Here is a 144,179-nt window from a genome sequence, read left to right on the forward strand (position 1 = left end):
TCCCTTGCTGCTTTTAATATGTTTTCTTTGTGTTTAATTTTTGACAGTTTGATTAATATGTGTCTTGGCGTATTTCTCCTTGGATTTATTCTGTATGGGACTCTCTGTGCCTCCTGGACTTGATTAACTATTTCCTTTCCCATATTAGGGAAGTTTTCAACTATAATCTCTTCAAATATTTTCTCAGTCCCTTTCTTTTTCTCTTCTTCTTCTGGAACCCCTATAATTCGAATGTTGGTGTGTTTAATGTTGTCCCAGAGGTCTCCGAGACTGTCCTCAGTTCTTTTCATTCTTTTTTCTTTATTCTGCTCTACAGCAGTTATTTCCACTATTTTATCTTCCAGGTCACTTATCCGTTCTTCTGCCTCAGTTATTCTGCTATTGATCCCATCTAGAGTATTTTTCATTTCATTTATTGTGTTTTTAATCATTGCTTGATTCATCTTTAGTTCTTCTAGGTCCTTGTTAACTGTTTCTTGCATTTTGTCTATTCTATTTCCAAGATTTTGGATCATCTTTACTATCATTATTCTGAATTCTTTTTCAGGTAGACTGCCTATTTCCTCTTCATTTGTTAGGTCTGGTGGGTTTTTATCTTGCTCCTTCTCCTGCTGTGTTTTTTTCTGTCTTCTCATTTTGCTTATCTTACTGTGTTTGGGGTCTCCTTTTTGCAGGCTGCAGATTCGTAGTTCCCGTTGTTTTTGGTGTCTGTCCCCAGTGGCTAAGGTTGTTTCAGTGGGTTGTGTAGGCTTTCTGGTGGAGGGGACTAGTGCCTGTGTTCTGGTGGATGAGGCTCGATCTTGTCTTTCTGGTGGGCAGGTCCACGTCTGGTGGTGTGTTTTGAGGTGCCTGTGGCCTTATTATGTTTTTAGGCAGCCTCTCTGCTAATGGGTGGGGTTGTGTTTCTGTCTTGCTAGTTGCTTGGCATAGGGTGACCAGCACTGTAGCTTGCTGGTCGTTTACTGAAGCTGGGTGCTGGTGTTGAGATGGAGATCTCTGGGAGATTTTCACTGCTTGATATTATGTGGAGCTGGGAGGTCTCTTGTGGACCCGTGTCCTGAAGTTGGCTCTCCCACTTCAGAGGCACAGCACTGACTCCTGGCTGCAGCACCAAGAGCCTTTCATCTACCTTTTGGGGGGTCTGAGGTCTTCTGTCAGCATTCAGTAGGTGTTCTGTAGGAGTTGTTCCACGTGTAGATGAATTTCTGATGTATCTGTGGGGAGGAAGGTGATCTCCGCGTCTTACTCTTCCGCCATCTTCCCCTGGGAACTGAAATACTCTTAAATGTTCCATTCAGGGAGATGATATTTAATACCACCAATATATATTTAAATTAACAGTATTTATGCTGTTTCTGCTCACCTGGTTACTATTTCTTGGTTCCCAGACACTGAATAATCCCCAACCCCTGACTCCAGCTGGGAACCTGGTTAATGCAGTCTTTAGGGGTCAACCCACTTGTGATGCAGGGCAGGGGAAAGGCAAGGAATGGCTCCCTACAGCTGGGCAGGGTAGTTCACTCAGTATTTATTTAATCTGGACAACACTCTCGGTAAGGTATTATTACCCACTTTTACAGTCGAGGAATCTTAACTCATCAAGTGACTTGCCCAAAGTCCTAAGGCCCATCAGGGGCAAGTCTGGAGGTTTTACCAAAGTCTCTCCTGATCTAAAGCCCCCGCTGCTCTCTCAGCAGAGGGTTGAACATCATAGCTGGACCTTCCAGGCTGTAAATCTTGAACAATTCCAAGGAGGACTGATATCCTCCTGGAAAACAAAATAGGGAAATGATTTAAGTCACAGAGAAACACTCCTGTAATACAAGACTACAGGACCCAAAAGAGCAGCTGTAGACCATGAAACTTCTTATTGAAAAAAAACAAAGATCCTGGCCTAACTTCTTACATAAATCATTATTGTTCTGCTTAATGGGGTTGCCGTAAACCTAATAACCTGAAGGATTTGCAAGCATTTTAATGAAAAATACATTGGCTTTTAGAGGAAACTAATTCAGCCCAGGAGGACAGAGTTTAGATACAGGGAGATTTATCCTTGGTAGTCAACAGTAGGTTCTGTTACCTGGGTGATGTTAACACATTAACACAGATGAGTTTATGCAATAAGCTGCTGCCAGCAAAGAGCAGAACCTGAAGACAAGTGGAAGGGCACAGGAGAAGGGGTTTTTATGGAGGATAACAAGAGGTAAGGGAGAGAGGAGGGAAGATGATCTGTCTTACAGGGAGATAAAGGGGGAGGGTGGGAGGGAGGGAGACACAAGAGGGAAGAGATATGGGGATATATGTATATGTATAACTGATTCACTTTGTTATAAAGCAGAAACTAACAAAACAAAAAAGAATAATGGAATTGCTAGGGAAGTTTATTGGGTTTGTTGTTTGTTTAGCAGATTTCCTATGTACTGATCAATGTGTATTGCATGATCCTCTGGTTGTCAGTCTATATTAGACAGTTACCTTGTATGGGTTTATAAGGTTAAGTAACGTGGGCAACTCTTCTTCTTGGATGCTTGTAGAACAGGTGTTCATGTATCCTGATCTCCATAACCCGATGGGTTAATAGGTCTCAGTCCATAGTTTCAACTCTCTTTCCTGGAGCCAAATGAAAGTTCTTTAAATTCCTGATTTACAGTTTTTTTGTACTCTTTGTGTTAACTTTGGATTTTTTATTGCTTGCTTGTTTGGGTTGTGAAGACAAAGCTGGGTTCAGAATTCTCCCGTGGGCTTTGTTTGACCTCCTGTAATCTAGCATCAGGCCTAATTCCCACTCCACAGCTGAGCCATTGGAGAAACTTGCTCTTTTAGCCACAATGATTGCAAAGAGATGGGCACACGAACCAAGTCAAGCTCATCTGAGGCCATTGCTGGGATTCTTCCAATGTAAGCTAATCACGAAGCTGTTAGGATGTAAAACCGTTGCCAATCACATTACAGCAAATGGAGAAATCCAATGAGCAGGAGGAGAATGAAGCTAATACACTAAGGAGGAGAGAGGACCAAGAGGGTGTGTATGTAAATGGTGTTTAAGTTCTAGTTCAAACTCCAAGGCCCAGACAGACCCTGATTCCTGTAGCTCAGACCCTTCCAACAAGTGCTTCTGTTGCTTACAACAAAGTCCTTGCTTGATATGGTTTGTAATGCAGGTGTAATTCTGGTGGTTCCCATATAAGTGAAATTTCCTAAACCCCCCTTCCAAACCCATCACCTGTGGAAACCACAGCTGCACATGACCCTTCCAAAGACATCAGCTAATTCCTGGGAAGTTTACATTATCCCCACCACGCCAGTGATTGGGACCTAGCATCCTTGCATATTACCTGTACCACACCATGAACAAAGCACACAACATGACAGCCTTCACAAATATCATATTGTGTGAGTTTAGGAAACTGTACTAAAGGTTTGGTGGAGACTGTGTCCTGAGGCACAGCCATGTCACATACCTCAGGGCCTCATTCTCTATTTGCCTCTTCTCAGCAATACAAAAAAAAATTTTAGTCCATTTTTCTCATATGTAGAAATTTACTAACCATTACCTGTTACCTACACATCTTGATATTTCAATTCAACCCCAAATGTCTTAAGATAATTTCCTCATAAAGTCCTCTTTTAAAGTCTGATTCCACCTCGAATTTTACCATGTTACATAACATTTTTTCTCATCTTTGTAAAAAGTAGATACAGTTTTAGATATTTGAGATAGTAAATTGTCAGTATATCTAATTTTATATTCTGCCTTCTTCACCTCACTTTAGACCAGATGTATTTTCCTATGTGAATAAAAACTCTTCAAAACCATATTTAATGTCTTCATAGTATTTTATTGTATAAATATATGATAATTTACTTATAATTCCCCTAAATTTTGAGTATTTAGATAATTTTAATTTTCACTACTGTAAATGACAATTCATCTTTATGCATGAATGTTTATATTTTTTATTCATCTTCTGGAATTGTTCCCAAGAAATGAAATTACAGAGTTAGAGATTATGAAAAATATTAAAGCTCTTAACCAAATCACTCAGTTGCTTTCTCAGGAAGATTGTGTAAGTTTAAAATCTCTCTGGCAGTGTATGAAAAGTGCTTGTTTCACTTCATCCCTGTTACCTTGTGTTTGTTTCACTTCATCTTGTATAAAAAATGTGTTCCTTTCGCTTCACCCTTGTTACCTGTGTAAACTTGGTTACCAAGTGTTTAAAGATTTTCTAATTGATAAGTGAAAAATAATTCATCATTATATTTCTTTGATTAGGGAAGCTGAGAAATTTTTATAGAAGTTTTAGCTTTTTCTTCTTTTGTAAATGGTCTGTTCATGTCCTTTGCCACTTACATAATAAAAAGCAAAGTCTCCCATCCCACCTCTCCATCCATCAGAAAAAAACTCTTTTTTAAAAAATATTTATTTATTATTTATTTATTTATTTTTGGCTGCGTTGGGTCTTCGTTGCTGCGTGTGGGCTTTCTCTAGTTGCAGCAACCAGGGGCTACTCTTCGTTGCGGTGTTCAGGCTTCTCATTGCGGTGGCTTCTCTTGTTGCAGAGCACAGGCTCTAGGTGCGCGGGCTTCAGTAGTTGTGGCACACGGGCTCAGTAGTTGTGGCTCACGGCCTCTAGAGCGCAGGCTTCAGTAGTTGTGGCACATGGGCTCAGTAGTTGTGGCACATGGGCTTAGTTGCTCCGCGGCATGTGGGATCTTCCTGGACCAGGGCTCAAACCCGTGTCTCCTGCATTGGCAGGGGGATTCCTAACCACTGCGCCACCAGGGAAGCTCAAGAAAAACTCTTTTAATGTTACTGTTTGAATTTGTTCTGGTGGTTTTCACCATAACTGTATAATATGCTCAAACTGCCATTTCTTGTAGACAATATATATCAGCTCCTGAGTATGAAAAAAAGGATTTGAATCACATTTTAGAGTTTAGTTTTGTTCCCACTAAAAACAGACCCTGAGACAAGAATTTATGTACAAGTAGTTTATTTGGGAAGGCAATTCTGGGAAGCACAGTGAAGGAGTGAGAAGTGTAACCCAGAAGGGAGAAAAACCAATGAAAGGTGGATTAATGAGTTACCTGGGCAACTGGGCTCAGTATCTCAGGGGACCCTCTAAAATGGACCACTCGAAGGTGTCTCATTGAAAACAGATTCTCATCCTCATTGGTTGAGGGTTATTCCTGTGCCATCTTCCCTGCACTTCTGGCCTGTCCAGCTTGCAGGCCAATCCCATCCCAGCAGAGAGAGAGACACACAGGAGGCCACCAGGTCAGTGTGTGCAGGACCTGGCTGTGGTGGTCTCCAGGGTAGGCTACAGGGGTTTGGGTAGGGCACCACAGCATCTGTTACATTATTCCTCCTAAAGTATGATATTCATGCTTCAATTATTTTTTAATTGTTCTGTTGGTTTCCTTGATAATTTAAAGCAGACACTCCAGATACTTTTGACATTATCTCTTATGGACTCCCTGCTTTGTGAGATAAGGAGATTAGCTAGCACCCATGCCCCGCTCAGCCATTTCTCAACATTTTCCTCTCTCTCTATGCCACCCTCTTTCAGCTACACCTTAACAAGGTTGTTAATATTTATGTGTATCTGGCAACCACAGTCAAGCCTTCTTTGTCTTTAGATTGACTCTAAAAATTGAGACCCAATAAACAACATTTCTATACAAACATTGTCATTAAAAACTCAAGTAATGTGTTTGGATTGTGTTTCTTGCATCATGAGTACAATAGGTTGACCTAAGCCACTTGAAGAGAAAATTAAAGTTAACATGCTTAACTTCCTACCATGTATCACTTACCATCACATATGAGCCCTGACTTTCTTCTCCAAATTTTTATTTTGCTCAGGAATTCTATTCGTAATTTTTTCTCTTGCATTATTTGTATTTAGCATACTGTGACTCTGAGCCTTTTCTAAGTTCAAACTGATTTTATTTTAGGAAGCTGTTTCTCTCAGTGCCCTGTGTCTTTTTTTCCCTAAATGGACTATTTGCTCTTACTCTGCGGGACACTGACCTCATGAGACCCTTCTTATTGCTTTAATTGTTGGGCCCACTGTTTTCAGTATTTCATATGCTTCCCTCTCTTGGTTTATTCTCTCATCTTGTGGGACTACATTTGTACTAAGGAAATATTCAACTTTCTGAGAACTTACATGCAAGAAGGTATATGTATATTCAGCCCTCACACTGAATTGATAATTTGTTGGATACACATTTCTAGATTGAAAATAACCTTATGACAGAATTTTTGATGTTTTGCCATTATTTTCTATTCTCTAGTATAGTCAGGGGCGGGGAGGAAGTATCTCTATGACTTGTAATTCCTTGTAAGTGATTTGGGATTTTGTCATTGATGTTTTTAGGATCATCATTTAATCTTGGTATTCTGAAAGTTCATGATATGCTCTAGGTGTGGGTCTTTCTTCACTTATTTTCCTGGATACAGGTGGGTCCTTTGGCCTGAAGACTCTTCTTCGGTTCTGGAAAAATGTTTCCTATGGTTGTTCCATGGATTCTCACCACAACTTTTGCCACTGCAAGTTGTCCATTTTTCTTTAAAACAGATAGGCAGATTGCTGCTGTGGATGTTCTATATTGGGTGTCTTTGTTCCCTTTTCTGACCAGGTCTTCACTCCTGCGTAAAAGTTTTGACTGGAACTCTAGTGAGGAAATTCAGGGTATGTCAGTTAGTATGATACACCTCATTGTGAGCCATCAGAAAACCAGTTGTTAGGCTACAAATCTGCCCAATTTCTAGAATGAGAAATATTTTTCTTGCAAGCTCCAAAATCTTCACCAGAAGTCTTAGTTGTCTCTAGATAATCAGTTTTTTTTTCTTCTTTCTTAAAAAAAGGCAACAAATGGTTTGCCTTGGAAAATACCATCTGCTTCTGCTCCATGAGCAGGATCGAGAATAGGCACACCTACAGGTACGGTTGACCCATATAGGGACATGTAATTAATCCCTCAGATTTGTCTCGTTCACTGTCCCACCTGCCCAATCTGCCCAATCTGATCCCACAGCCTCAGCGGGGTCCTCTTTTGGTAAACTGGCTCCTATATCTTCAGCAGGATTCTCATGGTGTATTAGAATTATCATCTTCTCTAGTTGTTTCATCATCAACCCACTTCCAATTTGTTTTCCAGAAATTGTTTCAAAATGTGCTTAATCCACTATCTTCCTGTTTATTTGAGGGTGATCTTTAGGTTTTTATTATCCATGTGTATGAGCATTCTATATATGAGTTTTTATCATAATTATAGGAAATATTTTTACCAGTTTTACATTTTTATTTTTTTGTTTATATATTGCCTCATTCAAACAGGATTTAAGGTAGAGATTGCTTTATATATATGTATGTGTGTGTGTGTATGTGTGTGTGTAGATAACAAAAATAAATAATAAAATAAAAATATTGATGTAAAAATCTATATACTCTAGATAGGAGACTGTAGACAGCTGTAGTCAGTAGATTAGCACCCCTCCCACCTCCAAAGATGTCCACATCTTAATCTCCAGAACCTGTGAATATGTTACAGTACAAGGGAAAGACATTATGGCTGCAGATGGAAATAAGTTTATTTAATCAGCTGACTTTAAGATAGAGACATTATCCTGGATTATCTGGGTGGACCCAATGTAATCCAAAGGGTGCCAGAAAGTGGAAGAGGGAGGCAGAAGAAGACTCAGTGTCAGAGTAAGGCAGCATGAGAAAATCTGCACCACCATTGCTGGCTCTAAAGATGAGAAAGGGTCTGAGTCAAGGAAAGCAGGCAGACTCAACAGGCTGGAAATGTCAAGGAAACAAATCTTCCTCTACATCTTGGTTTTAGCCCAGTGAGACCCATTTGGGACTTCTGACCTCCAGAGCTGTTAATGTAAGTTTGTATTGTTTTAAGCCACCAAGTTTGTGATAATTAATTAGTAATTAGTATCCTAATACAACAATAAATATACCAAGTTAAAGAATCTTTTTAGGATTCCTATTGTAATTAAGATTCTGGAGTTCAGAATGGGTAAAACCAGCTTGGCAGTGCTAGTCAGAGAATGCTATCATTTAGCATATTACTTCCTTCTGGGTGAAAAAAGAATAATAGTGTCAATACATAATAGTTTTTTTTTAATGTGATTTTCGATACAATTCTTAGAGGAAATTAGGGAATACAATTGCCAAAAGCTTCTCTTCAAACAACTTAAAGTGCTTATGGCAATGTTGAATTCTCCTGTTTATTAAAAGCAACATTTCCTCCTCATCCCATTATATTTGGTGTTTGATGATCGCGAACTGACTTTGGTTTCTAATTTCACATCAGTTTGAAAAGTTGGCATACTTGCCTTCATACTGCTGTCAGACCTGGGATCAATATTTGTTATCACCAAAGTGAGAACGTTTGCTGAGGGACAGATGGCCTTTACCACTCCTTTCTTTAATTTTCTATAATGATTCAATTCTTATGAATCATCATTCCAGAGTCTTACTAGGAATGCAGTGGAAACCACTAGTTAAATCCCTACCAGAGGAGTTCTTGCATCTCAAAAATCTGTCACTGCAACTGGCTCCAGAGCAGACACTTGGCAAATAGGTCAACAGGCTTTCCTGCTTTGTTAGAATGACTCATGGACACCGGGTGGATCAGGGAGCTTAGCTGGCTGCTATCTTTGTAAAACAAAGTCTTTGGGTAAGTAAACAAGTACTTTTAGCCCAGGATTCAACACAGGTTGAAGTGATACCTTGAGAACTAAAACACATCAAGTGACATTAAAAAAACCCCCAAAAAACAGGAGCCCAAACTTGGAGAAAAGAAAGTCAAAAAACTATGAAAAAAAGCATTGCCTGAAGGAAGGTTGTTCAAATGGATAGCATTTTTTCTTCTCATTGTACCAAACTGTAATAATCCTTTTAGGCCTAATTTGGAATTATCATACAGCTGGGTTCAGTCACTCATCCATCATCACTGGAGAAGCCATTAAAAAGCATGCATTTGGAAGGAGTTCAAAAGCACTGCTATGGAAACCACAGTAGAAACTCTCTAGACCCACCCCACCAACCATGGGGTGAAATCACGAGTTTCTAAATGTTCCCATTGATTTGAATATTTTTAATTACTTTCCCAAAGCCTCTGTCTCTGAAGATATTGAATACTGACAACAGCAAGAAAAAAAGCAAAAGAAAAACAATGATTGAGAAATACAATTGTGTCCCAACTCCATCTGCTTAAAATCTGAGAAACTTAAGACATATATGACTTAAGACATCACTACCATCACAGTCACCATGAAGTATGTGGACAAGTCACTACCTGTGTGTGCAAAGCAGATTTAACAAGTGGCTGCTAAAAGCTCACTAGAGTTTATACTTCCTTGTTTCAGATCCAGTCTCTGCCACTTACTGGCTGTAGAACTAATGTGTAACTAAGGCAGGCTACTTAACTTCTGTGTCCCAGTTTCCTCTTCTGTGAAATAATAATAGGGTTGTTGTGAGAAAAGAGTTAATATGTAAAGTGCTAGAACAGTGGCTGGTACATAGTAGGTGCTATTTATGTACTAGTTGTAATTGTTATTGCCTTTAAGAAATAGGATTTTGAAATGCCTGTGGCTCCTATGAACATTAAGGCAAAGATGTCAACCTGTTATTTAGATAAATGTGTAAGTTTAAGAGAGTATTATTAATCTATCTTCTATTTCAAGATTCCACAGTTTTGATTTCTTTCTCTTTTTTTTTGCGGTATTCAGGCCTCTCACTGTTGTGGCCTCTCCCATTGCGGAGCATAGGCTCCGGACGGACAGGCTCAGTGGCCACGGCTCATGGGCCCAGCCGCTCCACGGCATGTGGGATCTTCCCGGACCGGGGCACAAACCCGTGTCCCCTGCATTGGCAGGCAGATTCTCAACCACTGCGCCACCAGGGAAGCCCTGATTTTTGTTTTTGAAGGGAGAATTCTGTCTTAACTTGCAAAAAAATTCAAAGAAATTTAAAAGGTTGGACTTAAAAAAGTTTTTAAGTATTTTATTGAAGTAAAGTTGATTGATAGTGTTGTGTTAATTTCTATTGTACAGCAAAGTGATTGTTGTACACATATATACATTCTTTTTCATATTCTTTTCCATTATGGTTTATCACAGGATATTGAATACAGTTCCCTGTACTATAGAGTAGGACCTTGTTGTTTATCCATTCTCTATATAATAGTTTGCATCTGCTAATCCCACACTCCCAATCTGTCCCTCCCCTGCCCCCCCACCTCCTTGGCAACCACAAGTCTGTTCTCTATGTCTGTGAGTCTGTTTCTGTTTTTTAGATATGTTCATTTGTGTTGTATTTTAGAGTCCACATATAAGTGATATCATATGGTATTTGTCTCTTTCTGACTTATTTCACTTAGTATGATAATCTCTAGGCCCATCCATGTTGCTCTGCAGATGGCATTATTTCATTCTTTTTTATGGCTGAGTAGTATTCCATTGTATATATATATATATATATATATATATATATATATATGTAACACATCTTCTTTATCCATTCATCTGTCATTGGACATTTAAATTGTTTCCATGTCTTGGCTATTGTGAATAGTGCCTCAGTGAACACTAGGGTGCATGTATCTTTTCAAATTAGAGTTTTCTCTGGATATATGCCCAGGAGTGAGATTGCAGGATCATGTGGCAACTCTATTTTAAGTTTTCTGAGGAACCTCCATACTGTTTTCCATAGTGGCTGCACCAATTTACATTCCCACCAACAGTGTAGGAGGGTTCCAAAAGGTTGGACTTTTAACATGTTCCACATTAAAGATGGTGTATTCCTTCTACTGGATTATTCCTAATCCTGAATGTGTGATAAAAGGAAAATGTGTACTATTCTTCCTCCTTTTTCTTGTCCTCTAATACGGTCTCTCTGTCCTCTCTTCTTGGCTGCCACTGTCATTACTCCAGAGCAGTTTCTCATGAGCTCTTGCAGTTATAATGGCCCTCATGCTGGTCTCAGGCCTCCAGTTTCTCCATTGTCTACATACTTTTACAGATGACGTATGTAGACATACTTTTAAGCACTACTTGAATCTCACTACTCTCCAGCCCCAAACTTCCTATAGTTCCCTCTACAATTCCCTGAAGACTGTAGAAGTGCACGGTGGTAACAGAGGTTCTGCTGAACACTGACGCCTCAGCAAGCCCTCCTACTCTCATAGCAGGTGCTCCCCCAGGCCTATCAGGCAGGGTGCTTAGCAAAGCAACCTTTGTTTTCTTTCTGGGAGCTCCTCCAGTAGTCAATTACAGGGAAAAAATCTCATTAAACATCAAATATCAAGCTGTCAAAATCATTTCTTATCTCTTATATATTCTTTAAGATATTGAGGAAACTAGCACACATTGAAAACTAGGCACTCTACATAACATATAACCCTCAGCACAACTCTCTGGGGAATGTATTATTGTCTCCATTTTGCATAGTAGGTATTGGGGAAAATCTGACTCTCTAAATCATGTTCATTTTACTAAACAAAACTCCTTGAAGATCTGTGTTTACATTATCATCATCCTCAGCACCTAGCAAAATTACCCGAAAACATATAATTGCAACACAAGAAATATCTGAACAATGAACTAATGTACCTGAAGCTTGCTCACACTTGGGAAATGGCTCTCTCTTTGGAGAATATTTAACTATCTCCCACATATAATAGCTATGATACTGAACACAGCCAGGTTCTAGCCATTACCACTAACAGATGGATATAGATATAGATATCTTCATAATTATGCACAACAAAAAATCATCTGAAAGCAGTTTCCTCCCACACATAGTGTAAAATAAAGCTGACTAGGTAATTATGAGATCAGGCCCTTTTGTCACCAACCTCTTCTTTCAAACAGTTTTCCAGGTACTCTGCTCAGATGTCAAGCACCTCTCATTATCTAAGACCTTCACCCTCTGCTATAGGAGTGTTAGATTTTTACAGTGGTTTTGACATAGGATGTTTTGATAAAAAAGAAGTGTCTTGGTTAACAGAGGTATAAACTCGTAAGTCTTTATGTATTAAGGAGATCAACTTAATACACCAGCAGTCAAATGCATTCCCTTAATTTTTTTGTGTTAGTGCTGATAGATTTTTCTGTCAGATATTGGGTCTATCCTGGCAGGTGTACAGCAGATAAGTACGTGAGTGAAGAAGGGAGGAAACTTTGCTGAGGCTGTGGCTGCCATTGGGGGGTGAAGGTTGGGGAGAGACAGAGACAGAAATGAGAAGGAAGAGGAGAAGCAGAAGGAAGGAGGAAGGTAGGTAGAGAAAGAGGGGGAGGAAGAAGAGAGAAAGAAAACCAGAAGTTCTAGGTCATGAGAAACTCCAGTGCATGGATGTTTTCACTAATGCTTTTCCCTTATCCAAAGGGCCTTCGTAGGTCTCATACCCTTACATATAATTTGTGATATTTCTTCTAGGCCCCCTGCAATGACTTTCAACTAGACTCTGGACATGTAAGAAATTATTGTTTTCATTATTGGTCTAAGTCATTCATTACCAAAAATATATAAATGATAAACTCAAAGTAAATGGAAATATTATTTTTAAACTATAACATGTTCAGAAAAACTTTACATATCAAAGTTTCCTCTAAGGACAAAACCACTTAGATGGCCCATGTATTTTTGCAGTCTTGAAGTCAGGAGATAGGTTTTGTTTCTAGGATAAAGGGTTAAATACTTGTAATTTTGGAGACTCTGATCCTAAACCAGAAATGTAGTATTCTTTGTTGTTTTTCACAGACTCTATACATTATCAAGAACAAAAATGCTAATAGGTTTAAATCATTTCTTATAGATCCACTAGTTTTAGATAAAATATAAATATCAGTAGAAGATAACAAAAACACTAAAGTAAAGAAGGTGCTTTCATCCAAATAACTCCTCATAATATTACAGGAAAAGTATTCCAGCTGAGAACTTCTGGCTAGAGGGGATCACCACTGTATCTAACCAGTTTCCCCCAATAAAATTACATGAACAATTTGATTTTAACAATTCCCCTACCAAAAATCTTTTCAAATTTCTTTTAAAATAAGATACTTCAAGAAGTTGAAGGCAAAAATACTAATACTGTTTTAAAAATCCATACATATTTAGCATGGAAGATGACTACAGACTTTCTTTTAGTTCATTTCTCTCATGTTGTTGTTTCTATAATAGCTTTTTATTGAGATGTACTACACAACCCATTTATTTAAAGTATGTAAGTCAGTGGTTTTTAGTGTACTCACAGAGTTGTGCATTCACCCCAATCAATTTTAGAACAGTTTCATCATCCCCCGCCCCTGCCCAAAATGTATACCCACTAGTAGCTACTCCCTATTTCCCCCCAGCCCTTGGCAACCACTAATCTCCTTTATCTCTCTAGATCTGCCTATTCGTAGAAATGGAATTATACAATGTATAGCCCATTGCGACTGTTTTTTTTCACTTAGCATAAGGTTCATACATGTTGTAGCATGTATCAGTATTTCATTCTTTTTATGGCTGAATAATATTCTGTTGTGTGGATATATTGTGTATTATTTATCCATCCATCCATCTGGGTTGTTTATGCTTTTTAGCTATTATGAATGTTGCTACCATGAACATAAGTGTACAAGTTTTTATTTCTTTTGGGTATATACCTAGGCATGGGATTGCTGGGTCATATGGTAACTCTATGTTTAACCTTTTGAGGAACTGTCAGACTGTTTTCCAAAGCAGCTTGCATTGTTGTTCATAGCTCTTGATTTCTCAATTATTTTTTCTCGCACCTGATTCTAACTGGGTTCCTGAAGCACCAGTAATTAACCTCCAGCAGAACATACTGTTACCAACATTGTAGAATAATATGCTTCATACTTTTATTACCCTGTTCCTCCACTAAGATAGCCTCACCCTTCTCATTTTTCCTCTTGTAAGGTATATATTTGCAGGCAGAGAAAAACACTGAATACATATTTTCTATTTAGTAAAGGACCTGAGAATATAGTTTCCTTGAAAGTTCTTCATTTTGTGATTCCAGTGACTGAATTAATGTTGCATGCTGAACTACATTTTTTCCTGGAAAAAAATAAAGATGGCAGATGAGGGAGCAATATGGGTAAGTGGAAAGTCTGGGTCATATGGTAGATGTAAGTTTAACATTTTAGAAAATGCTATTTGCTATTTTCCAAAGTGGTTCTACCATTTTACACTCCCACTAGCAGTGTATGAGATTTCAGATGCCCCACATCCTTGCCAAAGCTTGGTATGGTCAGTCTTAAATTTGAGGCATTTCAGTAAAAGTGTAGTGATATCTCGTGCTTTCATTTTGCAACGTCCTAATAACTAATAATGATGAGCATATTTTCATGGGCTTACTTACAGTTCATATATCTTCTTTAATGTGATGTCGGGTTTAATACCTTGGCCCATTTTTAAAAGTTTATTCATTTGATTATTTTCTTATTATGAGTTTTGAGGGTTCTTTATTCTGGATACTAGCCCTTTATTAGATGTATGCATGCAGAAGTTTCTCCCAGCCTGTGGCTTGTTTCTCATTTCCTTTAGACTGTCTTTCCAAGAACATAATTTCTTAATTTTGACAAAATTCAATTTATCAGTTTTCTCTTTAACGGATCTCACATTTGTTGTTACATGCAAGAAGTCTTTGCAAGGAAATCTTTGCAAAGATTTCCTTTTATGTTATCTTCTAGAAGTGTCAGAGTTTCAGGCTTTACATTTAGATCTATGACCCATTTTGAGTTACTTTAGGTATAAGGCTATTAGTTTCATATGGCTACTCTAACAAATTACCATGAAATCTGTGACTTAAAACAACAGAAATATATTATCTCATAGTTCTGAAGACAAAAATCTAAAATCAAGGTGTCAGTGGGGCCATCCTCTCTCTCCATGTTCTGGGAGAGATCCATTCCTTGCTTCTTCTCACTTCCGGTGGCTGTCAGCATATTGAGTTGTGGACCTATCACTCCAGTCTCTGCCTCCATCTTCACATGGCTTCTTCTGTGTGTTTATAATCTCTTGCTCACTTATAAAGATACTGTAATTGGATTTAGGGTCTACCTAGATAATCCAGAATAATCTCTCAATGTAGCTAAAGATCCTTAGCGTAATCACTTCTGCAAAGACCCTTTTTCTTTATAAGTTAACATTTACAGGTTATAGGGATTAGAACTTAATATCTTTGGGTAACCATTATTCAGTCTACCCCAAAGGCAAAAATGGATATCCTTTCTCCACGGAATTGTCTTCACATTTTTGTCTAAAATTAATTTACCGTGTATGTCCATATACGCATCTGTATCTTGACACTCTATTCTGTTCTGTCGATCATCAATTTGTCTATCTTGGTGCCAATACCACATTGTCCATTGACTTGATTACTGTAGTTTTATAATAAGCCTTAAAGTCAGGTGGTGTAAGATCTGTTTGTTGTTTTTGGTCCCTGCTAGGATTGACTGATCACATTGAATCTATAGATAAACATAGGAACTTGGGGAGACATCTTTCCAATACCGACTTTCTGATTTATGAACATTGTGCTATTATAAATGCTATTTTTTATAATATCAGTTTCTGAATGTTGCCAGTATATAGAAATACAACTGAATTTTGTATATTGATTTTATTTCCTGCAACTTTGGTAAACTCACTTATAGATCTAGTAGTTTTTATTTTAAATAAATTCCAAATGATTTTCTTCATAAATGGTCATGTTGCCTATGGATAAAGACAGTTTTACTTCTTTTCGAATCTGGATTCTTTTCGTTTATTTTTTCTGGCCAGACAGCACTGGTTACAATCTCTAGTACAATGTTGAATAGAAGTGGTGAGAACAGACATTCTGGCCTTGTCCTCAACCTTACTGCAGGGGTGGGCGAGGATGACATTTGGTCTTTCCTCATTAAGTATGATGCTACTAGTTTTCTGTAGATGCCTTTTATCAGGTTGAGGAAGTTCTCTTTCATTTCTAGTTTGCTGTGATTTGTAAATAAGGATGTTGGACTTTATCCAATGCTTTTTTTTACATTTACTGAAAGATCTTATGTTTATTTCTTTCTTCTTGTCTGTTGAAATGGTAAATTTCATTGAGATGTATTTCAAATATTAAACCAAACTTGCACTGCTCAGATCTCCACCTGGTCATGATGTATCGTCCCTTTTATTTCCTTTATATTATTCTTTAATTTTGCTAAAATTCTATTCAGAATCATTGCATTTCATGTTCATGCAGGATATTGGTCTATAGTTTTCTTTTATTGTAATGTCTTTTCCTGGTTTTGGTATCAGGGTAATGTTGGCCTCATAGAATAAATTGGGCATATTCCTTCTTCTTCAGTTTTCTGGAAGAATTTGTGTTAAATTGATATTATTTCTTCAAATGTTTGGCAGAATTTACCTTTCATGACATTGTATCTGTGAGTCTTTGTGGAAAGGTTCTTAACTATAAATTCCATTTAAAAAATAGATATAAAGCCTTTCAAGTTATCTATTTCTTCTTGAATGAGCTCTGGACACTTGTGTCTTTTTTAAAGAATTTGACCATATTTTCTAAGTTGTCCAAATTATTGGGATAAAGTTGCTCATAATCCCCTATTGTTTTTTAAATATCTGTAGAATTTGTAGTGATTTCACTCACCTCTCTTATTGCTGATATTGATAATTTTTATCTTCCTCTTTTATTCCTGATCAGTTTGGCTAAACATTTATTAATTTTATCAGTCTTTTCAATGAACCAGCTTTTGGTTTTGGTGATTTTCTCAAATTTTTTGTTTCTTATTTCATTGACTTCTACTCTGATCTTTATTAATTTCTTTTTTTTTTTTTTTGCCACTTACTTACTTACTTACTTACTTTGGGTTGAATTTGCTCTTCCTTTTCTAGTTTCTTAAAGTGAAAGCTAAGGTCATTGATTTGAAATCTCTCTTCTAATAAAAGCATTTAGTGCTATAAATTTCCCCTTAAATACTGCTTTAGCAGCATCACACATTTTGATATGTGTTCTTATTTTCATTCATTTTGAATACTTTCTGTTACTGTTTGATTTCTTCTTTGACTTAACTATTTAGAAGTGTGTCATGTAGTTTCTAAATATTTGGGGATTTTCCAAAGTTCTTTCTGTTACTGATTTCCAATTTAATTCCGTTTTGCTCAGAGGACATACTTTGTGTGACATTTTGATTTATTGAGATTTGTTTTATGGCCCAGAATATGATCTATCTTGATAAATGTAACGTTTGCACTTAAGAATGTTTATTCTTAAGATTAAGAATATTAAGAATGTTATTCTGTTGTTATTGGGTAATGTTTTCTGTAAATGTCAATCAGGTCAACTTTGTTGATAGTGTTATTTGAATTTTTTATATCCTTGCTGACTTTCTGTCTACTTATTTTATCAATAATTGAAAGAAGGGTATTCAAATCTCCAACTATAATTGTTGATTTACCTGTTTATTGCTGCAGTTTTATCAGTCTTTTTGTATTTGAAACTTTGTTATTTTAGGTGTATAAACATTTAGAATTATGTCCTCTTAAATGACTAATCCCTGTATTATCATGAAATAATCTTCTTTATCCCTGGTATTATTCTTTGGTCTGAAATTGACTTTGCGTGATATTAAGATGGCCACTCCAACTAATTTTATACTGGTGGTTTCATAAATATGAATATACATACAATGTACATATTATTACAGATGAATACTTTTAAATCAAAAAATATATTAAATATATTAAAACTGATCCAACTGTACATGTTAAATGGGCAGTTTATTGTGTGCAAATTATACCTCAATAAAATTTATTTTAAAAGCTGATACAGTGATAATATGTACATTTGAAATATTAATAATTATAGATTTTAGATCTAAATGGCCCAGTATATTTTTCTAAATTAAATTTTTTCAATAATTTTGATTTTTTTTTAGAATTGAGTACAGCACTTAACTATAATTGGCAGTCTTTCAATGTATGCACACACCTCTTTATAGACTTTACATCATTGTGCTGCAAATAGGTTACCAGCTGCCTAGATATTTAGGCCCTTGGATAGCCAAGGTCACTTCTGGACAAGAGCAACCTCATTTTTTTGCCCCACTCTGCTGTATAATTTTCTGTGTGCCATGAAGTCGGGGTGGGGGAAGGTTAGAAATCTATGATATTGCTGGGAAATAGTATGGATACGTGTGGTAGATTTCAAAGATGGTTCCAATTTTTCACCTCATCCATTTTCATGTCTTTACCACATAACCTTGCAGCGTACTCCACTCTGACTCTGGGATAAACTCTGTGATTTGCTTTGGCCAATATGATATCAAAAAATGTGACACAAGCAGAAGCTTGAAAAATGCTTGCCTTCTCGCATTCTGATACATAGCTATGTTTGGGCTAGTCTGCTGGAGAAAAAGACAGGTGGAACAGAATCTCAGGATGGATGCGGCTAGCAATGGATCCGACATAAGTTGCTTCTCTTGAAAAATGACTTGCCTGCTTTTAAACCCAAAATACTTGCTGAAAGCAAAGTGAAAGGGTGGCTCCTTTGATTTCCTTCCCACGACAGAAACTTTGGAACCCAGGTGATATTCAATCTCAATTTTCTTATTTCCTTTGAGACACTAAGGGGTGTTTCCCTCTTATTTTCCAATAGATGCATTAAAGAGCAGAAAAACATGTTTTTATGAACCAAGACTTTTCACAGGAGTATCTATTTTCTTAGAAAACAGCACACAGATCTTGTTGTAAATTGCCAAGATGTTACAATTTAACTCCATCTTTCTTCAGTGAGAAAAGGAAAAAAATATTACTTACATATGAGTATCAGGAAGTTTTCAGGCCCATTAAGAGGGATTTAACCTATTCTCCTAAAAAACACTAATACATAGAATTCTAATATAAAAACATACTGCCAAGTGTCCTTCACATATACCTGTTTATACCTGCCCCCCCCCCAACAGGGTAGGAGTGTTCCCATATTCCTATATCCTGGCCAATATTTACTATTATAAAACTTAAAATTTTTTACCTATTTCTCTGATTACCTGGAAGACTAGGCATTTTTAAAAAACTGTATTGGCCATCTTTCTTTCTTTTCCTATTGACTTTTCTTTCTTTTGCATGCTTTTCTATTGTGTGACTTGTTTCCCTTTTTATTATTAATAGTTCTCTTTGATAGTAGTTCCCTCATATACTATGCACTGGCAAAGATCTTCTCACAGTCTGTTGCTTATCTTTTACCACTGTTAGTAGAACAGGTCATAAAGAAATTTTACATTTTGTAATGATCAAATTCATTAATCTTTTCCTTAATTTATTTTTGCTTTCTGGGTCTTAAAGAAGCCTTCTTAACCTTGAGATTATAAACATTTCCTTCTAGTAAGTAAATAGAAATTAAATGTGTATTTGTTTACTGATTCAATGATACCACCTCATTTAATTACTGCTTCATAATATATCTTGGTATCTAGTTGGCTTGGCCGTTTTTGCCTATTTTTCTTTCATACTAATTTTAGAAGGGCTTACTTCTCACTCGTTTATTACTCCAACATCCCAACATTAGGCCTAGTTTTTACTAGCTCAACTACTATCACTTGTTCAGTAAGACACACTTAGTACTAAGCAATTAAAATATTCTTCATTATCATCAATGACTAGTACAATACCAATTTTATTATTTGCCACACATAAACTTACCATTGTTCTTATCTCTATAATCACAAATGTTAGAAATACCTGTGCAATGATTTAACCTGTAATTTCCATTCTATGTAGAAATGTGATAGTTGTATATTATTTCAAAGCATTATTTAATATTGTTAACCATTCTTAATTTCTTTTTAAAAATCAGTTATTTAACACATATATTAAATACTTATTACACATTAAGACCTGTATCAGGCCCTGGATATAAAATGGTGAAAAGGGCTCCCTTAATCAACACTTGAAATTTTAGGGGTTATCAGGAATAACAAGGCAGAACTAGACAGCAGCCTGTGAAGAAAGGCGGGAATATGACCATGAGGAGGTGGGCAGGCAGGAACTAGACCCAAATGCTGTCAGTCCACAGGTAGCTCCCTAAGCACTTTAACTTCCTTTACTTCACACCACCAAGTGCAGTTCTTACGTGTGCTATAGTACATTGCTGACCTGTTTTCCTAGTGGGCTGGGGCAAGGAAGAAATGGGATCTCTGAATCCCATGTGGAAAAGACCCCTTGGAGAGCCCTGCCCCAGCAGCCATTATCCCTGCCTGCCCTAGGATCATCCCTCAGGCCTTTTTTTTTTTTTTTTTTTTTCTTAACGTGGCAACTGAATTGTGACTCAATTAAATATTCTGCAGATTGTTTTCATAATTATTTTTCACGCTCATTTTTTAAAATTGACATACACTAGATTAGTTTCAGGTGTACAACATAATGATTTGATATTTATATATATTGCAAAATGATCACCATAGTAAGGATAGTTAACATGTTACTATACATAGTTACAATTTTTTTTTCTTATAATGAGAGCTTTTAAGTTCTAAGCAGATTTCAAATAAGCAATGTGGTATTGACTATAGTTGCCATGCTGTACATTACATCCCCATGACTTACGTGTTTTGTAAATGGAAGTTTGTACATTTTGACCCCCTTCAGCCATTCAAATCTCCCACCCCACCCCCACCCCCACCCCCACTGCTGGTAACTACCATTCCGTTCTCTTTATCTATGAGTTCAGTTTTGGTTTGTGTGTGTGTGTGTGTTTAAGATTCCACATATAAATGAGATCATTTGTCTTTGTCTGACTTATATTGCTTAGCACAATGCCCTCAAAATCCATACATGTTTTCACAAATGGCAAGATTTCCTTTTTTTATTGCTGAATTATATATATATGCCATTATTCACCCATCAATGAGCACTTAGGTTGTTTTTATATCTCGGCTATTGTGAACATGGGGGCACATATACCTTTTTGAGTTAGTGTTTTTGTTTCCTTCAGATAAATACCCACAAGTAGAACTGATGGATCATATGGTAGTTCTACTTTTAATTGAGGAGCCTCCATACTGTTTTTCATAGTGGCTGCACCAATTTACATTTCCACCAACAAGGCACAGGGTTTCCTTTTCTCTGCCTCCTCACCAACACTTGTTATTTCCTGTCTTTTTGATAATAGCCATTCTGATAGGTGTGAGGTGATATCTCATTGTGGTCTTGATTTGCATTTCCCTGTTGATTAGTGATGTTGCACTACTTTTCATGTATCTGTTGACCATCTCTATGTCTACTTTTGAAAAATATTCAGATCTTCTGCTCATTTTTTAATTGGATTTTTTTTTAACTTTTGAGTTGTGTAAGTTATTTGGGATATTAACCCTTTATCAGATATGATTTGCAAATATTTTCTCCCATTCAGTAGGTTGCCTTTTCATTGTGTTGATGGTATCTTTTGCTGTGCAGAAGCTTTTTAGTTTTACGCAATCCCACTTAATTTTGCTTTTGTTGCCTTTGCTTTTGGTGTCAGATCCAAAAAAAAAAAAATCATTGTTAAGACTAATGTCAAGGAGCTTACTTGCCTATATTTTCTTCTAGGAGTTTTATGGTGTCAGGTCTTACATTCAAGACTAATCCATTTTGAGTTACTGTGTATAGTGTAAGACAGTGGTCCATTTTCATTCTTTTGTGTGTGGATGTCCAATTTTGCCAAAACCATTTATTGAAGAAATTTTCCTTTCCCCTTGGTATATTATTGACTCTTGTCATAAATTAATTGACCATATTTATGGGTGGGTTTATTTCTGGGCTATTTTGTTTCAGTGATCTTTGTGTCTGTTTTTATGCCAATACCATACTGTTTTGATTACCATAGCTCTGTAAAACAGTTTGAAATCAGGGAGCATGATGCCTCCACCATTGTTCTTCTTAAGAGACTGCTTTGGCTTTTTGTAGTCTTTTGTGGTTCCATATAAATTTCAGGTTTGTTCTATTTTTGTGAAAAATCCCATTAGAATTTTAACAGGGATTGCATTAAAGCTGTAGATAGCTTTGAGTAGCAATTGCTTCCAATCCATGAGCATGGGATGCCTTTGTATTTATTTGTCTTCAGTTTCTTTCACCTCCTTGACTAAATTTATTTGTAAGTATTTTGTTCTTTTTTAATGCAATTGTAAATGGGATTGTTTTATTTCTCTGATGGTTTGTTATTAGTGTATAGGAACTCAACAGATTTTTGTATATTGATTTTTTTATCTGCAACTTTACCTAATTCATTGGATCTGTTTTTTTGGTGGAGTCTTTAATATATATACTCATGTCGTCTGTGAATAGTGAGTTTTACTTCTTCCTTTCCAACTTGGACACCTTTTGTTTCATCTAATTGCTATGGCTGGGACTTCCAATATTATGTTGAATAAAAGTGCCGAGAGTGGGCATCCTTGTCTTGTTCCTGACCTTAGAGGGAAAGATTTCACTTTTCCTCATTATGTTAGCTGTAGGCTTGTCATATACGGCCTTTATTATGTTGCGGTATGTTCCCTCTATACTCACTTTGTTGAGACTTTTTATCATATATGGATGTTGAGATCTGTCAAATGCTTTTTCTGTATCTAAATTAATGTGATATATCACGTTGATTGATTAGCAAATATTGAATCACCCTTACGTCCCTATAATAAATCCCACTTGATCATGGTGTGTAATCCTTTTGATATATTGTGAATTTGGTTTGCTAATATTTTATTGAGAATTTTTATATCATGTTCATCAGGGATATTGGCCTGTAAGTTTCTTTACTTGTGGCATTCATGGTATAGTTTTGGTATCAGGGTAATGCTGGCCACCTCAAATGAGTTTGGATTGGTTCCCTCTTCTGTTTTTTTGGAAGAGTTTGAGAAGAACTGGTATTCTTTAAATGTTTGGTAGAATTCACCAGTGAAGCTGTCTGGTCCTGGTCTTTTGTTTGTTGGGAGGTTTTTTATTACTCCTTACTCGTAATCGGTCTGTTAAGATTTTCTATTTCTGCATGATTCAGTCTTGATAGGTTATACATTTCTAGGAATTTATCCATTTTCTGCGTTACAAAGTTATTAGCATATAATTGTTCATAGTAGTCCCTTATGATGCTTTTCTTTGGTTAATTTCTTGAACTTTATTATCCTCTTCCTGACCCTTGCCACTGGCAACCCTTTTGTCTGTTCTCATATGGGTTCCATCCCTGGTTAAATGTCTTTCTAATAGAGCAACTCCACCTACCCCCCACCTACTTCTTTACTTAAAGAGAAAATTCACCTGGAAATCACTAGAATATTTGTCTTTAACTTAACACCGTATTATCCTTAGCCCTGAAAATATGTTATGGTACATAGCTGATGCTTACTAAAGATGTTGATATAATGAATATCTTTAAATGACTCCATATGAAAAACACAAAATACTACTTTATTACTATCATAAATATTTTATAAATTCCCATTTATAATTTATGGTAAAAAAAAATCAACAAAACACAAGGTACTATGTTCATAGCATTTGTTGTACATATCTCTTTAGAACATTATTCAAACTGAGTTAAATATTTGTGGAATCCTTGAAACATTTCAAGAAAACATGACTTGGAATCACTGCTCTAGACCTGTTACTCTCTTAACATAGATCAATATGCAAAAATATTTACGACTAGTTATCCTGGTAGGTTTCAATTCAACATTAATCATGTTAAAAATCACATATACAAAGGAAAGAAAATTGATTACCATATGGAAATTTGCATATATATATTGTCATATGGCTAATTAAGCACCACATTAATCTGTATTTTTCTTAAATTCCCTAAGAGGGTATTTACGATCTCTGAGGTAAATTTTAAAGAAAATTTAAATCTACTGTCACATAACAAAGGCTTTTAATAGTTCACTGTCGAAATAGTCTTTTGTTTCATTAAATTTTACAGTGACACTAAAAAGTTCTGCAAATATCACTGTTTTGTTTTTTGGTTCAGACATACTTTTTTTTTTTTCTGTGTTCATGATCTCTTGATGCTTGATAGCTATCTAGTCCTCTTTCCTAGTACTAACAGAGTACTATAAGGACTCCACTGTCACTACCAGTTCTCAGGACTTTTCCCAACTTTTTATCTAGCATCCCAATACTTCTCTCCAGGAAACTGCTTTCTGACATAGTGTTTAGAACATGCATGTAATCGCCATCTTTTTCCTCCTTTTCTGTCTCTCAAACTTATTTTTCCTTCTTTCACTAAAATTTAATTCAGCCAAACACTTGTCTAGATAGGCAAGAGATATGTTAGGAACAAATGTTTCCTATCGTGTACTCTTTTCTTCATTTTCTGCCTCTTATATTAAAGTCTCAATTCCCCTATTATAATATAAAATTTAACTTGAAGTTTATATAAGCATACAAAAATGGTATAAAAGTAAACAATTTTCCAGGTAAATGCACACCAAAAGAAATCCAAGGAAATAATATAAGAAACTAAAATTCATGGCAAAACATATTTAATGTATAAACAGGATTACTTTTTTCTTAACTGTAGAAATGTAAGAACTACCAGGACGAATTATAATTTGTATGGTAGACTGTTACATAAATGGCTCCCAGTGAATCATACCACCTGCTATCTGTATCCTTGTGTACTCCACTCTCACCCTGACTCTAGACTTGCTTTGTTCAATGGAAGATGAGCAAATATGATGCAAGTGCAGGCTTGATAAACTCTTGTACATTAGGGCTTGCCCTCTTATAATGTTTTTTTCTGTCATGGGAAGAAACACGGTCTAGCTTACTGGAGGAGGAAAGGCCATGCAGAACAGAGACAGTCAAGTCAATGAATCATGAAAAATTATAAAACATCCTGTTTTAAACCACTGAGTTTTGGAGTAGTTTGTTATATGGCAATGGATAAGAGCTACACTTTGTAGTACCTTATCATCTCTTTATTTATGTCTGTGGATGACCAAATGGATAAAAGTTAAATAAAATAAAGCTATATTTAATATGAAAAAACACTTAAGGTCTCTCAGCAAACTTTAACAGTACTAGACCTGCTGTACCTGTTATATTTCTCCCTCTACCCCAGCTATTCAGTCCATTTAAAAAGTATTTACAAGAATCAACACTTTAACTATTATACATTCTATAGGTAAAGAAGTAGAAACTGTATCAGTGAACAAAGAATACACGATAAATATTTTTATTTTTAAACATGAATTGTACATCTTTCATATAAAAGATGAGATTCTAGCCTGTTTTTAAAAAATTAATTATACTTGCTAATACTATCTTTACATTTTTTACAGAAGCTAATTTTCTCTAAATTTGCAGCTTCATTCCATAGCTTTTATAGACTCATAATCTCGAATATATTTCCAATATCCTTTAAAAAATAAATTCATACAAGATAATTTTAACAAAATAAAACTTAACAGATTATATAGCACAACTGCCCAGCCTTCCAGCTACCACTGAATACTTTTCCAGTACAGAGAAGCCAACATGTTGGAGTAATTAATTCTCTGTATTTACCTTTATTAAAAAGAGGTTTTTGGTAGTGAGAACAAATAATCTCTCATTTGTTGCTTGAAAGCCTAAAATAGGATCACTGGTTTCTAGGCTTGCTACTTGCTGCTTAGCAACCTGCCCTACTTGCCTGCCTTCCTTCCTATTGTAAAGTACAGTGGACATGGGAGTGGGCTGACGATAGATGAAAACTCGTCGAAGGCACTCGCAAAGGGCTGCATAAGAGTAATTTGGAGCACAGGCAAAAAATTTTTTGTCTCTCTTTGATGCTTGGACGTAGCCTGCCAAGAAATATGAGACAAAAAAAAAGAACTATATATTAGACAGAAGGGGAAAAACAGTGATTTAACATTTAATAGTTCATAAATCTTATTACAAATCGAAAGGATTAAATAAAAATATATATCATAGATACTCAACAATGGTTAAATTCTGAACCATTAATGACTAGCCACAATCAATCTCTCCCAAATGGTGCAAAAATAAAGCATTAACTCCTAAGGAACAAAATAGTGTTTCATCCCTTCAAAAAAAAGCACAATATAGTTCCTATAATTTCCATGAATAATTAAAACATTAAAAATCTAACACACTAAAAACATGCCAAAATATCTTTAAATAATAGTTGAGTACATCAATCAGAGATGTGGCATTACAGCATCTTTTCTTTTTTCTTATCAAATAAATGGGAAAATGTTTATAGGATGTATTATAAAGTTATTTTAGGAGTGTGTGCATAATGCAGACCCCATCCCCAAAGGTACTAATATGCACAATGCATTCCCATTATTTCTATAATGTTAGTGGTATTTTTATACACCAATACCAACACTGTAACAGGATTTGTACTTCACCTCTCAGAAGTAGAGCCTTGAGACCACTACAAACTCAAAGAAAATTCAAGTATCTATTTAAAAAATTCCATTGGGATATCCCTTGGAAACTAATTAAACTTTGAAAAAATAATCTTTTAAAAAATTATCTTTATAGTCTAAAAGAGCATTTATGTTCTGAAATAAAAATTAGTATTTTCAGATTGGGACATGATTACTGAACATTGTAACATGTGAGAGAGGAAATATAATACTAATGTAAATTGAGACCTCATCAAACAATGAATGAGCAAAGGAACCACTGAGCACAGGCAGATCAATGCTGGTTTTTTAATATTAAGCAGGGCTTGAGGAGGAAAAAGTAGAGAGGACACAGACACCTATTTGAGAGCCTAGATTTAGCTCTCCAGGCTAATCCAGACGAAATAATGTATATAACATCTCAGGACTACACATCTAATGTAATGTTGATTTAACTTAAACTCAAGCATAATAGAATTCCATTATACTAGGGGATTTAGGGATACAAAAGGAATATCTGAAAATTAAGATAAAGCTTTCCTCTTACTGAAAAAAACAGGAGAATAAAAAATCAGGAATTTTAGTAGAAAGGCTAGAAATTATGTGGCTAAACTATTCAATCAAACTTTATTTCAGGTCAGAAAAATTCATTTGGAGTCTGAATTAACCAGTTTAACAGCCTATATTATTAACTATAAGGGATAATTGAAAAAATCTCCTCTACAATTAGGGTTGTACATATACAGCAACCACAATGCATAATTTTACTTCCTGCTGGCAGTTTAAAATAACCTTTCAATAAAGCAATAGCTGTGGTCAATTCATCTAAAAAATTTCTCCCACACAATACTAATGTATTTTATCATTAAATCAATTATTGCATAAGCCTACAATTATGTAGCTCAAAATGTTTCAAGCTCTAGTTTTAAAAGCAGTGTTTTCCCTTTTATCCTACAGAATAAATTTCATTTCTGCTTATCATCATCTTCCCTAAGTGTTTTCATTATAATGGCTGTTTTTCACTTAAGTTCCATGAAAGATGTCTCATAATGTGCTTTACCTTAGAGCAATTCCATGATTACCAAAGACTACTCTGAAGAAACCTGAATACAAGTTCCATGTAGGGTACTGTCAAGCCCCTTGTTCATATTCTGATATTGTATAGCTTAGCTGGAATAAGCAAATAACTGATTAGAATGATTCATGCAGTTAGATAACCACTTTGATTTCTATTCTGTGCTGATCTTCTGCACAAGAATAAAAACAAATTAGTCCTACTGTTCCAAAAGTACTAACATTCATCAACTATGTGCAAGCAACCAAATTATAGCACAAATCAATCCAAGCATAATCACAGCTCAAATTTAAACAAACCCAAAAACTTAAAAAAAAAAAGAATGACTGTAATTTTCAATATAAAGGAAAAAGTTGTCAAAGAGCTTGCTTATACCTAAAGCATTGAAAGTTGCAATATGCTCCCACATATCGTCTTGGTTGCCAAAGTGTGGTTGCCAGAGAAGGGCATCAACATCGTGGCGCAAACAGAAGCAGGGCATTTCTTTAGGATCCACTATGACAGAGAAAAGGTACTGGTTGCTTCCAAGATTCACCTAAAATAAAAAGTGACAAAAAATCATTTACTCAACAAATTAATAATAATACGGATGACAGCTGACACACAGAACTACATGTCAACAACTGTTCTAAACTTTTTACATACCTAAAACTGATTAATAAATCTTCATAATGCTCCTGGGAAAAATGTGCTATTGTTATTAGGTCTATCTTAAAGCTGAGGAAAGTGATGCACAAAGGATTTAACTAACTTGCCCATGGTCAGCCTGGTAATAAGTTGTGCAGCTGAGATTTGAATCTGGAGTCTGTGTTCTTAACCACTACACTATAGTATTTGTCAACTGTTAGTAACTCGTTTACAACATGCTATAAAGCACCAATTTTATAGGCAGAATATTTTTTAAACCACAGAATACAAATATGAAGTTTACAAATGCTAAATTGTAATAATAACTACCAAGAACAACGATACCTACTATGATTTATGAGCATAATCTATGTGCCAGACATGTTATAAATATTAACGTCAATAACCCACAAGGCTGTTATTACTTCATAGATGAAAGAATATACTTGAGAGCTTGAGTAACTTATTCTAGGCTACATAGAAAAATCACAATGCTAGGATTCAAACAGATCTGTTTACAAATTATTGACTTTGTACTGTCTACTTACAATAAAATGTCAAGAATGTTCATTATGTTAATAATTTTATTACAATATTGATGGCTAAAGGAACTCATTTTACTACAGACTCATTAGGTTGAGGCTCATTAACTAGATTCCATCTATAGGAATACTTTTTTAATGGAAAGAGGTTGCAGTGATATTCTTCATTACAAATGCTGTTTGTCAGAGTTAAAAATGCCTAAATACCAACAAAAATCATATCAAATATAGAAAACATAAAATATGCATAGCACTTAATAAACAATGAATTGCTTCCATGAGTTTTAGAGCAGACTGGAGAATAAAATGTTGGGTTGAAATTTAAGGTGGAGACCTGACCTATGTTCAGTAGGGAAAGCTGTGAAGTGGCTCTCCAGCACAGGCTACTGGTCACAGGAGAATCCAGAGACAGAGCAACCTAATTTGTGTTGCTGCAACAATGCCAAGGGATAGGGCTTTTGGGTGGGGCCAGTGCTTGTTCTCTGCAGAAGGGGAACAGGCTGGCACACAGTGTTCACAGACTATTTCTTCTCTTCCTTTGCTCCTGATAATCACTGGCTAAGTGAGGTTTATTTTCAAAATCACTGCCAACTGACTGGCCTTTTATATTACATTTTACAGTAAGTTTTATTGTCAAATTCAGTTCTCTCTGTAGTTTCAACTGTATTCTCATTACTTTCAGTTTTATACTTTCCATTAATGCATGTTTCAGCAAATAGTTTGTGGATCTGCCCCCTAGAAAGTGAACAAATTATTCCTCAAGTAAGATTTGGATGCTTTAAATATACTCAAAACTAATTATCTGGAAGTTTTAAAAACAAATTATAATAAACTAGTCTGATGGAACTAACTGCAAATATAATTTACTGTGAGATAAAACACTCCCTTTAAATGAGATAATTTTTCCTTTATGTAGTTAAGAGACTGTGTGATAGTCATTTAATAAATTCCAGCCTTCCTATTCTTCCTTTTAAAGTCAAGTATTCCATACAGATAAATAAAAAAGATTACACCACTTAAGATGTATGATACTTATTAGGCTGGTCAGAGGCCATGTTAGGAAAATAAACTTATAATTCCATTCAAAGGTTGCAAGCTAAGAGTAGACAAAGGAACTGCAGATAAACACTGCTTTTAAGATAACACCTAAAAATGGTTTCATCTTTCTCATGGTAGTTACTGAAACCTCTTGATAATTCTTTATACCTTTTACTACTTTTTCTTGCCTCACTGCACTAGCTAGGAGTGCCAGCATGATGCTGACTAGGAGTAATGAGGGCAAACACCCTTCCTTGCCTGTTACCAATCTTAGGGGAGAGCATTCTAGTTTTTTTACCATGAAATACGATGTTAACACTAGGTTTTTCGAGGAGGCAGTTACCTTCAACTCCTAGTTTGCTAAGCATTTTTATCATAAACAGATACTAAGTTTTGTCAATTCTTTTTCTGCATCTACTAGAATGGTCAAATATTTTTCTTCTTTAGTCTGATGATACACTGAATTATGTTGATTGATACTTGAATGTTGATGAATCAGCCTTGAATTCCCTGGGTAAACACTACTTGGTCATGATGTATTATCCTTTTTACTTACTGCTGGATTTCATTTACTAATATTTTACTGAGGACTTTTGTATCTATATTCATGAGGGATACTGGTGTGGTTTTTAATTTTTTTCCTGTTTTCTTTTCTGTCATGTCTTTGCTATCAGGGTAATGCTGGCCTCATAAAACAAGTTGGGAGGTGTTCCTTCCTCTTCTATTTTCTGGAAGTTTGTATAGAACTGGTATTGTTTGTTCATTTGGTAGAACACACCAGTGAAGCAACCTAGGTCTGGAGATCTGTCCAGACCTAGGAGAAGGTTCCTAACAATAAATTCAGTCTCTTTAACAGATATAAGACTATTAAGGTTATCTATTTCTTTTTCAGTGAACTGTGGTAATAATGCTTGTCTTTCAAGTAATTAGTTAGCTTCACTTAAATTGTCAAATATATGAAAATAGAGTTGTTTATAACATCCCATTATTACACTTTACTGTCTTTTGGACTTGTACTGACATGTTCATTTTTATTTCTGATATGGTAATTTGTGTTGTCTTTTTCCTTGGTTACTCTGGCTAGAGACTTATCAATTTTGATCTTTTCATTGGTTTTATTATTTTCAGTTTTCAGTTTCACTGATTTCTGCTCTTTGTAAGTTTCCTTCCTCCTACTTGCTTTATACTTGGTTTGCTCTTCTTTTCCTGGTTTAAGATGGAAGCTTAAATTATAAAATTGAGACATTTTTTCTATTGTAATATAACATGTAATGCCATAAATTTCCTTCTAAGCACTGCTTTAGCTGCATCCCATATGTGCTGTGTTTCATTTTCGTTCAATTCAAAATATTTCCTACTTCCTTTGTGAGTTCCACTATGACTCATAGGTTATTCAGAAATGTATTTAATTTCCAAATACTTGTGGATTTTCCAGATTTTTCTATTATCAATTTCTAATTTAATTCTGTTATGGCCAGAGAACATTCTGTTCATGATTCTTATTCTTTTAAATTTACTGACATTTATTTTATGGCCCAGAATATGGTCTATTTTGGCAAATGTTCCATGTCCCTTCTGGGATTCCAACTAGATGTATGGTAGACCATCTGATATTGCCCCACAGCTCTTGGATGCTCTGGTTTTTTGTTTGTTTGTTTTTAATCCCACCCCACTTCCACCCTCTTAGGTTAGTAAAAATTAGCAGAACTGAAATCAGTCTTCAAGGTTACTGATTTTTTTTTTCCCTCAGATGTATTGAGTATACTGATGAGTTTGTTGAAGGCATTCTTCTCTTGTTGCTGTGGTTTTTTAAAAAAACTTCTAGCATTTTTAATCGACTCTTTTACAGTTTCTCTCTGCTAAAATTCTGTATTAATTTATTCATCTTGTCTACTAGAGGCTTTAACATATTAACCACAGTTATTTTAAAACCTTTGTCTGGTAGTTCCAAAATAGGGGCCATCTCTGAGTCTGGTTTGTTTCCCCTTGTTTCTTGACAGAAGGATGTTTCTTACTTCTTTTTGTGTGTCTTGTAACCTTTGACTGCATACTGGATGTAAAAAACAGTAGAGACTGAGGTAAGCCATATTTATGCCTGGTAATGGACTCATTTCTTCTGCTAGGCCATTCATGTGGGTGGTCATGACAGAGGGAGGTTGAGAAAGGGCTAAGAAAGGGCTCATCTGAGCTTGAATTCTGTTGTTGCTATGGTTACCTTCAGTGCATCACCAGCTTCAAATTCCTTCAGTGTTACTTTGCACTCTGGTGGGCACTGAGATGCTGGAGGATTTTCCCCAACTGTAGTGTTCCCCCCCTAACTTTAGGCCTTCACCATACATCCGCATTTCAGAGAGTCTCTCTATGCTCTTACTCCTTCCCTAGTGGTAGATTATTATTGCCTGTTACTTGGTGCTTCTCAGCCTGATGATGGTGGGTGGAAGGATATAGGCAGAGGGTTCTCTTGGTTCAGCCTCAGTATTGGGCCTTGTGTCCTTGGGTTTCTGGGTTTGGGCCTTGTTAGTGATACTGCCTCATCTCCAATGGTAGAAGTCTAATAATCTACCCTTGATTTCCTGCCCCTGCCCCAGGCGTAGCAGTGGTGTTTTAAAATTATTTTTATTTCCCCCCAGCTGCAGTGGGTCTTCTTCTGAGCCCTTAGGATAAGATCTGATGCTCTTCCCTCAGCAGCTTAAGGCTTTTGCTACTTAAGGAAAATAGACCAGGCAGGACTTCATGCTTCTCTCACAGCAGAAGATACTTCCCTCCTCCAACGCTGCATCACCACGGTGGCTTTCCTCCTGTCTCCTCCCCTGCTCCCCATCTTCTGCATCAGGCCTTGGTCAAGGTCCATAAAGAGGATCTGTAAATCCCATGGGTTCTATACTTTCTTGTTAGCCCCCACTAGGCCTTTAGCAGTTTGTTGAATTTTTCTTACCCACTTATATGGCAATCCTTTCTTCTTCCCATGTTCAGATGAACCAGCTCTCCTATCCAATCTCTCCTTGGTGGTACCTGTTTTTCCCTTGGATTTCAAGCTAGTTGATTGCCCTGTAACCTCAGATCTCTGAAAAAAAATTTTTAAGTATCCAGGCTTCTCTTGTTGTTACACTGGGAGTGACACTCTTTCCAGCTTTCCAGACCCTAGACTGAACTAGAAGTCCCCTGCTCACTGTTTACAAACTTGCCTAAAAAGCAAGCCACTTATAATGAGCAGACTGGTGATAGTTCAATATCCACAAGAGCTTCCATATACCCAAGTAGGCAAACTGTAGGATCCCACACCCTGGCTTCTACTAACAGAATCAAGGGTAGCTAACTAACTTAAAGGCAAACATCTTTTATCCATTGATTTATGAAATGGTTAGACTGAAGTGTTTTCTTGACAGGTGCTTCCCATAGGGGATGGTGGCTGGCCAAAAAACAGTAAATCCTCTTCTTTCGAAGTCTAAATGCCAAAAATGAACAATAAACACAAACATACAGCCAATAAGAAAGAGAGGTAAAAGACATACCCAGAGAGACTGTAGTAAGCAGAAATCATGAGGTAGGAAGTGAATCACAAAGGTATGAGCAGCAGAAGCAAATAAAGAAGATGGTGATGTGATGATAATGGCACAGCACTATAGTAGACAGCAAGGGACACTTGATTCTCAAGAGACAAGTAGATTACCTTGTCATCAGTGCTTGTGCTATTTTCTAAACAATGTTTTCCTTCTCTTTTAGGTCGAACTTGCAAATGCATTTGTTTACAGAATGACCTTCTATTTCTCTATGAGATCTAAAGAGATTGTTTCCACTATTCGTTACAGTCTCCACATATGTTCACACTAAATATCTATAACTTGAGGTAACGAGAGGTCTTCTCTGCTCTTTGCAACCTCTGAAAGTCCAGACTAAAGGATTTTGTCCAAAAGAGAAGAAAATCAGAATTAAGATTACAAACTGAAACAAACTAGTTTTGCTAATAAGTTAATTAAGTGAATGAAAATAAAGTGCAAAAATTAAAAAGTACAATTCAAATTAAGTGTACTTTTTGTATGCTATAGAAACAAAAAAAATCAATATAAGAAAAAAAATGTTTGAAGAACAACAGAGACATATCATCATTAATTTGAAGCAGACAAAACAGAGAAATAAGATGTTATTCATTATCTGGCATGGGCAATTACCGGTAAGAATCAAGAATAAGATGTTCAATTCAAAGTCTTAAAATAGAAAAATCTGCAACCTAGAATACTCTACCCAGCAAAATTATCATTTAGAATAGGAGAGACAAAGAATTTCTCAGTCAAGCAAAAACCAAAAGACTAAAGCAATACTAAACCTATCCTAAAAGAAATAGTGAAAGGTCTTCTCTAAATAGAAAGAAAGCAAGAAGATAATAGGAAAGAGAAGCTATTGCAAAGTAAATCACTTAAATAAGCCAGTATACAGATCAAAAAGGAAAAAAAAAGCTATTTGTGAAAGTGATGATAAACACAAGGGACAGCAAAAGGATAAACATAAAGATGTAAAAGAGGACATCAAAATCATAAAATGTGGGGGAGGAGAGTAAGAAAATATAGATTGTTTTTTTTTTTAGAATGTGTTTGAGCCTGTATGACTATCAGTCTAAAGCAAGCAGCTATTGGAAGGGATTAACATACTTGAAAAACAGGGTAATCACAAATCAAAAACACAATAGATTCACAAAAACAAAGAAAAGGACACAAGCATAAAATAAAAGGAAATCATCAAACCACAAAAAGAACAACAAAAACAAAAAGAAACAAGAAACATAGAATCAATTGGAAAACAAAGTTTAAAATGGCAATATATACACAGTTATCAAAAATTATCTCAAATGTCAATGGACTGAATGCGCCAATCAAAAGACACAGTATGGCAGACTGGATAAAAAAACAAGAGCCTACATTATGCTGCATACAAAAGATCCACTTTAGGACAAAGGACACACATAGATTGAAAGTGAGGGGATGGAAAAAGATATTTCACGCAAACAGAAATGACAGGAAAGCAGGGGTTGCAATACTCATATCAGACAAAACAGACTAAAACAAAGGCCATAAAGACAAAGAAGGACACTATATATTGATAAAAGGATCAATACAAGAGGAGGACACAGACCTACTAGAGCATGGACTTGAGGATATGGGGAGGGGGAGGAATAGGCTGTGACGAAGTGAGAGAGTGGCATGGACATATATACACTACCAAACGTAAAGTGGATAGCTAGTAGGAAGCAGCCATGTAGCACAGGAAGATCAGCTAGGTGGTTTGTGACCGCCTAGAGGGGTGGGATAGGGAGGCTGGGAGATGCAGGAGGGAAGAGAAATGGGAACATGTGTATATGTATAACTGATTCACTTCGTTATAAAGCAGAAACTAACACACCATTGTAAAGCAATTATACTCCAATAAAGATGTTAAAAAAAAAAAGGATTTTACACTCTTTACACTCATCAACATATATGCACCTAATATAGGAGCACCCAAGTACATAAAAACTAACAGACATAAAGGGAGAAACTGATGGGAATACAATGATAGTAGGAGACTTTAACACCCCACTCACATCAATGGACAGATCTTCTAGACAGAAAATCAATAAGGCAACAGAGATCCTAAATGATACAACAGAACAGTTAGAGTTAATTGATATTTTCAGGATTACATCCAAAAAACACAGAATACACATTCTTTTCAAGTGGACATGGAACATTCTCTAAGATTGACCAAATAGGGCACAAAACAAAATCTGGTATAAAAATTATTTCAAGCATCTTTGACAATGGCATGAAACTAGAAATCAACCACAGAAAAAGAAATGAGAAAAAAAAGATTACATGGAGACCAAACAACATACTAAAGAAACAATGGGTCAATGAGGAAATCAAAAAGGAAATTAAAAAATATCTTGAGACATATGACAATGAAAACACAAAATCTATGGGATGCAGCAAAAGCAGTTCTTAGAGTTCATAGCAATACAGGCCTTTCTCAAAATACAAGGAAAATCTCAAACAACTGAACCTACCACAAAACCTACCTTTTTTTGTTGCTGAAAAAGAATGAACAAAACCTAAAGTCAGCAGAAGGAAAGAAATAATAAAGATCAGAGAGGAAATATAAGAGATTAAAAAACAATAGAAAAAAATCAATAAAACCAAGAGCTGGTTCTTTGAAAGGGTAAACAAAATAAGAAAGGAAAAAGGAGAAACCTCAACTGATGCCGCAGAAATACAAAAAACCCATAAAAGAGTACTATGAACAATTATATGCCAACAAATTCGACAACCTAGAAGAAATGGACAACTTTCTATAAACATACAGCCCACCAAAACTGAATCAAGAAGAAACAGACAATTTGAACAGACCAATCATTAGAAGTGAAATAGAATCTGTAATTTAAAAAAATTCCCTACAAACAAAAGTCTTGGACCAGATGGCTTCACAGGCAAGTTCTACCAAACATACAAAGAAGAACTTTTACCCATCCTTCTCAAACTCTTCCAAAAGACTGAAGAGGAGGGAACACTCCCAAAGCCACCATCACTCTGATACCAAAAGCAAAGACACCACCAAAAAAGAAAATTACAGGCCAATTTCTTTGATTAATATAGATGCAAAAATTCTCAACAAAATACTAGCAAACAAAATCCAACAACACATAAAAAAGATCATACACCATAACCAAGTGGGATTCATCCCAAGTTCACAAGGATGTTCAGCATATGTAAATCAATCAACGTGACATACCACATGGACAAAAGAAAAGATAAAAACCACATGATCATCTCAATAGATGTAGGAAAAGCATGTGACAAAATTCAACATCCATTCATGATAAAGACTCTTACCAAAGTGGGTATAGAGGGAATATATCTCAACATAATAAAAATTATTTATGACAAACCCACAGTCAAAATAATACTCAACAGTGAAAGCTGAAAGCATTCCACGAAAATATGGAAGACAAAGATGCCCACTCTCACCGTTTCTATTCTACATAGTATTGAAAGTTCTAGCCACAGCAGTCAGACAAGAAAAATAACAGGTATCCAAATTGGAAGAGGTAAAATTGTCACTGTATGCAGATGACATGATACTATATATAGAAAACCCTAAAGACTCCACACAAAAAATTACTAGAACTGATAAATGAATTCAGCAAGGTAGCAGGATACAAGATGAACATACAGAAATCAGTTGCATTTCTTTACACCAATAATGAAATATCAGAGAGGGAAAATAAAAGAAAAAAATACCTTTTAAAATAGTAACCCCAAAATAAAATACTTAGGAATAAACCTCACCAAGGAGGTGAAAGACTTATACGCTGAGAACTATAAAACATTAACAAAGGAAACTGAAGATTATTCAAAGAAATGGAAAGATACCCCATGCTCTTGGATTGGAATAATTAATATTGTTAAAATGGCCATACTACCCAAAGCAATCTACACATGTAATGCAATCTCTATCAAATTACCTATGACATTTTTCACACAACTAGAACAAATAATCCTAAAATTTATATGGAACCATAAAATACCCAGAATTGCCAAAGCAATCCTGAGGCAAAAAAACAAAGCAGAGGGCTTCCCTGGTGGCGCAGTGGTTGAGAGTCCACCTGCCGATGCAGGGGACACCGGTTTGTGCACCGGTCTGGGAAGATCCCACGTGCTGTGGAGTGGCTAGGCCCGTGAGCCATGGCCGCTGGGCCTGTGTGTCCAGAGCCTGTGCTCCGCAACGGGAGAGGCCACAGCAGTGAGAGGCCCGCGTACTGCAAAAAAAAAAAAAAAAAAAAAAAAAAAAAAAAACCCTCCCAGACTTCAGACAATACTACAAAGCTACAGTAATCAAAACAGTGTGGTACTGGCACAAAAAACAGACCTATGGATCAATGGAACAGAATAGAGAGCCCAGAAATAAACCCACATACCTATGGCCAATTAATCTTCAACAAAGGAAGCAAGAATATAAAATGGGAAGAAGTCTCTTCATCAAGTGGTGCTGGGAAAGTTCGACAGTTGTATGTAAATCAATGAAGTTATAACACACCCTTACACCATGCACAAAAGTAAACTCAAAATGGCTTAAAGACTTAAATATAAGACAAGGCACCATAAAACTCCTAGAAGAGATCACGGGCAAAACATTCTCTGACATAAATCGTACCAATGTTTTCTTAGGTCAGACTCCCAAGGCAATAGAAATAAGAACAAAAACAAACAAATGGGACCTAATCAAACTTATAAGCTTTTGCACAACAAAGGAAACCATAAACAAAACGAAAAGACAACCTACAGAATGGGAGAAAATATTTGCAAACGATGCAACCGACAAGCACTTAATTTCCAAAATATACAAGCAGTTCATACAACTCGACAACAAGAAAACAATCCAATTGAAAAATGGGCAGAAGACCTAAAGAGACATTTCTCCAAAGAAGAAATACAGATGGCCAATAGACACATGAAATGATGCACAACATCACTAATTATTAGAGAAATGCAAATCAAAACCACAATGAGGTACCACCACATGTGGCTCAGAATGGCCATCATTAAAAAGTCTACAAATAAATGCTGGAGAGGGTGTGGAGAAAAGGGAACCCTCCTACACTGTTGGTGGGAATGTAAGTTGGTGCAGCCACTGTGGAAAACAGTATGGAGGTTCCTCAGAAAACTGAAGTACAATTACCATATGATCCAGCAATCCCACTCCTGGGCATATATCCAGACAAAACTGTAATTCAAAAAGATACATGCACCCCTATGTTCACAGAAGCAATATTCACAATAGCGAAGACCTGGAAACAATCTAAATGTCCATCAACAGATGAATGGATAAAGAAGGTGTGGTATATATATACAATGGAATACTACTCAGCTGTAAAAAAGAATGAAATAATGCCATTTGCAGCAACATGGATGCATCTAGAGATTATCATGCTAAGTGAAGTCAGAAAGACAAATACCATATCACTTATATGTGGAATCAAAAAATGGCACAAATGATCCTATTTACGAAAGAGAAACAGACTCACAGACATAGAGAACAGACTTGTGGCTGCCAAGAGGGAAGGCAGGTGGGGGAGGGATGGACTGGGAGTTTGGGCTTAGTAGATGCAAACTATTACATATAGAATGGGTAAACAACAAGGGCCTACTGTATAGCACAGGGAACAATATTCAACATCCTGGGATAAACCACAATAGAAAAGAATATAAAAAAGAATATATGTGTATAACTGATTCACTTTGTTGTACAGCAGAAATTAACACAACCCTGGAAATCAACTATGCCTCAATAAAAAATTTAAAAAAAGAACAGGTGCCAAAAATCCCACTGAGTTCACAACTCGGTAGCCAAAAGCAAAATGCGACAGCAAATAAGAAAGAAGGAAAAGAAAAGGATGACTGTTTGGGGCACACACTGTCAAAGGTAAGAATAGTACCCAATAGCTTATTAGCAGTGGAAAGAACAAAAACCAACCATGCAGAACCAGAGAAGAAATTTTTAAATGGAGTACACTGAGACTACTTAGTGTGGGAGTAAAGAACCCAACTTAACTTCAAATGCTTCTAATGGCTTTACTATAGACATATACAGCATGGTAATTAATATTCACTCTGATGACATTCGACAATCTATAAAATGTTACTTTCTCTTCAGAATGCTCTACATTAGATTTGGGACAAATAATAAATTTTAGTAAGATTCCATAAAAAAAAAAGCTCTAAATATAGTTTTAGCACTTAAATGAGAAGTAATTTGTACTAGAGAATTTATTTGGAAAACTCATTCTTTGTTAATGCCAAATAAATAACCTATTGCCTTTAAAAAACCTCTTAAATTCATAAACCCTTTGATAAATAAAATGTAACCCCACATTTCTTCTATTCTCATGTTTGTTTATCTTTGAAGTACCAGTGAAGATTACAATTAGAGTAAAATATTCTCTAGAGAAAAATTTGGAACATGAATTTCAAGTAATCGATTGTCTTCTTCTCTTTGTAGAACACTTAGCAATTAAAGACTTCTGAAGATTATATGTCAAAGTGAAGACATTTAAACAACCTTTAATCACTGCTATTACCAAACTGAACTGAAAAGTAGTATTAAGAAAAAGGTTTTATCTATTCATAAATAATGCATCTGTTGGAGGTCAGATTGAAAATTTAATGACATGAAACTTTAACTCCAAATTCATATTCTGTACATAGAATAAATTACTAAAATTTACTCTATTCTTACTATGCATGAAGTATTGAGTTGATCTGCATCTACTGCTGTATAAGGAAAAACACTCCCTGGTGTTTCTCCTGTTACTCACAATACCACCACACTCAAAACATTTCTGACACCAGATGTGTAGGTTTTCCACACATCCAGCAATTCTGACACCAGGTGGGTGTCCTACAATTAATTCAGTTCTGACACTATCTACTAGGAGATAGCATCAGATTACACAGGTTAAGGGCTCAGTCCCACAAGACTGAGTACCACTGCCCTGCTCTCCCTGCCACCCCACTTCAGATGCCAATCACAAATCCCAAGTTGTCACCTGCACTTCCAACTGACTGCTATAAATCAAGAATTCCAACGACTCTCCTTGGGTTCAATAATTTGCTAAAATGGCTCACAGAATTCAGGGAAACACTTATATTTACCAGTTTACCATAAAAGTCTATGATAAAGGAAACTATGAACATTCAGATGGAAGAGATGCATAGGGCAAGCTTCTGAGGAAGGGGAACAGAGCTTCCATTCCCTTGCAAGGCACACCACCCTCCTAGTACCTCCATGTGTTCAGCAACCCAGAAGTTCTACAAACTCTGTCCTTTTGGGATTTTTATGGACATTTCATCACATAGGCATGATCATTAACTCAGTCTCCAGTCCCTCTCCCCTTCCTGGAGGTTAGAGGAGGGCTGCTGCTGAAAGTTCCAATCTTGTAATCATGACTTGGTCTTTCTGGTGACCAGCCCCCATCATGAAGCTATCCAGGAGCTCACCAAGAGTACTGCCTCATTAGCATAAAAGACACTCCTATCACCCAGGAAATTCCAAGGGACTTAAGAGCTGTGTCAGGAACCGGGATCAAAGACCAAGAACCAAAATATGCTCCTAGTCCTAGTGCTCTTATCACTTAGGAAATTACAAAGGTTTTAGGAGCTCTGTATCAGGAACGGGACAGAGATCAATATATACTTTTTCACAGCTACCTTACTTAATCCTATTTAATCTTCACTACCTGAGAATTCCCATTTTAAGGAAGAAGAAACTCAAACTCAAGAGGTTAAGAGATTTAGGTTAAGAAGCTGATAATATGTATATATTCTGTTTGGTCAGTTAAGTTGTGTTAATAAGTTGTACATGTGTGATATGTCTAAAATTGATGTCTGAAAACTACAGAAAAGTCTTATAAAATCCTGAGTTACATTTTTGTTTGAATATCCATTCATAAAGTTAACCATATAATTAAAGACCTTCTAATACTGACTAGAGATTGTAGCATAAGAAGATGTCAGATAGTAGCTAAGTGGTGTAAAATGAAATGGGAAGAAATGCACTTACATTTTTTTTTTTTTTTTTTTTTTGCGGTATGCAGGCCTCTCACTGCCATGGCCTCTCCCATTGCGGAGCACAGGCTCCGGACGCGCGGGCTCAGCAGCCATGGCTCACGGGCCTAGCTGCTCTGCGGCATGTGGGATCTTCCTGGACCGGGGCACAAACCTGTGTCCCCTGCATCGGCAGGTGGACTCACATCCACTGCGCCACCAGGGAAGCCCCGCACTTACATTTTTAATAAAAGCCGTAGAAAGAGAATATTACTTAGAAATATGAGAAAAAAACGCTGATTTTTTTTTCATTTTGAAAATTATTAAGTTGGATCTTTAGCTGTGTGTATCATAATATCAAATTTCACTGACTAGTCTAATGGAGGATATATATATATATACATATATATGTGTGTGTATATATATATATATATATATAAATGTAACAGATAACAGAAATACATACCAGAAAATAGAAAGTGCTGTGAGAAAAAAAAAAAAAAAGAGCAAACAGGTGAGTAGATAATGGGGTTGTGGTTCCCATAGGTTAGTAAGGATGGAAGCTAACATGTGAACACAGGTGTGAATAAAGTATGGGAACAAATGAGAAAAGGAAGAACATTTCACGTTCAGAGAACAACAAATGCCAACACCCTCAGGGAGAAGCATGTTTAGTACAAGGAATAGCATGAAGGCCAGTGTGGTTTAAGAAAAGTAAGCCGGGCCTCCCTGGTGGCGCAGTGGTTGAGAGTCCGCCTGCCGATGCAGGGGATACGGGTTCGTGCCCCGGTCTGGGAGGATCCCATATGCCGCGGAGCGGCTGGGCCCGTGAGCCATGGCCGCTGGGCCTGCGCATCCGGAGCCTGTGCTCCGCAACGGGAGAGGCCACAACAGTGAGAGGCCCGCATACCACAAAAAAAAAAAAAAAAAAAAAAAAAAAAGAAAAGTAAGCCGGGGAAAAAATGGTAAAAAATGAGAGGCAATCAATACCGGAGGGCAGTGATTTTTAACTATGGGTTTCAACATTGGTAGCAAAATCAATTTAGTAGATCAAGAAAAGGCTTTTCTATTTTACTTCACTAAAAACAGTATGGAGTAGAGTACTAAAGTATGTCTTGTACAATGAGGATAGCACTGTCTTGTGAAATCTTTGCTTCAGATATGTTCATGTTATATGTGTATCCTGATCTCTCAATTTAAAATATACAAAATACAGTGAGTCATAAGGCTGCTTGTAGACCACAGTGAGGATCCTAGACATTCTTCTAAATGTGACAGGAAGCCAGTAAAGGGAGGAAAGAAACAGGGGAATGACAAAATCTAAGCCCTTTACGAGGATTACTTTCAACTTCACACAAAGTACTTACTAATTCAAAGGGGAAGATGATAACTTTAAAATAGGGAAATCTGGTGGACACCATGTAATCAAATTTAACACCACAATAGTATGAAAACAGTAGATGTCAACCAAGTACCTCCTAATGTGATACACTGGAAAGGAAACATCATTTATGTAATATTATTCCTGGCAAAAATGCAAAATCAGAATCTGATCTTGAGGAAATACTGGACATAGTCTATAAAAGGTAGAAAATAAAGTCAATGTCGTAAGGCTGCATAATTGAATATTCCAAATTAAAGGAGACTACAGACACCACAACTCAATGCAATATGAGACGTGGGATTGGACCCTGAATCAGGAAAAGAAATTGCTGTGAAGTACATTATTTGAGCAACTGGTAAAATTTGAATATGGACTCTATATGAGATGAAAGTATTGATATATACCAACGTTAAATTTCCTGAATTGTATTGTGGTTCTACAAGAAAATGTCTTCATTTTTAATATATATTGTGAGGTATTGGGGGTAAAAGGGCATGGCATCTTCAACTTACTCCTAAATGTTTAAACAAAAAGAAATGGAGAAACAAAAAATTTGGCCAATGTTAATATTATAGTTACTAAAATCTAAGTGAAGGATACTGTTATGGGCTGAGGTGTATCCCCTCCCAAATTCATATGTTGAAGCTCCAATCCTCAGCACCTCAGAATGTGATTATACTTGGAAAGAAGACCTTCAAAAAGGTATTTAAAATGAGGTCATTGGGATAGGCCCTATTCCAATAGGACAGGTGTCCGAAGAGGAGATTAGGACACAGATACACAGATGGAAGACCATGAAGACAAATGCAGAAGACAGCCATCTAACAAGCCAAGGAGAGAGGCTCCAGAAGCCAACCCTGCTCAGACTTCTAGCCTTCAGAGTTGTGAGAAAATAAATTTCTGTTGTGTAGCCATCCAGTCTGTGGTACTTTGTTATGGCAAGTCCCAGAAAACTAATACAGGTACATAGTAGTTTGTTATTTTTTTTAACTTTTCTGTAAATTTGAATTTTTCTTGAAAACACAAAGTCAAAATTTTAAAATAAAATGGGTCACTGTGGCTACTAAATATAAAATTGGCTTATAAAAATCAACTGCCGGGCTTCCCTGGTGGCGCAGTGGTTAAGAGTCCGCCTGCCGATGCAGGGGACATGGGTTCATGCCCTGGTCCAGGAAGATCCCACATCCCACATGCCACGGAGCGGCTGGGCCCGTGAGCCATGGCTGTTGAGCCTGCGCGTCCGGAGCCTGTGCTCCGCAACGGGAGAGGCCACAACAGTGAGAGGCCTGCGTACCGGAAAAAAAAAAAATCAATTGCTAACTCACTCTGTAAAGTGGGACAATAATAAAATGGAAACTTCCAAGACTGAATTATAAGGATTAAATGCAGCTGTGTCAATGCTAGTGTTACATGAACAGTTTATATTAATAGGTTAGTTATACATTAAGATACACCTTTAAGAAAAATTAGCTAGACAGAGGCTGGGTTACATACTCTATTTTGCAGAGTAATTTGAAATCTCACCTATTCTAGAGTTTAAGATTTAAGGTTAAAGGTTTAAGGTTGATGTTTCCATGTGTTAGATGTACCAAATCTTTCTGCTGCCCATCAGATACTCACTGCCTTCAAAGATGTAACATGGACAATCCTATCCTACACAAACAACAAAAATGAAACAAATATTATTTGCCAGTAAGTCTTTTTTTTACTGGTCATTGTTTAACCTCAGAATTCAACGCTGACTACAGGAAGTCACATGTATTGTGGACTCTGTCATTACACACACATACTGTTCTACCTATTAAATTTAAAATTAAGAAATGGCTTCTCTGCAAAGATCACATCCAGGGTACTCTCGGGAAAGCATAATCTAAAGATGGAAAGCAAGGGTGTAACTGTAAAACTCTTTATTCAAAGAATTCAAAGTGCAAAGAAAGCACCACTCAGTCAGACAAAAGGCTCCCTAAAGACAAAGAGTATGCCTCACAAATCCAACAACGGGTTTCTAAATAGCTTAAGGACATTGTTCATCAGCTGAATCTCAACAGAAACTCAAGGTAGAGAAAGGCCTTATCTACAAGATATTGTGGGTATGGCTTTTGTATAATGGAGTAAATCCTAGTAAGATTAACAGAATATCCACAAAATTTTAAGAAAATTAAATCAGCAGGAATAACAACAGCTTGGACTGAAATGGACACAGCACGAAATGAAAAGTGGTCCTTAGATTCCCACCCCCACCCCCCACGCTTGCAATTTCTACAAGTTCCAGGAGGTAGGCTATATTAGTTTGCTAGTGCTGCCATAACAAAGTACCACAGACTGGATGGCTTAAACAACAGAAATTTTTCTCACAGTTCTGGAGGCTACAAGTCTGAGATCAAGGTGTTAGCATGGTTGGTTTCTTCTGAAGCTTTTCTCCTTGGCTTACAGATGGCTCTCCTCTCCCTTTATCTTCACATGGTCCTTCCTATGTGTGTCTGTGACCTTATCTCCTCTACTAACAAAGACACCAACCGTACTGGATTAGGACCCACCATAATGGCCTCATTTTAACTTAATTATCTTTTAAAGGCCTTACCTCCAAATACAGTCACATTCTCAAGGTTAGGATAGGACTAGGGGCTAGGATTCCAACATATGAATTTGGCGGGTATACAATTCAGCCCATAACACAGGCTGAGAAAACTATTAAAGTGCAAACACGTATAAGCCTACCTTGAAAACACTGCAGGTTCAAGTTTCAGATCACAGCAATATAGTGAATATCACAATAAAGCGAGTTTTCTGGTTTCCCAGTGAATATGTAAGTTATGCCTACACTATACTACAGTCTATTAAGCACACAGTAACACTGTGTCTGAAAAAATAAATGTACCTACTTTAAAAAATATTGGGTTGGCCAAAAATTGACTCTTCCTTTCATGGACGACTGATTTCTCTGTAGCATGCAGTGCTGTTTGACAGCAGTTTACCTATAGAACTTCTTTCAAAATTGGAATCAATCCTCTTAAACCCTGCCACTGCTTTATCAACTAAGTGTAAGTAATATTCTACATCCTTTGTTGCCATTTCAGCAGTCTTGACAGCATGTTCACCAGGAGTAAGTGCCTTGTCATCCATTAAAGTTTTATCATGAGATTGCAGTAATTCAGGTACATCTTCAGGCTCCACTTCTAAATCCAGTTCTCTTGCTATTTCCACCATATCTGCAGTGACTTCCTCCACTGAATTCTTAAATCCCTCAAAGTTATCCATGAGGGTTGGAATCAGCTTCTTCCAAACTCCTGTTAATGTTCATATTTTGATCTCTTCCCATAAATAATGATGTTTTTAATGGCATCTAGAATGATGCATTCTTTCTGGAAGGTTTTCAATTTACTTTGCCCAGACCCATCAGAGGAATCACTATCCATGGCAGCTACAGCCTTACAAAGTGTATTTCTTAAATAAGACTTGAAAGTCAAAAGAACTCCTTGATCCACAGGCTGCAGAATGGATGTTATGTTAACAGGCATGAAAACAACATAAACTTCATCGTGCTTCTCAACTGGAGCTCTTAAGTGACCAGGTACAATGTCAATGAGCAGTAGGTCTCAACAGTGGGCTTAAAATATTCAGTAAACCAAGCTGTAAACAGATGTGCTGTCATCCAGGCTTTGTTGCTTCATTTAAAGTCAGAGGAGATCTAGCATAATTCTCAAGGGCCCTAGAATTTTGGGAATGGCAAATAAGCACTGGCTTCAACTTAAAGTCACCATCTGCATTCGCCCTAACAAGAGAGTCAGCCTATCCTTTGAAGCCAGGCATTGACTACTCTCTAGCTATCTTCTTCCCATATAAGGCTGTTTCACCTACATTGAAAATCTGTTGTGTAATGGTGTTTAGCTGGATAACTTGCTACGGCTTCTACATCAGCACTTGCTTCTTCACCTTGCATTTTTATGTTATGGAGACGGCTTCTTTCCTTAAACCTAATGAACTAAATCTCTTCTAGTTTCAAACTTTTCTTCTGCAGCTTCCTCATCTTTCTCAGCCTTTATGGAATTGCAGAAAAGTAGGGCCTTGCTTTGGATTAGGCTTTGGTTTAAGGGAATGTTGTCGCTGGTCTGATCTTCTATCCAGACTACTAAAACTTTCTCCATGTAATTAGACTGGAGAACTAGACTTCCATTAGACTTTAATTAGACTTCCATTCATGTGTTCACTGGAGTAGTACTTTAAATTTTCTTCAAGAACTTTTTTGTTGCATTCACAACTTGGCTAACGGGCACAAGAGGCCTAGCTTTTAGCTTATCTTGGCTTCCGACATGCCTTCCTTATTTAGCTTAATCATTTCTAGCTTTTGATTTAAAGTGATAGACATGCAATTCTTCCTTTCACTTGAACACTTAGATGCTACTGTAGGGTTATTAATTGGCCTAATTTCAATATTATTGTGTCTCAGAGAATAGGGAGGCCCAAGCAGAGGGAGAGATGGGGGAACAGTAAACACTAATCTGCTAATCAGCAGAGCAATCAGAACACACACCTTTATCTCTTAAGTCTGCCATCTGATATGGGCATGGTTTGTGGTGCCCCAAAACAATTACAATGCTAACTTTAAAGATCACTGATCACACATCACCATAACAAATATAATAATGAAAAATATGAAATACTGTGAGAATCACCAAAATGTGACAAAGAAAGACAAGGTGAGCAAATGCTGTTGGAAAAAAGTTGCTTATAGACTTGCTTGACACACAGTTGTGACAAACCTACAATTTGTAAAAACAAAAACAAAAACATGCAATATCTGAGAACTACAACAAAGCAAAGCATAATAAAATGAGGTATGCTTGTATTGACAAATTTAGGCTTTTTGGAACACCAGCCATGGTTAGATTTATACTATAGCGGTAGCTTGTACAGTGCTGTTGGAAGCTCGATCCAGGTGCCAGCTTCTATAGCTACCATCTTCTTCCCAACCACCAATCTTCACCCAGGAATAGTTACTGCCCTGGCCAGAGGCATGTGCATATCAAAACTGAGGAATTCAGATGCTGAATCTTAAGTTGTTAGTTCTAAAATACCACCTCAATTAAGCATGTTACTAGAAAAAGAGCCAAGAGTCAACTGGAGGATACTTCTCAACACAGGGTTGCCATAAACCTTCAATTTGTAAAAACTGCAATATCTGCAAAGTGCTATAAAGTAAAGCACAATAAAACGAGGTATGCCTGTAATCTCTCAGGAATAAGGAAAGATGACCTAAAGGGTGGAATCAAGAGCCCAGAGGGCAGAAGAAAGAACCAAGAGCCAGGGAGAAACACTTCCAAATAAGAGGAGAGTTGAGTCTTACTTGAGAAACTTCTGACATTTTGCCTGGCTAGATTTTGGAATTGCTTTGGACCTGTCACCCCTGTGTACCTTCCATATTCCCTCTTTTTGTACAGAAATGTGTACAGTGATAATCCTATGCTTATCCTATCATGTTATATTGGATATACTGGTGCAGATAACTAGTCTTTTAGTTCACAGGGCTACAGATCAAGAGCAACTGTACCCAAGGAGCTGTCCTTAAAGGATCCTCATCTACACCTGGACAAGATTTAGGTGATGATATACTTGCCTTTGAGTGAATGCTATATTAGAATATGACTTTAAGAGACCTTTGCAGGGTACCTATTTTGCATGTGAGAAGGCCATAAATCATTGGGAACAATGGGTATGCCAGTGCCCCCAATGCCCATATCAGTGGCTATGACACCCAGCTACCAAAGTGGCACCCTTTGATCCCTGCCTTCTTTTATTCACAGCCGTATGTCTTCCCCACTCACAATGTACTAGGGTGGGCCTGTGTGACCAACAGAATATAGCAGAAATAACAGTATATCACTACCAAGATGTAGTATAGAAAACATTACAATTTCCATCTTGGTCACTTCTGTTCTCCCCACAACCCTCCTCAGATCACTCACTCTAAGGGAAGGCAGTGGCCATGTCATGAGCAACCTCATGAAGGGGCTCACATGGCTAGAAGCTGAGGTTTCCTGCCAACAACCACGTGAGTGAGCTTGTAAGTGGATCCTGAAGCCCCTGTCAAGCTTCAGATGACTACAGCCCAGGCCAACACCCTGAGTACAGCCTTAAGAAATATCCTGAGCCCAAACCACCAAGCTAAATGCCTTTCAAATTCCCGACCCACAAAAGTATGACATAATAAATGTTTCTGCTTTAAATCACTAAGTTTTGGGATAACTGGTTATATAGCAACGGATAACTAGTAAACATGTTTTAAATATTAAGACACATGTTGCAGGTTAAGGATGGAAAAAATTTAATCCTATAAATACTAATCACAAGAAAGCTGTTGTGGTTACACTAATATCAAACAGAGTATGTTTCATGACAAGGAGTATTAGCCAGAGATAAAAACAGGCATTTCATAATGACAAAAGGGTCAGTTCATCTAGAGAACAAAAAAAAATCTTAAATGTATATGCTCCTAACATTACACAGCTTCAAAATATTTGAATTAAGACTGACAAGACTAAAAATTAAAAGGAGAAACTTTAAAATTCACAATTACAGTTGAAGACTGTAACCTCCTCACCTGGAAACTGTAATAAGTACAGAGAAGGACAAAAGGGATATTAAAAATTCAACTAATTGAGGGGAGGCAGAGCTGCAGCCACAAACTCTGCTGACTCGGTGGCAACAATGAGGACCACCTTCCCCTGTGAATTCAGAGGCTCAAGAGTGTCAAATGTTGGGTGAAGACAAGATGGCGGAGTAGAAGGATGTAAGCTCACCTCCTCTCACAAAAACACCAAAATAACTAACTGCTGAACAACCATCAACAAAAAACCCACTGGAACCTACCAAAAACGATATCCTACATCCAAAGACAAAGAAGAAGGCACAACGAGATGGAGGCAGACAGCAGAAGCAAGAAAAACTACCACCCTGCAGCCTACAGAATGGAAACCACAATCACAGGAAGTTAGATAAAATGAGACGGCAGAGGAATATGTCCCAGACAAAGGAACAAGATAAAACCCCAGAAGAACAACTACGTGAAGTGGAGACAGTCAATCTACCCAAAAAAGAATTCAGAATGACAGTAAAGATGATCCAAGATATCAGAAAAAGAATGGAGGCACAGACCAAGAAGATACAAGAAATGTTTACCAAAGAGCTAGCAAATATAAAGAACAGAGATGAACAATACAATAACTGAAATTAAAAATACAATAGAAGTAATCTGTAGCAAAATAAATGAGGCAGAAGAACGGATAAGTGAGCTTGAAGACAGAACAGTGGAAATCACTGCCACAGACCACAATAAAGAAAAATTGAGGACAGTCGAACAGAACTATGGTACAACATTAAACTCACAGACATTCACATTATAGGGGTCCCAAAAGGAGAAGAGAGAAAAAGAACCTGAGAAAATATTTGAAGAGATAATATCTGGAAACTTCACTAACATGGGAAAGGAAACAGTCACCCAAGTCCAGGAAGCACAGAGAGTCCCAGGCAGGATAAACCCAAGGAGGAACATACTGAGACACACAATAATCAAACTGACAAAAATTAAAAACAAAGAAAAAAAATTAAAAGCAACAAGGGCAAAGCAACAAATAATGTACAAGAGAACTCCCATAAGGTTATCAGCTGATTTCTCAGCAGAAACTCTGCAGGCCAGAAGGGAGTGCCATGATAAAGTGATGAAAGGGAAGAACATACAACCAAGAACACTCTACCCAGCAAGGCTCTCATTCAGATTTGATAGAGAAATCAAAAGCTTTACAAACAAGCAAAAGCTAACAGAAGTCAGCACCACCAGACCAGCTTTGCAACAAATGCTAAAGGAACTTCTCTAGGTGGAAAAGAAAAGGCCACAACTAGAAACAATGCATTAATAGGATAATACACCATGACCAAGTGTGGTTTATCCCAGGGATGCAAGGAGTTTTCAATATCTGCAAATCAATCAGTGTGATAAACCAAAATAACAAATTGAAGAATAAAAACCATATGATCATCTCTGTAGATGCAGAAAAAGCTTCTGACAAAATTCAACACCCATTTATGATAAAAACTCTCCAGAAAGTGGGCACAGAGGGAACCTACCTCAACATAATAAAGGCCATAAATGACAAACCTACAGTTAATATCATACCCAATGGTGAAAAGCTGAAAGAATTTCCTCTAAGATCAGGAACAAGACAAGGATGTCCACTCTTTCCACTTTTGTTCAACATAGTTTTGCAAGTCCTAGCCATGGCAATCAGAAAAGAAAAGGAAATAAAAGAAATCCAAATTGGAAAAGAAGAAGTAAAACTGTCACTGTTTGCAGATGACATGATACTATACATAGAAAATTCTAAAGATGCTACCAGAAAACTACTAGAGCTCATCCATGAATTCGGTAAAGTTGCAGGATACGAAATTAATACACAGAAATCTGTTGCATTTCTATACACTAACAAAGAAAGATTGGAAAGAGAAATTAAAGAAACAATACCACTTACCTTTGCATCAAAAAGAATAAAATACCTAGGAATATACCTACCTAAGGAGATAAAAGACCTGTACTCAGAAAACTATGACACTGATGGAAGAAACTGAAGATGACACAAACAGATGGAAAGATATACCAAAGCCCAGAAATAAACCCATGCACCTGTGGTCAATGAATCCACAACAAAGGAGACAAGAATATACAATGGAGAAAAAGACAGTCTCTTCAAAAAGTGGTGCTAGGAAAACTGGACAGCTACATGTAAAAGAATGAAATCAGAACATTCTTTAACACCATACAAAAAAATAAACTCAAAATGGATTGAAGACCTAAATGTAAAACTGGATACTATAAAACTCTCAGAGGAAAACATAGGCAGAACACTCTTTGACATAAATTGCAGCAATATCTTTTTCGATACATCTCCTAGAGTAATGGAAATAAAAACAAAAATAAACAAATGGGACCTAATTAAACTCAAAAACTTTTGCACAGCCAACGAAACCATAAACAAAACGAAAAGACAGCCCAGAGAATGGGAGAAAATATTTGCAAACGAAGCAACCGACAAGGGATTAATCTCCAAAATTTACAAACAGCTCATGTGGCTCAATATCAAAAAAACAAACAACCCAATCAAAAAATGGGCAGAAGATCTCAATAGACATTTCTCTAAAGAAGACATACAGAGAATTTCCTGGTGGTACAGTGGTTAGGATTTGGCACTTCCACTGCTGGGGGCCTGGGTTCAATCTGTGGTCAGGAAACTAGGATCCCACAAGCCATGTGGTGCAGCCAAAAAAGAAAAAAAAAAAAAAAAAAAGATGGCTTTTTTTTCTTAGCCATCCAGATGGCTAAGAGGCACATGAAAAGATGCTCAACATCACTAGTTACTAGAGAAATACAAATCAAACTACAATGAGGTGTCACCTCACACCAGTCAGAATGGCCATCATCAAAAAGACTACAAATAATAAATGCTGTAGAGGGTGTAGAGAAAAGGGAGCCCTCCTACACTGTTGGTGGGAATGTAAGTTGGTATAGCCACTATGAAGAACAGTATGGAAGTTCCTTAAAAAACTAAAAATAGAGCTATCGTATGATCCAGCAATCCCACTTTCCTGGGTATATCCAGAGAAAACCATGGTTCAAAAGGATACATGCACCCTAATGTTCACTGCAGCGTTGTTTACAATAGCCAAGATATGGAAGCAAACTAAATGTCCACTGATAGATGAATGGATAAAAAAAATGTGGTACATATATACAACGTAATATTACTCACCCATTAAAAAGAATGAAATGCCATTTGCAGCAACACGGATAGACCTGGGGATTATCATACTAAGTGAAGTAAGTCAGACACAGAAAGACAAGTATCATATGATATCACTTATATGTGGAATCTAAAAAAATGATACAAGTGAACTTATTTACAAAACAGAAACAGACTCACAGACTTAGAAAACAAACTTATGTTTACCAAAGGGGAAAGGTGTGGGGGAGGGATAAATTGGGAGTTCGGGATTAACATATATGCACTACTATATTTAAAATAGATAACCAACAAGGACCTACTGTATAGCACAGGGAACTCTACTCAATATTCTATAATAACCTAAATGGGAAAAGAATTTGAAAAATAGACACATGTATATGTGTAACTGAATCACTTTGCTGTACACCTGAAACTAACACAAAACACTGAAAATCAACTATACATCAATATAAAATAAAAATTAAGAAAAAAACAAAACCTCAGCTATTGAACCTAATACAACTTGACCTAACACAAATTGAGGTCACCCAACCACAGCATATACATATTTTCAAGTATATATGGAAAAAATACCTAGAGACCGTGTATGTACTAGGTTATAAACAAGTTTGCATAACTTTAAAAAGACTGGTTATCCCTAACCACAATGAAATTAAGTGAGAAATCACTTAAAAAAAAACCCTGTATACACACACAAACACATACACACACATCACAAAAATCCCTACATAGTTGGAAATTAAAACACCACCTTATAAATAAGCATGGGTCAAAGAAGAAATCTGAAAGGATATTAGAAAATATGTTAAGCTGAAATAAAATGAAATATATGGAATGAAGGTTAAGTGATACTTTGATGGAAATCTATAGCTCTAAATGCATTTATCAGAGGAGAGGTGCTACAAATCAATTACCTATGTTTCCACCTAAGAAACTAGAAAAAGAGGAGTAAATTAAACCCATAATTAGTAAATAGAGGGGCCATTACTACAATCCTACAAACATTAAAAAGACAATGAGAGAGTATTTTGGAGGACTTCTGCAATAATTCAACAACTTGGATGGAATGGATTAATATCTTGAAGGACAACAACGATCAACACAAGCTAAAGAAGAAAGAGAAAATCGGAATGGCTCTGTATCTACTAACAAAGCTAAATTCGTAATTAAACCCCTTCCCACAAAACATCTCCAGACACAGGTAATTTCAGTGATAAATTTTACCAAACATTTAAGGAGCAAATAATACCTACCCTATACAAACTCTTTCAGAAAACAAACCTCTCAATTCATATTATGAGGACAGCATTACTGTTATCTGAAGAAGAAATTACAGGAAAACCATAGATTAATATCCCTTATGAATATATAAATAAAAATCCTTAAAATAATGCTCATGTTACAATTTTTTAATTAAATGATAAAACTGAACATATTAACAGAAGAAAATCCATATAATCAAGCAAATGCCCAAAAAAGCACTTAAATTCAACACACATTCATGATTAAAAAGATAAAAACCTCAGCAAACTAGACTATAAGTGAGTTCCTCAACCTAACATACGTAAACCCTAGAACTAACATCATATTTGATGGTAAACCACTCAATCCTTCTTCCTAAGACTAGGAATAAGACAAGGATTTCTGCTCCCATCAATGAAATTCAATACTGCATCTGATGTCCTACCTAGTACAATAAGATAAGACAAAGAAATAAAAGGTGTACCGACTGAAAAGAAATGTTAACTATCTTAATTCACAGGCATTATCCTGTACATAAACATATTGACGTATCTACAAAAAAGCACTGGAAAAAGAATTTATAAGTTACAATATAAAGTCACTCAACCTTATTTCTATGTAAAAGACAAAACAAATTGGGAATTAAAAAAATATACTAATTACATTAGCTTCCAAAATATGAAATACTGGTGTTAAACTTAACGCTAAAAGCTTCAAAATATTGCTAGTAAACATTAAGGGAAACCTAAATAAACAGACATACAATGTTCATGAATGACACAAATCAATAATTAAGGTGTCAATTCTCCTCAAGTTGACCTACAAATTAAACACAATCCCAATGACAATCCCAGCAGATGTTTTTGTACAAATTGAAAAGCTGATTGTAAAGTTTTTACAAAAACAAAACCAATTTAGGAAAATAAAAACAAAGATCAAGACTAACCCTATCTGAAATCAAGACTCACTACATAGCTACAGAATCAAGCCAGTATAGTACTGCCTAAAGAAGGGATCAGCAAACTTTTACTCCAAGGGCCAAATGGTAAATATTTCAGGCCTAAAGGTCTCTGAAATATGGTCTCTGTTAAAACTATTCAACTCTCTTGATGTAGTATATAAGAAGCCACAGACAATATACAAATAAATGTCTATGGTTGTGTTCCAATAAAACTTTTTTACCAATCAGGTGGCTGTAAGTAACCAGTACGGTTACTGACCCTGTTCCAGATATGAACCATTTGTCAAACACGTGTATTACAAATATCTTCTCCTCACTGCAAGTTTCCTTTTTCACTCTCATAATGGCATCTTTTGATAAACAGATGTTTTTAATGTTCTTAATTTTGATCCAACTAAACATCTTTTTTTTAGTTAGTGTTTTATATGCCCTGTTCAAATAATCTCTACCTGCTCCAATGCCACAAAAATGTCTGTTTTCCTCTCTATGCTTTATTAATTTACTGTTTCATGTTTAGACATGCAATCCATCTGTAATTGATTTTTGCATATGGTGTGATGTAAATGTCAATAAATTATTTTTCCTATGGATATCTAACAGACTAAGAGCTTTTTTTTTTTTTTTTTTTTTGCGGTACGTGGGCCTCTCACTGTTGTGGCCCTCCCCGTTGCGGAGCACAGGCTCTGGACGCGCAGGCTCAGTGGCCATGGCTCATGGGCCCAGCCGCTCCACAGCATGTGGGATCCTCCCAGACCAGGGCAAAAACCCATGTCCCCTGCATCGGCAGGCGGACTCTCAACCACTGCGCCACCAGGGAAGCCCAAGAGCCATTTATTTTGACCATCTTTTTCCCCACTATATTGTAGTATTATCCTTGTCACAAATCAGGCTAATTGTATTCCTGTGTTAGGCTTGTTGTCCATAATAACAAACAAACTACATTTATTGTCAAGTATCTATAAATTGATAATAATAAATTATTGTCAAGTATCTATAAATTCCCAGATAAGGGAATTTCCCTTACCTGGTGTGTGAGGGGCAATCATCCTGGGAAAAAGGCTGCCGAATAAAGAAAGAAAAGAGCCATAGGTTGTCTGATAAAAGGTCTTCCAACTGGGATTGTCACTTAGGATAGTTTCTGAAAACATCCTTGTCCTTTAAGATTCTAGATGAAAGTTTATTAAATATTCTATCTAAAACAAAAACTTCTAGGAAGAGTTTCTTCCTGTAGAGATGCTCTAAGAAAAAATTCTGTCAGTCAAGTAACAATCTCATTGATATCTCAAGGGAAAGGCTAAATTCTAGTGGATTGAGGGCTTGATAACTGTGTAGAAACTTTAAGAATCAAGAAATATGTGATATGCAATTAAAATTATCTTTCCTTTCAGAGAACAGAAGGTAAAAATGGAATTGAAAACTACTTCAAATAGGTCCGTCACAGGTAATTTCAATAATAACCATTGGCAGCAAATAATTGACATTATCCATTATATTCTCATAACCCTGAAAGAAACTGAAGTGCTTTCAGTTGAATCACACGCATTATGACACCAGTATTACTGTGATACCTGAACATTAACTTGCAGGGAGACAGTTATCCTAAGGACTCTTTCATTTCTGCACATCTTTCTAGCAGAAGCACTAATGTGTTCTAGACTACTACTTCAAGGTGTTTTTAGAGCAAACAACTGTGGAAGGTAAACTGTCTCCCTCCAGAGCAAAAGGCAGGCTTTTTTTTTTACTGTCCAGTAGCATGAACATAATCTCTCCCTCCTGAGCAAGGTCAGCCAAGCTTTCTGGTCATCTCCATGTTACACTGTGGGAATTGGGGCACTGGGAATTGGTCCAAATGTTGATACTCTAGCTAATATTACTGCTGTCAGTAATAAACTGTCCTTTGTTTCTGACCCAAGAGTCTCATGGCTTTTACCAGCATCTATGAAACTATGGCAGGCTAACTTGCTAGTGTATGGGAAAGGTAAAAATCTCAAATGCACTGCGATTTTGGAGAGAAAGATGGGATGCTGATAGAGACATGGCTCTCTTAAAGAAAAAATATGAGGGCCTTATGGTTCAATTTATACAATTTGAGGTAAGTCTGTAGGTACTGGTAGCAAATATGCTGACCAAATTGTATGGCCAATCAGGCAACAAATGGCACTCTATTTTACTGCCTGGTAATTAGGAAGACTTGGGGAGAGGGGTGCAGACTGCTTCCAGGAAAGGTGGTTGGTTCATGGACAGCTGCCTGAATGGTGCTCTGGTTGTTTCTAAATCTTCCAGAAGAGAATACCTCCTCACCAACATAATGGTGAGCCTCAGGTCCATCCCATAGTAACAACTAGCACTAGGATTTGTCTCCTCCCACTTTCAGGCACTGTTACGGAGATATATACCTACTCTGAGCATGAAGGCAGGGAAATTATTACATAGCTTCATTTCTAATATAGTCAAATTTGATATAATCAAGTAAATTATAAATTCAGTACCTCAAGGAGCTTAAAAGCTTGAGAACCACTGATTTAGATACTTTCTAAATGTACTTCCTTCCTCTATAAACTCTGATCCTATTCTTAATATCTTTTTGAAAGAATTAGTATACTGAATACATGCCATTTCTACTACCTTTCTTAGTGACATTAACCTAAAAATTATTTCCTGTTTCTACTTCCTCTGCTTACTGTCTCAGTGAGTTTATAAGTTACAAATATTCTTTTCAGCTGTTTCATTCTCATGTTTTAAGCAGTAAAGGATGAATACCACCTGATCTGCAAAATTCACTGTAATTTTTTAAAAACATCCTATCATCTTTTGATTGTTCAAGGCTATATTTAATTTGATCTCTATAAATCAGTGTTGTCTGGCAGTAATAAAATGCAAGGCAAATACATAATTTTAAGTTTTCTAGTAGCCACATTAAAAAGTAAAGAGAAATGGGATATATTCATTTTAATAAATGTATTTTACTTAACCAAACATAACCAATTATCATTTCAACATGAACATTCATATAAAAGTCATTATTAATAATATATTTCACATTCTTTTTTTCATGCTAAGTTTTCAAAATCTTGTTGTGTATTTTACACTTACAGCACATCTCAAACTAGCCACATTTCAAGTGCTCAAAAGCTATGTGGCTAGTGACTAATATTTTGGATAACACAGCTCTAGATAAAAGCAAAAATAATTCATCTTCAACTGTATCTAAATTCTGATTTGAGCTTTACACCCCAGTGATCACATCTTATTACTTTTCTCCTTCGCTTCTGAAATTTAATATTTCTCTTTTATTCTGCTGCTACATATATTCATTTAACATTGTACTCTCCAAATGCCAAATTCTAACCCTAATTTACATTTCTTTCAGGGAATTTTATATTTTGGAAAATCTGTCATTTACAATATAGAGTTCTGACCTTTTTGTTACAGTATTTTTTTTTCTTCTAAATTAAGGACATATACTGACCTTTCCATGTACAGGTAATTTCAAATTGTCCAAAGTCGTGACAAATGAAATCAAGAAGATAAATTTGAAGTAAACACTGCAGAAAGGAGTATGAATTACCCATGTAGTACTATCTGATGCCTAAAATGGATGTACCACTGAATATCCACAATATTGGAGCCTCCTTCATTCCCTTCCCCAATGACATGCCAACTGGTATCCTCTTAGGTACACCAAGAAACTATTTTTTAACAAGCTACATTTGACCAGACAGACCTTGACTTTCATACAATACACTGACCTACCAAATCTGTCTTTATTTTTTATTTTTACTTTTTAAATTATTATTATTTTTTTGGCCGCACCACACAGCATGTGGGATCTTAGTTCCCCGACCAGGGATCGAACCTGCGCCCCCTTCATTGGACCTCCAGGGAAGTCCCCAAATCTGTCTTCAGAAAGAAGATGGACTTAGTACTTAATTGTTGTTCCAGTTATTACCATTCCACTTATTCCCAAACATCAATGTTTATGCATTTTTACTTCACTGAATCTTTGCCTATATTCATAAAAAATGACTAATGATAGAAAAATCAAAGTGCTTACCATTATAAAAAGAAACTTTGGCCTCAAATTTAACTCAATTGAGATACTGGTTCAAGATAGCAATATAGAAAGATACTGAAGATCTGAAAGATACTCACCTCCTCCCATGAAGGAGGGGCAAGCATCTAATTCAACACACATCTGAAATATACTTCAGGGAGAGGAAGTAAGTGCCACCTTTTGCACTCTTCCTCTGCCTCACTTCAGAGCACCAGTAATCTCCCAGAGGGAACCCTGTACACACATCTGGTGCTCTGATTTTTGTGGTTTCTGCCCAGGGGATGCTCACTGATTGCCTGGTTCTGGGAGCCAGTAGGGCTTGCATTCCTGGTGCCTGCCATGTGACTATAGCAATTAGAGACAGTTCCTGGCTGACTACCACTACAGGGCTCAACGGGGATGGCAGACCGAAACACACCCCCAGTCTTTCTGTGAAAAAACCCTCTCTGCTCGTCCTAAAGCTTCAGAGTAGTGGTAGGCTTCTGGTGTGACACATACCTAGAGGCCTATTGAGGTGCTGCTGCTCTCTGTGGACAGAGGCCAGTGACTGCCATCTTTGCACGTTCCCTCTGCCTTACTCTAAGTCACTGGTATCTCCAGGAAAGGAGCTTGCATACGCATCTGGTGCCCCAATTTTTGCGACTGTCGCCCAGGGTATAACTCTAGACCATCTGGCTCTGGTGGACAGTGGGACTGACTTATGTTTGCGATCCCACAGGACTGTACACATTTGTGTATTTCAAAACCTGATGCCTGAGGGTCTGGCTTCCAACCAGCCTGCATTCAGGTGCTGACTGAGATCGTCCGTTTTGGGACACTAACAGGTCTTGGCACACCCTCAACTACTGGGAGCCAAAAAAAAAAAAAGCTGCTTGGACAATCACAAAGTCTGAGAGGCAACTAAGAACTAGGGACAGAGTTGAACAATAAGGTTCATCTCCTATATAAGACCACGTCTTTAACTGGGAAAGATGGCTGTTTTATTTAACGGATAGAAACCAACACAGCAAGTCAAGAAAAATGAAGAAACAGAGGAATATCTTTCAAAGGAAGCAATAAGATAAAACCTCAGAAAGAGACCTTAATGAAACAGAGATAAGTGAATTAACTGATAAAGAGTTCAAAATAATGGTCATAAAGATGCCCACTGAGCTTGGGAGAAGAATGAACAAAGTGAGAACTTCAACAAAGCTCAGAAAAATATAAGAGAGTATATATTTATTTAAGTATATAAGTAGTATCAACTTCTTCCTCTAAGGAGCTAGAGGCCTCAGAGAATAAGATGTTTCCACCGCTCCACCAGGGTCAGCCAGATCTGGTTTGGCACTGCCTGTGACTAAGGTTAAATTTGCTAAATTCTAGGATTTAGTCAGCAGATGGGGCTTTTGTACCCTAATTTGTAAATAATAAATGTTTTATTTTGATCCCCTTCTGTGACTCCTTGGTTTTAATTTTTAGTGTGCTTAAACATAGCAAATAAAGACAGGTATCATTAACTAGATGCCTCTCAGTGACCAACATTAAACTACTTGATCAATACTACTTAGTAGTGCTATACTAAAATGAAATGAAATTCTCGGAGAAGCTAAGCTTAAACAATAACATTTTACGACATCTAAGATCACATGTCTTCCTATAAAAGTTAGGCAGGAAACAGTACCTAAAAGTTATAGCTCCTAAGACTGTAACTTTAGGAAGAAAGGCCAGATTCTTCAAGAATAAATAATCTACAGTCAGTCAGAATGAAGAGTCTTTCATCAGTCACACTTAAGAATGATTTTCTAAAAGCTAACCCAAGGCAGTAAGAGTAATTGTGTAATGGTTCTTCACTCACAATTAAGGGAGTTATCTATGGGATTATGTCAGAACTAAACAATATCTAAGAAAGAAAACGCCTAAAAAAATCTAATGACTTTGATCATCTGGGCTTTGGATCAATGCCCAGATTGCATAATATAATATGACCAAGAACTTTGCTTACTCTTCAGTTAGAGGAGTGATTGACAAAGAAGGGAAACATAAAAGTGTATGCAAATTTCTTGAGATCCAAGATGCACCTGAAACAATTTCTATTTCTATGACTGTCACCAAGAGATCAGTCTGAAAATATGTTTTTAAGCAGTTATCAGAATCAGAACCTTTGGTGGGTGTTAGGTACACAGTGGTAAGCAAAATGTCATCTCTGTGCTTTTTAGAAATTATTGTAGTTAGTTAGTTATAGGAGAGCAAAGCAGATGCAGAAATTAATCATAAGAGTAAGTAATTTTGGTACAAGCTTGAATGACACCTCTTTCTACCCACTGGTCTTATGCCATTCCACCTCATTTGTCTACATAGGTATAATCAAAAAAATGCTCATTTTTATAACACCTTTGAGTATTGTAATACCCAGACATTAGTTAAAAAAATGTTAAGTATCCAAAAAAAGTTAGGACAGGACAGTGAATGAGAGGAAAGTTAGATATTAAGTTGTTATATATTACAGGCACAACTACACATAGAAAAACTGCACAGAAAAAAAGCCCACTGAAAGATATCAATATGCAGTAGTGCCACACATACATTGTTTAATTAGGGATGATGGTATAAAAAGATGGCTACTTTAGGGAGTGAAGAAACTTACATCACAGCCAGTAACTGACAATCAAGCTGTCTTTGCAAAATAGTATTTAGTAAATCAATTATCATCTCATCTGAATAACTTTTATTTATTCACAAATTTTTAGAAATATCATTATCAATAACTTACCACATGAGTAGTTTTTAATGTACTGCCATCAAATCTGCATAAACTGGAGCTCTCTTCAAAGAAAATATCACATTCTTCTAACTCTTGAGCATTACAAGGAGGTTTACCTTTATCTGGATTTGGATTCTTAGACCATAAAAGAAAATAAATAACAACAAGAGAATGAATTTCTTCATACTCAACGATGTTAAGATTACAGCAATAATTAAATATTAAAATTCAGACTCATGACCAATAAAACCTTAAAAACACACAAAGAAGATAAAATGATGGAATCAGCAGAGAAAGATATGAAAACAGCTATTATAAACTTGTTCAATATACTCAGAGATGTAAAGAAAAACAAACACATTGAGAAATATGGAAGATATAAAAAAGAACTAAACTGAAATTCTAGATATGAAAATACAATATCTGAAATGGAGAACAATATTAGATGGGGTTGACAGCTGATTAGACATTGCAGAAGAAAAGACAACCAGTGAGTTGCAGTCTATCTAAAATGTAACAGTCTATCTAAAATAGTAATAGAGTCTATCTAAAAATGAAGCACAGAGAAGACAAAAAATAAAAACACACACAAAAGATGAGAACCCTAGTGACCTGTGGAACAATATCAAATGGTCTAACATATGAGTATTTGGAAGAATGCAAGAAGAATGGAAAAAATTTTGAAGAAATAATGGCAATTTTTTTTCAAATTTGATGAAAACTATAATCCTACAGATTAAAGAAGGTCAAAGAACCCCAAGCATAACAAACATTAAGAAAAAAAAAAAACACAGCAAGTCACATTACAATGAAATTGCTGAAAATGAGAAAAATGAAATTATTCTCTAAGTAATAAAGAGAAAATCTTAAAAGTGGTTACAGGAGGGAAAAACCACATTACTGACAGAGGAACAAAATTACAAATGACAGCTGACTTCTCATCAGAAACTACACAAGCCAGAAAACAATGGAGTATATTTGAAGTTCTGAAAGGGAAAAAAACCCTGTCAGCACTGACTTACACCCTTAACAAAAATAGCTTTAAAAGAAGGAAATCATGTATTTCTGCAGACAAACAAAAGCTGAAAGAATTTATCCAGCAGAACTACATTGCAAGAAATGACAAAAGAAGTTCTTCACCCAGGAAAAAAATGACACCAGATGGCAATCTGAATCAACACAAAGGAATGTAAAAAAGAGAAAATGACAAATATCTGGATCAATATAAGGCTTTTTCACCCTGCATTTTTAATCTCTTTAAAAGAAAACTGACTGACTAAAGTTAAAATAATAACATATCATGAAGTTTATAACATAGAAATAAAATGACAAAAATAATACAAAGGATGGAATGGAAATATACTGTAAAGTTTTTAAATTATGAGTTAAGTGATATATTTTGAGGATAGATGGTGATAAGGTGAAGATGTATACTATAAACTCTAGAACAACCACTAAACACATACACAAATATCCACCCAAACAAAAACACAGAGGTATAGTTAAAAATATGCCAAAAGTAGAGATAAATGGACTCATTAAAGTAATTTTAATATGTTCACTGTTTGAATGCAAAAATCACTGTTTGGTCTTATATCCCTCAAAGAGTAAAAAAGGATCACTTAAAAGATAAATTATACATTCACATGCATATAACAGAAATACAATTCTATAACAACTGATAAAATGTCCACACAACTAGTTTGCCAAAATGCAGTCATGTTACTGAGAACCTAATGAAAGGACTAGAGAGTCTGTGAAACTAAATGTCTGGAAGTTACAGACATTATCAAATCTGTCCATTTTCCAGCTGGGATATGGAGCCAGCTAGCTGTGGTTGTCTTGTCCTTTCTAAGTACCAATGAAACAATTCTGGTTGCAGTGGCTGGCTGAGAAGGTAATTCCAGCAATTAGCTGGGGCCATTTTGTCAGAGTGTCTCAAGAAGATATATACAACCAGCAGAAAAGAAAGCAGCCTCCTCACTCCTCCCTCCCTTCTCCTTTCAATTACCCATATGTTAGAGATGGGAGGGCAAAGATGAAAAGCTAAGGACTATCAAAGCAGCCAGTATTTAACAGGACAAGATTACAGAGAAAAGGGAATAGCAAGGAGAACCCAAGACTATGCTGCTTTCCTAGAGTTATCTGCTGTTTCAAGCTGAGCTGAAAAAGACAAGTGGAAAGCAGAGGATATGGGGCTAAAAAGCTGAGTTCTGATAATTATCAAAGTGCTTGGGAGACAAAAATTAGAGATCAGGGCCCACACAGGAGGAGAAACCCAGGTAAACATTCCAGACTTTCAGTTGAGATTCATGAAAAGTTCCGCCCTAGGAGTAAGAACAAACAAAGAATAAACCAGCCATGCAAAAAACTGAAATCCAGCATCAAATCAAATCAGTGAGTAATGGGATTAAGAAAACAGGCAGAAAATTTTGGGGATGCAGCTAATGTAGTATTTATAAGGAAGTGTATAGCATTACATGCTTTCATTAGAAAAGGAGAAAGGTCAAAAATCAATCATCTAAGCTTTCACCTTCAAAAAAGAGCAAAATAAATTTAAAGCAAGCAAAAGAGAGAAATAAATGTAATAACAGAAATGAATGAAATTGGAAACTGAAAAAAAAGGAAAAATAACGTCAATAGAAATGGATGCCCCAAATAATCCTGTAACTTTTAAAGAAATTAAATTCATGGTTTAAAACCTTCAAAAAAGAAAGCTTCAGTCCAGATAGTTTCACTGGCAACATCTATCAAACATTAAAGAAGCTATAATGCCAAGTCTACACAATCTCTTCCAGAAATAGAAGATAGCAACACTTCCCTACTCATTTTATGAACTCAGCATTACCCAGATACCAAAAGTAGATAAAGACAGTAAGAAGACAAAACAAAACAAAAACTCTAGGCCCCAATATTCCTCACAAACCTAAATGTAAGACTCTTCAATAACATATTAGTAAACCAAACCAGTGATATGTAAAAAAGAATAATACATCATGACCATCATGATAAATACTCTTAGCATACTAGGAATAGAAGGAAATTTCCTCAAAGTGATAAAAAGAATCCATCATACTTAACAGTGAAAATTCAGTCTTTTCCCCAAGATCATGAATAAAGCAAGAATATCTGCTTTCACTATTCACCATTCCTATTTTACAGTGGATTAGAGGTTCTAATCAATGCAGTAAGGCAAGAAAAAGTATAAAGATTTGAAAAACACAAAACTGCCTTCAGTTAGAGATGACAAGATTCTGTTTTTTATTTTAAAAGTAACAAACACACTAGTGTTTAGGCATAAATAACTTACTCATATATATGAATATTCATTTGAAATCATCAAGTTTAAAAGACATTTAGTAGCAATTATCTACAATCTCAAAACAAACCCCCACTACTATCACTATAATTATATCCCCAGAGCCCTATCACAATAAATACTTGCTGAATATTGAATGAACACAGAGCAATGCAGTCTGCATGGCTTGTAACAAGAGGGCTATGAAATCAAAGTTTTATAGTCATACATATGAATTCCAGTGATTCTTGAAATTTTCCATTATGCTAGAAAATGTGAAACTTGGTTTCTCCATTTTGGTCATGTTTTCTTTTGTCAGAGACATTTACTTTCAATATTCTAACCTTTCCTTTCTACCTTAGGATGCAACTAACCCTACAGTATAAATACTTCTTTATATAATCTTCCTCGTTGTTATAATTCCAGATGGCAATAAATCAGACATTTTAAATTTGCTGATATGTTTTGCTGTATTTGTTCAAATTCTTAACATTATCTTAAATGTTATCGGAGTAGGAACATACTCAACAAAAATCTTATAGTTGTATGTTTTATATGTATACACACACACACACACACACACCCCTTGTGATATTCTAAGAGCACCCAGAAAATTTCAATGACTACATGTAGATTATTAGCAAGGTAGGGGGTAAAATCATAATTTTTGTCTCTGTCAGCTTTGGTCAGTCAATTCTTCTAAAAGAGAATATAGATATACACGGAGATAGAGTTGACACTTGAACAACATGGGTTTGAACTGGAAAGGTCCACTTAAAATACATACTACAGAAATATATAATACCCAATTGGTTGAATCTGAGGATGTGGAGCAGTAGACACAGAGGACCAACTGTAAAGTTATACTTGGATTTTTGAGTGTATGAGGGTGTATCTTTCTTCTCTCTGTACATATATTGAGAGAGCGAGAGATACATATATACATACAACCATACATGCACACCCACCCTATATGTACATGCCCACACACATATATATATTCACACAGTATAAGGAATAAATATTAGAATTTTAAGCCATATTCAAACACTAGTCAGTAATACCTAATCTGTCTCTTACATTAGGAAAAGCAAAATAATGTTTGAAAAACATGGTATAATCCTAACATAACATACTTCTGGATCCTTGGGAAGTCACACTGCTGTTGCAATTGCTTACCAGTTCATCAGAGGTCAAATGCATCAAACGTTCAGCTATTGCAGCACATTGGGCTGAGTCTCTAATAAATTCCCCCTGTTTATCACCGACCACTAGCTCTGGCCATGTCAGTCCTTCATTCTTCTTAATCAAGGAAATCTCCAAGCTAGAAGTTTAAGATGAGAAAAGTAATGTTACATTAAGCAACTATACAAATTATACAACCAATACCAAACAGAAGAATCTTCCACAGAAATTACCCCTCTGATGTCCAGAGGATGTTTTACCAAAAATCATGTTCATTTTCATTCTGCATATGATGGAAAACCTATCATCCAAGGGTAAACAATATAGATTTAATAGACAAGAAGGTACCACTGGAGTGATTGGAAAGAGTAAGACCACTCAGAAAGTACTGCTGCAGTTCAGGTGTGCTGTGTGTTACCAATCTTCAGTAATAGAAAAATGCAAGCAGCATGAATCTATGAGCTATTTCACTGGGGAATGGTGGGGGGGGCACATAAAGTTAACTGGAAAGGGCCTATAGCTAAAGGTACCTCTTTGTGTGTGGAGCCAACAATTACCTTCATTATCACAAACCAGTAGCCAAAATATATTATTAACCTAAATATCAGGAAGGTTAGTTAAATCAATAAAAAAGGACCCATTGGGGAACACTAAGATTAAGGACTGATGCAGCAGAAAGGGGAGAGAGAGCTGAGTCAGGGCAGACTGTGGACATGGGATAGGGAGTTGCCCATGTGCCTCTTGAATAGGAAAGGAAATCCAGGTAAGCTGGCTGTTGCTATAATACAGAGAAGAGTGGTGTTGGTGGTAGCTGTTTCACAGCAAAGCAACCTTTTCCATGTGCCATCTCTGGTACACGTGGGCCATACTAACCCATGCCCTGGAACACAATTGCAAGGAAACAATTGCAAGAACACGATAGTAACTATTATCGTAATTATCAAATAGAACATGCAAACTTATCAGATATTCTTTTTCAAGGCTATTATCACTACCTCATGAATTAATTACAGTACTTTAAAATTTTCTAAAACTTCTTGTATTTTAAGAGACTATACAAAATAATATCTTTCTTATGTAATGAGTTCCTATCATTAGCATTAAAAACTACCACCATGGTCAATAATGCCCAGATTTAGTTACATTTTCTAAGGAGAAAGCTAATCTTGAACGATGATGATGGTGATGATGATAATGATGATAATAAAAATAATGACAGCAGCTTATACTTACCTAATGCTTACCGTGAGCTAGGTGCTATCTTAAGCACTTTACATGTTTTAACTCATTTATTGCTCACCACAAACAAATAAAGTAAGTACTATTATCATCTCCATTTTACAAGTAAGAAAAGAAAGCACTGAGAGGTTAAGTAACTTGCCAAGGTCACAAGCTAGTAAAGCAGTCTGGCTCCAAGTCCATGTTCTTCACTACTGCACTATTCTGCCTCTCTGAAAAAATATATGTAAATAACTATTAAAGAACTTGTACCTAGTGACCAGAATGCATAAATACTGTTCTTAGTCAGTTGCTACCTAAAGAAGTTAGAGTTCATACAGTTTTAGTTATAAAGAATTTATGAACCATCATTAAATTGGCATATCTAGTCAATGTTACTCTTTTAGCACAAATGCATTTCTACATTTTAAAACTAGAATCACATCCTACCATCCAAGCAAAAAGGAACACATAGCCCCATACATAATAAACTACAGATTAGTTAAACAAATCCTTCCAAAACTACAGGAACATTAACTACTGAAAATGAGATGAATAATATAATCAAGTACAAAAAAATCATGTGTTTTTAAACCAATGATATCACCTACATAGCACTGTAATTATCTTTTGTAACATAAAATAGTTATCAAGCACCTCAAATTTAATGAAAAAAGAATACTGGTCTATATTCATGTGTTAAATGCTGAAACTATTTGCATAAGGTCCAGCTCTTCTCCTAAACCTTGGCTGGGTTACTGCTTGATGACTTATATTTAGCAGTATGTTCCAGCTGGTTTGCCAATTTAAAAATGCTATCCTCATCTCTCACACACACTAGTAAGATATGTTTAAATAGAATATATGGAAATATAAAATATTTTTGAAAGAACCTTTCAGATACTGAGTTTTTAAAATAATACATTAAAAAGTATAACAAGTCACCAAATTTCTCCATTAATAAAATGATTTCAGGGTATCTGCTTAATTTAAAAACAATTTTGAACTAGATATATATTTCTTAGACTAGCAGAATTCAGAGTCACATCAAGACTCACATGGATGGGTAAAATACCACTAACCAAGAATTATATTTAATAAAAATATCTAATTTTAACCCACTTCTGACAAAATTTGACCATTTAAAAAATTAAGTGCCTAATACCATTCATTAACCATCACTGAATTCAATAATTACTAAGACTTGATCTAAAATGAAAGAGACTAATTTTATTAATCCAAATGATTAGGGAAAGAAGTATCTGGAACAACAGATTTACAAAGAGGAACGGTAGTTGGGACAGAGGATTATAGTCTTATAAGACACAACCTTTGTTTACCTTTTATTTACATATTCTTTTTACTGAGGTGTAATTTATAGATGAAATTCATAGATTTTAAGTGTAGAGTTCATTGTTTGACAAATGCATACGCCCATATAACCCAATAAAGATAGTGAAACATCCAGGAAGTTCACTTGTGCATTTTTCCAGTCAATCCTCCTGCACCCTAGAGGTAACCACGGTTCTGATTTGTATCACCATAGATTAGTTCTGCCAGTTCCAGAACTTCACTTATGTGGAATTGCACAGGGCATACTTTTTGTCTCTGGCTTCTTTCAGTCCATGTAACGTTTTTGAGGTTCATTCATATTATGTCTATCAGTAGTTCACTGCTTTTTATTGCAGAGTAGCATTCCACTAATTAGCAAATTAAAGTTAATAGAAAAAAATTATTTCTATTAAAAAGTTTAAAAAGCACAAATTTAAATAAATGACCACTTTCACCTATTGATTATTATTGTTTGTTATTATTATTATTGTATCCAGAGCTGGTAATGAAAAGCACTGCAGTATAATATAAACAATAACTATAACAGTATCTTTAATCTTAACTATAGTAATTCCATTTTTAATCTATCTTAAGAAAAATAATCAGCAATACTGACGGACCTATTGTAGTATTCCCCTATGATGTAACCACTGCAGAAAGTATAAAAAGAGAAGAAGGAAAAAGTGAAATAATAAAAAATAAAATTTTAAATATAAATAAAACTATAAAAATACCTATTATTCTCTTTAATTATCCATGTACTGCTTTCATGATCAATAGATGAATAGAGATTTCCTTCCAAAAACCTCTGACCCTTCAGCACAATGTTGACATGATCAGGCAAAAACTGTATTTGAATGTTTTCCTTAGTACAGTCTTCTGGAAGCGATACTGTTACTGTCAAATCATCTTCAGTCTGTTGCCAGTAATACAGAGGTTCTTTTAGGAAAAGAAAAATGCATTATATAATTAAAAAGCTGAGACTAGGTCATACAAAAGAACACCTATCTTAGCATATTTTCTAGTGATCGTCTCACAAAAAAATAATTATGAACAAACACACAGAGATCTCCATGGGGAATTTTCACTCAAAAGAGTTGTAGCAATTTACTTGACATTTTCCTGTTCCAGGATTACCTCATGCTCCAAGAGATACACATTCATACAGTACAAATCATAGCAACTCTTTCATTCCCATTCCTTCTCTTCCTGCCTCTCAGTATCCCTACTTCCCTACTTCTCCCTCTTCCTCTTATACACGCACGCGCACACACACACACACACAGTGGATTCCGAGTTCAAAAGAATACCAAATATGTCGTAAACTCCTGTCTGAAACTTTCACCACAGCCTAGATTTGCCAATGTTGGGGCAATATAGTAACTCTGTGATACAGGAGACTACTGTTATTTGGTGGGATACATGTCCACACAAAAATAAAAGATATTCTCCTTATAAAGTATTGGCTATTCTACCTCATTCACAACATGAAAGCAATTTCATAGCAAATTCAAGGGCTGTCAGTATATTTTGTCTAAGTTCCCAATAAAAGAATCCTCCCTTCATCACCGTCTCTAACTCCTCAGCTTGTGTCCTAAAAAGCTATCTACTAAAGAAACACTTTTAGACCCATCATACTATCACCATGGAAGTAGGAAAATAGGGCTTAAATGCAAAATGAATAAATATTTGCTTAATGGCATCCATAAACATTAATCTGTCTATCCACTCATCAGAAAGGAATGTAACAGAGCTGTTAGGAACTAGTGCTCCAGAGCTGGCTAGTCCATGGTCTGAATCCTGGTTCAACCATTTAATAATTCTGATACACAACTATACCTCTAATCCTCATTTTTCTAATCTGTAAAATAGTGTAACAGAATATTACACACCTCTTAGGACTGACTGGTGACATTTAAATGAGTTAATGCATGTAAAACATTTAATATCAATTCTGTTAGCTAAATATATTATAAACTCTCACTAAATGTGGGTTATTATTCTTTTTATTTTCATGTGGTTTTATGTTAAAACTTGGGGGGGTACTTGATATGCTGAAAGATATAGCATAAGCATGGTGTGTCTCCTGGAAGGGTCACTTTTATCTGATATTAAAATTTTTCTTTTAACAAATCTGATAATATAGAAATAAATATAAAACATGCGGGCTTCCCTGGTGGCGCAGCAGTTAAGAATCTGCCTGCCAATGCAGGCGACACAAGTTCGAGCCCTGGTCTGGGAGGATCCCACATACCGCGGAGCAACTGGGCCCATGCACCACAACTGCTGAGCCTACACTCTGGAGGCCTGCGAGCCACAACTGCTGAAACTCACGCGCCTGGAGCCCGTGCTCCGCAACGGGAGAAGGCACCGCAATGAGAAGCCCGCACACCGCAAAGACGAGTGGCCCCTGCTCGCCACAACTAGAGAAAAGTCCATGCATAGCAACAGAAGACCCAACGCAGCCAAAAATAAAATAAATTAAAATAAATTTTTTAAAAATGCATGGGGGCTTCCCTGGTGGTGCAGTGGTTGAGAGTCCACCTGCTGATGCAGGTGACATGGGTTCGTGCCCCAGTCCGGGAGGATCCCACATGCCGCGGAGTGGCTAGGCCCGTGAGCCATGGCTGCTGAGCCTGCGCGTCCGGAGCCTGTGCTCCGCAAGGGGAAAGGCCACAACAGTGAGAGGCCCGGGTACCGCCAAAAAAAAAAAAAAAAAAAAAAGCATGAATTTTTAGGATAAAGTTGTTACTTCGGGGTAATATCTAACTTGCATCACATTCCTTTAAATCTCAGATCCTATATCTTTTGCCTTTAGAAGTACTTTTAATAAAAATTTACTCAAAAAGCTTGAAATATAGCTTAAAAAACATACTATAAGCTCTCTAAGGTAAGAAATGTTTTACTCATCCCTCGTCTCCCACAAACATTAACAAGGCAGTTTATACATAATAATCATGCAATATATAACTTCTGCCAGATATGGGGATGGGAGGAACCTTCAAAATCACATGAGCTTTTAGTATAAATTAAGGCCATGGACATAGACTAAAGAGAAAGCCAGAATTTTCTTACTCCCCTCTCCATCAAAACTATACAAACACCTAAATAATTTTTTCCATTGTTGGTTGCTTTGAGTACCTTTCTATATCTCTAGAGATTGTATTAGGTCTTCAAAGAAAATATCATTACTTATAATATCATGACAATACCAAATAGGTAATAGATAATATCAGTCTTCTTGAAGTTTATGGAAAATGAAACCAGTATACATACTCAAAAGAGTGCTTAAAAGAAAGCATACTAATTAACGAACTATGCATAATTTTTAAAAATTAGAACAATTTTCCTTTCTTCTTGTGGAAGTCCAATGACAAAATAAATACAGAAGAAATTTCCCAAGAGAAAGTGGGTACAAGAAAGGGCTATTTATTAGAAAGGAAACAGAAAAATGGAAGGGACTTGTAGTTTACACTAAAAGGGGAAAACGAATTCAGGCGGAATGCAAAATATAGTGAGATGTCAAGAAAAGAAACACTGGACTAGTGGCTAGTGATTTAAACACATGATGTGTCCCAACTAGCCTGCAAATCTGTCTTGGAACCACATGGTCCTAGCTACTAGGCAGACTGCTTCTAAGGATTAAGGCAGTCTTTCATTCTTCCACAACTGCTTACCAAAGGAGTTCTAAAGGGCATGTGGTCTAGAGATATGGATAGCTGCTCTGGCTAAGCTTTAGGAGAGTTTAACATTATAATTAAGACAAAATAGAATTTATTCAGAAAGGGATCTCACATAAAAACATCACAAGACGCTAAATAAAACGCTACCAAGCACAACCCTTATAATTGGAGGTGTACATGTTTACAAACCTGGAGAAAATATTTTTCAAATATTTATTACTTATTCAAATATTATATAACATATAAATTAAGTATTTGAAAAGTTTTTTTTGTTTTTTTTGTTTTTGTGGTACACAGGCCTCTCACTGTTGTGGCCTCTCCCGTTGTGGAGCACAGGCTCCGGAAGCGCAGGCTCAGTGGCCATGGCTCACGGGCCCAGCCGCTCCGCGGCATGTGGGATCTTCCCGGACCAGGGCACGAACCCGTGTCCCCTGCATCGGCAGGCGGACTCTCAACCACTGTGCCACCAGGGAAGCCCTGGAAAGTATTTTTAAATACATTTCAAAGGATTCATTTTTTAAGCTATAAAAGTATATAAAAATATACTTATAAAAATAGTGAAACTAATTTTTATTTTAAATAATTAAGTTGTTAAAGTAATAAAAAGGGTAGATTCAAAGAGTAATATATATAATTGTTAAATATTGTGAAAATCTCTGTTAAGTAAAATATACTAGTCCCTGGCTATAAATACCAGAAGTATAAACAGTAATGATTATAGAAAAATGTTCTCTTGAATACTTCTAAAGAATATGTACTTTTTGTATACAAATATAAATTTCTCCTGAAAGACCTTTTTACTCTTTTCATTCTAAAACATTACCTTCATTCATTCACTCATGCATTCATGAATGAATTCAACACTCAGAAAACTTAGTCAGTGATTCTATCCCCAAGGAACCCTCTTTCAGTTTAGTATGAAAGATAAGAACACGTAATTAGGACACCTATAATGAACAGAGGTTAGCTTATTTTTAAAAACTATTATTGACAATACTAATATGCTGGATTTTCAAACACCAACAAGTAGACATTAGTATTTGTTTATTCATTCAATAAGTATTTATTAAATATCTAATCAGGTAAGATAATATATAGGTTTTAAAAACATTTTTGGTAATTACAGAAGTATTAAATAGAACAGTTCACACTACTTAGGTGGTATATTTTATAAAAGACCATTCTGGGAAATATAAAGGAAAATAAAGAAAAATTAAGCACCTATCTTGACCTGGTAAAACTCATAACCTAGCTGGGAGGACAAAGCAGACATATTTTACACAGGAGCTCTATGGATATTCAAAGTAAAATTACCTTTGATTTTCTCTGACATGTCTTCATCCTTACTTTCTTCAAGATTTTGACCAACTTGAACAAATGTAAAGGAGTTGTAAGAGACAATCATTAGACCATTCCCATCGGGCTCAATAGCGGCATAATGGGGCACTGACTTTCCACGGAGAATATTACGCCTAGTAATTTCATATTTTTTTTTATCTGTAAGAAAATAAAGCATTTTAGAACAAAAAAATTACAAATAAAAAACTATATAATAAAAATATTTGAATATATTTGTATATTACTTCTAATTTAAACTAAATATTTTAAATGTACTATTAAAAAGCACACTATTAGGTACCTTTTTTAAAAAGGATAAAAAAAATTTACAACCTAATATTCTGTAAATAAATCCCTATTTTAAAATACTGGGTCTGTACCTCCTAGAGAAATGGAAATAAAAACAAAAATAAACAAATGGGACCTAATGAAACTTAAAAGCTTTTGTACAGCAAAGGAAACCATAAAGAAGACAAAAAGACAACCCTCAGAATGGGAGAAAATATTTGCTAATGAAGCAACTGACAAAGGATTAATCTCCAAAATTTACCAGCTCATGCAGCTCAATATTAAAAAAAAAAACTACCCAAGACAAAAATGGGCAGAAGACCTAAACAGACATTTTTCCAAAGAAGATATACAGATTGCCAACAAACACATGAAAGGATGCTCAACATCACTAATCATTGGAGAAATGCAAATCAAAACTACAATGAGGTATCACTTCACACCAGTCAGAATGGCCATCATCAAAAAATCTACAAACAATAAATGCTGGAGAGGGTGTGGAGAAAAGGGAACCCTCTTGCACTGTTGGTGGGACTGTAAAATTGATACAGCCACTATGGAGAACAGTAGGGAGGTTCCTTAAAAAACTACAACTAGAACTACCATACGACCCAGCAATCCCACTACTGGGCATATACCCTGAGAAAACCATAATTCAAAAAGAGTCATGTACCACAATGTTCATTGCAGCTCTGTTTACAACAGCCAGGACATGGAAGCAACCTAAGTGTCCACTGACAGATGAATGGATAAAGAAGATGGGGCACATATATACAATGGAATATTACTCAGCCATAAAAAGAAACGAAACTGAGTTATTTGTAGTGAGGTGGATGGACCTAAAGTCTGTCATACTGAGTGAAGTAAGTCAGAAAGAGAAAAACAAATACCGTATGCTAACACATATATATGGAATAAAAAAAAATGGTTCTTATGAACCTAGGGGTAGGACAGGAATAAAGATGCAGACGTAGAGACTGGACTTGAGGACATGGGGAGGGCCAAGGGTAAGCTGGGACAAAGTGAGAGCGTGGCATGGACATATGTACACTACCAAATGTAAAACTGATAGCTAGTGGGAAGCAGCCGCATAGCACAGGGAGGTCAGCTTGGTGCTTTGTGACCACCTAGAGGGTGGGATAGGGAGGGTGGGAGGGAGATGCAAGAGGGAGGCGATATGGGGATATATGTATATATATATAGCTGATTCACTCTGATATAAAGCAGAAATTAACACACCATTGTAAAGCAATTATACTCCAATAAAGATGTTAAAAAAAATACTGGGTCTCATGAAATTTGTTCTAGATTGTGGTGTCCAATGCGGTAGCCACTGGCCAGAGTAGCTATTTAATTAAAATTAAGTAAAATTTGAAATTCAATGCCTCAGTCACACTAGGCACATTTCAAGTGCTCAAAAGCCACACATGGCTAGCTGCTATCACACTGAGTGGCTCACATATAAACACGTCCATTTTGGAAAAATTTCTATTGGAGAGCAGTGCTCTAAATCACAAAAGTGACTGACTTCCCTGAAACATCAACCTCTGAAAAACCTACCCATTCCTTGACTACAGCCTGTCTACTTTCTCAGCCAGTATATAAGTGTCTTCTGAAAAAAGCTACAAACTGATGATACCAGGAAAAGTGTGGTGTGGACTATTTTCTTCCCATTCTAGCTACTGATAAGGGGTTTTTAAAAAATGAAATATGTTTATGGTAGAAATGATTTTTATACACATTCAGATATAGATCTATCTGCCTACTATAATCAAATATAAATAACTGTACTTAGAATTTTTAAGATATAAACAATTAACTGTATTCTGAGTTTCTGGTAAATTAACTGAATTTATTCTATGAAAATAAGGGTTTTTTTGTTTTGTTTTTTGCTTTAAAAAGTACCCAAACATTTCAGTTGAGTCCATACCTTTACTTATATTGTTACTGGGGGTAACAAATTTTTATTATAGTGGGTAGTGCTTGTAAGCTACACAATGAATCGTCAAAAATCATAACTCAATGTCATGAGTTACACATAATAACACATATACATACATAATAATACAATCTGTTCTACAACATCTGTCAGTGTTTTTTCTCTAAATCCTCACCTACATTCACACATTCACTTCATACATATTTAGGAATAGACTTTTCATTTCATGAATGAAATAAAAACTCCTATTTTTCCTCCACAGGTACATGCACAGCAAAGAGTCCTAGCTGTCTCTAAAGACCCACACTTAGACACTGTATATTTTATTGGATGGTTTTTCCCAACATGTGTGGGACGGAAAACAGTAGGTCTCAAGTGAATTATTCCATGGCTAAATGGGTTGGGAAATGCTGGGTCAAAATTAAATTTTTTCTAATCAAAATTTCTAGAAACTTGAATATGCTTAATGTGAAGTGGGGATATCGTATGCCCACATTTTCAAACTTACTTGACCATAAAATATAACTTATCAAATATTCCACTCAAAAGAGTTTAGAAATATAACACTGCTCTGTAATGTTCAGGGAAAATAAAAAGTAACACAATTATGTTAGTAATTCAGGGACAAGAGGAACTGAGATATTAAGAAAAGAAAGTTGTGAGCCAAAGAATGAATTTTATATTTTTAAATCACAAAAAATCAAAAGAATATTTAAATACATGTAAAAATTATATAAAATTCAAATGTCAGTGTCCACAAACACCAGAATACAGCCTTACTCATTCATTTATGCATTCATCTATGGCTGCCCTTGCACCACAACATCATAGTTGAGTAGTTATAATATAAGTCAAATGGTTACCATCTAGCCCTTTACAGAAACTTTCTAACACGTAATCTAAAGTTTTCAGTTACTGTGTTCCTCCAGAGAAAAAACTACAACACTGGGAAGAAAAAACAAATTACATTAAATATTTCGAAGAACAAATCTTGTGTGTATATGTGTGTGTGTGTATATATGTGTGTGTATATATATATACACACACACACACACACATAACATATACTTTTATATATATTAAAAATATACACTTAAATTATTCCAAAATTATGTAACAGTGTCTCCTTTTACACAAAAAGGCACATCTGACTATGGAAACACATTATTATTTTTTTATAACCTATACCTAAGGAGAAACTACCTGTAAATATTCATTCCACTGGGTGGCAGGTACCAGAATCATAACACAGTGCCTAAGAAAAAGCAAATAGCATTTACAGGAACTGCTTTGCATTTCAAAACCTACTAAATTATGGCAACCACTAGAGAGAGATCAGATTTTTGTTATGTTTTACCTTTACTTTTCTTATTAATAGTGACCCACTCCAAGGAAACATAGAAACCACTTCCTTTCATGTCCAATTCCTCTTTCTCTATTCGAAGAAGCAGGGTAGCTATCGAATGTTCTTCAGCTTTCAGCAATGAGATACTGTGAATTATGATAAAAGGATTTCCAAGCTCTTCATTAAACATAATCTACAAAAAAGAAAAAAGATGACACTCACAAAAATGTATTAGATGAATGTATACGGCACAGAGGAAATACACAGAATTCTGACAATCCAACAAATAACTCAGATACTATCCATATTTACTACAAGGATACAAAAATGAAAAAGGCCCTTAAATAAAGCTTACAAGTTTAAATCATATTGCTTGAAGAAAGAACTTATGGAAAATATCTAATTGTTTTACAGAGAAAACTGATCAGTACTCTTGGCTTAAAAACAAAGAAAACAACAGGGCATCCAAACAGCATCTAAAGGAGAAAGGGAATTAAAAGCAATCTTCTAGAAAATAATTGTCAAGTGCAAAGAATGTTCAGTACAGGACATGAGCAAGTCAACGTGCATTACTGCATCTCTTCCCCTGTCTCATCTCTGATTTATTTCTGCTTTCTTCCTCTTAGTTTCTGAATACCGTTCGTGAGTGTTTGTGAGTGCGTGTGTGTATGCTTTTTTTCCTTTTGTTTTTGGTTTGGTTTGTTTTTCTTTGTTTTCTGGAAATTTACAAAGGTAAGAGTCAAAGGACAAATCACAAAAACTTTCTTGTTCTTCAAAAACAGAAGAGCCCGCTTACATTTAAAAGGTATAATTCCACCAACTCTATTTAAACACTGAAGTTTCTTTTAAAAAGCAAATCAAAGTATTATGCAATGACACACAAAATCTTATCAAATTCTTTTTATAAGACATACACATAATCTAAAAGACTATTATGTTTTTATTAAATACCAAATAGGAGAGGTTTTAATACTAATTTCTAAACAAGCTTTTCAAATAAATGAAAAAATAAATAAGCTGAATACTAATCTGAGACAAAAATTAGCTTTTTTATTCTTTTTAAACCCATTATCTGGAATCCCCTCATATCAGCTCCTACCTGAAAGCCTTATAAAGAAAAATGTGCTTTACCCCAATGTTCACAGCAGCACTATTTACAACAGCCAAGACATGGAAGCAATCTAAATGTCTATTGACAGATGAATGGATAAAGAAGATGTGGTATATAAATGGAATACTACTCAGCCATAAAAAAGAATGAAATAATGCCACCTGCAGCAACATGGATGGACCTAGAGAATATCATACTAAGTGAAGTAAGTCAGACAAATACCATATGACATCACTTATATGTGGAATCTAAAATATGATACAAATGAACTTACTTACAAAACAGAAATAGACTCAGACATAGAAAACAAACTTATGGCTACCAAAGGGGAAGAGGGATAAATTAGGAGTTTGGGATTAGCAGATACAAACTACTATATATAAAACAGATAAACAACAAGATCCTACTGTATAGCATAGGGAACATATTCAGTATCTTGTAATAAACTATAATGGAAAAGAATATGAAAAAGAATATATATATGTAAAACTGAATCACTTTGCTATATACCAGAAACTAACAAAACATTTTAAGTTAACTATACTTCAATAAAAAATAAAAGAAGGGCTTCCCTGGTGGCGCAGTGGTTGAGAGTCCGCCTGCCGATGCAGCAGACACGGGTTCATGCCCCGGTCCGTGAGGATCCCACATGCCGCGGAGCAGCTGGGCCCGTGAGCCATGCCCGCTGGGCCTGCGCGTCTGGAGCCTGTGCTCCGCAGCGGGGGAGGCCACAGCAGTGAGAGGCCCACATACCGCAAAAAAAAAATAAATTAATTAAATTTAAAAAGAAAAGAAATAGAAAAGTGTGCTTTAATGTCATCATTTTCTCTTTGTGTTTGAGCAACTCTGCCAAAATTATTCGAATAGTAGAGCTTTGAAATCCATTCTGAAGTCTTCCATAAGCAGGGAAAAAAAAAAAACCCTCAAATACTCAAAACAGAGATGACAGACATGGTTTTTTATAGTTGGTTGAGTGGGTTCTGCTTTTGTTTGGGGGACAAGAAGAAATAAGCCGTAGGAAGAAAAAATTGAAAGTTTTGCCAAGCACAAGTAGCCAGTTTACTGTTTCCTTCTCTTCTTTCTCTCTCATGTGAGTGAAAGGGACTGGAATGAGACCAGAGGAGTAGATGTCTGGACTCTTAAAAATTCTTAGGCTGAAGTTTCCAGTCTTCTGAACAAACCTAGCAAATCAACTGTGATATTGTTGATATATAGCACCCCCATCACATTAGAGGCCACACATTTGGAAACAGGCAGTCTTCCTTGCTTTCTTTTATTTCTCTTTCTACATTTCAGTCATCACCACCATGCTTGCTGAGCCCCCTTAGGCCCTACCATGCCCCCATCATGCTCACCTTTAGCCTCCTCTCTTACACGAATTCCCCCAGTCTCAAAACTCTACTGAGTTATTTCTCTCAAAGTGACCAATATCCCTCAGTATTCCTCCCACCTCAGTAATGCCCCCCAAGTCCCATCCCTTTCCCACTCCCCCCACCTCCCCAGAGAGTGCTGATTTCATTATGATAGTACAAATACTGAAGAGGATGTGGAGTAAATTTAAATGTTTAATTCATTTACAAAATATTATCGAAAGCCTAATATGTGCCAAGGAGATATACACAGCAGAAACCAAATGAAATATAAACCTATATGAATTTCCTTCTGGTGGAATATGTGGTGTTATTTTTAATCTGAAGGTGAACAAGGTCAGTGTGTTTCTTACTACTGAAAACCAACAGAATCCACACAGCTTGATAACAGATAAATTCTCATTCATATCTCTCCTGCCCATCATTCTCCAAATTCCTTCCAACTATTTCAGGTAGCTGTGCTATATACCACATTGCCTCGGCAAAAAAAAAAAAAAAAAAAAAAAAAGTATTACTGGAGGCCAGAACAGAAAATGTCACAATGTCCAATAACTATTTGAAACTATGACTACAAAGGCCCCCTATAAACAGGTTATTGTTGTTCTGATAATTTACTGTGTTTTTTGTTTAGTTTTTTGAACATACTACAATTTGGTAGTACAGCATTTGGTATAACTTAGTAAGAAAGGTAAACCACTAAGGCCTTCTTGGTTTTTCTCAAATAATTAAAGCCTGGTCTTTGTAGGCATCTGTTGGTCTGAAAAAAATATTTCATAAGATGTAAAATATTAAATTCATATCGCTTTAGCTACCCAGAACGAAAGGCCACCTGCTGAGATTTAGACAGTAGCAATATCACATTGTACTTATTAGCAAAACTCAGTGTCATTCTTTTCTACCTTCAAAGACTGTGGCTCTAGAGAAAATAATTCCATATTTATTACTGTTAAAATCCTAACACCTGCCCCTCAGATTTAAGTCTGTTACATTGTTTTTAAAAAACTGAAGTAAAAATGACATCTTGGAGACTGGTACGTAACTCTAGTTATTTATGCTACAGTATATTTTTCTAAGTCGGGAATACTCTGGTAAAGTTACTATTTGACCCGTTTAAACATACCAGACAGTTAGCAGAGTGGTGCAGCAGTGTGCTGGGCCCTTAAACATACTAGCAAACAAAGCAAGAGTAGAGGAGAAAAGACATGACAATGCAATCTTCTGGCCAACTCTTCAAGAAGACGGTGGCAGCATCATTGCTTAGTGTACTGCATGCCACTTTTAAAGCACTCAATAGGTATTTGCTGAAAAACAAATACAATTCTAGACAACTGCACGCACCCCAGATCAAAACAGGAATAGCTAATATATCAGTTTCATAAAAGGTATACATTTTATAATTTAACTTCAAAGATATCCAAAACATTATATATTATAAAAATCAAGAGGTCACATGTAAACTATCCCTAAAAAAGTGTTATTTCAAAATCATTAAGATCTAATTTGAATATACTTTCCAGACTTTGCTAAGTCTAAAGAAAAAAAAAAAAACAACTCACCTCCCATTTTTCAGAAGCACTATTTCCACGTTCTCCCGTTCCAATGAGATACAATCTTCCAGTTCCATCTGACAAGGTAACCCAAGTAGAAGATGTGAAATGCATGGATGCGCAAAGGCGATTGTCATATGCTATCAAATCTGTAGGAAGTCGAAACACCTCTCGTGGTTTTCCTAAGGCAGTGTCCTAAAAAGAAGCCAAACATTATAAATGAATCCCTCCCTCTCCGTGACCCATACAGACACAGAATAAATATCTTCAGTGCACTGGTTACGCTTCTCTTCAAGAGTAGGTGCCTAATTCCCCTGCCTTTCAGTGTGAGCTGTCCCACTGACTCACTTCTAAGAAATAAAAGTGATGGTATGTGACTTCTCGGACTCGGTCATAAAAGACTTTACATCTTCTATCTTGCTTTCTCTTGGATTGCACATGGCAGACACACATGAGGAGGAAGTGAGGGCTCCTGACAAAAACCAGCACCCTGTGAGCGAATCATTTTGGGAGTGTACACTTTAGCCCTAGTAAAGCCTTCAGATCACTGCAGTCTTGGCTGACACCTTGGCTACATTCTCTTGAGAAACCCTGGAACAGAACCACCCAGCTAAGCCACTCTGATTTCTCACTGAAACTGTGAGATGACAAACATTTGTTTCAAGTCACTAAGCTCTGAAGTAAGTGGTTACATAGCAATATGGCAGATAACTAATACAATGCAGTAATCTAGTCTTCATTCTTCTCAGTTTAAAATTAATGACCAGTATTTTTAACTAATTGGAAATACTGCATCATGTTCTAAATGCCTACACGGACATTCCTGTGGTATGAAAATGCTATATTATGCTATTAACAACTTGGGTTTTTGTTGACACATTTTTATTGTGTATATGTCCTTACAATATAAAGTTGTAAGACGGATTACACATCATTAAAATGTTTTACAAGAAAATATATAAAAAGGGCTACAACTGAGAAAATAAACTTCCTCTCATACACCAAACTGTATTCAATTCAATTAATTTTTTTTAATTAATTAATTTATTTAGTTTTGGCTGTGTTGGGTCTTCATTTCTGTGCGAGGGCTTTCTCTAGTTGTGGCAAGCGGGGGCCACTCTTCATCGCGGTATGCAGGCCTCTCACTATATCGCAGCCTCTCTTGTTGCGGAGCACAGGCTCCAGACGCGCAGGCTCAGTAGTTGTGGCTCACGGGCCTCGTTGCTCCGCGGCATGTGGGATCCTCCCAGACCAGGGCTCGAACCCATGTCCCCTGCATTAGCAGGCAGATTCTCAACCACTGCACCACCAGGGAAGTCCCAATTAATTTTTTTAAATTTATTTATTTAATTTATTTTCGGCTGCGTTGGGTCTTCGTGGCTGCGCACAGGCTTTCTCTAGTTGCGGTGAGCAGGAGCCACTCTTTGTTGCGGTGGCTTCTCTTGTTGCAGAGCACGGGCTCTAGTGCACAGGCTTCAGTAGTGTGGCTCGCGGGTTCTAGAGCGCAGGCTCAGTAGTTGTGGTGCACGAGCTTAGTTGCTCTGCAGCATGTGGGAATCTTCCCGCACCAGGGCTCGAACCCGTGTCCCCTGCATTGGCAGGCAGATTCTTAACCACTGTGCCACCAGGGAAGCCCTCAATTAATTTTTTATTGTCATTTTAGTTTTTAGTTAACAGGTTTTCCTGCAGTACAAAAATAATCCTTGATTCATGTATTTCATTCCCTGCTCCTAGAACTGTTTAGATCAATATATGTACATATTAAAAAAATTTAAGTAAACTGTATCCTTATTAGCCTCAAATTTTTTAGTGACCCACTGTTTCTTTCTAAAGCATGCAATTTTCTTTAAAACAGCAACTTTCCTTCTTTTTGTACTCATATTTTACTGATTTACATAATATTGCATTAAATAATGAAAATGCAATGACAAACACAGCTGGCATAAAGTTTTTAGAATGACAAAATCTGGGTATTAGTGATATAAAGCTCAACTAACAGAAACAGAATTGTAACAGCATAGTACTGAGTAGCCTACTGGCAATAAACATTAAGCTCACCGTGGTCTTCAGTCAGTATGTTATTCAAAGAGAATAGAGAATATCAGTTAATCCAGTTAGTTAAGTGAAGGGCAAGTGAGAGAAATTTTACTGCAGGCTGATGTCTACATAGGCATTTAGAACATGATGTGGTATTTCCAATTATTGTGAAGGAAATGGACTAGTCAACAAGTGATAGTGGAACACTAGGGATCTTTAGGAAAAAAATTACACAAAAATATTCTTTACTCCAGATAGATTAATAAAATAAATGTCTTAAGGGAAAAGTAAAATAACTGTGTTAGAAGATTAATAATGTTTTAATAATCTCAAGGTGGAGAAAGCCTTCCTATGTAAATAAAAGACATGTAGGAGGTAGGGAGAGAAATACTTGCCACAAATATAAAGAAGTACTAATATCTATAACATAAGAAGTAACCTTAAAACTCAACAAGAGAGACAAGGTTATTAAAAATATTTTAATGGGAAAAGAATACGAACAGGAAAACTATGGTTTAAAAAAAATGAGCAAAATGCTCAAACTCACTAGTAAAAAAAATATATGATTAAAATAATAAGATATCTCTATTAGCCAGAAAAAAAAAATCTCAGACTGTTAATGTCTATTCTTGGCTAAGGTGCCCTGTTTGTGGGAACAGAAATAAGTATAGGCTTTCAGCAATGATTATAAATCAAATTTTACGATGCATTATATACCATTTAATATAATTCCACTTCTAGGAATTTATATTATAAGAATACTTGCACATGTACACTAAGATCCATATAACGAGAATGTTGATTTTGATGATGAAAATGAAAAACTGTGTCAATAAAAACTAAGATACAACCTAGCTGTTTATTAACAGTAAGTAAGAAAATAGCAGCCCTTGACATCCCAGTGCTAGCCTGGCAGTATCAGCTAGGCCTTGGTCTTGCTATGAGCTGGTGACACTAACAGCTATGTTCTCCTCATGAACATAAACAATTTCATAGAACATCATCATCAGACAAGGCCACTGTGTGACCTCTGTCACCACAATAGAACAATACAAAAACAGCATCACGCTGTAATGGTATCTGAACACAGATAAAACATAAACGTTGTCAAAGCTACAAACAGGACCCTAATCCATGCCAAGATTACTAACCACAGCTTGAGCCTTGGCCCAGTCTTCTTCCCTCCCTCTGGGTAAGACTTATTAAGATATCCATCATGGAATTATCCAGTTTCCTAACAGTATCCAATCCAGAGCAAAGCCCCAGTCTCTTAAATCCTCCCCCAAAATCATCTAATATAAGCTCAATCCTACAATAAGTCCTTTCTAACATCTTCTGAAATATCCTATGGTGTCGCATGGTATTCTCCTCTGCTGCAAAAAGTAATAAATCCAATGTGTTCAACTACAGATGTGTACCTGGCATCTTTGTCTGGAGAGCATTGGAAGAGGAATGGTTAACTGTGGAATAATCATCCTTTGGAATACCAAATAACTGTTAAATATACTGAAGTAGATTTACAATACATCAAAAAGATCACCAAGATAATAACTGGGAAAAAAGATGCAGAATATGTATAAATCCATGTATGTTGAAACACACACTGTGATATGACAGCGCAGAGTAAGCTGTAGACAGACACGTGCTATTCTGTTAATAGCGTTTACTATTAGGAAAATGAGATCACAGTGCAACTGGTGGTAAGGGAGATGGGGGGTAAAGAAGAACTTTCCATTACTGCTTCAAATACATTGCTTGACTGTTTTTTCCATATTGAATAATTTACGTGTGATATACATAATTAAAGGATGTGAATAAGATAAAATAAAATGGAACTTCTTCCTCAGAATAGTTGTTTCAAAGTAAAAGTTTCTAGTGGTCTCCTCCACTACACGCTCTTCACTATGTCTAATCTAGGGAAGCATTATTAGGAAGCCACTATTCTTCATTTCATGTTCAATTATAAAGGTGGTTTTAAGCCATCTTCTTTTAAATACAAGGTTCCACATAACTGAGATTGCTAGGCACCTAATTATCAGATAAATGAGTGCAATATCTAGTAGAATGATTAAGATATTCAAGTTTATAAATGTGACGCCAAAATTAATTAAATTAAAATGCAAAAGAAAACATACAGTATCTCAAAGTTATATGATAGTTTATGTGAAAGAACCTAAATGTTCCTGATTTTTGAAACCTAATTCTCAAAGAGTACACTGTAATTTTAAATGGACTGTACCAATAAAATATTTTCTTGTGTAAATTAGACTATTAAATTATTTCTGAATAACCTTCAATAACAGTTTTACAGTGTTCTAATAATAAAGCTTTATGTAATTAGCATCTATAAGGTCCTGGTCCCACCCAATTATTTTCTTCCTCCAGTCAAAAAAAAAAATTAACGTAACTACGTTCAAAGCTGCTGAAAATCATTCTAACATTTCACAAGTGAATTGCAAAAGAATTAAAATTTCATTGATAAATGGAGCACTTATTGAATGACTACAATAAACAGTACTGTATTAAATAAGTGCTTTGACTTTTTGCCATCTCATTTAATTATTTCCAAACCCTATGAAGTTGAAATTATTATTCCACTTTAAGAAGATAAAGAACTCTGTTCAAAAAGATTAAATAATTTGCCTGGAATTCCAGTGCTAGAAAATGGCGGGGCCAGTATTCAAATCTTGGTTGACCACACTCCAAAAGTTGGTCTTTCCTGTATTCCACACTTTCTTGAGAAGAAACCAATTCTCAAGTTTTTCTAAACAAATGATACCCCAGAACTCAATGCAACTTATAGAATAACTCCCCACCCCGCAAAAAAAAAAAAAACCCTAATATGAACGAAACTACCATATTCAGTTTTTCTTTCAGGCTAATATATTATGCAGTATTTTAATCAGATTCCTGAGTCAACAAAACATATACAAAATACAAATACAAAAATCTCAATGTCCACATATTGTATATAAATGACACTAAACAGTAAATAAGTACTGTTTTCATAAACTGTACATATTTATGAAAACATCTCAAAACCATCTGGGGATCTCTTAGTTACAGCTACAAGGAGACAAGCTCTGAACTAACAAAGCATTTTTCTAATACATGTATATTTACAGAAAACACTACTCAAGTTTTAAAAACTGGTCAAGCTAAATTAAATACAGATGCCATTTACTAGTATTATTAGACACTGACATTTAAAAATTTGCCCTTTTAAAAGGGAGTGATCTTTTTCTGGAGAAAGGCTTTTATCACTAATAACTATTAACTTTATATGGAAGAAAAAAGAAGTCTTCCTTTTTCCTTCTTCTGCCCCCACCCTTTTTTTTTTTTTGCTAAAGCTTTAAGGAAGGGTGTTTTAAATTAATTGCAATTTGACTGAGTCATGTCTTTATGTACCACAAAGCTTTCAATAATGTATTAAGCACACACAGTTCCAAGAACTTACTCCACTCGTTTTTCTTTAACCAGGTAAATTACTGGCTCCCTGTTAATAAATTCAGCTGTAGAAAATAAGCTAGATTCAGGTGTAGATAAGAACATACTGGCATACAACTGAGCTGGACTAACAAGCAACCTCACAAATCCATGCTTCAAATGGAATCCAGCAACTCTCCTCTCCATCTTTACATGCAATTTAAAGAGGCACCACAAGATGACGCTCTTCTTTAGTAGCAAAGACATGAGTTTTTCAGATAAACGGAAAAATAATTAGGACAGAATTAATCCCATAAATATGAAGACAGAACATATTACTTTAAAATAAGCCCTAATATCATAATAAAATGACAAAATAATAAAGAACCAAATTTTAAAACACAATTTTTTTCTTTCCTAAGGAATTTTCTACTTCCTAAATGTACTTCCTCCCAATTGACATTTCTCTAAAATTAACAATTGTAAACCACAAGTTAGACTGACTTAGAAGTATAATGCCTCTATAAACCTGTGTGTTGAACTGCTGCCACCTGCTGGCTCCTGACAAAATCTAACAGTCAAGCAACTTGTGGATTTCCTTTCTTGGGCCCTATAGCCTCCATCTTGACCACAATAGTGTTTAGCCCAGATTAACATGGATGGTCATTTTTGTAAATCAGCCACAAGAAAAGAACCTCTCTGGGATTTGTGAATGTGTGCCTTTGACTCAAAAAAAAAAAAATCAGACAATAAAATGTATATTAGAACTGTTTTCTGCTTTAAAAAATGTCAGTGAGTATCTAGCAGCCAATACTCTCCACCTGCCCCCAATACAGTTCAAAGAGCAAGTCAATTTCCTTTGTTGCTGATCAGAAAAATAATAACAGATTATTCCCATCTGAAACTATTCCAGTTCCAGAAAGCTCTCCAATTCAAGGAAGCCAGCAAAAAACTTTAATCAAAATCTGACAGATATCAACAAAATCAAAACCAAAAACCAATATAACTTGTGAAAACAAATACAAATATTACAAATGTCAGCAAATAGAAACCAATAATGTATCAAAAGAATAACACACTCTAACCAAAAATAATTTATTCCAGGAACTTAAGGAATTATGAAATTAAGGAATTTTAAAACTACAATATATCAATTTAATTCACTACACTGATAAATTAATAAAAGGCACACAACCATTAACAATAGGTGGGTTCTGAAAAGGCATGCAATAAAATTCAGCAGGCATAATAAAAACATTAAACAGAAACAGAAACTCTAAGAAGCAACTTTAGAACAATAAAAGCTATTTATCTAAAACTGACAATGTGTATTCTCTTAAGTAATTTTAAAAGCCATTACAATTAAAATCAAAAGCTAAACAGAGATACTTGCAGTCCACATTATTATTCAACATTGTCTCAGAGGTTCTATCTACTAACCTCAATAAGACAAAAATGAAATGACACAGGAATGTTATTTCTACTTTCATAAATACTGGAAAAGGAGAGATAAAACCATTTCCTTTTGCTAAGGATGGAACTGTCTGTGTACTTTGAAAACCTAAATGGGAGTAGGTAAAAATTACTGAATTGTCAAATAAGGTGACTGCTTATACAACAAATAGTCTTTATCAATAAGCATCTAGGAAAGAAAACAGATAAAACTATATTCTATTAATGAGAGGCAGAAACCATAAAATATTCAAGAATAAACTTAATAAGCATAAGATCAAGGGAAAACTATAAAACTCTTACTTAAGGACATAAAAGAAGATCTAAATAAATGAAAGGACATACCATGTTCTTGGGTTAAAAAAAAAAAAAGAAAAAAAAAAAGCCAATTCTCCCCAACAAAAAAAACTACCCACTCTAGCAAAAAACTGGAGATTTCTCTAATGAAAGTTTTAACTAGACTGACTCTGGCCATCAGACCTAGCTAAGTACAGGGGTAAAGGACGCCACTGAAAGAAAACAGAGGAATCAGCAAATCCCCACATATTAAAAGATGAGACTACAAACTCTTTTCTTTCCTTTGGATCCCAAAAAGCCACAATCAGGCCTTAATACTTCTCAGACAAGAAACCAGAGGACTCCTCTCTGAGGACACCTGCCAGCCCAGGAGATATAACTTACAAAAACTAACATTCAGGTCAGGGGATTCTCAAACATACAGTTGTCACTTAACAGTTGGGGAAAAAAAACAAAAAAGGTATATATAGGTATATGGTAGGTCTTTTTGATAGAGGATCTAATAAACTATTTTTAGAGTGTGTATTATGTCTTTTCGACTAAATAATTCAAGGACGTTGTAATCCAATTGCTAAAAAGAGAATACATATGAAGTGCTAAAAGAATTTAGGGATGAGAATGACAACTGGGAACTAGGAAAGAATGCACCTTGTAGAAACTTTCCCAGAAGTCATGCATTCTAAATTATAGTTTCCTTATTGCTTTCTAAGAGGGGAAAAAAAAAAAAAAAACTTTCCAATTTTACCAGGAAACTAAACAAATTTAAATGTACACTATAATTAGGAAGATGTACATTGCTTTGAACATGTACAAACATACAAAAGAGGTTGTTATTTCAATGTCAAGTTCAAATTGGGGAAGAGAGGGAAGGAAGCTGTTCATATTCTACTGTAAATTAATAAACTGGAAGAGACTTTACTTTGTATACTGCAGCATTCCCAGTGCCTACAATAATGCATAACATATAGCAAGTATTCAATAAACATTTTGAATGTCGAATGAATAGTATTAAATTAGACTACGTGACTGAGTTAGGCTCCATAAGTCAATATTCTTAAAGAATATCAGATTTTAGATTTGTCTTTCTAAACAAAACATAATGGAATCTTAGAAAAAAAGTAAAAGCCCTTAAATTTAAAACACACAATAAAATGCTAACTATGCATATGCAGAGTATGGATGTGTATGACCCTGTATGGGCAATATAGCACACATGTATGTCTATAGGGCATCTGGCTGTGTGCATACACTATCCAGTATATAGTGTATACAGAGTGTATGTATATTTAGTGTCTTTAATGAGTCAATAGACAGGCAGAGAGACTAAACCAAATAAGGATCTATAACAAATTATTCTAAGGTGTCCACAGAAGCTAGACAATAGGACAGGAAAAGGAATCAAAGACATATTAGTCTTTGCTCTGATTCATGTCAAGTAAGCTATCAAATAAAATTATTTTGAGATAGCCTCACCCACCAGAGGGCAGACAGCAGAAGCAAGAAGAACTATAATCCTGCAGCCTGTGGAACAAAAACCACATTCACAGAAAGATAGACAAGATGAAAAGGCAGAGGGCTATGTACCAGATGAAGTAACAAGATAAAACCCTAGAAAAACAACTAAATGAAGTGGAGATAGGCAACCTTCCAGAAACAGAATTCAGAATAATGATAGTGAAGATGATCCAGGACCTCGGAAAAGGAATGGAGGCAAAGATCGAGAACATGCAAGAAATGTTTAACAAAGACCTAGAAGAATTAAAGAACAAACAGACAGAGATGAACAATACAATAACTGAAATGAAAACCACACTAGAAGGAATCAATAGCAGAATAACTGAGACAGAAGAATGGATAAGTGACCTGGAAGACAGAAGGGTGGAATTCACTGCTGTGGAACAGAATCAAGAAAAAAGAATGAAAAGAAATGAAGACAGCCTAGGAGACCTCTGGGACAACATTAAATGCAACAACGTTTACATTATAGGGGTCCCAGAGGAGAAGAGAGAGAGAGAAAGGACCTGAGAAAATATTTGAAGAGATTATAGTCGAAAACTTCCCTAACATGGGAAAGGAAATAGCCACCCAAGGCCAGGAAGCGCAGAGAGTCCCATACAGGATAAACCCAAGGAGAAACACACCAAGACACACAGTAATCAAACTGACAAAAATTAAAGACAAAGAAAAATAATTGAAAGCAGCAAGGGAAAAATGACAAATAACCTACAAGGGAACTCCCATAATGTTAACAGCTGATTTCTCAGCAGAAACTCTACAAGCCAGAAGGGAGTGGCATGATATACTTAAAGTGATGAAAGGGAAGAACCTACAACCAAGATTACTCTATGAGGCAAGGATCTCATTCAGATTTGATGGAGAAATCAAAAGCTTTACAGACAAGCAACAGCGAAGAGAATTCAGCACCACCAAACCAGCTCTACAACAAATGATAAAGGAACTTCTCTAAGTGGGAAACACAAGAGAAGAAAAGGACCTACAAAAACAAACCCAAAACAGTGAAGAAAATGGTAATAGGAACATCCATATCGATAATTACCTTAAACGTGAATGGATTAAATGCTCCAATCAAAAGACACAGGCTTGCTGAATGGATACAAAAACAAGACCCAGGGACTTCCCTGGTGGCACAGTGGTTGAGAGTCTGCCTGCCAATGCAGGGGACATGGGTTCATGTCCCGATCTGGGAGGATCCCACATGCCGCGGAGCGGCTGGGCCCGTGAGCCACAGCAGCTGAGCCTCCGTGTCCAGAGCCTGTGCTCCGCAACAGGAGGGGCCACAGCAGTGAGAGGCCTGCGTGCCTCAAAAAAAAAAAACAAAAAAACCCCACAAGACCCATAAATATGCTGTCTAGGGAGCTTCCCTGGTGGCGCAGTGGTTGAGAGTCTGCCTGCTGATGCAGGGGATGCGGGTTCATGCCCCAGTCCGGGAGGATCCCATGTGCCACGGAGAGGCTGGGCCCGTGAGCCATGGCCGCTAAGCCTGCGCGTCCGGAGCCTGTGCTACTCATCGGGAGTGGGCCACAACAGTGAGAGGCCTGTCTACCGCAAAAAAAAAAAAAAAAAAAATGCTGGATACAAGAGACCCACTTCAGACCTAGGGACACATACAGACTGAAAGTGAGGGGATGGAAAAAGATATTCCATGCAAATGGAATCAAAAGAAAGCTGGAGTAGCAATACTCATATCAGATAAAATAGACTTTAAAATAAAGAATGTTACAAGAGACAAGGAAGGACACTACATAATGATCAAGGGATCAATCCAAGAAGAAGCTGTAACAATTATAAATATATATGCACCCAACATAGGAGCACCTCAGTACATAAGGCAACTGCTAACAGCTATAAAAGAGGAAATCGACAATAACTCAATAATAGTGGGGGACTTTAACACCTCACTTACACCAATGGACAGATCATCCAAAATGAAAATAAATAAGGAAACAGAACCTTTAAATGACACAACAGACCACATAGATTTAATTGATATTTATAGGACATTCCATCCAAAAACAGCAGATTACACTTTCTTCTCAAGTGCGCACGGAACATTCTCCAGGATAGATCAAATCTTGGGTCACAAATCAAGCCTCAGTAAATTTAAGAAAATTGAAATCATACCAAGCATCTTTTCTGACCACAATGCTATGAGATCAGAAATGAATTACATGGGAAAAAAAGGTAAAAAACAGAAAGACATGGAGGCTAAACAATACGTTACTAAATAACCAACAGATCACTGAAGCAATCAAAGAGGAAATCAAAAAATACCTCGAGACAAATGACAATGAAAACACGACGATCCAAAACCTATGGGATGCAGCAAAAGGAGTTCTAAGAGGGAAGTTTATAGCTATACAAGCCTACCTCAAGAAACAAGAAAAATCCCAGATAAACAATCTAAACTTACACCTAAAGGAACTAGAGAAAGACAAACAAACAAAACCCAAAGTTAGCCAAAGGAAAGAAATCATAAAGATCGGAGCAGAAATAAATGAAACAGAAACAAAGAAAACAATAGCAAAGATCAATAAAACTAAAAGCTGGTTCTTTGAGAAGATAAACAAAATTGATAAACCATTAGCCAGACTTATCAAGAAAAAGAGGGAGAGGACTCAAATCAATAAGATTAGAAATGAAAAAGGAGAAGTTACAACAGACACCGCCGAAATACAAAGCATCCTAAGAGACCACTACAAGCAACTCTATGCCAATAAAATGGACAACCTGGAAGAAATGGACAAATTCTTAGAAAGGTATAACCTTCCAAAACTGAACCAGGAAGACATAGAAAATATGAACAGACCAATCACAAGTAATGAAATTGGAACTGTGATTAAAAATCTTTCAACAAACAATGGCTTCACAGGTGAATTCTATCAAACATTTAGAGAAGAGCTAACGCCCATCCTTCTCAAACTCTTCCAAAAAATTGCAGAGGAAGGAACATTACCAAACACATTCTATGAGGCCACCATCGCCCTGATACCAAAACCAGACAAAGATACTACAAAAAAAGAAACTTACAGACCAATATCACTGATGAATATAGATGCAAAAATCCTCAACAAAAGACTAGCAAACAGAATGCAACAACACATTAAAAGGATCATACACCATGACAAAGTGGGATTTATCCCAGGGATGCAAGGGTCCTCCAATATATGCAAATCAATCAATGCGATACACCATATCAACAAATTGAAGAAGAAGAACCATATGATCATTTCAATGGATGCAGAAAAAGCTTTTGACAAAATTCAACACGCATTTATGATAAAAACTCTCCAGAAAGTGGGCATAGAGGGAACGTACCTCAACATAATAAAGGCCATATATGACAAACCCAGAGCAAACATCATTCTCAATGGTGAAAAACTGAAAGCATTTCCTCTAAGATCAAGAAGAAGACAAGGATGTCCACTGTCACCACTATTATTCAACATAGTTGTGGAAGTCCTAGCCATGGCAATCAGAGAAGAAAAAGAAATAAAAGGAATAAAATTGGAAAAGAAGAAATAAAACTGTCACTGTTTGCAGATGACATGATACTATATATACAGAATCCTAAAGATGCCACCAGAAAACTACTAGAGCTAATCAATGAATTTGGTAAAGGTGCAGGATACAAAATTAATGCACAGAAATCTCTGGCATTCCTATACACTAATGATGAAAAATTTGAAAGAGAAAAAGGAAACACTCCCATTTACCATTGCAACAAAACGATTAAAATACCTAGGAATAAACTTACCTAGGGAGACAGAAGACCTGTATGCAGAAAACTATAAGACACTGATGAAAGAAATTAAAGATGACACCAACAGATGGAGAGACATACCATGTTCTTGGATTGGAAGAATCAATATTGTGCAAATGACTATCCTACCCAAAGCAATCTACAGATTCAATGCAATCCCTATCAATTTACCAATGTCATTTTTTTATAGAACTAGAACAAAAAATCTTAAAATTTGTGTGGAGACACAAAAGACCCTGAATAGCTAAAGCAGTCTTGAAGGAAAAAAACAGAGGTGGAGGAATCAGACTCCCTGACTTCATACTATACTACAAAGCTACAGTAATCAAGACAATATGGTACTGGCACAAAAACAGAAACATAGATCAATGGAACAAGATAGAAAGCCCAGAGATAAACCCACACACCTATGGTCAACTAATCTATGACAAAGGAGGCAAGGGTATACAAGGGAGAAAATACAGTCTCTTCAATAAGTGGTGCTGGGAAAACTGGACAGTTACATGTAAAAGAATGAAATTAGGACACTCCCTAACACCATACACAAAAATAAACTCCAAATTGATCAGAGGCCTAAATGTAAGACCGGACACTCTAAAACTCTTAGAGGAAAACATAGGAAGAACACTCTTTGACATAAATCACAGCAAGACCTTTTTTGATCCACCTCCTAGAGTAATGGAAATAAAAACAAAAATAAATAAATGGGACCTAATGAAACTTCAAAGCTTTTTGCACAGCAAAGGAAACCATAAACAAGATGAAAATACAACCCTCAAAATAGGAGAAAGTATTTGCAAATGAATCAACGGACAAAGGATTAATCTCCAAAATATATAAACAGCTCATGCAGCTCAATATTAAAGAAACAAACAACCCAATCCAAAAATTGGCAGAAGACCTAAACAGACATTTCTCCAAAGAAGATATATAGATGGCCAAGAAGCACATGAAAAGCTGTTCAACATCACTAATTATTAGAGAAATGCAAATGAAAACTACAATGAGGTATCACCTCACACCAGTTAGAAGGGGCATCATCAGAAAATGTACAAACAATAAATGCTGGAGAGGGTGTGGAGAAAAGGGAACACTCTTGTACTGTTGGTGGGAATGTAAATTGATACAGCCACTATGGAGAACAGTATGGAGGTTCCTTAAAAAACTAAAAATAGAATTACCATATGATCCAGCAATCCCACTACTAGGCATATACCCTGAGAAAACCATAATTCAAAAAGACACATGCACCCCAATGTTCATTTACAATAGCCAGGTCATGGAAGCAACCTAAGTGCCCATCGACAGACGAATGGATAAAGAAGATGTGGTATATATATACTGTGGAATATTACTCAGCCATAAAAAGGAACAAAATTGGGTCATTTGTTGAGACGTGGATGAATCTAGAGACTGTCACAGAGAGTGAAGCAAGTCAGAAAGAGAAAAACAAATATCGTATATTAACGCATGTATGTGGAACCTAGAAAAATGGTACAGATGAACTGGTTTGCAGGGCAGAAGTTGAGACACAGATATAGAGAACAAACGTATGGAAACCAAGGGGGGAAGCCGCGGGGGGGGTGGGGGTGTGATGAATTGGGCGATTGGGACTGACATACACTGATGTGTATAAAACTGATGAGTAATAAGAAACTGCTGTATAAAAAAGTAAATAAAATTAAATTAAAAAATTAAAAAAAGAAAGCTTTAGTCTCCTCAAAAAAAAAAATAAATAAAATAATTTTATTTCCTATGGAAACTCTGCAATAGAAGAAAAATATACTGACCAGTCCACACTGCTTATCTACAGTATTTCAAATGCAGTCATGAACTTTAACTCTAGATTTCCAATCTTTTGATTTAAGTTGGGATTAGTATCCCAAATCATGATTATCAATGAGTGAGCTGATAAAACCAAGCTTCTGGCTCTGAAATGTGACCCTATCAGCATCCCTCTCCTAGCCACGCATAGTAGTAAACTATTTCCTCCTCCATACTACTTCTGCATCTTATCCTTACTTCCACTGTGATGTTATCAATTTATTTGTGTGTGTGGCTACAAAGCATGCAGCAGTATTCAATAAATGTCTGTTGAAGAAAAATAAATCTTTCTTATTCAGTAAAATTATCTCAACAAACCAGACTCATACTTGTACCTGAAGAATAAAAAGATCCTATCAAGAATGTAAAGCCAACTCCAAAGAGTAAGAAAAAGCTTTAAACAACTGTTATCCATTGTATAAACAGACTGATTAAGCCTTCTGCTGGCTGCTAGGATTATAGAAATATAAGAAAGACCCACAGCCTAGACCAAGTGTTGGCAAACTATAGCCCATGAGCCAAATTAGCCTGCTGTTTTTGCAAATAAAGTTTTATTGGAACACAGCCACAATCATTGTTTACATATTGTGAATTGCTGTTTTCACATTACTACAGCAAAACTGAGCAGCTGTGACATAAGACTGTCTGGTCCATAAACCCTATAACATTTATTATCTGGCCCCGTGCAGAAGAAGTTTGCCAACCCCTGGCCTAGCAGGAATTCAAAGTCCATGCAGATCTGAGAGCCAATGGTTTGAATATCCCTGGGGGAACAAAGGGTGGATGTCATCAAGCTTCCTAGATGAAATGGTTAGCTGAAACTCAAGTGAAGACTGGGAAGCAGCCTGACACACAAGTTAAGAGAGAATGTTTCAGGTAGAGTAAATTATGTGGGAAAAGAGCTGGAGGGAAAAGGATACAGAGCATGTTTCAGTAACTGCAAGAGTTTAGTATTGTTAGAATGTAGTGTACAAAGTGGTGAAAGACAAGGCTGGAGAAAAGGGCATTATAAGCTGCATTTGCCAAGGTGAGGAGTTTGTATTTTTTAAACAAATACATCACTTTATGCTTATACTTGCCAGGAAAATCAAAATCAAACAAACACACACACACATAAAACCCCACCTCTGGAAGAATATACAAGAAACTAATAAAAAGAAGTTACGGAGGGAAAGGGGGTATTGAACATAGGACAGATAAAACTGGGGTCAGAGAGACTTTACTAAATACCTTTTCAAATTTCTTGTTTTTTAAATCACATGAATGCATCATCTATTCTAAAATTACATATTAATAAGTGTGGATTTTGTCATAAAGGAAATATTTAAGGAATTTAAATGAGAAGTGATAAGATTAAACAAGCAAAGTAGATAGATTATTCTGTAGATGCAACACAAAGGAAAGCTGAAAGGAGCAGAGAGTAGTCAGGAAGCTACTGACAGACCACTGATTACTTAAAGCAAATACATTAACAATGTATTGTGGAGCTTACAACATATGAAGAAGTATAAAATGTATGACAATAGCTCAGAGGATCGAAAAGTAAAAGGAATTATAATATCATAAGATTTTTACATTTTTTAAAAGTGGAATAACATTAATTAGAGGCAAAGTAGGATAAATTAAGGATGAGTACTACAATCTCTACATTAACCATTAAAAATAATAACAATACAAACAGGTTTAAATAAAATGCCAAAAGAGAAAATTAAGTGGAATTTTAAGAAAAAAATTTTTAAAAAGAAAAACTGTGATAAATTAAAAAAAACAGGTAGGAAGAGAGACACAAAGGAACAAAAAGCAGATGGGACAAAATGGAAAGAATTAGCAAACGGTAACATAAACCCAACCATATCAGTAATGACATTAAATATAAATGTACTAAGCCAATTAAAGGACAAAGATTGTCATTCTGGATAAAAAACAAAACCCAACTATATGCTCTTTACAAGAGACACACTTTAAAAATAACAACACTGACAAACTCAAAGAAAAACGAAAGAAAAAGACAAATACTAATTAAACAACAAAAAAAAGCCAGGACAGCTATAATAATATCAGAAGACTTCAAGACAAATTATTCCCAGAGCCCAGAGATAAAGAGGGATATTTTATAATGCTAAAAGGACATTGCATAGCAGATAAAACAATCCTACTGATAAAATGTCTGCACCCAGTTAACATACTTAAAAATACATAAAGCAAAAATTAACTAAAAGGAAAAAACAGATAAATCCACTGTCATAGGATTAACTACTCACATAGAAAAAGCAGTTACATCAATATTGAGATATAAAACACATCAGAGTAGTTGCCTGTTGGTAAGAGTGGAGGGGAATAAGTAAATATAAGTAACAGGAATAAGGGGAAAAATTAAAATTGAATTAAACAAAACAAAGCCTTACATAAACTGATGATAGGATTCTATATATTAAAGGTATGTGTACCTCAATTCTCTAGATATTAGAGGAAAAGGGAAAATTAAGTAACAAATTTATTGGAAAATCCCTAGTATTACAAATTTTTTTCTTACCAGCATCACTGTTAAATTCATAATTCTTCCAAGGTTATCAACGTAATAGACACTGTCTTGGTACCATGAATCACAGTGTAGGTAATTATACATTCCAAAAGCATGCATGTGTTCCAGTGTATACTGATCATCTCGAAGTTTTACTTCTGCCACAGCTGAAATATAAGAAAAATAAACAAACATCAAGAGTTCTGCCTCAGATTGTTCTTTTCTGCAGAACGCCAACAAGGCAAAAAAATCACAGAATACTGATTACCAAGGCCTCAGGACAACTCACTACATTTTTCATTTCAAAAACAATTTCTGGGCCCCTACTAGGCACTGTGTGCAGAGGATAAACCGTAAGTAAAACTGACAAGGTGCCTGCCCTTACAGAACTCAGAATAGAGTGGCCAGAGGAGACAGAGCTCCTCATACCACACTCTTATCCTTTAGGTACCTCTTCCTTGTAATTATAAATAAAAAGAACAGAGAAATCATAAAATTGAAAGATTTCCTGTTTTCTGGGCAAATATTAAGTACACTTTATAAAGTGTGTGCTTTTTAAAATGCTCTACCTCTATCACCTCATTCATTTTTTACCACACATTAAGAAATAAAGAGAATGTTTTTATTATCCCATAAAATAATTATGGTAATAAATGTAAGTGCAAATGGTGACTTCTCTAATGCTATACCACATCTTTCCCAAGAGTAGAGAACAAAACAGTGATCATATCTGGAACAGAAACAAGGTTTCCTATTTAAAGACCAGTGTTTTTTCCACTAGGGCATTGGAAGCTTCCATAACTTTATTTTACTTTTCTCCAGCTTTATTGAGATGTAATTGGCGTATGACATTGTATAAGTTTAAGGTACACTACATAATGATTTGATATATGTATTTATTGTGAAATGATTATCAAAATAAGTTTACTTAACACATCCATCACCTCATAGTTACAATTGTTCTTCTCGTTATAAGAACTTTTACGATCTGCTCTTAGCTGCTTCCATAATTTTATGTTTCCTTTTAATTAATTAATTTATTTATTAATTTATTTATTTTTGGCTGTGTTGGGTCTTCATTGCTGCGCACGGGCCTTCTATAGTTGTGGCAAGCGGGGGCTACTCTTCGTGGCGGTGCACGGGCTTCTCACTGAGGTGGCTTCTCTTGTTGCAGAGCACGGGCTCTAGGCGCGCAGGCCTCAGTAGTTGTGGCATGCGGGCTCAGTAGTCGTGGCGCACGGGCTTAGTTGCTCCGTGGCATGTGGGATCTTCCCGGACCAGGGCTCAAACCCTGGCGGATTCTTAACCACTGCGCCACCAGGGAAGTCCTGCTTCCGTAATTTTAAATCTGCCAAGCATGATCTCTGCCTCCCACTCCTCCTTCCCTTCTATGTAGAGAGACACTTATAGTTCAGGGCTGCCAGTGACCTAGAATTAATTTCTGCTCCAACAGGAAATACATAAGTAGACTATGCTGGGCCAATATTTCACCTTAATTATGAAACTCACCTTACTGTATTCTGATTGCAAGTATTTTCATCTTTTCTTCCCAAATGCTCACCTGTTCGTACTTCTATTACCTGCCTTGAGTCCTGGCTGACTTACATTTATTCATTCATTTATTCAGCAATTTATTTATTAATTTATTTATTTATTTATTTATTTATTTATTTTTGCGGTACGCGGGCCTCTCACTGTTGTGGCCTCTCCCGTTGCAGAGCGCAGGCTCCGGATGCGCAGGCTCAGCGGCCATGGCTCACGGGCCCAGCCGCTCCGTGGAATGTGGGATCCTCCCGGACCGGGGCACAAACCCGTGTCCCCTGCATCGGCAGGCGGACTCTCAACCACTGCACCACCAGGGAAGCCCAGCAAATATTTTAATAGGCACAAATGATACAATGATGAGAAAAGAGCACAGAATCTACCTTTTTAACACTTATGATCCAGGGGGGAAATAGACGTTAGTCAAATAAATAAATATATAATTAAACTGTAATAAATGTTATAAAGAAACATTATTGGCTACTGTGAGAACAAATAACACTGGAAGCTGATCTACTTGGGGAGGTTAAAGAAGACTTTAAAAAATTTGAGCCAAGCTACAAAGGACAAGATAGAGTTAACTTAAGAAACATCCCTACACACACACACACACACACACTACTTATCACACGCAAAATGAGAGCAGGCCAAAGTAGAAGGAAACACTTGTGTTCAAAAAACTAAAAGTCAGCCAGACTGGCTGAAACACAGAGCAACAAGGAGAACTGCACAAGGAAAGGCAACAGATGAATAAAGCTAGAGAACTGGGCAGAAGCTGGATCACAAAAGGCCTTCCCTTTATTTATCTTTGTTGATAAACTCAATGTAATAAGAGCTCATTTAAGAACTTTTAAGCGGGAGAATAAAGTCCAGATTCGAATGTATAAAAGGTTACTTATAGGGACTTCCCTGGTGGCGCAATGGTTAAGAATCCGCCTACCAGTGCAGGGGACACGGGTTCAAGCCCTGGTCCAGGAAGATCCCACATGCCGTGGAGCAACTAAGCCCACGCGCCACAACTACTGAGCCTGTGCTCTAGAGCCCGCGAGCCACAACTACTGAGCCTGCGTGCCACAACTACTGAAGCCCGCGTGCCTAGAGCCCGTGCTCTGCAACAAGAGAAGCCACTGCAATTAGAAGCCCACGCGTCGCAATGAAGAGTAGCCCCCGCGTGCCGCAACTAGAGAAAGCCCACGCGCAGCAACGAAGACCCAACGCAGCCAAAAATAAATATATATATATATATATATATATATATATATATATTTTAAAAAAAAAGGTTACTTATAACTACCTATGGAAAACAGACCAGAGCAAAAGCAAAGTAAACCCAGGAAGATCCACCAGGAAGCTACTGCAGTCATCCAGGTAAAGGATGATTGAAATTTGGAGACCTATCAGAGGTTAAATCATTATAACTTTGTAATGGATTTGATAGAGGCTGAGGAAATTATTACATGACTCAAGGAAGTGTTTATTTGATAAGGAAGTTAAAAATACATATTCACTGATTAGAAGGGAAACAATCGTTAATTCTTGTTTTTCTAGCACCACTGTGTGGATTAAACTCAATACTGCAGGAAGTGTACGTGGTAACAGAATGGTCCAAAGCAGTAATATTAGGCAATGATACAACAAATACATTTTCTTCATATTTGTACCAAAGACCCCTGACCAAACCTGAGCAAGCCAGAGACTTCTTAGCCCTTTGCCTTGGTACAACACCTCGTCTGTAACTGTATTGATTCTGGAAAACCATTATTAGGAAACCAGGAAATAGTCTAAGTCTTAGGTTGCTGCATTCTGACAAGATTAATTTAGGTAGGTTATAAGGACACAAATGAAGGGCACATTACATACTTGCTATTTTGCAAAAGCTGACAGTGCTCAGAAAAAGGCCACCTCTCTGGCCCCAAATGAGAAAGGAAAAGTTATTGCATTTACCATGTTAATCAACTTGAGTATAAAAGGGCAGGCAGAGAAAAATGAAAGGAGAAAAGCAATGTCCAGAATGTGACAGAGGTTAACCACTGATGGGGCTCTTTTGTAAAGCCTAAGGGAGGGGTGGACAGCAGGGAGTCTCCAATCCAGCTTGTTCTTTGAAATGACTGAAGAAGAGGAACCTCTTTAACAGAGGCTAGGAAGCCACTGTAGTAAAATATTTTATTAATTAACATTATCTTGCATTAGAAATAAAACAGCTTTGCTGAAAAAGCCTTCTCTCTTATTCTATGAAAAAGAACTTAGGGCCTAACAAGAAGGGAATCTCCCTTAATCTTTACCTAAATTTCTTATAAAACATGCATGGAACCTCAAAAACCTACAGTTTTTCATTCACAAATTATTTATTGAATGTCTACTACGTGCCAGACATGGTGCTTGGCATTGGGCAAATACTGGTAAATAAAACAGACATAATCTCTGTGTCCTAATGGTGCTAACAATGGTCACAATTACTGCTTCTTGCCCTTTCAAAATACACAATTAGGTTGAACCACATTAAACTGTCAATATTCAACTCTTTTGACACCAACTGAATATGATTCTATCTAATACTTACATAAGCAAAGTACAGTATTTTTTTAAAAGGAGGGGAAGGGGCAAAGAACGTTAACTCACAAAGGTCACTTCTTAGACCATTTATCTTCTAAAAATGATCAGTTAAGTCCTCTGTTCACCTAGTTACTAAGTTTGCTCTTTGCATATAAAGATGTAAAAAAGCAAGAGTACACATTTGTATTAGTTCTGAAGCAAAATATACAGAACAAGGCAGGGCTACACTTAGCAGCACTGCTCCCACTGCTCTTCTATACAATGCTTCTGCACCATAACACACTGATCTGCTTCTCTTCCCCAAATTTTCCTCCAGAAGAGTAGGCATGAATTTTATAGTAAACTTACATAAATAAGTTACATGGCCCTTCTCTCCCTTTATTCCAATTATAGCCTAAACCTTCACCAGCTTTTATTCTCCCTGCCCTGAAGTAACAGCCCAGAGACCACAAAGTGCATTAGAAAAAGCACGAGCTTTAGGGTCAGGTCAGCCACTGATGCCTAAGGTTAGGTTACCTAACTTTCTACCCTGATTCCTCACCTGTAATAAAAGTTAATAATACTTATCCTGTGAAATTACTGACAAGTTTAAATTATGTGAAGTATTTGCTATGTGACACCTAAGAAGAAGATTAAGTGTTCATCTCCCGGTTCCTCTTCTCCCTTCCAAGGCTAATTTTCACAGCTGTTTATGATTTCATTCTCTCCTGCCTCTTCTAGGCCTTTCCTCAGGTTATCTCCTCTCCACTGGCCCCTTCTCCTCCACTTAAATATGCTGAAAACTTCCCCATTCTCAAAACACATGAAAAAGATTTCCTCTTCTTCGCTCTGCACTCAAAGCAGAGCTCTCTCCCACCCTGTACTTCTCAAACTTCTCTAAAAAACAGTCTACACTCCCATTTTCTCATTACCCTCATTAACCCATTTTAATTTTGTTTCTAGCTCTACTACTCTATAAAATTATTTTTCCCTTAAAAATATGCATTGAGCAGCCATGATGGAATAATAGTAATCAGATTTATCCCTCCCTCAGAAACAACCAGTAAGACAAAATAAAATGAACCAGACAAAATTACATGAAACAATAATTTTCAAGACACAAGACAACAGGCAACAAAGGATAGTGATCATTAAGAGATGAGAAACAAATGAGGTGAGCTCTACTACCGCCCCAGCTTAGTGCCATGAGTGAGTTTCCAGCCCATAGCACAAAGAGGGGAAAGTGAGGTAGAACCTGACTAACTCCCTGGGTTGAGGAATCTGAGCTGAAAGTCTGGGGAGACCAAGACAGCTACAGTTCATCGGACAAAGTACCAGAGAAGAGAGAGCCATAGAGGGAGAGAACTCCAGAGATCTGCAGAGAGTCTCTCTCAAATATTCAGCAGAGAACTAATGGCATATGTTTGAGGAAACTACCCCAGACCAGGGAAAGAACCATCTGAACGGATTAGAGGGAACAGTGTTGGGTACTCACACAAGGCTAGGAGCTGTCACTGTTCCCACTAGGCAGACCACAGAAAACTCCGAATTCATAGGCAGAGTACACAGAAAAGTCTTATCTCAGTGGTGAGGAATAATCAGCCATAGACTGAGCATTGCTCCAGACAAGGCTAAAAAATCATAAATGCAAGACCTAGTGGAATTAATCTAATTAATCCAAGTAACTCAACTGCATCACAGAACAAAGTTCAAGAAGATTTATAAGGATACAAAAATGTCTTATACCCAATAGGGTAAAATTCACAACTTTTTGCATCCAAAGATTACCAGGCATGCAAAGAGGAAAGAAAACAAAACCCACAATGAGAATACCCAATCGACAGAAGCCAACACATAACTGACACAGAAGTTATAATTAGCAGAACAAAACATTAAAATGTTTTAAAACATTAAACATGAAAATGTTTAATTAAACATTAAATTTAAAAAATTAAAATATTTACTAAAGTACATTCCAAATGTTCAAAATGACAACCAGAGACATGAAAGGTATTAAAAATCATGTAAATCAAACTTCTAGAGATGAAAACTACAATATCTAAGATGAAAAATACACTAGATGGGACTAATGACAGAATAGACATTGCAAAAAAAAAGATTAGTGAAATTAAAGGCATGAAAATAGAAACTATCCAAAATAAAACAGATTTAAGGGACTCCCCTGGTGGTCCAGTGGTTAAGACTCCCATGCTTTCACTGCAGGGGGCACAGCTTCAATCTCTGGTCGGGGAACTAAGATCCGGCATACTGCGCAGCAGGGCCAAAAAAACAAACAAAAAAACCCAAGGGGCTTCCCTGGTGGCGCAGGGGTTGAGAGTCCGCCTGCCGATGCAGGGGACGCGGGTTCGTGACCCGGTCCAGGAAGATCCCACATGCCGCGGAGTGGCTGGGCCCATGAGCCATGGCTGCTGAGCCTGCGCGTCTGGAGCCTGTGTTCCACGACGGGAGAGACCACAACAGTGAGAGGCCTGTGAACCTCAAAAAAAAAAAAAAAAAAAAAAAAAAACCAAAGAAAGATTAAAGAAAAAAAAACACAGAAAAAAATAAAAAGAACACTGATGAGCTGGGGTTAACTTCCAGTAATCTAAAAATGGGTAACTAGATTCCTCAAAGGAGAAAACAAGAGAAAAAAAAATTGGAAGAAATAATGGCTGAAAACTTTCCAAACTTGATGAAAACTATAAACCCATGCATGGAACTAGGAAGTTCAACAAACCCCAAGCACAAGTATCATGAGGAAAACCACATCAACACACAACATAATCAAATCGCTCTAAACCAATATGAAAGAGAAAAGTCTTAAAAGCAGCCAGAGAAGAAAAAGATATTATGCATAAAAGAACAAAGATAGGCTAACATACAATTCCTCATCAGAAACAATACAAGTAATAAGACAAAGGGTAACATCTTTAAAGTACTGAAAGCAAAAAGCTGTTAACCTAGAATTCTGCACATAGCAAAAATCTTTTGAAAATCAAGGCAAAATAAAAATGTTTTCAGACATACAAAAGCTGAAATATTTCATCACCAGAAGACCCACACTGCAAGAAATATTAAAATTCCTTCAGGCGGAGGAAAATTGTACAGATAAAAATATGGATCTACATAAAGGAATGAAGAGCACTAGAAATGTAAATATATAAGATTTTTTTCTCTACTTTTTACTTCTCTTTAAGAGATAATTAACTATTTAAACAAAAATAATAACAATGTATTACAAGGTTATAGTCATATGTAAAAGTAAAATGCACAACAACGATAGCATAAAGGAGAGAAATGGAAGCATACTTTTGTAAAGTTCTTATACTACACATGAAATAGTACAATATCATTTGAATGCACCATGTAATAATTTAAAGATGTATACTATAAACCCTAAAATAACAAAACAAAGAGCTATAGCTAATAAGCCAACAAATGTGATAAAAATGGATTCATTTAAAAATACTCAATCCAAAAGAAGGCAGAAAAGCAGGAAACTTCCATTTTCCCAAAGACTAAATGGGACCAACAGACTACCAACAGCAAGAGGAAAGACCCAAACCTAACAAAATCAATAAACACATTAAATGTAAACAGTCTAATCACAAGATTATCAGTTTGAATAAAAAAGACCCAACTATTTTTGCCAAAAAGAAATGTATGTTATCAACACAACATTTTAATCAACCATACTTCAATAAAATAAATTTAAAAAAAAGAAAGAAATGCATGTTAAATACTAAGACACAAATAGGTTAAAAGTAAAAGAATGGAAGTATATATGTATACACTATGGTAACATTAATTAGAAGAAAGCTGAAGTGACTATTTTACTATCAAACAGGAGAATTCAGGGCAGACTATCACCAAGGATATAAACGTTCTTTCATAATGATAAAGTGGTCAATTTATCAAGAGAACATAATAATCAATAATGTTTATGCAACATAAAATATATGAAGCAAAAACTGACAGGACTGCAAGGAAGAAGAGAAAAAGCCACAATTATAGCCAGAGATTTCAAAATCTCTCTCATGCAACAAGAATAAATTCAAAGTAATTATGCTGAGTAAGAGAAGCCAGACAAAAAAGTACATACTGTGTAATTCTATGTATATAATACTTTAGAAAATACAAACGAATCTACAGTGACAGAGCAGTTGCTGCTTAGGGACTGAGAGGGGAGAGGGAGGAACAGAGGGCCAGTTACAGAAAGGCACAAGGGAACTTTTGGGGATGGTAGCTAAGTTTAATATCTTTTTTTTTTTTTTTGCGGTATGCGGGCCTCTCACTGTTGTGGCCTCTCCCGTTGCGGAGCACAGGCTCCGGACGTGCAGGTTCAGCGGCCATGGCTCACGGGCCCAGCCGCTCTGCGGCATGTGGGATCTTCCCGGACCAGGGCACGAACCTGTATCCCCTGCATCGGCAGGTGGACTCTCAACCACTGCGTCACCAGGGAAGCCCTAAGTTTAATATCTTGATTGTGGTGATGACTTCATCAGTGTATATGAACACATGTCAAAACTTATCAACCTATACATTTAAATATGTGTAGATTATTGTTATAGCTCAATAAAGCTGTTTAGGTTGTGATATAAAATCTTCTATTATTCATCAGTCATGCTGCAGCTCCAGAGATGAAACACTGAAAAAGATGGATACAGGACCCTCAATACAGAACTAGCAGTCTTAGCAGAGAAAACAGACACCAAGTGCTAAAGTGTGATAAAGTCTATGAAGAATCAGGTACTGTGGAAAAGTACAAATTCTAGTTTGTATAGATTCTATAGTATAGATTTTTACTAGATAGTCAAGAAAGGAATTTGAGTAACATGTAAACCAAGATGAAAGAACAGAGTATGAGTTAGCTAGGTGAAATATAGGAGGAAAATATATACATTTACTTAATGAAGAGTCTAGGGAAAAAATATAAGATAAATGTCCAGAGGTGGAACTGCTGGCTCAAAGGGCAGTTACAATTTTATACAAAAGGTTTTTTTTTGCTTAGTTCTTTGAAAAAGAAAAAGACAAAGTGACATTTACTGTTTATGTAGCATAGGGGGTTTCAGAACAACTTAATAACATTTAAGACAAGAGAATAAAACTCAAAGCTCCAAGCAATTTGAGACCAGACACCACATCTTCATTCTCACATCCCAATTGGGAAGCTTCACACACCACAGGTGCCCACCAACAGTCTGCTAAATTAACATGAACGCCTTAGGTTGGTTATAAAAGAAATCAAACTGTCAGGAGGAGTAGCTCAATCACACCTCACAATATCTCTAGAAATGGCAGTTTTTAAAAGAATTAACCTCATCATCCTCCTCAAGTAATTAATTCTTAATGAAAGCTCCTCATGTGAACTGTTGCAAAGCCTCCAAGCTGGTCTCCCCATCTCCATTCCCCTCATCTTCCAAACTCAATCTCCACAGAGCCTAGGAGTGAACTATTCAATCCCCAAACCTGCCACTTTCCTTCCACACTTAAAACCCTAAATGGCACCTCATCACCTCCACCTGTGCATCCCAAACAGAATCTAAGACCAACACTGGTGAAATGAGGGGCGAAAAAGAACAACTCAGTTTTTCATAAAGTTAATGTATTCAATTAAGAGGACTATTTATTGTGAGATTTTGCTTCCTGCTTTTTTGGTGTCAAAATATCCTTTTGTTTATGAAAGGGTGGGTGAGTACGTGATAGTTCTTAAGAAACACCTGCACTTAGCAAATTAAAAAGTTGGTAAATCAATGACAGCTGAGCTTTATTAAAAAGTTGGTAAATCAATGACAGCTGAGCTTTATGTTTTATTGTAATTGCCCATGGAAAAGCCTGGGAAACACTGACTCAGAGGATAAAGTCCAAAAGACAAAACGTGCCCTCACCTAAGTCCTCTCATTTTCCCAGTAGATTTTTTGCTCAGGCAATACAGCAATAGTGCCCGGCACACAATCTAATTTTTTTCCCTTTGCTCATGCTTCCCATGAATGGAATGACCTCAACAACAACCTCTCTTCTTCATTCACTCAATGTATTGAGTACCCACTATGCCAAGCACAAGAGAAACACCACTGTATCCAGGGAGCTCACAGTCTAGTGGAGGAAACAGATAGCAAACAAATGTAGAGTTATCGATAAAAACTATAAGTACTGCCTTCCAAAGAATGGAACGAAGGAGCCCAAAATCGAAGGCAGGAAGCCTAGTCAGGAAGGTAGTATAGTTCAGGTAAGAGATAACAAGGACTTGGACAAGGGTAGAAGCATGGAGAAGTCAAGATTTTGAGTTAACTAGATTTGCTGAGAAACAATAGGGGATAAAAGAGAAGAAATACACCAAAGCTGACTCTCGCATGAGCAATTATGTCAACCTGCACTAGTAGTCCCAATTTTTTATGCTTCCCTGGATCTATTATGCCCTTTGGTTTGAGCTTCCCATATTGACTCTAAGCTTGATTATACGACTTGCTTTGGTCAACGGGACAATAGCACACTTACTGCAATCAGAGCTTGAAAAACTCTTCAAGACAAGACTCTTGGAATAACCCTGTGCCAGCATGCTGAAGGATAAGAGACCATCTGAAATCATCTTAAACCAGCCTACAGCCAGAGAAACCCCAAACATATGAGAAAGTACCGTCATGACTAATACCACCTAGCTGACCCGTAGACTTGTAAGCAATAATAACTGCTTACTGTTTTGAGCCACTGAGTTTTGGGGTGGTTTTTTAATGCAAGGCTAACTAACATGGTGGTATCATTCATTTATATGGGGTGGGAGAGAGAAAGGAAGGGAATGAATAGAAACATCAAGCTCATTTTCTCTTACCCTGATCAACTACGTATTCTTTAAAGCTCAACTTAGATATCAACTTCTTTTGGAAGCTTTCCCAGATGTCCCAGGCTGGTTTGGGAAAGATACTGAAACGTTATCAGTATATTTTGTACATATTCCTATCACTGCCTTATTGTCTCATAATTATTTGCTTACACTTTTCTTCCTAACTAGACAACAGCATTTTTATGTTACTGGCTGTGTCATATTCATCTTGATTGTATCAGCATGTAACATAAAACAGGCTCTCAATAGAGATTTCTGAACTTATATAATTTATACGTTACATGAATAAACACTTATTTGATTCTATAAAACTTATTAACTCTAGATTATTTCTCAAAGTGTGATCCACTGACAACATGCACCAGAATCAGCAGGGCTGTGTATTAAAAATGCAATCTTTGAGCTCTTTATCATTAACAAAAATGCCATTCTTTACCTTGTAAAAACAAGGATGAATATTCCCGCCACCTACAGATAAACAAAACAAGTAGTGTAAGTGTGGGTACTAAACCAACTTTTCCTCAGATTTACATTCTCGAGATGTAATCTACGATAGAGTCCTTAATCTGATGGCCCGTAGGTAATTGAAAACGCTAACTGCAATGAAGTTTCTCTTCTAAGAACTGGGTCTCGGCCAGAGGAAACAGAAGCAGAAGGTCCTCCAAAGAGGTGTGACTTCTCAACGCACACGTTTACAGAGGATGCTCCAGGAGGAAAGCCTGCCCTGAGCTCTCTCCGCAGCAGGGGCCAGGCCAGGACCGACAGGCGGGCGGAGCCCAGAAAGCACCCGCATGCAGGACCTCGGAGCACGGGCAGCGGAGCCTAGAGCCGGCCCAGGGTCCCGCTACGGTAGAGCCACTCGAAGGCGGCTCCCTCGGGGGTCGGGGATGGGCATCATTCTCCTGAACCAGCCACTCTGGTCCACCCCTGCCCGGCAGGCCGTGAGGAAGGCCACGGTCGCCTGGCTAGCCGGAGTCAGAAAAGAAGAAAGTGCGGGAAGCGTCGAGTTTCGGAAGCCAAAAGAAGAAAGGAAATGAGTGCTAGGGGGCACCGCCGCTACCCACCTGCGTCAAGCTCCAGCTGGTAACAGGGCAGCGGCTCGAGGGAAAGCTTATAACCCTCGAAGCGGGGATCCAACAGAGGTCTCTTCACCCGCAGGGAGCAATTAGCGGCCACCTCCATCGCCTTCCAGGGGCCTAGCGTGAGAATTAATAAAGTTCGGGTTGAAAGGTCCGCGCTTCACGCGTATTACCGTGGCTGCGAGGCGGCGTGGTTCCCATCCCAGAAAACACTGCGGCGTAACACCCTTTCTGGGTAATGTAGTGCCCACGGGGAAGTTGGTTCTGTTGCATATTGGGATATGTAGTTTTCAGGGAACTTAATGCCAGTACGACAGCAGGATCTGGACTCTCTTACCCAGAGGGCTGAGCAACCAGGAGGCGGCCCGCGCTGGTTAAATTCTCACATTATAGGCAGGGTGGCGAGACCCCGCCCCGGAAATGCGTGTGCTAGCTTTCTGTGTGCTTAGGTGCCCGAGCTACTGAGGGTCTAGGTCCGGGCAGCCGAAGAGTGTGGTAGGTAACGGTCGTCAGCGCAAGGGTCATTTCGTCGCTGGGAAGGGACGGCCCTCGCCCGCGGTGATGGTGGTGAGCTATGCCCGTGGTCCTCAGGGCCGGGACCCGGGCCCAGCCCAGGCTCCTTTCGATGTGCTGTCTTTCGTTAGCTTCCCCGACCCGCGCTCGCGGGCCTGTAGGGCTCTCCGACAGGGCGTGCTACCGGAGTTGGCCTGAAGCCAGTCCTCGCTTTGTTTTCTGGCTCCTCCCCTCCCGCCTCTCCCGCTGTCTCCGCCCTATTCTGTTTTCCCAAAGACTGTCTGAACTGGGAGGGATCCCCTAGCGCCCTTGTTTTACCAGTGAGAAAACTGAGGCCTTTAAGAACTGACTTGTCCAAGGTCACTCTCCGTATTTTGGGGGCCAAGGCAAGATCAAGTTCAGTATTCTGCCAATGGTACGGACTAGACCTTAGTATTATTTTGAAAATGTTAGCCTCCAACTGCAAAAGCAAACATATCCTAGTCCTTTCTCAACCTCTCCTTTTTCCTGTTCTATTAAAAAAAAAAAAATCAACTCTGAAAACTCACTGCCAGCCTTGAGTTTTCATAGAGGCGGCGAGGTGGGGGACAACAAAAGTAGTCTCAAGTTGGTGACAGATAAGTGGAGTAACGTTAGCTTATTCCAAGTTTTACAGTTTATCCTCCCTGTCCTTTTTACACCATTTTGGTTGTCCTTTTTTACTGAAAACTGATAATTTTCTAAGTTAGGAATTAACTTGAGATTTGTTTTCTCCTTAACCCAACCAGCAAGCTTTGATAAAGAGCATATACACACACACATACTTACAGCTAGTTTGGCAGTTGTAATTCTGGGTACATACTAGTGGAAAGTAAAGTAAAGCACTTAAGATCCTTACCCAGGAATTTCATTTTTCACAAACTGTGCTTAATCTTCTATTGATATTTAGGTTATATAGCTTCCCCCAAATTTTGAATGCAGTTAACTAAGATGCAGAAATGATTAGCAGTCAGTTATTATGTGCGGTTAAAGTATTTTGTGGCTTCTGGGGTCACAGTACCTGAGTTCAAGTCCTGCCTCCACCACTTTTCTATCTCGGTGCCTCAGTTTCCTCATCTGTAAAATACAAACTATGTTAATAGTACTTGCATAAAAGAATAAGATCTGGGAATTAAATGAGATTAAAAACTCAGTGCGTTAGCTCAGTTCCAGGCACATAGGTGTTTAATAAATGTTACAGTAATTGTCATTATCCAAAGACTCATTAATAAAGGGTACATGGGGGAAGAAAATTGTAAGGTCATGATCATGACTTCTTGGGATGCAGTAAATAATATTAGGAGTAAGGACCTTGTTAACACATTGTTGAAATTTATCACCCCTTCAGTTGATAGACAGAATGTTAAATGTGTTGAGGTGCTTGAGAGGATTTAGAAGAAAATGCTTTGTAAGTGTTCTATATCTGAAAATACATGTTGATGTTCAGGTTAGCAAGATGAACAAAGATGCGCAGATGAGAGCAGCAATTAACCAAAAGTTGATAGAAACTGGAGAAAGAGAACGGTAAGTAATCGATTGTGTTAATTAATTACATTTAACATCTTTAAATTACAGTTATAAGAATCTAAAAAGTAACAAAACTGATGTCAGTGGAAATAATTACAGAAAATTGAGATTATCAAAAGCAATTCCTAACATCTGTTAAAAATGCTTAGGTCTGTTCAATATTGCAAGATTTGGAGGGAAGTGGATCACGTACAAAGATGAACAGGAAATGACTCTCTCTCAAAAAATGTCTAATCTAATGGAGAAGAAAAATACATACCCAGATAACTACAACTGAAGATAAAATGTTACCCACTTTTTAACAGGGAGACAACATGATGGAACCAGTTTCAGTTACCAAGCCCTCTTAACCTCAGAGCAATGTGTGCTATTCCTACTCTCCGAAACATTCTTCTTCCTTCCCCCCATCTTTAACTAATTCTACCTCATTATCAGGTCTTAATTTAAGTTTCATCTCTTCTAGAAATCTGTTAACTCCCAAATACCTTGTTCCATCATAGTATTTAATCACTGTATTATAATCACCTCCTTTGCTAGTTTGTATCAATAGAATCTGAGTTCCTTGACAGCAGAAATACTACTGTATACCGAGCGTCATGCCTAGCACATAATTGGCCAGTTAAATATTTGAAGAATAAATAGGTTTGGAAGTACAGAGGAGAGTCTAAGGAATCAAAAAAAGCTTCCAGGAGTAGGGTGATAAATTGTATGAGAGAAATATATATAAGGAACAAGAGGGATCTCAGTTCTACCTGGGGATTAAGGTAATCAGTAAAGCTCTCACAAAATAGTAGAAGTGGTACTTCAGCTGGGTAAGAAGGATTAGCAGTTCCCCAGCCCGGTAAAGGAGAAAGGACAGTCTAGGCAGATGGAACCAAATCTGCAAAGTCAAAGAGATTTGTTACAATATGATAATATTCTGGGGAACTGTGCAGTTAAAATGTGAAAGACAGTGGACAGGAGAAATGTGGCTTTTGTGTAATCAGAAATCTTTCCATTAACAATGATAAGAAACTGAACTCAGTAACTGGCTCAGCCAATTTCTGTATAAGATCGTGTGACTCAAAGTCTAGGGCTTGGAGGTGCTTCAGGCACCACTGGGTCCAGGCACTCAAAAACTGTTGCCAAGAACATGTCTGTCTTTCTGTCTCTCATCTCTGCTTTCCTCTCTGTTGGCTTTATTCTCAAGAAGGCACTACCCACAAGGTGGCAGAAATTAGCAGTTCAAAATTTACATCTCTCCAACTGAGACTACCGTTCTAGTAGTTTCAGCAAAGGACCTAGCTAGATTACCATCCTACTTAGGTAATAGGCCATTCATAATCAGCGTTGCCTAGGTCACATTTCCATTGCTAGAGCCCTACCCGGATTTTTTACACCGAGAGTTGTGGAGTGTTTTTACTGTCAAAGAAATGGCAGGAAAATAGGTGGTAGTTTGCAAAAACATCTGTTGTTGACTTTATCCTTGGGTGGTGGGAGTCATTAAAAAATTCTAAGAAGGGGACTGACTAGATCATATTTGCACTTTAGGAATGTTATTTTGGCAGTATGGAGGATAGACTTGAAGGGCTAGAGATAAATTGCAGAAGATGATAGGTTAAAAGTAGAAAACAGCAAAAATGGAAAGGAGAACTTACAGGTTTTTTTTTTTTTTAAAGTAAAATCAACAACCCTTGACATGAGGAATGAGGACGAGGAAAGCCTCTAGAACAGTGCCTTGGGAAACTGAGAGGATAGTATTGCCAATAATGGGTATAGGGTATTATGTATTACTGTTTTTTTATCTGTTTTCATTCATGCAGCTTAAAGTTACTGAGTTTCTACCATATGCCATGTCCTGTTAAGGTGCTGGAGATACAGTAGTGAACAAAATGAAGCCTGTTCTTTTACACAGCTTACATTCTAATGGGAGGAGACAGAAAATACATGTGTAGTATGTCAGATGGTGATGAGTTCTAGAAGAAAAATAAAGTAGAGAATAATCAGGTGTGTTATTTTGGATAAGAAAAAAAAAGTAGGCTTCACTGAGATCAAAAGAATATGAGGGAGTGAGGGGACTCCGAAGAGCCGTGGTCCTGACACAGGAGCTTTCCTGGCATTTTTTTTTCCTTGTGTACCTTGTGGGACCTTAGTTCCCCGACCAGGGCTGGAACCCAGGCTCCAGCAGTGAAAGCGCCAAGTCTTAACCACTGAACAGCCAGGGAGTTCCCTTGCCTGGCATTTTGAGGAACCCATGGAAACTAATAAGACTAAGTCAGCTGGGTGAAGGAGAGAAACAATAAAGTCAGAGGCATTGCTTTGGAGGGGGCAGACCATGCAGGGTCATTTAGGTTGTAGTAAAGACTTGAAATTGTATTCTGAGTAAATTGGGAAGCCACTGGAGGGTTTTGAGCAGTGAGAGGAGAAGGACGTGTACAAGGGAAGTAGCAGGGGGACGAGTTAGGAGGCTTTGGCAACAGTCCAGTCAAGAGAAGATGGTGGGTCTTCCCTGGTGGCGCAGTGGTTGGGAGTCCGCCTGCCAATGCAGGGGACGCAGGTTCGTGCCCCGGTCCGGTAGGATCCCACGTGCCGCAGAGGGGCTGGGCCCGTGAGCCATGGCCGCTGAGCCTGCGCGTCCGGAGCCTGTGCTCCGCGGTGGGAGAGGCCACAGCAGTGAGAGGCCCGCGTACCGCAAAAAAAAAAATAGTAATAAATAAATAAAAATAAAATAAAAATTGCTGAGTGAAGGATGCTGCCAAGGTTTCTAGCCTGAGGATCCGGAAGAATGGAGTTGCCAGTCTGACAAGGAGAACAGCTTGAGATGGAAGAGAAGCAAGAGTTGGGTTTTGTCCCTGTTAGGGTTAAATGACTTAAACATCTAGATGGAAATGTCACATAGTGGATGTTAGGAATACTGAAAAAAGAAGCAGTTTGGTTTGGGACTTGACATGTTTAAGCTGAGAAATGAGGTGATTTAAGTTGAAGACTGAGGTTTTATAAGACTAGGTATTGCAAAAGGATAAAATATTTTATTGCACCCATGATGCCATTAGTTGTAATGCACACCAATATTTTTTTAACCTTTAAGAATAAAGAAAATACTGCCAATTAAATTATGATAGGCATGCCAATTACTGAATTGTTAAAATGTGGGAAAACACAGTCTTAGAATTAATGAAATACCATAGTTAATGTGTAATTTAGAAGGATAATGAGAAAAAGGGAGGGGCAAGTCTATGAGGTTAGATATAGGGGCAATAAGAGAGCTAATGGGTAAGAATTTGTAATTAAAGAATGGATTTTGGAGTTTGAAGATTTCAAAAGTACAGCTGCTTCAAACTCAACTAATACCCTTCTGAAGTTGTACAAAACCCACAATATTCCTGTTGGTGGAGAGAAGTAGAAAGTGTGTAAGAAGGCCAGAGTAGGGTTTCTTAAGAAGAATTGTACCCCATCCACTTCATTGAATTTTACTGATGACGAAAATGAGGCCCAGCATTTAAATGACTTGCATAAGATCAAAGAACTTTTTAGTGGTAGAACCAAGATTAGGCCATGGTTAAAGTTTTATAACTGGAAGGTGGGATTTTTAATTGAACAGTTGAAGCTTTGCTTCAAACATTCCTATCTAAGATATTGTACACTGTTGTAGTTTAATTTGGAAACACTTCTTTTTCAACAGCCTCAAAGAGTTGCTGAGAGCTAAATTAATTGAATGTGGCTGGAAGGATCAGTTGAAGGCACACTGTAAAGGTAATCTGTTTCATTTAGAAGATAAGCTAATTCCATAGCTCTCAACTGTGTTGGTTTGGAATTCATTAGAAAAATTATAGTCAGCATTTTAAGATATATTGAGTGCTCGAGCATAATTTTAAACAAATAGAAAATTGAATCTTGTTGGTAATAGATTACCTCCTCTCAGTGATAATATGTAGACCTATTCCTTAATTTTTAGAAATTTTCTTTGTGTTTCTCTTAAAACAAGTGAGACAAGATTTCCTCTGGCATGGAATATGGAATCCCACCTTTTTTGCTGTGCCTACTCAAAGTGAAATATTAATTATTCCTAGTCTGTTTTTCTTAACACATTGAGCACTTTACGGTTGGCAGACTTACAGGAATTATATTTCCTATCTTTAACAGTGTTATTTTTGAAAAAAATCATCTATAAAAGCTCTTAGAAAATTACATGTATTTTTAAAATTATAAAATGGGAGCTTGTTAAATTGCAATTAGGTATTGATGATTATGCCATTAGATAAATTACACGTGTCACTAAGATAAGCCTTCCTTTCTGGCTCAGCTTTTGGGTATGCTGGAATTCTGGATATTTATAATTAATTCTCGTATTGGTTTCTACAAATGATAATAGAAACTATTTATATCATTAACCGGAAGAAGGCAATGTGCCAAATTAATAAAAGCATAGACTTTGAGGTCATACAGACCTTCACTGGTAAGACTAGAGCTGGATTTCAAGTCGTGTTTGAATGAGTTATTTAATCTTTCAGCCTCACTTGCCTCACCTCTGAGGTGGGAAAAACGCCCAGCCTGTCAGCTTATCGTGAATATTAAATGATGCAAAGCACCCAGCACATAATAGGGGTCCAATAAGTGTAAACTCCTTTCTCCTTCTTTTGGCCCAGCCTAGAGAAGAGAAAGGAGCAAAGGAGTTGTTCTATATTTTAATTTGGGGCTGTGAAATTACAAGTTAGACGTAAATTACGGTTTTTTCCCCTCCATACATTCAAGAGCTGATATGATTATCATGAAATAAGATCTGTGCAGTTGTAAGTTTCCAGTTTTTTATAAATATTAGATTTGAATTTACAGTTCAGATTCATTCTAAGTGTTATAATTATTTGTTTTATGTTTTTGATCTGGTGAATACATACTGTGTTTAAGGTTGAACTAAACCTTCATTAGAAAAGAAAAAAAGAAGTGTCCTCTTTTTTTTTTAAAGACCAGCCTGTACTCTAAAAACATGATCTTAACCCTTCCTCTATGAAAATCTTTCTTACAGATAATGATTTTAAATGATATGATTTGTTTTTTGCTTTTGCATAAGAGGTAATTAAAGAAAAAGGACTAGAACACGTTACTGTTGATGACTTGGTGGCTGAAATCACACCAAAAGGCAGAGGTAAGGAATGAATACAAATTGTGTGAAAGGAAATGTGGGCTAAGACATGATTTTTTTTTTTTCTCTTTTACTGGTGCAGCTTTTCTTTCGTTTTACAAGGAAAAGCACCCTTTCCAAAATTATGTGGGTACTTGCATCTCCTCTTTGGGAAGAGTTATAGTTGCCTCACCAACTTTTGTGCATGGTCTTGAGTAACAAGCAAGTAAGAGGTGTAAAACATTTTTGCACTGTTAAAACAGTACACAAATGTAAGTTGATGTGGTTGTTAGAACAGATCATTTTTAAAATACAGGATTTTGTAGAGGCAAATATTACCTGAAGCTAGGATTTGTAAACTTTAGCCTGATATTTAATAATCAGAGTTTTACACCAGCCCCCGAGTCATTGCTCTCTTTCCTTATTAAAAATAAACAAAAATGTCTTCTTGAATGTCTGATTAAGAATTTGGTAGCTCCATAACTTCATGGTCAGGGTAATTCATATTTAAGACTCACACTTCAACTACCTTCTTAATTTCTCCCTTTAATACCTTGTTTAGAGAAGCCAAAGGAAAGAGAGGAAGTAGTATATTAACAAACTATTAACAAAATATTTATATGTAATAAATATTAAGTCAGGAATTACATCATATAATTAAGTGTAACGAGATTATTTTCATCATTTCATTTGAGGAAGTCAGTGGGGGGAGGGAGAGTTGTATTATAAGTGGAAGCAGGTAAATTAGATGACCCATTAGTTGTTTCCTCACACAGAAATAGTAAAAAGAATTTAAGTGTGAAAAGTAAATGATTTTAAAATTATTACTAGGGAATACTAGTCCCCTGAACTGCTACCATGTGGAAGGAGCTACAACATCTCATGGTCCTTTCCAGCCATCTTTTTAGGGCTGTTTACAGCTAAACAACATGACTTCTTTGGTCAATCATGTCTCAGGAAAAGGAGGGGGAAAAAGCAGCATTTATTGTTCTCCCCATGGATTTATGTTTTAAAATAAATTTCTATAATTTCTTTTTCTACTTCTGTAATTTATGCTTAATCTGTTAACATTTAAGAACTTAATCTGTTAACAGGGTAGAAATCATCCTTTGCTTCTCCTTCAATACTTGTGTGTTGGACAGTTCAGTCCCTTGTAGCTCCCTTGCTAGAGAATGGGCAAAAAAGAAAAGAGAAGTAAAAATAAATATTTTCTTTTATTTTCATGGTGTTCTTTTTATTGTCAAGAGGAGTATTTGTTTTTATTTTTTAAATTAACATACAGTAAAATTGACCCTTTTTTAGTGTCAGTTCTATGAACTTTATACACATGTATAGATTCACTCTAAAAAACTCCCTCAAGCTGTTCCTTCATACTCACACCACATCTGTAACCCCAAGGCAGCTGATCTGTTCTCCATCACCATAATTTTGATTAAAAGTATATTTAACATACATAGTGATCACATTTGCAGTGACTTGAATTAATTATGTAGTCTTTATTTCTAGGCAGGCTTACAGTAAATTTATAAAGAGGAGAACTGTATAGTTAATTTCTTATTGTCATTTTTAGTAGCCAAAAGGGGAAAATAGTGTAGATTTATTTATTGACATTTGATATTAATTTAAATTTCAAAGAGCAGGGCTTTTTTTCCTTTTTTTTTTTTTTGCCATGCCACACAGCTTGCAGGATCTCTGTTTCCCAACCAGGGATTGAACCCAGGCCACACAACAGTGAAAGCCTAGGATCCTAGCCACTAGGCCACCAGAGAACTCCCATTTTCCCATTTTTAGTTTAATATTCTGAGTAGATAATACAGTTACATGGTTCAAAATTTTAAAAATAAGCCTATAACAAATAGAGCTACTGTTGAAGCTTTTGCATCTTTGCTCATTCAAGTATATGCATTTATTTCAATACAGTATTGCCAAATTACCTTCCCCAAAATGTTTTGTCAGTTTATTCTCCCACCAGCTAATATGAGAGGGCCAGTTTTCCCTCAGTCTTGCCAATACATACATTATTGACCTTTGGATTTTAGCCAATCTCATTGGTAAAACATGCTATCTGAATGTGGTTTTAATTTTCATTTCTGTTGTGAGGTTAAACTCCTTTTACATTCAAGAACTATATGCCTCTCCTTTTCCTCATCTCCTTTGCTCATTTTTCTGTAAACCTGCTGATCTTTTTCATATCAAATTGAAGAAATTGTGTAGTAGATTAGCAGTGTTTTCTCAGTTTTTGTTTTTGTTTTGGTTTAATTGGTGATTTTGACCAAGCTTATTAAGTTGTTGCATTTGAATCAAATTCATCAATCTTTTACAGCCTCTGTTTAAAAAAGGCCTTTTCTATTCCTAGTTTAAAGAATTTTCACATATGCAATATATTTTTAGGTATTGGATAATTCATTCAAATAATGAATTGCAAATATACTTTATTTTCTCAAATGTCTTTATTTTTTTTATTGAAGCATAAGGGTTCCTTTTGAAATTATTTTGTTGGTAGTCCTGAATAAAATAGCAAATCTCAAATTGACATATATTAATTGGGATCTTCTTTACTCTTATGTTTTTATTTTTATATTTCAGCCCTGGTACCTGACAGTGTAAAGAAGGAGCTCCTACAAAGAATAAGAACATTCCTTGCTCAGCATGCCAGCCTTTAAGATTGAATTAGATTGTGTTGTTTTGTGGTTTTATTTCTGAAAGTAAAACTTGCCATAAATTAGGAATTGATTTCCCCAAATAAAATCCTTTTTTGTATGATGGTATACAGTTTTCAGTAATGATGTATACAATTGTATTGATTTTTTTCCCTAAATGTGTTATTTTAATAAATATCTCATGAATGAGTTTGAAGTTTCCTTGGATTTTGGAATAAATGGGACTTTATTAATAATTCATCAGATTTGTTAAGAGAAAAAGTCAAGCAGTGAATATAGTTTAAGTGTTAAGTATGTAAATGTTAAGTAAGCAAATCTCTGTAATAACAATTGAGGAGAGGTAAGCAGCCTCTTCTGATTGTTTGGATGTAGTCTATGCCTCTTTTGAATTCCTATAATATTTTATAATATATGTCCCACCTTGTACTACAGATATCTTATTTCTTATTTGTTATAAACGCTGAGGGTTAGGACCGGGTCTTACTCATCTTTATGTGCCTTCCTTATTCCTCAAAGAATTTACCATCTTATTGGAAGAGAGAACATTTGCAAACTGGCTCCATACCAAGCTCCTCTCACATACTCTACTCATCTGAACTTTGAAAGCAGAAACTAAATTGCATCCCCACTTACTAAGGTCAAGAAAGAACTTAATGGGAAATAATCTCCACCCATAGCTTTACTCTGACATCAAGATTGGCAAATCCATGGACTTTTGTCTATTCTTATGTGACCTCTGCTGGAAAATGAGAATGTTGACCGTCCGGCCACTTGGAACTCTTCCCACTGCTCACGTTGTGTATACCTACCACTGGAAGCTCCTTCTGTTTCTTGTGGATACCTTTGGCTGTATGGAACTTTAAATAATGGTGTTTCTTAGTGCTCCCTCTGGGCCCTCTGCCTAATGATATAATTTCCTGGGCAGATACCAGGAAAGTTGGGTCGGACCATGGCTTCAAATACTAACAGGTTGATAAATGTTAAATTGCATCTCCAACCCAGCCTCCAGATCCATATACTCAACTGCTATGGATCAGCTTCCTTGAATGTTCCATAAACACCTCAAACTGACCCTATCTAAGAGTGATTTTCTTTTTCCTCCAGTAACTGCCCCTACTGTGTGGTGCCTCCCAAACATACAGGTTACCTGAGGAGCTTGTTAAAATACTGATTCTGAAGGTAAGGGATACGGCACAAGGTTCTGTATTTCAGGCAAGCTTCTCAGACACGCTCGTGCTGCTGATGGAGACCATGTTGAGTTTAGCAAGACTGTCCATTGTCCCCCTGCCTGCTTAACTTAGGCCCTCTTAGTTCAAGCCCAGATTACTTCAGTCGGCTCTTAACATTTCCTCACTCCAGTTGCTCCATGTGTCCTCCAGTATATCTTCCACATTATTGCCTAAGTGACCTTACTAAAATTCAAGCCTGGTCATTTTATTCCCCTACTTGAAATTTCTCAGTAACTTCCTAGTTTGCAAGGTAAAATTCAAGCTCCGCTGTAGCACCTAGGCCCTTCTTGATCTGCCATTTACTTATTTCTCTGGTTACAGAGTCCCCAAAAGTACCACGTTGTTACATCTGTAATACATTGGAAAATCCACGAACATGGAAAGCCTTTCTACTTACGGCATTCCTACTTGCCCTTCAAAATTCAGCTTGAGTCATTGCTGAAACATTCTGACGTTTCTTGTTCTGGTTTAGATTCCCCACCGCTGGTTTTCTGTAAGAAGCACCTGTGCCTAATATCAACACTGGTTTTCCAACTTCAGCATGCATCTCCTGGAGGGAAGGAAATATGACTAATTCTTACTTTGTACGATACTCATTTGTGGATGAATGGACAAAGGAATTAATATATGAATGGATTAGTGAATGAACATTATAGGAGCACCAAAGAAGGTAACAATTGAGTGTAGCTGAGGAAAGCCTTTATGTTAATTTTTGGTTCATGTTCTAGAGATACAACTTTATATTTCTGATGAATTTATAGTTTAAGTGTAGTCATTGAACCAACTGGACTTAATTATGTAAATTTTGAGTCCAAGATACACACACAAAAATCATAAAACTACCCCAAAGAATTTTTTGTTTCACTTCATCTCTTGTAAAGCAATGATCCAAAGTAATGATAGTTATATTCACCATTCTGCTACCGATGATCAAAAAGGAAACAATATTAAATGGTATGTAAATGTTAAAAATGAGTATTTTATTTCATAGTACTGTATATGAAAGCAAATCAAAAATTGCTCATAGAAATAACTTTTAATAGCTCAAAAGCAAATATGAGAAAATGGAAAGCAAGTTATTATGAAAATATTTTGAAATGGAACAAAAATAGCTGAATCGAAAATATGTAATAGCAATTCAAGATACTGAAGAGTCTAGATTTAAAATAATAATGCTGAGAACTCCCCCACCACCTCTAGGGTTTTTTTGACATTTTAGAAATTATCTTATAGTTTGCATCTAGAACACTGATACCTTTCAAATAAACCAACTTTGTGTATATTTTGACTCACATCATTGATTTATGCAAACTAGGAACACATTCTTTAAAAATCTTGCACCCTTTCGTGCTCAATGTTGGAAATTCAATAGAAGATTACTGTTACATGACTGCTGGGTGAGTAAAATACTAATTAGGATTACCATAAGCTTCTCTTGTATAGGATTAAAGAAGACCGAAGTAAATTATTTATGTAATTGCTTTGCTCTGGCATCACAAGTGTATCATTTGGTTGTGCAGTGCAAAGCCAGGGCCTGGGTTTTCTGGGGATTGGTAATTGGATATGGGACATTTCATAACTTGAAAAAAGACTCCATCCAACTCAAGAGAATTGTGACAGCTGTTCAGTAGCTGATGTTGGAAATGATCCAATGAGTGTGTGTGTGTTTTAACCCTTCTTGTAAATGGCTATCTCATGTTACCCAGTGACTCCATAAAAACCCCTCATATTTACCATTAGAAACCACACAAAAGTCATTGGATGAATCTTCCAAGAAAACTAAGAGGTGCAATCAGGCAATCTGAACTGTGGTCTCATCTATTATACTGAATTATCAGGTAAGGCTGACTCTTCTGCCTCAGTTTCCTCATCTGCTCAGTAGATCTGATAATGCTGACCTGGAAAGAATGAAAATAATTTTTAAAACTAAATATTAGTAGGATAATTATAAAAAGCAATCTGTGTAATCAGAAAAAGCAATATGGGTTCACGTTACTCCTAGGAAAAACTAAAAATATGTAATTATTTACTATTTGTCTTCTAGATTTATTTAGATACATGAATTACATTTGTGTGGAAAATAGCTGCTTTTATTTTTCAGGAATTTTTAAATAATATTAATTGCCTTGAGAATACCTACAAAAATAAAGACCAGCATAACTTGATCAGAATAGAAAAAAAATCACTACAATGGAACTTAGCAGGGTGAGTTGAAATTATCTTTTTACCCTCGTTTTACTATGACACAAACTGTATCCCACTTACCTTTTGATCTTCGGTGTGAAACAGTAAATTCTTGACATGTTCTTTTAAATGAATTAATAAATAAACAGCAATAGGGAAAACCTGTTTATTCCAGACTTCGAATTTATTTGGTTATTCTGCTTATCAGCCACCAGGGGGCATTTGAAGCCTGTATGTTGATCCTCTCTGGGGCTCACTGAAATGTGTTCTCATTTCAACAGGCCCAAAAGCAGGCCAGTCAGCTTTTTCAAGATGAAAGTGTAATTGAATTAAAGCTTAATATGAGACCTCAGAATGTGCTTCTGGTATAAATTAAAATGAAGCTACACTGAGGTAATATTTTACTGGGATAAGAATAATAATAATGTAGATATTATTTTACTGGGGTCATTTTCTGAAGCCAATTTAGTAATTCAGGCAGCAAATTGATTTAAATAGCATACACCAAAACTGAAATGATTCTATTTCAGCTATTTTATTAAAAAAGAAGCACAGTATGTACATTAATAAATAAAATAATTTCCAGTATATTTTCCCTGTCATGCTCCTCTCTCAGAAAGCCCTTTTAAAAGGTAATAATATTCATATTTTCCTTTTTCTTACTATGTAACTTTGTTTAAAAATATACATATGTGCATAAATAGAGCATTATATAGTTCCAAACCCTGTGGACATTCAATGAACGTTGGCTTATGATGACAGTGGTGAAGAAAGCCAACAAATGAAGGCAGGCAGAATCTGCACTCATGGTGCAATGTTGCTCATAAAATAGTTTTGAGTACAGCAGCTGGTACTTACCACATCTATAAATGCTTTGGCTTTGTGCCTGGGATCACCAGAATTAAGTGATAATAAATGCCTTTCATTTACTTTATACCTTCGTATTCTAAAATTATTTGTGGAGGGCACAGCTTTGAGAATTTATCCTTCCTAGGCAGCTAGTTATATCAAAGTTGGGCTTTGGCAGAGTAAGAGGCACTAAATAGAGTAATTGAAATAGAGATGTCCATTAAACCACAGCCTGTGTGACTGGGTGATTTAGGTAGTGATACACATCGTGTGATTTAGGGAGTGTTCAGTGTGGCTAGTACAGTATGTAAGTGAGTGCTCTGGTCTTCTCAGTTCTACCACTATTGTGCTTAAAGACTTCATTAGTCACTTAAATGTTCTACGTGCAGTTGCCTATCAATAACACATCTCCTTTCCGCTAGGGATGCTGGGAGTATAATAAAGTATGGGAATTATGGGCACTCCTCTTCGGAGGTGTGACATAAAGTCAAAGTTATGGTAAAGGACTTTACAAGTCCTTATATATATGCTGTACTTTTCTCCGTGTAATGGTGCTCATAAAACAGTTTTGTGTATGGAATCTCTCTCATATTTTACCCCATCCATAAACATCAGGCTTTCAGCAGACGTATTTCATGAAAAAGCACTGAGGCTTTCACTGATCAGCTGCATTTCCTATGTTCCTGATACAATTCTTTCACTCTACAGAGACTTTGTAGAGACCCCGTCAGTTAATGACCCCTTTATCATTATTATCCATCACTCCCTTCATGTTCACTCTTCCCTCCCTACCCGCTTAGATTTGATGGTTTAACATTAGAACTCCTATACAATTACCCTGAACTTCTCTCTTCTTTTTTTCTAATCTCACACACAGTCATGCTTAAACCTAGTTACCCTGAGTGCTTCCTGGCTGCGTGCACCTGATCACCTGAACTCTGTTGAGGAAAATCACACAATCCTTCTTACAAGTTCCACTCTAAAATAACAACATTCTCAAAAACAACTGGCATGAACTTTTCACAAATGTTAATGTCAAGAAAGAATGAAAGACTAAAAAAAAAAAAAAAAAAGACACAACGGTCAGGAACCATTCTATGTTAAAAGAGAATGAAGATCCATTAGTATTTAAAGTAATGTGTAAATAAAACTATTAAGAACATTATTAGGGTAATTGGAGAATTTTAAACATGAACTGTGGCACTGTTAAAATTCCTGAATGTTACATGTGTATTCAAGTAGAATGACCTTGTTCCATGGTGAAGCATTTAGGGGTGAAGTGTCACATTGTAACTAACTTTCCAATGGTTCAACAACAGAAATGCATATATACTTAATATGGAGAGAGAGAAAGAACGTGTGAATCTAACAGGAGGATGTAAATGCTAATTTTAGATAGGTTTGGAATTTTTCAAAGTAAAATTTTGAAAAGAAGAAATGATCACAAATCTCAATGAACACTTTTCACTGCTTAAGAACTCTCCTACGCTTTTCTAGTATTGAATATATACATTTTCCACTCCCCTGAAATGCTTATTTCACACTCCTCCCCTGTACTATCAACACTGCCTTATGCTTTATCAAGGGACAGCTGCAATCAGACGAGAACCCAGCATTACCAAAACTACCAGCCTTCCTGAATCTGTACCCACACATCCAGCCTTTCCTCTGCCTGTGCTCTGTGCTTCTCTCTCTTTCTCAGTGATTGCCCTCCTGTGGTTGTCCCCCTCTTCCGTCAGAAGTTTCTCTCTAGCAGCACAGTCACTTAGCGCAGTAGTGTCCCTCTTTTATAAAAACCATGTCTTGATCACAGATCTCCCTCAAGGAACCGCCCCATTTCTCTGCTCCCATTCAAAGCAAGGAAGGCGGCATCACTGAATTGTCTCTAGGTACTGTCTCCACTTCTTCACCTGCCACTCATTTACTCATGGGAATTACATTCCAGTGAAACTATTCATGTCAAGGTCAAGAGAGACTTACTACCTTAATCAACCTCTTGGCAGCACCGTAACAAGTGACCACTCTCCTTCCTTAGACACATTCTTTCCTTGATTTCTGGGCTACAAAACTGACTTTCCGCCTAACTCACAGCTGCTTTGTCTTGTTGGCTGACTTCAGCTAGACCTCTAATTGTTAGAGTTCTTCAAATCCTAATCACGTGATTTCGTTTTTTCTCTATCTGCACTCTCTCCCTAAATCAAGTGTTCTTAGCTGTTTTTGTGTTACTTTAGCAGTAAAGTGAAGCCTATGAATTCTCTCCCAGAATAATATATTTAAATGCACAAAATAAAATTCTTAGAATTATGCAGGAAAACTATACTAAAATATAATTATAAGATATTTCCAAATAAATGCATGATATTCTTCTTTATTAATGTAAAAATAAGGCAATGTATTTCAAACACAGGTAAGCTTCATGTCTTATTATTTTAAAATATCAGTGTAAAGGCTTATTCAAGTTATTTATTACCTTGTATAAGAACATTAAATTGTAAGATGGTATTCAACAGGACAACATATATACATCATCTATACATGGTATGTTGGACATTCCATCAATTTCAATTTTTTGTTTTAATGGTTGCAAGTATTGAAACTCTTGATTGGTTAAGATATATATATTTTTGCAAATGGAGTTAAAGCTTCTTTACCTTACTTTGCAAGGCCAAAAATCTTGTCTCAAAGAACACCAGAATTCTCAAAGGCTTTTGTGTTTAATAAGATTTGGTTCTAAGATCAAAGGTCATAAGCTAGGACAAAATCTTTTTTAATTAATTAATTAATTAATTAATTATTGGCTGTGCTGGGTCTTCGTTTCTGTGCAAGGGCTTTCTCTAGTTGCGGCGAGCGAGGGGCACTCTTCATCACGGTGCGCGGGCCTCTCACCGTCACGGCCTCTCTTGTTGCAGAGCACAGGCTCCAGACGCGCAGGCTCAGTAGTTGTGGCTCACGGGCCTAGTTGCTCCGTGGCATGTGGGATCTTCCCAGACCAGGGCTCGAACCCGTGTCCCCTGCATTGGCAGGCAGATCCTCAACCACTGTGCCACCAGGGAAGCCCCAAAATCTTTGATAGAGTTTATATCAGGAAGAAAAGTGTTATAGATCTGTGGTTCAGCTTTAATACCATCAAGATAGAAGTAACTTCTGAAGGAGTCCTCAGTAGTTCCTAGGTGTCCATAGATTTCTTTTTTTAGAAAAATTGATAGCCATCTCAGGGTAAAGCACCTTCTCCAGCATTTCAAAGTTTGGAAAGATGTCAGTCTCTGTTCTGGTCTTCCCAATCAGCTGCTAATCCTGGAGAGCTTACAATTTTTTTTTTTTTTGCGGTACGCGGGCTTCTCACTGTTGTGGCCTCTCCCGTTGCGGAGCACAGGCTCCGGACGCGCAGGCTCAGCGGCCATGGCTCACAGGCCTAACTGCTCTGCGGCACGTGGGATCTTCCCGGACCGGGGCACGAACCCGTGTCCCCTGCATCGGCAGGCGGACTCTGAACCACTGCACCACCAGGGAAGCCCCTACAATTTTTTATTTGAAAGTAGAAACCATAGTGGGCTTGAAATGAATGCTTTATCTCATTCATATGATTAAAAAATAACTGCCAGGTGAGTCAGCACAAGGATAAATCATTCTTTTTGAGGTATTGAGTGTGGAATTTCTTTTCTTTCAGAAAAACTAAAGCAACTGTCTTTAATTCAAACAAGCACTTAGGTATCGTTCTCTGGGAAAGCCAGTGAACTATTTGGTAGTAGTCCTCTTATTGACACTTTTAAAAATGCAATGATTCAGAGGAATTATCAGAGGATAATGTTGATGACTTTTCTGAAGGTTGGCAAAGCTTCTCCCAAGATTAGAAGAAAAGTTTTAATTCCTGGTGAATGTCTGTGTAAAAAAACAAGAAGTGATGACATCATGAGGTGCTTCCTATTCCATTAAGGTAACAATACCAGATATATTACCAAGCATTGCTGGGACCAGTCATGTAAGGAGTATAATGCTTTTTTTCCAGTTGAAGTTTTGTTTGAAAAAATAATTTTTAAAAAATAGAGCAATAAAATAACTTTTCACCATTTCCAACATGTCAACAGCCTTGATAGTTTACAAAGAAACTCACAAAATAAGAATTCTTCCAGGTGCATACTCAAGGGGAATGGTGAGGCTGTTAATTCCTCCATTGCTTGTTTCAAAATGTTAAGATATTTCCATAATTCTACAACGTATCAAAACATTTGACATTAGAACCTTTCCTAGATTTCTGTTGGTTTGAAAGCTTGGGAGCTAACCAGGTGAAATTTGAAACTGGCCCCCATACATGGAGGGCAAGGAGAGACTGAAAAAAGAGGCAGATGACTCCAGATTGGTAGGTGGAAGGTTTAATAAATAAGGGAACTTACATGTGAGGCTTATCTTGGGTGGCTTCAGGACAAGTAGATTTCTGCACCTGCCTCCCCTCACCCCACTTTTTTGTTGTTGTTGTTGTTGTTGTTGTTTTTTGTTGTTGTTGTTGTTGTTTGGTGCGGAGCATAGGCTCCGGACGCGCAGGCTCAGCAGCCATGGCTCACGGGCCCAGCCGCTCCGCGGCATGTGGGATCTTCCCGGACCGGGGCACAAACCCATGTCCCCTGCATCGGCAGGCGGACTCTCAACCACTGCGCCACCAGGGAAGCCCCCTCGCCCCACTTTTTTGGGGTTTTTTTTGCATTACACAGACCTCTCACTGCTGCGGCCCCTCCTGTTGCGGAGCACAGGCTCCGGATGCGCAGGCCCAGCCGCCACGGCCCACAGGCCCAGCCACTCCGCGGCATGCAGGATCCTCCCGGACCGGGGCACGAACCCGCGTCCCCTGCATTGGCAGGCGGACCCTCAACCACTGCGCCACCAGGGAAGCCCCCCACCCCCATTTTTTACAGTGTATATGGAGGCCTTAACGGGGTTCAGTCACATATTCAGTCCAGATGGTCTCAACAACACCTTACTTTTCAAGGCTACATCCTTGAAAACGGCTCCCACTGTGGGAACAGTGGGCAGAATATATATTCCAAGGACAGGGGTGGGGGTGAGGAGCCTCTGATTGCTTGGGCCCATCTTGAGGGTCAACCAATGGTCATATTCTTGATTCATTGACCTCTTCCAACAATTTCTCTTCTGTTCCAGTCCAAAAACCAACTTGAACATTTTCAGTGCACATGGTTGAACTAAAGTCTCTCTTTAGTTAATAGGATGTTAGAGAAAAGAATTTTGTTAAATGGCAAGTCCAAGTTTGGGGAGTATCCTAGCTCTTTGTCTTTAGATTTTCTTGCATGAAAAAGCCTGCTGTTTGCAAGAATTTTTAAAAATAAAAACACTGTGTTGGCACAAACCATAAAAGAACTAATCGATAAACTGGACTTCATTCAAATTTAAAATTTCTGCCCTGCAAAAGACACTGTCAAGAGAATGAAAAGTTAAGCCACAGACTGGGAGAAAATATTTGCAAAAAAATATTTCCAATAAAGGATTATAATCCAAAATATACAGGGAACCCCTAAAATTCCACAATAAGAAAACAAACAACCTGATTTTAAAATGGGCCAAAAACCTTAACAGACACCCCACCAGAGATCGATAGATGGCAAATAACACATGAAAAGATGTTCTACATCATGTGTCATCAGGGAAATGCAGATGAAGACAATAATGACATACCATTACATACCTGTTAGAATGGCCAAAATCCAGAACACTGACAATCCCAAATGCTGGCGAAGGTGTGGAGCAACAACAGGAGCCCTCACTCCCTGCTGGTAGGAATGCAAAATGGTACAGACACTGTGGAAGATAGTTTGATGGTTTCTTACAAAACTAAACATACTCTTACCACATGATCCAGCAATCACACACCTTGGTATTTAGCCAAGGAGAAGAAAATTATATTCTTATAAAAATCTGCACACAAGGGCTTCCCTGGTGGTGCAGTGGCTAAGAATCTGCCTGCCAATGCAGGGGACACGGGTTCAAGCCCTGGTCCGGGAAGATCCCACCTGCTGCGGAACAACTAAGCCCGTGAGCCACAACTACTGAGCCTGTGCTCTAGAGCCCGTGAGCCACAACTACTGAAGCCCACATGCCTAGAGCCCAAGCTCCGCAACAAGAGAAGCCACCGCAATGAGAAGCCCGCGCACCACAACAAAGAGTAGCCCCCACTCGCCGCAACTAGAGAAAGCCTGTGCACAGCAACGAAGACCCAACACAGCCAAAAATAAATAAATAAATAAATAAATAAATAAATAAATAAATTTTAAAAACTTGCACCCAATATTTACAGCAACTTTATTCATAACTGCCAAAACTTGGAAGCAACCATGATGTCCTTCAGTAGGTGAATGGATAAATAAACCATGGTACATCCAGACAACAGAAGATTATTCGGTGCTAAAAACAAATGAGCTATCAAGCCATGAAAAGACATAGAAGAAACTTAAATCCATATTACTAAGTGAGAGAAACCAATCTGAAAAGACTGAATACTGTATAGTTCAAACTAAATGATACTCTGGAAACGGCAAAACTATAGAGACAGTAAAACGATCAGTGGTTGTCACGGATTTGGGGGAGGGAGGGATGAATAGGAGTGCAGAGGATTTTGAGGGCAGTGAAACTACTCTGTATGAAACTTTAGTGGTGGATACATGTCATTATAAATGTGTCCAAACCCATAGAATGTACAAGGGTGAACTCTGAACTGTGGACTTCAGGTGATAATGTATCAATGTAGATTCATCAGTTGTAACAAATGTACCACTCTGATGGGGAATGTTGATAACCGGGCGGGGGGGGGCGGGGGAGGCTTTGCATATGGAGGGACAGTGGGTATATGGGAAACTTCTGTAACTTCCATTCTATTTTGTGAACATGGGAAACTTCTGTACCTTCCATTCTATTTTGTGAACTTAAAACTACTCTAAAAATAGTCTATTAAAAAATAACACCACTGTAGCCTTTGTGTACCATCACATTAACTAATGCACAAGTGTCTGAGACAGGAAGAGTGTAGTCATGTGTGGTCTTATTGTGGGTCTAATAATTCCCTTAAGTAGCGATGAGCGTAAAGATGTTTTAAGATACCTCCAACAACTGTAATATCATATGAAAATATCTATGCTTTCCTTGGGTGATACTGATGTTGCAGATACTGAATAACAATACTGTGGTTTGTTGTCTACATTAATAATTAAAGGGAATGGAAATTTTCACTTAGAGGAAAGTGAAAATAAAGCTGTAGTTTTTTCCCATCTAAGTTCATGAACATCTGCCCTCAGGGATCTCAGCCATTTTTGTGTTTTTAAATTCCATCTATATGCTGATGAATAACTCCCACATTTGTTCACTTACTCGACATTTACACTTGGTTTGTAAGAATAGTTAGCATTTGTTGAGAGCTTACGATATGCTAGGGACTATTCTAAACATTTTACACTTACTAAGTCATTTACTTCTCAAAACAACACTATCAGGTAAGTTCTGTTATTCTCATTTTACATAAAAATGTTCAATAGCTTGTCCAAGGTTTCCCAGCTACTGAGTGGCAGAGTGAAGAATGGAGCCCAGGCACTCTGCCTCCCAAACCCGTACTCTTAGCCTCTAAGCAACCCTTCTCCTCATTGGCACCTTGTGCTTAAGTTGGGCAAATCAGGAGTATGGACCTTCTACCCCAGAACAGAACCTCCTCCAGCCTTACCACATCATAGTAAGTGGCACCACCATCCACCAGGCATTAACACCCAAAACCTAGAGCATCCCAGGCTTCCCTTACCCCGTGAATCCATTCCAAAAGTTAATAGCAGTGCTATCTCCAACCCATATCCAGGAATCTGCCCATTTTTTAACAATTCCAGTACTGCCGTTCTAGTTCCATCTTCACTATCTCTAGTCCAGACCACCACAATAGCATCCTAAACTGATCTTATTTCCATTCTTGTCTCCAATTTAAGCCCTTAACATGTAGCAGCAACAGTGCATTTTCTGAAACATGAATCTGTCAAGTCACCCACCTCCACGTAAAGTTGGACAACTCCTTACTTGAGTCCTAAAAGCTTTTCTGATTTGCCCCTGCCTCTCTCTCCAAACTCATCTCGTGCTACCTTCCCCCCAATTTGCTATCACCAATTACACTGGATTTTTGTTCCTTCCCAGTGTTTTTTTCTCACTCAACCTTATTTGCCATTTATTTTAAAAGGGAGGAAAGAGGGCAATAGCGACAAATTACAAACCATCAGCACTTACTTGATCAGGAAATACTGTGGAATGTTTCATAATATAAAGTCAAGATTAACAGCTTTTTGTCTACTTTGAAGCATTTGTTTATTACCCTTTGGCAAAAGCTCAAAGGAGGCTGACTTGTTCTCAATTCTGTACTAGAAAAAGTTTTCTCAGCTAGGATTACCCTACCATGTAGATAGTTATTTGAGGAAGCGAGGCTTAATAACTTTGTGTCTAAAAAAACCTGGGGGTCAATATAGCTTCCATATGTAAATTTATGTAGGGTTTTGGAAAAAAAGAAGAATTACCAAGTGATTCAGCCCTCTGAGAACATTGCTACCTTATTAAATCATTTTACCCAGTGCTGCGTTTTTCAAAATGGTCTGTCTCATTTTCCAGGGCTTTTAAACAAGTTATACTAAAAAAAAACTGGGGGTCAATATGGCTTCCATATGTAAATTTATGTAGGGTTTTGGAAAAGAGAAGAATTACCAAGTGATTCAGCCCTCTGAGAACATTTCTACCTTATTAAATCATTTTACCCAGTGCTGCGTTTCTCAAAATGGTCTGTCTCATTTTCCAGGGCTTTTAAATAAGTTATACTTGTAAAAAGTTTATTTGTTTCTTTCAACTCATATATAATAGAAAGAAAAAAAAAAGCATGCACAAGAAACTTTTGAGCCACGATACAGGGCTAATTTCTACTATCAGTCCATGTAGCTAGGTACCAATGTGGCTCATTCACTATTACTAATGCTATATTTTTCCAAAATTTGTTCAAGAAAAAGGTACTTGTACTGCTTGCTACAACTATCTAGAGTTCTTCTTTTACATGCCTTTTAATCAAATATCGCATAGTGGTTATAATGTCAGATCTTTTCCATCCTGCCAAATAACGAAATATGAAAATAAGAGAAATAAAGAGAATAGAATACAAAACCTCCCCTCTCTCCCTCTATAAGCATGATTTACTGATAAAAATGTTTTCTTAATTAGAATTTTTCGGGGTTGCAAACAACCATAACTGACTGGCAAACTACAGAACTATGGAAATTTATAGGAAGAATATCTAAACCTTACATTATCACTGGGAAACCTGGCAAATCAAAATATGGAAAACAGGCAGGAACTAAGGCATTTTCTAGGACTGCAAGGAAAGAACCTCTGAAAGAGTACTTGTGTGAACAATCTGGTCAGGTCACTTCCAAGGCAATAAACAAACTCCAGCATTCACGCTCTCTCTGTTCCTCTGCTTGAGATTCAAGTTCCAGGGAGAATCTGATTGGCCTACTCTAGGTCACCTCCCCCAACACCACACACACACACTCCTTGACTCAATAGACTATATCTAGTGGGGAAGAGATCATTCCACAAAGGAGAAATTGGGATGATATAAAAAAAGGAGAAATAAGAGTACCCCCCCCCAAATAACAACTGCCTACTTCAAACAATGGACACAAAAATTCCCAAGGCAGCAATAACCAAAACCAAACCCACAGGCTTGCTCGAGAACAGAGGTTTATTCTATCAGTAGGTTTTAGAGCCTCTTTACCCCTTAACATCTTTCTAGTTTCCTGACTTTTTATCTGAGAATGCTGCTGCTGACAGTGTCATCTTAGTATAGGAAAGCGATTTTAAAGTCTAGTGAGTAAAGCCACTAGCTTTCCCAAAGCTGCCTACTCACTTGCTGGTACCTGCACATTTCAAGTAGCTGAAGAAAAAAATGCTACCATTCTCATTGATTGCACTTCAATTCAAGACCACCACCCTTGGCTCCCTGCAGTGACTTTATTTTTCCCTGGGCTATTGATTTTCCAACTCTTCTAGCTTATCTTGGCAGGCAGCCTCTAAAATGATCCCCAGTTATCCCTATTCTTTCAGGAATCCACTCCAATCAGGATTTCACCCCCACCGCTTTACTAAAACCACTCTTATCAGTTTCTAATAAGCTCCACATTGTTCAATCCAAAGGTGATTCTCCGTGCTCTTCTTGCTTGACATGGCAGGAACAATTGATGGTTATTACTTCTTCCTCCTTAAAATACTTCTCTACTTGGCTTCCCACAATGCTCTCAAGTGATTTTTCTGCTGCCTCTATGATCACTCCTCCCCAGTCAGCTTTGCTTGTTTTTCCTCATCTTTCCCATTACTAAATATTGGAGTTTCCCAAGGCTCAGGCTTCTGATGTTTTCATGTTTCCGTCTATGTTCTACTCTCTAGGTGATTGCATTTGGTCTCACTGTTTTTAAAATGTATGCTCATCATTCTCAGATTGATATCTCCAACCTGGATTTCCCCCCGAACTTCAGATTCAAAACCAAACTTGCTATTTTACATCTCACTTGATGTCTAATAGGTCTTAAACTTGATATGTCCAACATGAGCTCTTGATACACTCACCCAAACCCACCCCTTCAACACTCTTCCGCTGCAGTTAACGGCCCCCGTACTTCTGGGTGCTGAGGCCCAAACCCTTGCAGTCATGTTAGACTCCTTTTTATCCTCTTACCCCCCATACTCCTTGTCAGCAAATCCTGTTAACTCAGCTGTCAAATATATCCATAATCTGACCACTTCCCGCTACCAACACTGTTCCCATCCTGGTCCAAGTGACCAATATTCTTGCCTAGATCATTTGCACTAGCCATTTAATTGATCTTGCTGCGTTAGCCCTTGCCCCAGTGCAACAAAATAGCAGTTGGTGTTTCTTTGAAACCATACGTTAAAGCATGTCACATTTCAGCTCAATATTCTACAGTGAATTCCCATCTCACTCAGAGTCAAATCCATGATCCTCCATGACCTGCCCCTCTTCTCATAACTTCTCTGACCTCACATCTTATGGTACCTAGCTTGTTCTGGCCACTCTGGCCACTCTGGTTTTCCTGCCCCTTACACACCAGACGCACTCCCTCCTCACTCATTGGCATTTGTTCTCCCAGTTGCCTAGAATGCTCTTCTCCCAGATGTCCACGTGGCTAAGCTACTCACTTCAGACCTTCAGAACTTTACTGAAAATTCACTTTCTCCATGACAACTTCCTGTTCATCCTATCTAAAACTCCATCACACCCTACACACACACATACACACACTATTCTTCCCTGCTTTATTTTTTTCTCTCTAGCATGTATTACTTCCTAACATGCTGTATATTTTACTCATTTATTTTGTTTATTGTCTGCTTCCACTAAAAATATAATTTCCATGAGAACAGAGATTTTTTTTAAATTACTGCCATATTCTTAATGCCTAGTATACTGAATAATTGTTGAAGGCAAACTATTGTTTTGTAGGTACTTCATTTTGTTCACCATCTCTCACAATTAGGTGCAGATTCAAAATCAGGCTCCAGCACACAGCTCATTGTCTAAGTCAGTGAATTCCTTATTCTTTCTAGTTCTGCAAGAGTTATCACTTTTTCTTATTATGTTTAAATTGAAGGATCAACAAGTTAAAAACCTGTGTTTTTTTCATCATAAGGGCAGGCAGGACCATCTATATAATTGTGAGATCCCAAACAAAATGAAAATAGAGATTCCCCCTCATTCAAAAAGTATTAAGGATTTCAGGATGGTGACAGCAGAGAACTAAACCAAACATGCGGCCCTATGAGACTGCACAAGTCATATTCCCATGATGCTGGCCCTATAGGCAGGTTTTTGTTAGAGCTAGATTTTTTTCAAACTTACAAAAGAAGCACACAGTTTGGTAGTTAGGATTCTCTTTTCATGTTTCCCCATGTCCATGTTCCATGACAAGTCTGTATTACAAAGGTTTAAAGATTCTAAAGATGAATACAATTTAAATCATTAGTCATGTAAGCTACGTAACCACTTTTTGTGGTTCCAAGTTGATGTTTTAGTTATACAGATTTCCAACTAGTTATAATTATTTATTGTCACTTATGTTAATTTAAGATTAAAAAATCTCACTGCTGTATTTTTCAGGACATTGATTTATCATATAAATACACACTATTTATAATAGAAATGTTAAAGATCCTCATTCATTCAAGAAGAATTGAGTAAAAATCTATAAATGTAAATTACAGTGCTTGGCTCTTTAAGAAATTTATGTATTACATGACAGAAAAGCAGGCTATTTGTTGAAATATCAGTTTTCCTAAAGCCAATTAGCCAAACGATCAATTTGTTGAATGACTAATTTGCAAAGTTTGCTAAATTAAATGAATGCAGTTTAACATAAATATTTAGCAGCTTGAACAAGACTATTTGATTTTGGTTACTGATAGTGAAATATATAGAAAAACTATACACACATTTTTTATATTACAATATGTGATGTTCATAATGTCATATTATATATGGATATGCGTATATATTATGTACATATATAAACGTATGTTTGTATATATATTTGTACATACGTACATATATAGCTAACTTGTTACAAGACTAGATGTACAGGAAGTAAAAATATCTGGAAGGGACCATTTTAATCTAGAAGGGACCGTGTGGTTAGTACAAGTTAAGTAGAAAAATGAAATAAAACACAATAGGAATAACCACTTTATATATTATGCCATTTGCTGGTGGATGCCATTTGCTGGTGGATATACTCGAAGAATTTTGTGAAACAATCTTAAAAATATTAAAAGTTTGGCAAAACAGAAATCAACATAAAAAGGTCCCTAATTGGGCTTCCTTGGTGGCGCAGTGGTTGAGAGTCCGCCTGCCGATGCAGGGTACACGGGTTTGTGCCCCGGTCCGGGAGGATCCCACATGCCGCGGAGCGGCTGGGCCCGTGAGCCATGGCCGCTTAGCCTGCGCGTCCGGAGCCTGTGCTCCGCAATGGGAGAGGCCACAACAGTGAGAGGCCCGTGTACCGCAAAAAAAAAAAAAAGCTCCCTAATCACTTTATTGATATATCCAAAACTTAAGAAAAGTTTTCCTTTTTGTTATAAACAATACAGATCCTTTCTTTAAAGAAAGTCTACCTATTTCAATGATTCCTGATTAGAAATCACAACTTCAGTATATGTCTGTGACAAGATTTTTCACCTACTTATTTCATAATACTTTTAAATGACATTTTCTACTTTTTTAATACTAAAAGAATCGTAAGTATTCTTTTTAGTATCATTTAGCTTATGTCTTATATTCTATTTAAATTTATAAATTTAAAAGCATGTGCAAAAATCAGGATTTTGAATAAAATTGCATTCACTTTTTAGTGAAGTCATCTAAAATTTAATTTAGATTAATTTAATTTTAATTTGAAAGCACCAGAAATAAATCAAAATTAACCAAACAATTCCATATAGAAATTCCCACATTAATTTTTTTTGGTTATTGATATTGAAATATATACTTCTACATATTTCACAGCTAATAACCTAAAGTGAATATTTTTGTTAAAGCTGCTTATTATTGCTCTACAACATTACCATCTTTAAATTTAGTAAATTTGGCAAATAATTAGCAAATTGGCATTCAATTAGCTGATTTTCTGCTAATTGGTCTGCTTCTAGATAGCAGAGTTTGGGAAGCATGAAAAAAAACCTTGCAGGTATACCAATTTCCAAAAGAAGATGGAAGAGAAAAATATTAGAAGTGACTGGAGAAGCAGGAAGAAACCCAAGGCTATTAGGAGGAATGGAATTTCAAGAAAGATGTCGACAGTGTCACATGCTACAGAGAGTTCCAAAAGAAGTAAGAAAGGTCAGGGTACCTTTGCTGGCACTGCTTTCAGTAGAGTGGTGACAGTCCGTTTGCACAAAATTATAAGACGACTATAATTAACTAAATCTAACAAAAAAAATTTAACCCCAATGAGGTAGATAAAACTTCTGAAGAGCAAGGACTTTATTTCACTGATTTTAAGTTCTCTCTTCTATTTCTTCTCTCTTCCCGCCCAACTAGAGTTGTCAGACTTAGTAAATAAAAATACAGAATGCCGAATTAAATACGAATTTCAGATAAATAATGAATAGTTTTTAGTATAAGGATGTCCTAAGCATTGCAAGCCTTCGCCAGAAGTCTGCCGAGTAGGGGCCAGTGGCGGGCATAAGAGCCCTGGCTCTAGAGTCACTCTGCTTGAGCCCTCGCCGTACACTTAGGTATACGGCCTCGGACAAGTTCCTTAACCTTCGGCTCAGTCTACGGCTTGTAACGATGGGGATCATAATAATAGTAATAGTCCTTTTGGAACTATTGTGGGTTGAAGTCTCTAAGGCGCGTGTTTGGGGAAGTGCCCAGAGACCAATAAACCTTAGTATGATTGTCAATAAAAGGGAGAGCACGAACTTAAATGAATGGGAAGGGGGAAACTGTGTGGGGTTTGCGTATTAGGTGGACTTTGAGGCTCACCTGGGGATGATTAATAACCAAGGCAGACCGGCAGAGGAAAGTGTACAGGTCCAGAAATGGCCGGGGGCGGGGGGGGGGGAAGAAGACGAGAGAATGGAAGGCCGGGAGGAAGGAAGGGGGTGAGAGGAGGGGAAGGACGGGAGGGAGGGCAGAAAAGGCGAGACTGTCGGCAAACTTGCCTGTTGACCTCTCTTGCCAAGAAAAAGTGGGGCTCTTACACCTGCGGAGGCAGCCGTGGGGCGTTAGCAACCAACTCTGAGTGTGGAGGTTCGATGGTTACTGACGGGCCGGGGCTGGCTGCGTTCCCGGGTGAAGGGGGCGTGCGTCTGCGCGTAAAGCCCGGGGGCGCCTGGGCGGGCGGGGGCGGGGCGGCCCTGGGGCGGCCGAGTCCGCCTGCGAGCGTGGGACGCGGCGGGCGCGCTAGCCAGCAGAGCCGGGGCGCTGGCGGCGGCTGCGAGCGAGCGGCGGGCGTAGGCTCTGCGGAACTGGCGCCGCGATGGGACACCTGTGGCTCTGGGGGACGTGGGGCCTCTGGGGGCTGCTCCTGTGCGTCGCAGACCCCCGCACAGGTAACCCAGTTGGGGTGCCAGGGAGGCAAGCCGGAGAGGTCCCTGTAGACACAACCCCCGCTGCCGGGGTCGCGGGAGAGGCGGCACCGTCTGGCACTGGCCCTGGGACGAGGCTGAGCGTGCGGCTGCACGGCGATCTTGCCATTCAGCTCTTGCCACGAGGGTTGCTGCTTGAATTATGGAACCTCAGCCCCTCCATCCCTGGTGACTCAGTTGAAAAAGAGAAGGGAATTTGGCTGGGGCTTGGGGACGCAACCCAACTGCTCCCTTTTCTCACTCTTCTTGGGTCCCTTCCCCACTGAAAGGAGGACAGGGTCTCCCAGTAAGATAGGAATGGGTCTTTGTGGCGGGTGTCAGTCATTTCCAAGGGCAGCTGCCCAGGGCCTTCAAAATAATACCCAAGAGAGGGCTGGGAAGAGACTGATAAGATAAGAAATTGGAGTTGTACGTGGAGATAACGGGGAGGATGAACCTGAGATAGGAGAGGAACAGCGCTTCTACGAGATAGGATCCAGCTCCCGCGCTGGAGTTTCCTACCCTTGGCTGTGGGCTGCTCGAAGTTACAAATGTGCCTGGAGCATGAGCAGCCTTGGAGCTCTTGGCAAAGACAGACCCAAAGCGCAGAGTCGTTGGGTCTGGAGGGTAGTCATCTTTATGCTGGAGAGCTTCTGCTCTTGTAGGTGAAGTCCACACTAAACTTTTCTCAGGCAGAAATGAACTCAATCATAATTTCTTTACCTTTTTTCTCATTCATCCGGTTCAAACAAGTTAGGTGGCTTTTCTTTGTGTTCCCACTTAAATTTTTCCACCTATCCTGAGAATTTGTTACTGGATCTAGTAATTACCAGATCTGTACAGTTTAAGCAGAAAATAAATCCTTTTAGCGATGATGTAACTTTGAGTTATTTTGAAGCTTTAATTTCAGTTCCCCAAAGAAGCTGCTCACTCACCCCTGTGTTTGCAGAGGCGCCTCTTTGTCTAGAAGTCTGTCTTTCCCATAGTTGGTCCAGTCTAGCTAACTCACGTTTGCTCTCCCAGATGCAGCAGGAACACCCTTCTTTCAAGAAGCAGTGTGGATGAAATGCCCCTTCTTAGTCACGTGGCCCCTGTGCTCTCTTCTGTCACTCTGGGCTGCCTAAGCTGAGCCTTTGGAAAGTTGGGACTGTCACACATTTTTAAATGCCCAGGAACCTAACACTGTTTGTTGAATGAATTAGTGACCTTTACATTAAGAACTCACTATCATCAGAAGGCTAAAAAGGTCCCAGAAGTGATCTTCCCTGAAGTCTTACTCTGTCACAGAAAACAATTACTTCTTAAAACACAACATTCCTTTTTTGTACCTAGACTATTCTTTCAATTTACCTGGCTTTGCATTTCTTATGGGCTTTCATAATGACCTATTTCTCCACAGAGCTATTTCTGCAGCGTTGTCTGCTGCTGTGTGGGCTGATAGCTGTAGTTACGGAACTGCAGCTAGCAGAGCACTACATGAAATTAAGGGTCTAATAAATGTTTTATAATGTGATAGGTAAGAGTGATGAAAATGATCATGTATTATTCCTCTTCTTTGTAGCATGTGAGACAGTGCTTTGCATAAAGCCAATGAGTATTAACTAAGTTAATGACTGAACTCCCTGTCAAGTCACTGGTTAGTAATAGAACCAAAAATAAAACCTAGGTGTATTTACTTTCTGTCCTATAATCTCCATGATGTTTTTCTTACACCATTGTTATTTGTGGTATACAATTTGATGCTTGAAATGAAGTACTTGATGCTTTTACTTCTATTGTACTTTAATATCTTTCAGATGGCTCTAAAATAATTCCCAAAGTCACAGAAATAATACCTAAATATGGCAGCATAAATGGAGCAACAAGGCTGACTATCAAAGGAGAAGGTATTGTTGCCTTTTTTTTTCATCAAGGTTGAGGTATTTCAAAGGCTGTTTCACATTTAGAGATTTACGGTTTTTTTTAAAATTCCACTAGAGTTGCTTCTCCATTTGGCCACAGTAGTGAAACTCTATCCTCTTTGACACCTAACAAAACCCCTGAAAGTCTCTATCAACCTGACCATCTGAATTTGTATCATAATTACTTGCTGAACTCCAAGGTCTGGACTATAATGATTGAATTGAAAGAAACATCTTTAACCCAACTCTGCAGTTACTTACTTTGTTCTTCATGGGTCTAATAACATTTATCTTTATATTAAATATAACATTTTGGGGGGTTCTGGGAGTAGGATGTTAGTAGGAGGGTATGATAGAGAAGTAGAATGGTAATGAACGGAGAAAGACAATTGAAAGCAAAGCTTTGGATCCCTTCTTTTGCCGCCCAATCCTTATCATATGCTTCTTCAAAACATGGGTTATGTATAACTCTCCTTCCCTCATCTTGGGATGAAAACAAAGTAGGCAATTAGGGAATATATTTAATAAGCAACTGTTCCTAGGATTAAATAGAAATATGTGGTTCTTTTAGCCATTAGGCCTTTACTATCTAAATGATAATAGAATTCAGATGCTTACAAATTTTTGAAGGATGGGAAAGAAAAAATTTTTAAGAATATTAATAAAAACTATTATTTAGTCTTTAAAATAAGAAGAAGAGTAAGAAGTTTTTGGAATCAGAAAATTGACAAAGCAAGATATTTAATAATTCTGTCATATGTATTGAAATGTCTTTCAATACTTCTAAGTAAAATTTCTGTAGAATTTAATCTCAATGATATACTTGAAATGGTTTGTGCCTCTAAATTGTGAACAATATATTTTGGATTAAAGTGTGTTTTTGTTTTTTTAGAGTTAGACACCTGGAGACAATGTGTTTGTCAAAGACTTTTTAAAATGTCTTTATCCATAACTCCCTTATATTGTATATTGCTGTTAACATTTGGTTAGATAGTGTGTTTGAAAGCTACTGTGTTTCTAACAGAGATTTAAATGCCATGAGACAAATGCCCAAAACAAACAAACAAACAAACAAAAACAATAAAATTGCTCAGCTATTTCCTTCTGCCTCAAGACCTGCACTTTTTCTGATCCAGAAACCATGGCTTGAGTTTAGGTACATAAACTCAGAGCATCCCTAGTTAGAAATAGGAAAAAACAAAACAAACCATTCCATTCTTAAGGAATTTTGGAAGAACATCCTTATTAACCTAGCTATAACCTTTGCTCTTTGGTAGACTTTCTGAGGCTCAGGAGTAATCCTCTTACTTAGGAAGCACAAAGTGTCACAGTGAATTTCTAGTTTTCCCATCAGTTTGTATTTCTGGATGCTTTTGGCCAAGAACTATAGAATAGTTAAATCCTATTTGAATTGCAGATACCTGCACCCCACCCTGATGTGTCTTCCCTCTCCTTGCTTTAACCACACACTATAGGGGACTGAAATTGTGATACATTATGTCTTTCTAAGAGGCTGAGTCTAAATACTGTTTGGGGGGCCCATGATAGATACAGAATGTGTGTAAAGTAATGATAATGAATTTACAAAACACACCAGACCTCTAAAGCTACATGAATGTGGTACTTGAACAAAGTTTATTTGCAGGAACTACATTCACATCATCCATCAGTGCTGTGTCTGACCCATACCCATGTTTAGAATTGAATACAGAGATAATTTATTAATCACAGAAGAACACTTTCTAAATGGAATTGTAAATGCTAGATCACCTAAATGGTGGTCCCCTATGACTTTAAAATTTTTTATTTTTGTAAAGGCCATAATGAAAAAGTAAAATAAATATTTGACTCGAGTTCTCTGAAATTCCACCCTCTGAAAGATCTATTGTTAATGTTTTCGTGTATTCAAATGACTTTTGTCTATTTTCACATCTAATGAAACTTTACAGGCAAAAATTTGCTACTGCATTACTTTGTTCTAAAGGCTATCTTCAGGAGCCAAAGGTAAAACTTTACAATTATGTAAATATTATGTATTATGTATAATTTTACAATTATGCTGCCCAAGTAAAAGCGTTTTGAGGGCTTCCCTGGTGGCGCAGCGGTTGAGAGTCCACCTGCCGATGCAGGGGACACGGGTTCGTGCCCTGGTCTGGGAAGATCCCACATGCCGCGGAGCGGCTGGGCCCGTGAGCCATGGCCGCTGAGCCTGCGCATCCGGAGCCTGTGCTCCGCAACGGGAGAGGCCACAACAGTGAGAGGCCTGTGTACCACAAAAAAAAAAAAAAAAAAAAAAAAAAAAGCGTTTTGTGCAGTGGCATGACCGTGGAAATCATTGTATTTCCTTCTAAGATGACTGATTGGATGAAGAGTGTTATCATTTTGAGAAGTTCTGGAGTGTTTCTAACTTTATTGTGTTTATTACTTTATATTCATACCTTGTATTTCTCAATTGTCTTCTTTGATATTTATCTTTGTTAAAAAAATCTGTGAGCCAGAAGGAATAACTTTTTACTTTTGGTTCTTTTTTTCTAGCTATTTCCCTATTGCAATGTCTAGCACATATATTGTTGTTTAACTGAAGTGGTGAGTTATGTAATTTTTGGAATATTATGGAAAGCATATAGACTTTAGTTGGGTCCAACTGGCTTTCAGCTCCAACTTTGCCACTCCCACTAGGGGACTGGGACAAGTTTCTTCTCTAAGCCTTAGCTTCCTCATCAGTGAAATGGGATATTAATTCCTACCTGTTGGGTCTATTGTGAATATTGAAAAGGATGATGTATCTAAGGCACCTATACATAATATCTGCTCCATAATTTAGAACTATTTTATATTTATTATTCTTTTGCATTTATCTTATACGGATGGTTTCATTCTTTAGAAGTTATGCTCCGTCACACTGCACCATTTTTTCCCATTGCTTTGAATGTTACAGCTTTTAAGTAGGCTTATACACTCTCAACCCTGCTTTTTTTTTTTTTTTTTTAACCAGAGAAACCCAAAACAGCCTGCATTGTACATGGCAACTGCTGGCTTTGACAACACATGCATTTTTTGTGATAGCAGCACAGGCTGCTATCAGGAGACCCAGGTTCGGGTGCCTGGCATATTCTGTCTCCAGTTGTTCTGCAAAAGGAAA

At 37.0% G+C, this 144,179-nt stretch overlaps 3 protein-coding genes across 5 annotated transcripts in view; 2 read left to right on the top strand and 1 right to left on the bottom strand.

Moving 5' to 3' along the window:
* Window positions 1-25,187: 25,187 nt before the first annotated feature.
* Window positions 25,188-110,130, bottom strand: NUDCD1 (NudC domain containing 1). Of its 2 annotated transcripts, XM_081258902.1 has the most exons (10): window positions 109,894-110,130; window positions 97,927-98,081; window positions 81,086-81,271; window positions 77,061-77,241; window positions 73,453-73,635; window positions 69,190-69,394; window positions 65,900-66,044; window positions 61,432-61,557; window positions 27,849-28,008; window positions 25,188-25,825 (listed from the first exon to the last, which is right to left on the bottom strand). In XM_081258902.1, exons 1-10 carry the CDS (start codon window positions 110,009-110,011, stop codon window positions 25,533-25,535), a joined length of 1,752 nt encoding a protein of 583 aa, XP_081115028.1. In that variant the 5' UTR covers window positions 110,012-110,130; the 3' UTR covers window positions 25,188-25,532. The 2 variants fall into 2 exon arrangements, with proteins under 2 accessions (XP_081115028.1, XP_081115029.1); XM_081258903.1 differs by lacking the exon at window positions 61,432-61,557.
* Window positions 110,131-110,312: 182 nt separating this feature from the next.
* On the top strand, window positions 110,313-119,914 carry ENY2 (ENY2 transcription and export complex 2 subunit). 2 transcript variants are annotated; one of them, XM_081258906.1, is made up of 5 exons: window positions 110,313-110,403; window positions 111,887-111,963; window positions 115,628-115,698; window positions 117,014-117,088; window positions 119,651-119,914. In XM_081258906.1, exons 2-5 carry the CDS (start codon window positions 111,896-111,898, stop codon window positions 119,725-119,727), a joined length of 291 nt encoding a protein of 96 aa, XP_081115032.1. In that variant the 5' UTR covers window positions 110,313-110,403; window positions 111,887-111,895; the 3' UTR covers window positions 119,728-119,914. The 2 variants fall into 2 exon arrangements, with proteins under 2 accessions (XP_081115032.1, XP_081115031.1); XM_081258905.1 differs by having other exon boundaries at window positions 110,318-110,475.
* Window positions 119,915-139,048: 19,134 nt separating this feature from the next.
* The window catches only part of PKHD1L1 (PKHD1 like 1), a gene marked incomplete at its 5' end in the record, with an annotated part of 156,499 nt that continues 151,368 nt past the window's right edge, over window positions 139,049-144,179 (top strand). The window contains 2 exons of the mRNA XM_081258904.1: window positions 139,049-139,121; window positions 140,933-141,022. Of these exons, the coding sequence (XP_081115030.1) occupies window positions 139,049-139,121; window positions 140,933-141,022 (163 nt within the window). The remainder of the gene's footprint in view (window positions 139,122-140,932; window positions 141,023-144,179) is intronic.

Source organism: Mesoplodon bidens (assembly GCF_964165515.1).
Source record: "Mesoplodon bidens genome assembly, chromosome: 16".
NCBI lineage: Eukaryota > Metazoa > Chordata > Mammalia > Artiodactyla > Ziphiidae > Mesoplodon > Mesoplodon bidens.

Bases quoted from the DNA above. Each gene is read 5' to 3' on its own strand.
- NUDCD1 (XM_081258902.1), bottom strand. From the start codon at position 110,011: ATGGAGGTGGCCGCTAATTGCTCCCTGCGGGTGAAGAGACCTCTGTTG. The intron at 81,272-97,926 runs GTAAGAAAAAAA...GCTTCTTTTTAG, and splicing joins TGAATTTAACAGTGATGCTG to GACACTGCCTTAGGAAAACC. The intron at 28,009-61,431 runs GTAAGTTATTGA...TTTTTATTTTAG, and splicing joins CATTAAAAACTACTCATGTG to GTGAATCTTGGAAGCAACCA.
- ENY2 (XM_081258905.1), top strand. The intron at 111,964-115,627 runs GTAAGTAATCGA...CTTTTTCAACAG, and splicing joins GAAACTGGAGAAAGAGAACG to CCTCAAAGAGTTGCTGAGAG. The intron at 117,089-119,650 runs GTAAGGAATGAA...TTTATATTTCAG, and splicing joins AATCACACCAAAAGGCAGAG to CCCTGGTACCTGACAGTGTA.